This window comes from Gobius niger (assembly GCF_951799975.1).
Source record: "Gobius niger genome assembly, chromosome: 6".
NCBI classification, from domain to species: domain Eukaryota; kingdom Metazoa; phylum Chordata; class Actinopteri; order Gobiiformes; family Gobiidae; genus Gobius; species Gobius niger.
In genome coordinates, this window is record NC_136857.1 from 30069350 (window position 1) to 30213528 (window position 144179).

At 44.2% G+C, this 144179-nt stretch overlaps 2 protein-coding genes across 2 annotated transcripts; one reads left to right on the plus strand and one right to left on the minus strand.

The window, feature by feature from the left end:
• Positions 1-3382: 3382 nt before the first annotated feature.
• On the minus strand, positions 3383-8068 carry LOC306964866 (Fanconi anemia core complex-associated protein 20-like; the record flags this gene model as incomplete). The annotated part of the gene is made up of 4 exons (XM_079559034.1): positions 7902-8068; positions 7559-7736; positions 7152-7447; positions 3383-3455 (listed from the first exon to the last, which is right to left on the minus strand). Exons 1-4 carry the CDS (start codon positions 8027-8029, stop codon positions 3383-3385), a joined length of 675 nt encoding a protein of 224 aa, XP_079415160.1. The 5' UTR covers positions 8030-8068.
• A 5103-nt stretch (positions 8069-13171) lies between these two features.
• On the plus strand, positions 13172-95877 carry skia (v-ski avian sarcoma viral oncogene homolog a). Its single transcript, XM_079558016.1, has 7 exons — positions 13172-14508; positions 85225-85335; positions 85884-85999; positions 89690-90018; positions 90919-91430; positions 93851-94081; positions 94949-95877. The coding sequence occupies exons 1-7, from the start codon at positions 13609-13611 to the stop codon at positions 95144-95146; spliced, it is 2397 nt and encodes a 798-aa protein (XP_079414142.1). The 5' UTR covers positions 13172-13608; the 3' UTR covers positions 95147-95877.
• The last annotated feature ends 48302 nt before the right edge of the window (positions 95878-144179 follow it).

A 144179-nucleotide genomic window follows, 5' to 3' on the forward strand; every position in this document is an offset into this window, starting at 1 on the left:
TTGTCTCTTATAGACTTGCACAAATTGAAAGTGAATAAAATGGTATGTGATAAAGCTGCTCTGAGAAGTGCACTTTCTTCAGAACGCTGCATAGTTGTCATGATCAGTCCAATCGCCTGCACCACATGTTGAATTGTACCGAGGGGCAACTCTCTGTGGACACAGCTGTTTCTATGCACTGCTCTGTTTGTTCTGTTGTTTTACTGCTTATAAACCTGTTTTCACAAACGTTAGATATTAACTGGAACATATTTTATAGTTCAGTTATAAAACACACGTATCCATTGCCATTTATGGCCATCTGACTCAAAACTCTTCTAATTGATTAGGAAAAGCGTGTACCCTTCACTGGCCCGGCTAGTTACTCCCCCTCTCCTGCCTCGCCATGGCTTGTGTGTGTGTGAATGAGTGTCTGTGGTGCAGCCATATGTTTTTGCATTGCAGGTGAAGTAGGCGGAGCATCTGAGATGTGACACATCCTGGACTAGCCCCCAGTGTTACATCAGCTGTTCACCTTACTCCGGAGGCTCGCGTGGGCGCCGCCATGAATTGTGCCCGCCCCTTTTCTCCTATCTGTTAACATGGGACTGGAGAAGTCCACATAAAATCAGTTACTACACGAAAACAAAGCAGTTTTTCGGCCACGCAGCGAATCGGCGCTGTGTTGACATGTTGGTGCAAATGAACATTGGAGATTTTACACAAATCAATCGACTAAACATCAGATTTGAGCGGAATATTTTCCGTCCTTCTCTGTTTAAATGAACGGGCTTCTCGCTCAACCGGAAGTGTCTGTACAAAGGAAGTGCCGAGACAAAGCAAAAAGTGGCAAAAGTGGGCGGGGCGGAATAAGGTGAATAGGCCAGGGAGGCTCTTTATGTAAACATAGTTTTGTGTTCTGTCGTCAGTGTGTCTGCTGATAAAGGCACTATCTCACCGGCCTGGAGACTAGTTGGAGACTCGAGTTGAAAAATGATATAAATGATGGAAAGAGTTGAGCGCTGGATCCGCCCCCCCACGCTGTGACAGCCAGCTGTCGGAGAAAGTGTCTCATTTCTATGGAGCAGCACCAAACCGTCCTACTCTGTATTGGACTAAGGCGACCATGAAGCCTGTCCTTGTCGCTGACACTCTCAAATCATGTATTCGCTAAGACCCGCCATGACGGCTAATGCTTCATACAAGAAGGTCTCGGGTTCAATTCCCACCTGGACAGGGCCTTTCTGTGTGGAGTTTGCATGTTCTCCCCGTGTTTCCTCCGGGCACAAAGGTTTCACCTACCACTAAAAACATGTGCAATAGGTGCCAGCCAGGTGTTTCTGACCATCAGCCTGGCTCCACATCTGGAGATGGGCCCCTGAGTGAGGTACTGTGATTGCCCACTGCTCCTTACGGGTCGTGCCAGCAGCGTAGAAGGATGGGTCAAATGCAGGACACATTTTGTTGTATAATCACAAATAAAGCACCAATACTTACCTCACATCAAATACTCCCAGACCCTACCACTACATACCTATGTGTATTATTTGCAGCGTAGTCCCTTTTTATCGGTGCAGAGGAGCGGCCAGAGCAGAACCTCATGGTGTTTGTCATGGTTTTATTAAAGACTTTCAAAAAGAGTCCGACTCTAAACGTGTGTATTTCTTCATGTCTCTCCTCTTCATGAGTTACGCTGGGTTTACACAGAGGCACCATGCCTTTTCTGTCATTCGTGACATACGTAACTTTGCTTAATAATAATAATACATTATATGTCGCACCTTCATCGGGTTCTTAACAGAGCACATCGGTTCGTGACATTCCTGATGTTCGTTAAGAATGTTTTTTTTTGCCCATAAAATCACGAATGTCACGTTTCACCCTCAAGGTCGCAACAGAGCGTGTCCTTCCGTGATGATGAGTGGTGATTTGTAATTCAGCGCGAGAGCATATGTAGTGTATGAATCCCTGTTCTCTCTCACGCTAGCGTCAAAATGGATAGAAACCCTGCGCCGATGAAGAGGGCAGCGAGCAGCAACCGGCGCTGGAGCACGGTGTGAGGCACAGGTTAAACAGGACAAATCAGACGCAAAGACAGGGTTAAGTAGTAAGAATATGGCCTGTTTACGGAGTCCACATGGCTAATGTGCATGAACTAACAAAAAACTGGAGCCATTTTATTTAGATTCATATTTATTGATACTTATAGGTACCACATTTGGGACCTATAAGTAACCTGACCGGACAGGTCTCAATGGCCCACAAGAGCGAGCAACAGAACAGGACAATATTCGTGGCCGTGCGTAATAATTGTAACACGTGGTAAGAGTTCGCAGTTCAAATCGGCGCGTGAAGCCTCACCCCCCGAAATCATCAAATTCCATCCACATTCGTGATCCTCCGTCATGAATGTGGCTTCATGACTTGCCATCGTTATAAACCTACCATTAGACGAGAGGACCTGTGGCAGGACATGGGTCTGTTTGGACCGGATACCTCTCCGGGTGGAACCTTTCTGCTTTGGGTTAGTTTACATATAAGAAGTTCCCATGCAAATAACTACTCACAGTTTGAGTATTATGTTTCAGTGTTGGCATAATTTGAGAAAATTCAGATTTGTTTAAGAATTTATCTTAAAAAAAAAAATGGATTCTACTAAAACACTGTTTCCTCAAAAAGGTAACGTAACCTGAGAGCTGTCCAGTAACACGTTATCCCAACGCTGCTGCATTGCTCGTGCACAGTTTCCTCCCAGTTTGAGAAGCGCTGCATGAAGCGCACGAGAGCGGCAAAGGGAGGGGCTCTGAAATCACGAGCCGCCTCTGAGGGGAATTCTGATGAGATCTGACCCGGCTAATTTCATAAGAACATAATAGGATTAATGATGTGCTCCGGAGTCAAAGGCTGAGCTGCCCCGGGGAGTGAGCAGCCTGCGCGGGGGAACGAGAGAGGGGGCGGAGGGGGGGAAATGAAGCTCATCATCCAGATACTTAACCCCCAGATCTGCTCCCACTGCTGCCTGAGCGGGGCGGGGCGGGGGGCAGGGGGGGGGGGTTCCACAGCTACACACAAGCCCTTCGGTAGAACAGATCTGACTGGTACAGTATTACAGGGGAAGGCCTTCTATTGTTGGGTGGCAAGGGAAACATTACAAATGTTGCACAAACTACGTGGTTATGATCATGGGAGATCTCATCTTACTGTGGCCATTTCAGATTTTAATTCAGCCTCCTGTCAACTGGAACGGACCGGTGCGGGTCTGGATTATTCCACCATTCCTCCTCATGGACCTTTAGGAAACACTTGACAGCTCATGTGCCTGGTCTCACTGAAAACGTCTCCTGGTTCATCATTCGTTCTTTGCGCTTTCCCCTTCGGAAGTCCAGGGGCTCGGGGCCGACGCTCACCACGTCACGTCGATGTTGACCTCGGACAGACACTGGGCCAGGTGGCTGTCTCGGTCCAGCTGGGTGAACCTGGAAGAGAACAAAGCCATTTAAAAATGTACCGTACCTGCTCTGCACAGGAGCTGCAGGAAAAACAGCCAATGGCGCCTAGAGTTTATCCAGTCATACTTTCTCCTTCTGTTAACACCAAGGACGATACTTCTGCACTTCTACTGCTAAGACCAACATTTTTGTAATTTTTTTGTAAATTTTTTGTAATTTTTTGTAATTTTTTGTAATTAATATCAATTTTTTGTCATTTTTTTTTGGTCACATTTTTGTCAAATGTTTCGAATTTTTTTGTCAAATTTTTGTCATTTTTTTTGTAATTTTTCGTCACATTTTTGTCTTTTTTTCCGTCAATTTATTATCACATTTTTGTCATTTTTTTGTCGCATTTTTGTCACATTTTGTTACATTTTTGTCATTTTGTGGTCACATTTTTTGTCATTTTTTGTCAAATTTGTATCACATTTTTGTCATTTTTTCGTCCATTTTTTGTGACATTTTTGCCACTTTTTCATCAATTTTTCATCACTTTTTTGCCAATGTTTTCTCACGTTTTTGTCACATTTATATCGTTGTTTTTGTCTCAGTTTTGTTGCTATTTTCACACCTTTTTTCCAGAAGCTTTTGGACTGGCGTAAAGCCAAACTGGAGAAAATGTGCTCGGTTCAGGTGGGAGTTAAGGGGTTAAGCTGACAGTGACTCGCGGACACCTTGAGGCTACTGTGTTGAATGAGACGCTAATTGCCTCTCTTTAAGGTGAAACATTATCCAGGTATCAGATTCATTTACGGCAAAAAACTAACCTACGCCAAACCTAAAGCCAGCAGAATAATGATGAAAAAACAGCTTATATTTGCCACGTTTGATGCTACGTAATGAAGACATATGTCAGGGACGTTATTTGCAGTTATCAGCCGTTATAGTCCGTGGCCATTTTCCATATTTTGGTCGCACAGACTCGAGACACAATATCAAAATTCATCATTTTAATAAATTAAAACAAGGACCGTTATAAACATGTTCAAAATCACTAATAATTGATCTTAATAATGATTCAAATAATCTTAAAACTTTTAAAATTGAGTTTTTCATATTAATAGAGTGATTTTATATCATTTTATTATACATTTTTTGCATTGTTCTGCTTTAATTTTGTGTTTTCAATCCATTATTAGTCATCTTCCTGTCAATTGTTTGTCTCTTTCTTTCCAAATCTGCAATATCACGGTCACTTGCAGAAGATTCACTTAGAAAATGATGTCTTACTGCCAATTAAGACTGTATTAATCACAGGCAAAAAGTACCTGTTTTAGCCTAAAGCCTAAATAAAATACAGGAGCTGAATCTGCTGCGGCTGAGGGAGAGCAGGCTATAACAGCAGCTGTTAGCTCTCCGTTAGCTTTACGTTAGCTCTCTGTTAGCTGTACGTTAGCTCTCTTTTAGCTGTACGTTAGCTCTCTGTTAGCTTTACTTTAGCTCTCTGTTAGCTTTACTTTAGCTCTCCGTTAGCTTTACGTTAGCTCTCTGTTAGCTTTACGTTAGCTCTCCGTTAGCTTTACGCTAGCTCTCCGTTAGCTGTCCCAACATGAATTAACCTTCTATTACTTTCTGCCAATACGCACTTTCCGACGGTTTATTCCCCAAAGAAGTATCCATTTTCACTTTTATGTTCGCCTTTTGGGGCGGGTAGCGCTGCAGCCGAGCAGCGAGCTCACGAGCGCAGGTCAGAGAGAAGCGCGAGCTCGAGAGGAGGAGACAGGAGCAGAAAGAACTTAGCGGTTTATGTTCCTACCCGAGTTCGCTCTGATCTCCTCACGGACAGAATAAGCTTGTTTTAGAGCGCAAACGTAAAGCTAATGGAGAGCTAACATAAAGCTAATGGAGAGCTAACGTAAAGCTAACAGAGAGCTAACGTAAAGCTAACGGAGAGCTAACGTAAAGCTAACGGAGAGCTAACATAAAGCTAACGGAGAGCTAACGTAAATCTAACGGAGAGCTAACGTAAAGCTAACAGAGAGCTAACGTAAAGCTAACGGAGAGCTAACAGCTGCTGTTATAGCCCGCCCTCCCTCAGCCACAGCAGATTCAGCTCCTGTGTTTTATTTAGGCTTTAGGCTAAAACAGGTACTTTTTGCCTGTGATTAATACGGTCTTAATTGGCAGTAATACATAATTTTCTAAGTATCCTGCAAGTGACAATGATATTGCAGATATGGAAAAAAAGAGACAAACACTTGTCAAGGAAGATGACTAATAATGGATTGAAAATTAAAAGCAGAACAATGCAAAAAAAATTACAATAAAATTATTTTATAATCAGTAATATTAATATGAAAAACTCAATTTTAAAAAGTTTTAACATTGTTTTAATCATAATTAAGATCAATTATTAGTGATTTTGAACATGTTTATAACTGTCCTTGTTTTAATTTATTAAAATGGTGAATTTTGATATTGTGTCTCGAGTCTGTGCGGCCAAAATATTGTCTGTGTGTGCGACCAAATGAAAAAGTTGGTAGCACTAGCGCTACTAAAATAAAAGTTAGTCTGGGGCCCTGACTAACTCCTGACGAGCAACAATCAATATTTATAGTACATTTTCGGAACATTATTGATAGAAAGTTTGTCCCGTCGTGTTGCTGTGGTGGTGGGGAATTGGGGCGATCCACACATTTTTAAATCACCTTATTGGTTTGTTGCACAATGTGGCTACGCTAGTTCCTCTGAGTTGACGTTGTGGGCGCTAGTACTTCCTGTTCGTATTTCCATTAAGATTAGCTTAGACACGTTCGAATCATCGAACGAGCTGCTGTACAGTGTAAATATTTCCGTAGAGGAGACGTCAATGTTTATAAGGATCAGTGAGCTTGTCTTGAAGCTAAAGGCTAACATTAATTTCATGCATTATACAATTTGAAATAGTGCCTTTTATTCATTTTTATAGCATGTTAGCCTTTAGCTTCAAGACAAACTATCAATCCTTTATGATCACAGGTGTCTCTTCTGAACTCGCTACACCCTACATCAAGATTTGAACACACAGTAAATGATCATCTACCAGGACCTCACAGCCCACAACGTAATCTGTAGAAAATATGATTATTCCAATGAAAAAACAGGAAGTACTGACGCTCACAACTTCAGGTCAGAGGAACTAGCATAGCCACACCGTGCTTTTCTCCTATCAGCTAACATGGGGCTGGAGAAGCCCAGAAAAAGATCAGTCACTACACGAAAACAAAGCCGATTTCAGGCCGTGCAGAGAAACGGTGCAGTGTTGACATGTTGGTGCAAATGAACATTGGACATTTTACACAAATCAATCGACTAAACATCCGATCCGTTCTCCGCTTAATGAACGGTTCTGTTTTTCTTTTATGACGATGACACTCATTTTAAGTATTTAAAATGGCACGTGTTTTCTCGTGTTGATTTTATTTTCTATTTGTATTAAATGTTGATTGTTTTATTCTATGAATCTGTACAGCACTTTGGGCAGTGCCTGCTGTTTGTAAATGTGCTCTATAAATAAATTTGACCTTGACACCAATTTGAAGTATTTTGGTTTAAATAAATGCACGGTTTATGGAGATGGAACGTTGCATCAGTTCAACAAAAGTCATGTGGATAGAGATTTTCTTACATGGTTGTAGAAAATTTCAAGTTTCTAAAAATATCAGGACACAAGGGTACAGGTGTTTTTTTTTTAGTCCTTACCCCAGAGGGAAGAGCAGCAGACACATGGGGCAGCTCGGCATCAGCCCCCCTGTCCCTTCAGTCCCCCCCTTCGCTCTTGGCGTCTGCTGGTCCATTCGACCGTGTGGCGGTTGTAGGGGAGACACCTGGGGGGTTTCAGGGGTCAGGCGTGTTGGGGGGGACAGAGGGGCGTCCAGGCCAGGCTCTGAGCTGTCCAGCATGTGGTCGGGACAGGTCTGCAGAGAAGGGTATTCTGGAAACGGAGGCACTTCATCGGTGAGGTCCCAATCGGCGGCAGCTGAACAGGCCAGGGGGGTCTGGAATAACACGAGAGGTTTGACATTGACACGAGCTCACCAGCCAATGGTAATAACAAATGACTACAGAGGTTAATGCTCTCTGTAGTAAAATACAGGAGTGCAGTGTACCTGCGCAGAGGGAGGGGGCAGCTCGGGGACCTGTCCGGGGGGATCCTGGAGCTCCTGAAGCACCCAGCGGAGGGTCCGAGCCCACAGACTGTCTCCACTGGCTCCAGAGCAGGCAGAGGCTGGGGCTGGGGCAGGGGCAGGGGCTGGGGCTGGGGAAGAGGTGGTCAGAGGCCCCAGGCTATGGAGGAAACATTGCTCATCATTATCAGTGACCAAAAGGGAGAAGACTTTGAATGTTACTTGAGTTACTCAGAACTCAAGTCATATTTTCTACAAGTACTTTTTTTGTTTTACGTTTACTTGAGTGTTTGCCTGAGCCGTAAAGAGGACATGCTCAAATCACCTCTCAGTCTGCGGGAACCCGCTCACTGCCCTCGGCCTGACACTCCGCGGTGTCCCGGGGAAGCACGGGTCCGGGTCGGCGGAGGATTTCTTTCGTTTAAGCTTCAGTTTGGGGTGGATGTCGCTCATGTTGTCCCCTCTCCCGCGCACATCCACCGGCCACACGAGCACAGGAGCACCGGCAGCAGCTCGTTCTTCGCGGGTCCTGTTTTCACAACGCTACTTCCGCGTTTGACGTCAGCCTGGTCACGTGATCGATCAGCCCTGCAGCGGCATTTTTACGGTTTACTTTATAAATACATATTATTTATAACATTTTTGAAAACACATTATTTATGATGATAAATAAAAGTAGAAATAAAACTATAGATGATATAAATTAGAATAATGAGCAATAAAATAATGGACGGTTTTATTTTCGGTTTTTTTATATTTATTTTTTTTCATTTTATTATTACTAAAAGGAGCAGAAAGAAGTAAAAACTTGTCTGCCCCCTAAAAATTTAAATGTGAATATATTTTGTATGGTTTCATTTTCAATTCAATTAAGAACGGATGATTTGTTCATTAATAGTCATTCTGGGGAAATTCTTAATACGAAAAAGCAGATTTTTAAAAATGTATTTTGTATATGTATGTATGTGTGTATGTATATATACATATATATGTTATTTATTATTATTATTATTTATTTATTTTTTTCCTTTTCTCTCTCTTCCCCTTTTTGTTTTTGTTTTTTTGTTTTGCTTTTGTTGTGTGTTTCGTCTGTCTCTCACTGTAATCTCCACTAATACTACTATTATTGTAATTATTATTATTATTATCATTATTATTATTATTATTATTATTATTATTATTATTATTATTATTATTATTATTATTATTATTATTATTATTTTCATAGAAGACAATCCCTAGCTCACCTGGCATCCATTGAATATAGAACTCTTGATTTATTTATCTTTATTTCATTTCATTTCTATATTGATCCTCTTTTTATTCTTTTTTCTTTCCATTATTACTACTTGTAGCCTACCTCTTACCTCTCCTACGTCTGTTGACACTACAATTTCAAGTAAGTGTACTTGAAGGAACAGGCCATTGTTTTTCCATACTGAGATATGTTCTTACCTGAGCTTAGACGAGTTGATGCGTACCTGTCTGGTCTTTGTGCGTGCGCTCAGTCACACACAACAACCAAAGATGTTGTTAGCATTTGGCCTCTCCCAACATGTTCCTATAGCTCCAAACGGAGGTGAAGTTGGAAGCTACCACGCTCTTCCACGGGCACAAAGACCAGACAGGTACGTAGCAACTCGTCTAAGCTCAGGTAAGAACATATCACAGTATGGCCAAACGGTGGCCTGTTCCTTTAAATGAAGTTATCTACATATTAAAAAAAAGTAGTTGCAACCATGGTTGGGGGCAACGCGCTACTTGGGTAATGCAAAGTAAATTTAGTTAGTTTTGCATTTCAGAATCAGTTTTATTGCCATGGTTTGAAAACAGATCCACAAACTACATCATGGAAATACTCGCATTCTTTTGAACTTACTGGTTAAAAGGACAATACAGATGAAGCAAAAGAGGAAAACCACGATGAAGCTCACCCCAAACAACAACGTTAAGCTTTTGACAGTATGGGAATAAATTCAAAACTACATTGTTTTGAATTTTTTGAAAATGACGAGTAAAAACACTGATCAAATGTGCCCACAGTAAAACAAAACCAAGGCCTCCAAAATACAGGAAATGGCCAACACTCGATGCCCAGTTTAGACCTTGGAAACATATTTGACACCATTTACTGATAGTGGGAAAACAGGAAAGCTTTTTAAAAACGGTATTTCGCTAAATATTTTATCTTGTTTCTGAGGGTTCTACATTTTGTGTGATTGATTCAGCAGAAGTAGCGTTCGATCAATCCGCACTAGCCGACAGTTAGCAAGTCAGCTAGTCCGGGCAAGTTAGTCCATTAGCCAGCTCAACGTATTTTTCCTATAGCTGTTAGCATTAGCCATCAAACATCGCTGTCTGTGTTCATGTGGGCTCTATCCGTCCACAGCGTATTCGGTTGCGTATTCCGCCTAAGGCCCACAGTTACTCCAGTACTCTCTGCCGCTTTTTATATTGTGAAAGTATCTCAAAAGGTGGCACCGAGATAGACAGACACAGCCATTATTCCGTTACAAAGAAATGGACGTTATATTTGATGGGTTCTGTTGAGAAGTGGAAAGCTGAGGTCATGATGGAGGGACTTTCTGAGCGTGCGGAGCAGTCTGCCAGAGAAGCAGGACCCACGGAGGCTGGCACCAGTGAGGCCATGGAAAAATGTATGGAGGGAGAGAGGAGAGAGGAGGAGAGGACAGTTGTTGGTGCTTCATTAAGAATTCGATTGTATGGAACGGTGTGTGCGCGCTAGGAGGGAGTTTGGATTTCTTTCCAAGCATACAGTACTTCTACCTTTTCAAAAGACCAGGGACAGACCTTTGCAATGGTGGCCCAAAGTAAAGAACCCCTTTCTCCACATCCCAGTGTTGTAACAACATACAGGACCTAACAGGAGGCAACCTCGAGGGCAGTGGTTCTCAACTGGTGGGAACCATTTTCACTGGGTCGCGAGCAGTGATGCCAGTAATGAGTTACTTAGTAACACATTACTCTAATCTGACCATTTCTTTCACTAATGCTGGGTTTGCACAAAACAACGACAACGACAGGATCACGAATGATGAGTGAATGTGAGAGGAAAGCTGTCTTAACAACAGAGACCAATATGAACATATCCACAATGTCCACTCGGAAAAAAACTAATCACACATGGGGTTCCACAAGGCTCTATTTTGGGTCCAAAACTGTTTATAATGTATATCAATGATGTTTGTGACGCTTTGAAAAACGTAAATGTTTATTATGTGGATGATGCCAGCCTGTACTGCTCTGGAAACGACCTGAAACGGCTCCTTTTGTTGCTTCGCTCGCAGGCGGTGCAGCCCCCGTGTTATGATTAAAGGCTGGTTTATAATTCAGCGTCAGCTCCGCGTTTACATGCTGGACGCAGGTGGGAGCATCAGGGACTTCGCGACAGCTGCATCTGCTGCTGAAGTGCACCTGCAGGTGACTCCACGGCAAGTGCTGCAGAAAGCAACTCTTTTCGGCACAACGTGTGTTTCTATAAATTGTGAGCGTGAAAACAGTGATTCTCCACTACGAATGCTCTCACGCTGAATTACGAATCATCACCACTCATCAAAGTCTGCGGAGGTTTCCTCCGCTTTCCCCTACCACTAAAACATGTACAATAGGCCAGGATGAATGTGAGTGTGTTCTAGAGTGCGCATGGAAGACGAAGGATGGAAATTAGCCCAAGGCTATAATCCGGTGTGGCTTGTTTACATGCATGAGACCCATGTATGTTCATTAACATGCACTGTCCCGACCAAATAAACCATTAAAAAAAAACCATTTCATCTTGTCATCACTGATCCAAAACATTTCAGGCTTTTGAACAAACAATTCACCAAACAATACATTTCTAAGATCCTTGTACCGTGGACAATGTAACACAAAATGAGCTTTCACTGAGTAAAGGAGTAATCAGGAATTACTTTTTCAAGTAATCTGTGGCAACACAGGTCGACTCGTGAGCCATTTTCATTTCTTTCAATAACGATCTTCTACAAAAGTATTAAAACATCTGAATCTGTAAAAATGTGTGGGGGAAAATGCAGGTCTTCTTTGGGTTACTTGAAAGTTTTTTTTTTTTTTTTACATTTTAAAATACGTTAGAATGTACTAGTATTTATCAAGCTTATCTGGATTTATTGTTGCCTATACCCCTGCTTTATGAACTTTTAAAAGTTGCACACCTGAGCAAAGGTATACAACATTCAGTGATAAAAAATGTTGCATTACAAATATTGGCAATATTCGTATCACGAGGAGAAGTCTATCTGACAGAAATGAACACTTTTCACCAGTTCAGCCAATAATAACTTTAAAATATTCAGTTTTAGTCTAATTTATTTCCATTCTAGGTTTTGGTCTTTGGAAGTCTTGTTTCAACCCAATTCACTGAAAACAAATAACGTAATGTGTGCGTTTAAATTGAATGGAACATACCAGGTAAAATTGGACGCTTGTATCTTTTATTTTTCCAGTATTGTGCCGACCTAAAACAGACTTTGACAGTCCTACTAAAATCTCCTTTTCACGAGAATCACGGCCACAGAGGGGACCCTGTTATACATGTTTTTTGTGATGGGGAAACCAGAGCAGGTAAAAGTTGGAGACAGACGACCCCCCTACAAAGTCCACAGTGGCTGCGTCCTGACAGTTCGTGCGTAAAAGTTGTCCATCCGTCTCTCTGAGGACTGCAGTGGAGGTATACGGGGGCTAGGGGGCGCCACAGGAACGAGCACAAGGCACAAACTGAAGCGACTTGCCCAGACTCGCCCCTTCCTTCCCCTTTCTGATGTTTCCGATTGAATGTAAACGCCACAGGCTTCAGTGCGCGGCAGAAAGGACATCATGTAGCCTGTATACTGCGCAACACCAGTCACCGAAATCACTTTTCAAGAGAGAGACTGATTTGGAGAGTGAACAAAACAAAAAGTGGATCAGGTTACATTTAGATGGAAACACAAAGAGATGTAGAGCATAACGCGGTCATTACAAGCTCTTACAGCGGGTTACTTTCCATTTTAACCCAGTTCAGAGACGGCCGTTTGCAGTGCAGTCTGTGCGCCCGGCTGCGGGTGGAGGCGTTGCCTGGAGAGCCCTCTCACCCTCCCCCTTTCCCTCTCTCTCCCTCTCTTTCCTCTCTCTCTCCCTCTCTTTCCTCTCTCTCTCTCCTTCCTTTTCTCTCTCTCCCTCTCTTTCCTCTCTCTCTCCCTCTCTTTCCTCTCTCCCTCTCCTTCCTTTTCTCTCTCTCTCTCTTTCCTCTCTCTCCCTCTCTTTCCTCTCTCTCCTTCTCTTTCCTCCCTCTCTCCCTCTCTTTCCTCTCTCTCCTTCTCTTTCCTCTCTCTCTCCCTCTCTTTCCTCTCTCTCCCTTTTCTCTCTCTCTCTCTCCCTCTCTTTCCTCTCTCTCTTTCCTCTCTCTCCCTCTCTTTCCTCTCTCTCTCCCTCTCTTTTCTCTCCCTCCCTCTCTTTCCTCTCTCTCTCCTTCCTTTTCTCTCTCCCTCTCTTTCCTCTCTCTCTCTCTCTCTCTCTCTCCCTCTCCCCGCCCCTCTCTCTCTTACTCACATTCCTGGCTGCAATTCAATGACTGAGCCAGACACAAACACAGGCACGCACGTGCGCGCGCACACACAGAGGAATGGCGTGCGTGAGAAGCGCGTGAGTGAGAGCAGAGTGAGAGCGCGCGGGGCGGACGCACAGCCACAGTGTCGAGAGGAGCGCGGCCCCTGAGCACGGATACGGACAGCGGACCTTTCCTCAAACGGGACTTCTCTGTGGCTTTATTTCTCTGGCTTTATGTTCGGAACGGGCTGCGGGGACATGGACGGTCGGCGAGGCGCAGGGAGCGACTGGCCGCTGTTCACGCACTAGTCCCCGGGAGCTTCGTGGAAGTATGCTGGGTGTTTGATGAAGCGTTTGGTCAATTCACTCACTTTTGAACCGCGGTGGATTTATCTCGAGCGAGCGCGGACATACACTTTTGTGCTTCCCAGCAGAAGGATATCGGATCGTAAAGTTTGGGGGCAAACATGGAGACTGTGAGTCGGCAGTGCTTCCAGCCTCATCCGGGACTGCAACAAACCCTCAAGCAGTTCCACCTCAGCTCCATGAGCTCTCTGGGCGGCCCGGCGGCTTTTTCTGCCCGCTGGCAGCACGAGCTGCTCTTCAAGAAGGACAAGGACCCCGAGCCCGTGCTGCAGCACCTCCCTCCGCCGGTCATGCCGGGGCCGCTCTTCATCCCCTCGGACCGCTCCACGGAGCGCTGTGAGACCGTGCTGGAGGGAGAGACCATCTCGTGCTTTGTGGTCGGCGGAGAGAAGCGCCTGTGCCTCCCTCAGATCCTCAACACAGTACTGAGGGACTTCAGTCTGCAGCAGATCAACGCCGTGTGTGACGAGCTGCACATCTACTGCTCCCGCTGCACGGCGGACCAGCTGGAGATCCTCAAGGTGCTGGGGTTCCTGCCCTTCTCCGCGCCGTCCTGTGGGCTCATCACCAAAACAGACTCCGAGCGCCTGTGCAACGCCCTGATCTACGGCGGCGCCTATCCCCCGCGCTGCAAGAAGGAGCTGAGCGGCTCCTTGGAGCTGGAGCTCACGGAGAAGAGCTTCAGGGTGTACCACGAGTGTTTTGGAAAGTGCAAGGGTCTGTTCGTGCCCGAGCTGTACAGCAGCCCCGGCGCAGCCTGCATCCAGTGCGTGGACTGTAGACTCATGTACCCCACGCACAAGTTCGTGGTGCACAGTCACAAGGCGCAGGAGAACCGGACCTGCCACTGGGGCTTTGACTCGGCCAACTGGAGGGCCTACATCCTCCTGGGGCAGGAGTACACAGCCAAGGAGGAGAAGGTCCGCCTGGAGCTGCGCCTGGACGAGCTGAAGGAGAAGTTCGACTTCACCAACAGATACAAGAGGAAGCTGTCCTCCAGGGTGAGTGCTCTCAGAGTTCAGGGGGGAGAGGGGAGCTTTGGAGAGGCTCTGGGGCTCTCCTCAGCTGTAGTGGCCTAATGCTCTCTGTCTGCTGATGTGATCAGGCCGCTGTAAACACGCTGGAATCATTAACCTCCGCTGAGCTGATAAGCCTGTGTCAGTCCGGTCAGTGACACGTCCCTGTTGTTGATGCCTGTTATATTGTCGTTAATGAGAGCTCCTCAGTAGTAACAGCAGCACACCTCTGGGGCAGTAAAGCCATTATCCCCCACGCACCGCCCTCAGACTCACTTTATGGGTCTGTAGTAAACACTGTCCAACCTTCACATGGTTCAGATCAACGGTCACAGGGCGAGGAGCGAGAGGAGCTCAGTCTGAATCCTTTTAGTTCTCATTAGTGTCTCCTGCCTGTCTGTGGACACAGCATGTGTTGGATCCAAAACTGTCCTTCTTGCACATTATTCCAGTTTCCATCGAGCTCAAACACACCATAGGTTTCCCTTCAGTGAAGCTGTGAGCAAACTGGGCTCAGGCATAGGGCTCTTTGGTCTTTAGGGATTCCCAACATGAACCCGTACGCCAGATCTAGGAAACAGTTCCTTTAGAAGTGACTTAACAAACGACTTAACAAATATTTGAACGGACATTTGTTTGTTTGACGGGACAAGGCAATCCAACAAAGTTTACGAAACAATGTTTGCCGCTGATCCGATGCACAAATAGTGCGGAGCTACTCCTTTCCCCGGCTGGGCATTTGTTTGTACACGTCATGCACTCATTCATCCTCGCATATACTGGTCTGAGAAACAACACCCACTCACTCACACACATTTAGTGCTTCTACACATCCCAGAGGTGATGGTGGAGGCGAGCGCGGTGGGGACGGGGCTAAAAACTCAAAGCTTTCCAGTCCATTTCTATGAACACACTTATGTTCCATTCAGTTTGACTTCCCTCTGCCTGTTTAAACCCGGTCACTGTTATTGAGCCACTGTTTGTTTGTTTGTGTGTGTTTTAGCGGCAGGGGAAGCCTTCTCGCTGCAAAGCTCCACGATGCACTTTTCCTTGTGGATCAGTAAAGTTTTTTCTAAATCTTAGTCATGGCGGTGATATAAACGCTGGTATTTTCACCAAATGTCCATGATCTGGTATGCAGCTTGCCGCAGGAAGCTTTGGCAGTCCTTGCCGCTCTCTAAGCACTAATAGGGCTGGAAATCGGAATCCGTTTGTACAGATATGGGTCTTTTTTTGTTTTGAATGAATCCACATTTCTTGACATTGGACATACAGCAAACCCAGTATTGTGAATCCGCGAATCTTCCAAGCAGCAATTTCGATTAGCTATTGCAGACGACATATCGCCCACCTCTGGAAGTACCTCCTCCTCCTCCTCCTCCATAGTGCAGACTTCAGCGCAGACACATATCTTTTGCAGAAGATTGTGACTTGTTTGTGGAGGAAAAGGACACAAAAGCTCTGGACCGTTGTAGTGATAGGACACATGTGTGGCTGGCTCCCGCTGGTCCGTCCTTCATGGGACTGGGAAAAAAAACAAAAACAGGACAGTATATCTGGACAGGACCTCGGCCTGTGTTGGGGTAGGACAGTGACCGACCCCCCCTCCCCCCTGAGCCCCCCCCCCCCTCCTTCAGTACAAAGCCTGTGCCATTTGCATGAACTGTTCCACATGAATGCGGCTGATGGGCCGGTGTTGGATGTATTGTGCTGAAAAACATGACATGATGACAACAAAGAGGGCTTTCATCGAGCTGCTCCCTTCCCCCCGCACACCCACCTCACCCAGGTCAGCCCCCCCCCCAGACTCACCTCACCCGCTCGTTGGGACTAAACGCTGGCAAGAAACAAGCTCGGGCTAAAAGATTTCAGCGGCACGTGTAGTAAACGCTGGTACAGTAGTAGTCAAACATCGCAGTAATATCGTTATGGTAATAGTAAAGGCGCTCGGACAGATTCCTCGGGCGATCGCGCAGCTCCTTGACGGCGCAGGGTCCTACAGAGTGAACAGCCTCTCCAGAGCGCTCACTTTGATCGTCCTGAAGTGCACAACTCGAGGGCCCCACGCTCTGTCTGGGGGGGGGGGGGGGGGGGGGGGCTCTTCTATTTGCACGAGTGCCCTATACCCGAGCGTTTAGCGTCCCCTCCCCTCTCCGCTAATGAGGGAGCACATGCCGGGGAGCAGGGCCGGACAGCGCAAACATTTGCTGCGCTCATGTCTTCGTATCTTTTCAAGTGCCAGTGCCGAAGTAAAAGCTTTTTATGCTCCTGATACCGATATTAGGGAGTGTCTACCAATATCGGATACTCATCGATGCTAATTATTTGTAACAAGTGAATTTCTTAATCTGTGAGATCAGCAAAGCCTTGTCTTATCTTTCAAATGAGATGTTGCGCATCAAGGGGTTTTCTATTGAGGAACTGTAATGGAAAAAACATTGTAGAAGGATCACTGGACTTTTCTACAGTAAACTAGGAAACACTTTGGTTATATGATTATAAACTAGTCGCCACATTGATCTGATAATTAGAACGTTTGCATTCATTATTCTTTACCACCATTTCAAATCCTCATATAAGTTGGCCAATATGATGTTATCACTGCAGCTGAACCGGTCACAGCGTCTGTCCCAGCTAGCTTTAGCATACTGCTGTTAGCTATGCTATTTTAAACGGCGACCAAGTGTAGAGAAGTGTAAAGCTAAGTCAGAATGAGATACAGCATGCCCATATTCAATATCGGACATTTTCTCGATACCCGACGTCATGCTTTTTACCAGTATCAGATCGGTGCATCCCTCCTTTAAAGGAACAGGCCACGGTTTTCCCATACTGAGATATGCTCTTACCTGAGCTTAGAGGAGTTGATGTGTACCTGTCTGGTCTTTGTGCCCGTGGAAGAGCGTGGTAGCTTCTAACTTCACCCCCGTTTGGAGCTATGGGAATATACTGGGAGAGGCCAAATGCTAACAACATCTTTGGTCGTTTTGTCAAAGACCAGGCAGGTACGTGTCAACTCGTCTAAGCTCAGGTAAGAACATATCTCGGTGTGTAAAATCGGTGGCCCGTTCCTTTAAAGGTGTTTTCGTCAGGTGTAAAGTTCCCATAGGATCCCATTCAATAGAGTTCTTTCTGGAGTCACGTTGCAATGACGGCCAAAAAGCAGTTTGATCCTTGCCCGTTGGTTAATAAGTAGTATTGATAACAATGCCCAATACCGTCATGTGATTGGTGGGAAACGCCTGTGGACAGATAAACTATAAAAACATAGTGTAGTGCTTGATTGAAATGTTGTTCCACAGAGTTAAACATTTCACCCACTAAATAGAATGAAATACAAGCATTTATTTTATTGGAGATATGAACAAACAAACAAACAAACGTGCTTTTGCTGTGAGCGGCTCAGCTCTCCTCGGACCTGACTCGAACTTTACCGGAGCGGGACGTCCCGAGCTCGTCTCTCAGGAGATGCGACTAAAGCCGGAATGAGCCTTCAACAGGTTAGGTCCTCACCCAAACCCGTGCTTTGATTACCCACGGCAGAAATAGCTCTTTCTGTGTGGAGCTGCTCATCGGGAGCCGTGTTTTGCACTGATGGGAGCAGGAGAAGCCAAAATGTTACGCAGTGTGCCTTTAATTTCAACGGTCATTTCCTCACATCGGGGAGGAAATCTGCTCTTAAGGCGAGACACTGCAGGTGAATAGGAAAAAAATGTGTATTAACAGATATTCATTTGAAACTTTTGTTGTAGATCACTGGCATGAATGTGAGAGAAAAAATACATTGCAAGTTTTCTGTCATTTTATCTTTTCATATAAGAACAAGGTGTTTTATGCCTAAAAATGCCCCAAATTTCCCATCGTTTCGGCGACGAAATCTGAATAATGGATAGAGCTACGTTAAAATTTATGGTTTCATTTTATTGATGAATGAGATACCAAGACTTTTTCAGAGGGGATTTTGGATTTCTTGTTTAGTTTGAAATTAAGCTGTTTTTTAGTGGAAAAATTTGTAAAAATGTAATTTTGGCCTTATTTTTTGACATTCAAAACTCAATAAATGAGGCCAGGGATTGGATAAAAAAAAATCTTCAAAGTATTGTTCAGTCCAAGGCTGGAAAATTTGAAGTCTTTAGGTCCGACTGACGTGGACATAGTGTCGCCACAATGACAGAAAAATGTGTTTTGAGAAAAAGGCCCTTGAAATTGCATTCTCCCATGTAAGTCTATGGGGGAACATTGAATCAGCGCAATATTTAAACATGTTATTGTGAAGATTAGGCATATTTTCTGTTTCCGGGTGAAAGCTTATATGTTCAGAGACCAATTTGGCCCAAAACCTGAAAACTGAAAAAATTGAGTTTTGCGTGTAGTGTCTCCCCTTAAAGAAGCGCCATGGTTCCCAGTTCTGTTCTTAACAATGCACTTTTTGAGCTTTTTTCCTGAAGCATTGACTTTCCTGAAGGAAAACAAAGCAAAATGACAATGTTTACACATATTTTTCTCCCCTTCTTTTCTCAAAGAAAAAAGCAATCTTTGCAGCCAACGTGTCAACAAATATAACTGCAGCGTTTACGATAAAGTGCAGCCGCCTGTGTGTGTGCGCGTGCGTGTGTGCGTGTGCGTATGAGCGCTTTGCAGGGAGCGGCTCCGAACGTGCGAGACCGTGCGGAGCTGTGAATATTCAGAAGCGTCCGCCCATACAGCGCACTCTCTCTCTCTCAGGAAGTGGGATTGCAGCACTTCCCCGTCTCTCGCTCTCTCTCTCTCTCTCTCTCTCTCGCGCGCGCACACAGTCTGGCGGGCCGGCGCGCACGTCTCGCACAGAGCCAGCGAGAGTGCGAGAGCGGAGGGGAGCGGTGTTGGGGGGAGAGGGGAGGGGGGAGGGTCTGTGGCGTGTGGGCGGCATCAGAATGTGCGCATAGATAAGCGGCGGATGGGGTTCACTGGGCTGCTCTCTGAAAGACGAGTCGCTCCGAGAGAGAGAGAGAGAGAGAGAGAGAGAGAGAGAGAGAGAGGGCTTTCCAGGGCCTGGGCAAACGAGGCAGGAAGGGATACGATTCGCAGGACAGGGATCGCGGTTAGATTCGCGATTTTGAAGGGCTTCGGTTTAAAGCGCGGGTTAAAGGGCTGCTGTGAGGCAATCGCTGTGTCGCAAGAGGCCGGAGTATGTCGTAAAATCACCAAGGTCCACCGTCTGACTTGAGGTTTACACATTTCTTACCGACACAGCATAAAGCACTATGTGAGCTTTACAATGTGTTCAGGCCCAGTCCTCGTCGATTTCTGTGATAGCCTTGTTTTGGTTTCACGATAACGGCATTTAAAGTTCGATAGATCGAGGCAGGAGATGATATTGAAGACCTTTTAACGCCACAGAAACTACAGTAACTTCAAAATGATAGAAAAGCTCTGTTCGATAAAGTACTCGATTGTGAAATATCCCATGTGTTGTTGATCTGTCATTTATTGAAGGACAAGTTGATATATGGCATTATGTCCTAGTATCTGTACTGCAGTTTTAATATTGAGGAGACTGTTCATCATGCTGTGGTCAATTTTGAGATTTTTCTTCAACATTTCTGTTTTAATGTCAAAGTAGGGCTGGGCGATTTATTTTGTTTCAAATAAAAAAAAACTATAAATGTGGTCTTTCCTGGACGAGCATGTGAACAGATGCTGCGGCCAAACTGAAAACTGCAGCAACTCATCAGCAAAAGATAAGATAAGATAAGATAAGATAAGATAAGATAAGATAAGATAAGATAAGATAAGATAAGATAAGATAAGATAAGATAAGATAAGATAAGATAAGATAAGATAGCCTTTATTGATCTCACAATGGAGAAATTTACTATAAAGTGACTGTTTCCACACTGGGAGTCGAACCTGGGTCGCCTGGGAGAAAACCAGGAATCCTAACCGCTAGACCATATGGGAAACAAAAAAAAACTCCACAAACTCCAAAAAAGACGATCAAACTTACAGTTCATTGTTAGAAGTCCAGCTAATCCACCGCTACAGCCTCAAAACTAATCCACATGGTCCGAATAGCAATGATAGTTTTCCTCTCCGAAGGTAAACTCTTCATCCACGTGTGCGTCCTGGTCTCTGAAGCTCCTCACTCCTCACGTTTTTCCCTATAGAACGAGTTAGCGTAACTTTGTAGCTGATTTTACACATAAAATCACCACGTCCTCTCCTCTTGGTGCCGCATGTACCATCCTGTGCTTCCTGTTTGTTTGTGCCGAGCGTTTCCCTGGGATTGACCTGGCAGGCGCTGTAGCATTGCGGCGTCCATATTTTTTTCCAGAATCCGAGCGATTATCATGATCGACCTTTATTAAAATCACACTTAGATTAAAGTTTTATTAATTGCCCGGCCCTATGTCAAAGTAAAACAAGAAAAAGACCGAACTCACCCTGTACGTTGTTTGTTTCATGACGTTTTGTCCACTTTACAACATGTCCGCTTTGTTTCCCATATGCTGTACGAGGAATCGATGCCATGGACCAAAAAGTCCGCCAAAGTCCGCAGCTTCCGAAACGTTTTCTCAGAATATATTATTGTTGTTGTTGATTCTTTCACAAATATCTTCCAAAAACACTAACCAAGACCCACAAATCCCATCTGAAAAAGAATCATCAACTACTATGTCTGATGCATCGACAAAATAAAGCCATCAATTTAAAGACGATTTCTTCACCGACTGGCCATTGTGACGCATAAAATGTCTACAGCGAAAGTGAAACAGAGAGAACGGCCAGGTGAAAGTCTGTCGATTTAGATCAATGCAGGACAGTCATGTGTGAGACAGTGACCGGCAGTGTTTGAGATGATGGAAGCACAAAGGCTCTCGCGGCGGCGCTGTCCGTCTGACCGACAGAAGTGATGATGTTCCTCCTCCTCGACACTGTAACGGTCCAAACGCCAATACCTCATCGATCAAAGCCGCGGAGTCAGACACCCGGCTCGCCGCGCTCACACGCTGAGCCGGGGAAGGCCGGGGGCAGCGACGGGGCAACACAAACAAAACCATCCTGTGCTTTTCGGAAAACAAGTTTGTTCGAAATCCGCTTGTCCCGGATACACAGAACACCACCAAAGGGCTTTTCCACCAAGGTGTTGGTTCTGGGCTGGTTCTGGTGCCGGGTTGGTTCCATACTGACTTGGTTTTCCACCAAACGAGAGCTGTGCCTATTGTCATAGCAACGCTTTGGGAAGTCAACATCAAAAATGGATAGCAACATCTTACTACAGCCACTTCTGGTTATAAAATACAGAAAAATAAGTTAATGTTTCAGTCACAGCAGCCGTTAACATTCTTCTTTCTAACTCTTGTTTTAGCTGAAGAGCATAAAACAAAACAACAGTTTCCTCCACAGAGACTGTTTTGGCTTCTCCAGGAAGTTATAAGCACAAACTAACTGATATTGATTGTTTGTTGGAGGAGAGAGCCACGCCCCCAGCTGCTGACATCACTGGTGCTCGTTTCTTGGTCCAGCTTTTCATTGCTTCCCAACCGGCACCAGATTTTGGAACCAAGAGCCAGCGTTTTTTTTTCTTCAGCGGAAAACGAAAGAACTGGTTCTGAAACTGGAACTGGCCCAGCACCGGCAGCAGCTTGGTGGAAAAGGGCTGCAAGATACCAACTGACTGAACTTAGTTATTAGAGTAAATTCAGTGTTTGGATATTTCTGATGGTTCGCAAAAATATCGCTTCATTATCGAGACGGTCTCCAAAGACATTGAGATATTCGTTTGTGTCACTGTCGCCCCAGCCCTAGTAGTTACATAATCGCACCCCGTGGAGAGGCAGGGACATTGGGTCTCTCTGCAGGTAGTATGTCAGCCTCCCCCCCCCCTCCCTCAGACTGGGGGGAGTTAGTTATGGGAGAGCTGAAAGGCCAGCTCTGTGCGCTCTTCTTAGCGGTGGGGGAGCAGTCATGCATACAAGAACGCGCTGCACGCAACGCCGGGGGCAAATGTCTCTGACTGAGGGCTGCGTGTTAGGACGACCGCTGCTGTCCATCCCATCCAGGAAATACCTGCGGGACAAATCCCACCAGTGCCACGCCCCCCCCCCCCCCCCCCCCCATCCCGGCAACCGCAATTCGGAAATCCCGGGGTCTGCCGTCGTTTAGGTCCTGCAATGTGTTTAACCCAGTCTTAAATATGTTCTGGGGGAAAAAGGGTCGTCCAAACTTAAATGGCTCTGTTGCCATGGGTTACGGGTAATCAATCCTGATGAATGTTTTGGTCCCGTCCCGGCGTGTGCGGGGACACGAGGGGATGAGAGTAGGTCAGCGTAGGCAGCAGGTACCGGCTGTTTTTTTCATGAGTGGTTGAGTGAAATATTGATGAACGCACACATGGCCCGGCCCTCCACACACCACTCACCACCTCCTCCGCACCAGGGCTTCAACGGTGAGTTCACTTCTGTGCAGGCTCATGCTATTGACCCAAAACATGCACAACGGGTCTATCCTGCAGCTGATTCTCGCCGTGAGCCTGGAGAAAGGTGCTGCACTTCTTTGGCCCTCAGGTCTTGGACTGCTGACATTAAAGGATCACAATATTTAGTCTGGGAACCATCATTTTCTCGTAGGAGAGGTGTGGTTTACGATCGTCCATAGTCGTTTATTAGGCGATATGAATGTCTGCCAATCGTATCATCGTATCAGACGATGTATGATGTATCCGCTGTAAACTTTCGAGCTAAACTATTTAGAACACGGTCTAAAGCTTGATCGAAAGGTGGCCTCGTGTCTGCTGCTGTCTGTTTATTTACAGATCCAACATGATCTGTAAACCGTTTCTAAAATACATCCATGCCGTAAACAAACTACAAGCTTCCGTGTGCCGAATAGTCCCTCCTTGTTCTGTGATTGGTCCCAAATCCATGCAAAAATTTCGGCCAGTAAAACGCAACTTACTTTAGAAAAAAGGGTGGGAAATGCAAATGAAGGTACAGACGATAAACATTGCGGCCAAAAAATGTATTGTTTATCGATCATTTATTGAATGATGTAGTAGTTATCATGGGTCTTGAGCTGGCTTTGGTTTGGGACAATGGGGAAAACTGTTGCAGTAGTTAAATTAGTCATTCATGGGATAAATCCGGATCTGTAAAGATTCTGCCCCGCGCTGGACTTTGGGGATCCATGATGCAGCCGAGTCGCTGAGCGAATAACCGCTCCGTCTGACACCGCACTGCCGCCGGAACGGAGCTGGAAAAGGCTTCGAGGAAGAGTGTTTGTGAGAGGCTTGACTTGGTGGCGGCTGAGTGAAGGAATCCAAGCTGTGAGTGTGCACGGACATGCGAGCGTGTGCACGTGCATGTATGTCGGCGTACACCTCTACGTGTGTGTGTGTGTGTGTGTGTGTGTGTGTGTTGGCGTGGCATCAGCTGTAGGAGGAGATTAGCATGCGCTCGGAGCCGGCTGATTTCCTTCCCATCTGCCTGTCTCCCACTGCGCACCCCCACCCCACACACACATGCACACCCACATGCATGCACACACACACACACACACACACACACACACTGCAGAATATTGGGGAAACAAAATGATGCATACGGTTACGCCATATCGGGATAAACCAAACCGTTTTACTGCGGGACGTTCCATTCAATTAAAATGCGAAACAAGACATAAAAAATAATAATAATTGGACCGAAAAGGAGTAACTAAAACAACGGAACTTTTGCACATTCACGAGTTCCGTGCATTTTTTTGGGGGGCACCTCAGCATTGATTTTTTTCCTCATTATAGATACAGACGGCAACGCATCATACAAGGGGGCGTGGCCTAACCTCTCATGGGAATCACAGTGTTGTCATTATTTTTTAGCCGTTTTCTGGCGGACTCTAAACATATTTATCACACACAAACAAAGTCAAGCCAAAATCCGGTCCATACGGATGCTTTTTGCAGCAAATTGTTCAGCAGACAAAAACAAAACAAAACAAAAACGCACTCATTGCTAGCAGTAGCATATGCAGCATGAAGCTAACGTTAGCTTCCTGGTTAGCTTTGTCTGTTTTTGAAGTATTTAAGGGCTGTTGAACCACTTTGCCCCTCTCCATGTCTCTGTCTCTTTGTTTAGTACACAAATATAATCATAATTCAGCATTTGTTAACGGGACTATACAGAGTTTAAAAATGTTAAAATTATGTATTTTCCTCCCCCTACATGTTCCAGCCATGCCCTAATGTGTAGAATGAGCTCAGACCTGTTCACCACAACTGCCTCTAAAATCCTGCACTGTCACTCAAAGAGGTGTTGTTTCGGATTCTAAGCACCGTCATGCACGAGCTTAATATAGAAGGTGCAGTTACACGTATGACCTGAGGTGGCAGCAGTGAGTATAAAATGATCAACCTGCATCTAGCCCCTTTAAAGTAATGCTGGAGAAATGGGAGAAAGTTCAGTTTCCCCGCTCTGGCTGCTTTGAACATGGCCACATATGGGCGATTCCAGGGATGCTGTCTGTATCTATACGGGATTTCATTTTTAGCTGATGGCATGCTGACGATCTGATGGTGCTGTGATAGACAAAGGTTGGGCGCGGGATGACTCAGGGTGACGGGCCTTTGACAATGCCCAGGACACTTCCATTTTCTGCCTATTGCACAAAAGGATCCGGGGAATGCAGATGGGAGCAGTAGAAGAAGAAGAAGAAGCAACGTAAACACGGCACCTCAGCGCAGCCGTAAAGGAAGCCAAATGCCACATTTCGCAGGACTTTGCAGTATGACTTTGTACACCCGTGTGTCCCGACCGCAGGGACGCCGCCGCCGCAGTGTGGGCTGCGGTCCCGGGAATGCCCTTTGTTGTGTCTGTGGAGGAGGGGCGAAGGGTCGGGGGCGGGGGGGTGGGGGAATCGAGTGTGGAGATTCCCTTAGGGGGGTAGAGCTGCTGCTGCTGCTGGTGCTGGTGGGAGGTGATCAGCTGTGTCCCGTTAGCCCTGAGTCATGCCCCCGCTGTCTGGTCAATAATGCGGCTGATGTTGAGCTGCCACAATGGATTGACCTGAATTGCAGTGTTTACAGATGTGGAGCATGTGATGGTTTAGATCGGAGTCAGAATAGGTTCCAAATAGAGATCAAGATGGTGGCAACGCTCTTGTTTCACAGCAGGAAGGTTTCAGGTTTGATTCCAAGTTTTAAAATGGGTCTTAGCGTGATTAAGAGTGGTTAACACTGGAGTATAGGCCTCTCCGAACAGGTGATTGTGAAGTAGTAGTTTTGCCGTCACAGATGAGGGATGCAACATTTTTTGAAGATATTCCAGATCAGTGCTTTTGTTTATTTATGCTTATTGCGACACAACCATTAATGCTACTACCGTGGCTACAACTGCTAATGCTATTGCTAACGTCCATGGCAGCTTATTCTCACTGAGGAGGCTCTGCTTCTGCTGAAAAACAGAATTTTTACAGAGAATTCTCTCTGCCACCTCAGGTCTAACATGTAACTGCAGCTTCTACATTAAGCTCGTGCATGACGGCAATTCGGACCCGAAGTAACAACTTTTTGAGTGATAGTGCAGGATTTTAACGGGCAGTTGTGGTGAACAGGTCTGGGCTCTACACATTTGGACATGGCTAGGGAAGAAGGTTTTTTTTTTACTCAATAATTGTCCGTGAGAGTAAATACTACGCTGACTGAAAAGGCAATCACACAATGGAGATCATTTTTTTCACTCAAATTTGGCTGTAAATAATGTTAGCTTTGCCCGTTAGCCTGTTAGCTTCTTCTTCGTGATTCCATTAGTGTGTATTGGTGCTCCGACCCGGTGGCAGGAAAGTTGCCAGCATGGCTTTCTGGCCAGACACACCAGGGGTAGATGAAAGACTCCCCAATCATGTGTATTAGCCCCAGAGGGACTACGAAAAGGATTTATTAAGGTAAAAGAGTTGCTTAGTACTGCTTTAAGAGTGAAGTCAGAATCATCAAACACAGCTATGATGGAAGCCTTTTGTTTATATTAAGTAGCCATGTGCTTCACAATAAGACAATCAACCTTATTATGTTTCATTGTACGTGTCAAGGATCATTTATTTATCCTAAAGGTATCGATACGTTTGCAGGTGTTGGAGGTCTCGCCAAATGACCGGCCCAGTCAAAAACGTATTTGAATAGTCCCGGTCCCCATGAAGGCGGTAATTAGCGCTAGTGCCGCCTCCAGTCGTCAAAGCTCCGTGAGTCTTCAGTTCAGTTCGAGGATGGTATTTCTTCTTGTGTCTATACCCGAAGGCGACCCAGGTTGCGCCGTGATGGTAGTAGCGTTTTGTAAACCACTCTCACACGAGCGCTCGCCCCTGTGTACGCGCTCGCACGGCGGAATCAGGAAGTGATGCTGTGAAACATCAGCCTGCACATCCTGCAGATCGATGCTGTCCGGCCGCGCAGCTCCTCACTTCAGTAGTAACTCTGTCTGCTGTCTCTGTCTGCAGACACAGGAAACGAGCCTCACAGCCCCTATACGTGCAACAATCAGCAGTTTAAATAAGGCTCGAAACGATATCTGTCCACGGATGACAGGCGACATGTAAGTGGAAGTGGAATGATAAAAAGCGGCTTTCTGCTGACACTACATTAAACCACAGTTAAAGGGATGTTTCAGGATTTTTGACATAGGGCCTCATTTCCTAGTTATCCAGAGTGTTGTTGATTTCTGGAGATATTTTTTTTGTAATTTATGCTTTCAGTTCTTCTGTTTGGAGAGTTGCATGGCGCTAGGCTAGTGCAAGGCTAGCGCATTTCTACGATATCAGCTAGCCTGCATTAAAAACAGTCTGACCCGCTCCACAGTGCACCTGAGGCAAATCACTTATAACACCAGACTAACCATATAAATGTCTGTGTCGATAGAGTAATTTTAACCATTTTGCATTTAAAATACCTTATATTTGAGCAGCATCAGCTTCGTGGTTGTATAAGCTACGCAGCGGCGGAGTGATCTGCTAGAAAATAGTCCCTCAAAATGCGATCATTCATGTTAGTTAATTTATTTTCTTCGGTCATTATGAACATTTAAATCACATGTCACATGTTTTCCAGAGATCTTAGACATTATACAATAAGAAAACACATACATTAAGAATTTAATCTAAATGATGCCTGACCGAAAGGGGTTTAGGCTGAAGTCAAGACTTATTCTGCCTCTAAACCCCTTTTACAACTGTGACTCTGTGTCCAAAGATGACACATTATACACTTTCTCTAATACCAACGATGGTAACACTTAAGCACAAAACTTAAACTTCAACAATCAGAAATTATGCTATGTATCCACGATCAACTTCTTTTCTAATGATCTTCATTCAAGTGTTCTATACTTCTCTATCATGTTTGACTTATACATTTTCTTAAATGCTTTAATAGTTTTGGAGCCCTTAAGTTATAGATAAGATATAGATAAACCGTTCCATAGATCAACGCCTTTAACTGATAAACACGTCCTCTTAGTATTACTGTGCGCCAGAGGTTTTTGTAGCAGATCAGTTCCTCTAAGGTTGTATATAGATTCTCTAGTTTGAAACAACTCCTGTAAACACTGAGGGAGCCTGATATTGTGAGCTTTGTACATCACAGCTGCTGTGTAAACATCAACAAGATCATGCAATTTTAAGATTCATGTGATTCAAGGTCAGTTATATTCCAAAAATGACTCTATCGACACAGACATTTATATGGTTAGTCTGGCGTTATAAGTGATTTGCCTCAGGTGCTCTGTGGAGCGGGTCACACTGTTTTTAATGCAGGCTAGCTGATACCATAGAAATGCACTAGCCTAGCACAAGCCTAGCGCCACAAAACTCTTCAAATATAAGAACTGTATGAATTACAAAAAAAAAAAAATCTCCAGAAATCAGCAACACTCTGGATAACTAGAAAATGAGGCCCTATGTCAAAAATCCTGAAATATCCCTTTAAAGCCTCACGGTGTAATATTTTGTCCTGGAAGAAAGAGGCTGCAAACATTAACCAACTGACACCGCATAAATCTAAAATATGTGGTAACTTATATCTATGCAAAAGCTCTGTATTCATCATTTTTCTAATTTGAGTCAATTTTAGCCTTGTTTCCTCCATGAATAAAAATAATACTTTATTAGGATTAGGTCAACGTTTCAGTTTCTCTAAAGGTCTTCGGACCGAAACGTTGACCTATTTTTAGTCATGTACGCTGGGATTTTCCCTCATCCCCTACGCACCTGCTTCGAGTAATTGATGTGTGAAATTTCTCTTCTATTCAGCCTTGTTCCCTCCCCAAGTTAGTATTTCTAAGTCTTGTTTTGACACATTGCTACTCATTTTGGTGTAGTATAGAAAATCTCAGTAATTGCCATCGCGACAGTTACAGAATATGGTAAATTCCCCTCTCACATCGCTCGAGATGTGGGAGTGCAGGACTGACAGATTTACCACAGAGAGGTGCCTGCCGTGCCCCGCTGGGCCGTAATGAAGTGATGGATGCGATCTGGTGATGGGAGTGGAGCGCAGCGATGACCTCACAGTCACCTAATGGCCGCAGGGGGACGGGCTCGCGGCTAATGTGTCCATTAGCCTTCAGACGCATCCTCCGCGCCCACTCACACGGAGAGACACTTCCCTCGAACTTCAGAGCGCGCTGCCTTTCATACGGAACACTTTTGGACACGTGTCTTACTGTGACCAAACGCATGCCCCCATGGTCATCAGAGGTGGTCAGCGAGTTCATTTGTGAGGATCTGTACTTTGTAGTATTTGTTTGGAGAACTTGTACACTCCACTACATTTGTGGCCGTACAGTTTTTGCTCTGCCCGATCCCGTCAGACTTCTGAAGCTTAGCAGGAAGGGCCTGGTCGGTTCTTGGATGGGAGACCGTTTGGGAAGACCAGGGCGCCTGTAGTGGGTGAGTGGTTGGTGGTGGTCTGAGGGCTGGTCACCTCACTTCCGTCAGTCTATCCCAGGGCAGCTGTGGCTACAATAGGAGCTTACTATCACCGAGTATGGAGTGGATGAATAATGCAATGTAAAGTGTCCTTGAGTGTCCAGAAAAGTGCTATATAAACCAAATGCATTATCATTATTATATATTTCTATAAAGGTTTCAAAGTCAGAAAGTCAATTTTCCCATTTGTTTGGTTCATTCAATAAGGCACACTCCAGAACAGTAGGTGGAGCTGTGCACATGTGCTGACTCACAACAAGGAAGAGGGTTTGTCCCCATCGTGTTGCATTACAGACTAGGGATGGGCGATACCACATTTTTTGGAATCGATACGATACCGGGGTCATTTTTCTCGATACCAATACCGATACCGATACTGGTCATTTTTATATGGGTGAATGTATTTCAATCAATATACATTTCTAAAACTGGTTATTTTATGTAATTGATAGTTACATTAAAATGATATTACTTTAACTGGTTAATTATACAATGTTAATGTGAAATTAAATACATAAACAATGTTTAAAAGTAATACTTTACTGACAAACAGAATCTAAACCAGAATGATATGGCTGGCTTAGTTTAATCCCCTGCTCCTGTGGACTGTTTTGGCTCAGAACAAAGATGTAAATTGTCCTTTTATGTTTAAAATTGCTGCCACGCCTACTTTTTTTACATATGCAAATTAGTATCAATACTTTTTGCTCAATATCGACACTTAAAAAGTAGTCGTTGTGGTATCGATCCGCCCATCCCTATTACAGAGGAGAATCCAAGCATGGTTTTTGAAGCTGTGATGTTACTTTTCCTAACACTTCAGTCTTTTCTAAAGCAAATACTTAAGTACTTTCACTTGGAATCATTTGACTTTGCGACTTTGCGTCCCGGTTCTAATAAGGCCCGAGTAAGTAAAGCTCATGGGTGAAAAAGGTGTGGAGAGACGGAGTAAGTCGTAGCGTGTCCCAGTACAGTTTCCCTTATATGTGGTCACATGAGCGGAGGGGTCACATGGTCAGCCGTCCCCACTTCCCTGTCCACAGCCCTCATGTCCAGCGCTGCACTGTGCACTTCTGGTGGCCTCTCTGTGGCGAGTGGCTCAGACAGTCCACATGCACCGACTGACCAGGCCTTACACGGCTGATCGCGCTCAGAATTTGTCCCGTATAAGCAGCAGTTACTGGCTGGTCAGGCTTTTAAGTCTAGAAATGGATGTGATTCTTCTACTGGTTTAGCAGCTCATTGTTCTGTTAGTGTCTCTCGAGCTACAAGTCAAAAGAACCCAATCTCTGTCTTTGTGCTGAGAACCGAATTTGACAAGAACTCTCTCCGGGTCCTTCTCTTTCAGAAAAGCCCATTAGAGACCAACAATCTATACGGCTACAATCAAACTGGCGAATGTTGTAGTGATTTGACTTTCATGACCGAGCGGCTCTTTAAGGTGAACGGTTCGAACCGGATCTCAACTGTGAAAAGATATTATTATTATTAAGATATATATTTGATGTTCAAAAGAGCCAGTCTTTTGAACGGCTCCCAGAAAAGAGCTGTAAATCCCAGCACTGAAATGTGACGCTTTTGAAAACGCAAAACCCCCAGACCCAATGGTTCCTAATTACTTTTCTAATCATGATTTTTTTTGCCGAGCTAAGCAGACTATTTCGTGTTGCTGGTTCACTACTTTCTCATGACGCTAGCTAGCTTCTTTTTCTTCACGGTGATTTAAACTATGCACAACTCAGGATAACAACAGCCTTTCTGACTGCTTTCATAAAGCCGTGTGTTGTTCTCTCTGTTCTTCTCCGGGGGGGGGGAATAGCCAGCGTCTGTGGTCGAAAACGCAAACGGCGAAGTCTGCGCACAGCAGGAAGGAAGTGTCCGCGAGAACCGAAAGACACCTTTTTGTGCTTGTGTTGTCGGATTATTAGCATTGCATGTGCAGAGTTTGGACTTGGTCTTGTAAAGCCTTTTGACCTTTACATAGTGGAACATATAGTCTTCTACTCAAATCCAGATAAATAAAATGATTTATGTAAAAGCTTTTCTCAATCACGGTCAAATTCCCCAAAGTCGACACCCCAAGAACAAACTCTCTTGGAAGTATTATACTCTTTTTAATAATGTGGAGTAGAAGAAGTGGGGAGGAGAAAGAAGTTCTCAACAAAAAATACTACTCAAGTAAAGTGAAGATCATTAAAAACTGCGCTTAAAGAAAGACATACGTGCAATGTTCCTCAGCATTTTAGTGTTTTAAAATATACAAACATCAGGTCAGATATATGACTTCACCTCTATTGTATTAGAGTTAGCAAATTCAATAAAATGTTAACTATGCATTTTAATTAAATATGTATATATATAAGTAAAAAAAAAAAACAGCCTTCATCACAGCTTTCTATGAATGGATTTTTATTTATTTTATATATATTCAATTATAAAAACTAAAATATATTTTTTAAATCATATTTCACATTATCACTGTTTTCCCTTCCCCTCTTATTCAAATGAAAACAATGAATGCAGGAATGCATTGTTTTCTCATAATTATGTCAGTAATTTATAGTAAAAGTTTCAGAAGCCAAGAGTTAACGGTTATAGGGCAGGGGCTCCCAAACTCTTCAGGTAGAGTGACCCACAAAATATCGATGCAAACCACTGGGGACGCCCGCAGTAAAATGTAATTAGCATTTGTACACATTGAAATTGTTTGAAAAGAGAGTTGCATCTTGAAAAAAATCTCCCCTGCTTAGTTCCTCGTGACCCCGACTTTGAGAACCCCTACGCGAGGGAACCAAGGCCCCCATCCCTGCTCCCTGCGCGGGCCTGAAGGGACCAGTGGTGTGGACGTGTTGACCTGATCAGGCCTCCTTGAGTTTACCTCCGTGCGCTGAACAAACAGAGGCCTTTGTGTGCCGCGTGCTGGGTGCGACGCTCAAAGTCCTGCTCCCCGGTGTTGACAAGTCCCACCGGAAGTTCACGTCCGAGGCCAACTGAAATAAACATGCGGGGTTTTAGTTTTGTTGCTGCAGTTTTTAGCGCGAGATTGAGTGCAATAGAACTGGGAAGTCTCGTCCTAATGTGATCTTGATCCAGGGCTGGTGGAGCTAATGTGAAGAGAAGTCAGGGACCTTTTGGTTGGTGTTAGACAGAAGCCAGTCCACAAACAGGTGTCTTTAAACTATTTAAAGAGAACGTCTGTAAGTTTAAATGTTTCACCAATTGGATAGATTGTGTATATTTAACCGCCTGGGTCTGAAATGTGACGAAACGTAAGTGATAATGAATATTTATCTGAAGTCCCTCCCGATCTCAGCAACTGTAATCAGAATCCTCGGGCTATCCCTCTGACCAATGAGATGAGATTTCCTGTAAACTGGCCTGTCAGGTCCAATCAGGAGGGGAGGAGCTTGATTGTTTACCCTCAAATTTCACTCTTGCTCTCTCCTCGCTTTATAAGCTTACAGGCTATCACTTTAAAGGAACAGGCCACCGTTTTTCCATACTGAGATATGTTCTTACCTGAGCTTAGACGAGTTGATGCGTACCTGTCTGGTCTTTGTGCGTGCCCTCAGTCACGCAAAACGACCAAAGATGTTGTTATAGCATTTGGCCTCTCCCAATGTATTCCTATGGCTCCAAACGGGGGGGGAAGTTGGAAGCTACCACGCTCTTCCACGGGCACAAAGACCAGACAGGTACGTATCAACTCGTCTAAGCTCAGGTAAGAACATGTCTCAGAATGGAAAAAACGGTGGCCTGTTCCTTTAAAACCGCTTCAAGCTCCACCCTTGAGGAAAACCTCGACACCATCCGCATCCCCCGTCCTTGAAAGCAGCAATAACGTCTTCCTTCATTCATAACTCGGTGCAGCAATACCATGAATCAGACTTTTACCTCGACCCTCTCCCTCCTTTAGTAATTAGCAGGCAAACATTTTTCTTCTTCTTGAATGAGTATTGTTTAAACTTTGTACCTACCTAACTAGTATAGATATTTTTAGCTTCTTTACCTCCTCGGCCTCCAGCCTAAGTGTGGCAAGTGTGCCGCGGGTGCCAGGGAGTGCTGTACGTGTGTGTGTGTGTGTGCGTGTGTGTGTAGGTGTGTGTGTGTGTGTGTGTGTGTGTGTGTGTGTGTGTGAGAAGCCGATAGGTGCGCGGTGAAAGCCTCGGCCCCGGTCTGAGCTCAGCCTGCGGGGATCGGGTTACCGCCTGGAGCACTTCAGGGTCAACTGCGCGTCTCCTGTCCAGACGGCGCTGCGGTGCTGTCTACTTCCTGAGAGCAACGTTAATTAAAGGAGGCTAAGTGTCAGCGTGTCGCGTCCTTGTCAGGCCCTCGCTCCCTGTCCTCCGTCAGCGCGGGGCCAGGCGTGAGCGGGAGTCAGGAGGTGCTGAGACGGGCCCCCAGGGGACCGGGCCGTGTCTTACTAACCCCGGGTCTGCACTGGGAACTAAATGATAGGGTTGTAACGGCGTAAATAGGCATAGTGTTTCAGTTTGTCATGTTTAGTCTTTTTGTCCATAAATATGAAGGGTGGCGGAACTAAAGTTTGCATGTTTCACATGGACGCTATTGAGTGACAGACTTCTCATAGCAGGCCTTTTTAGAACATCTGTCATATGCCTTTTGCTGTCTGAGTCTGTTCCTACAAATGCATACATTTTGTTTGTTGTCGAATACCGGACCAGGTAAAAATTGAGCCTTGTATTAGGGCAGCTCGATTATTGAAAAAAATAATAATCACGATTATTTTAGTCATAATTGAAATCACGATTATTCCAACGATTATTTCTTTTTTTTATACCTTTATTTTATTTATTTATTAATCAAAAAACTCTGCTGATATTTTAAAAGTACAAATGATTTCAAGTACGCCTTGATTAAAGACAGGTCTCTGTTTCACACCTGCCCCCTGCTGGCCAGCCCTCACACCTGCGCAAGTAAACCGATCAGCGCAGCCTGATGACATCATCACACAGCGCTGTTTGTTTTTATGTCAGGCAAAAGCATGAGCCATGGCACGTGAAATGCGAAGGGAAAATCCCAGCGCCATGAAATAATGCAAGTCTGCTTTGCAAAAAAAAGAAATTGAAAAAAAAAAAGAAAAAAAAAAAAAAAAAGGATATATATAATCTTTTTTTTTTTGCGATTGGGCTAATTTTGTAATCGTTTAGTGTAGTAATCGAAATCGTAATTGAATTTCAATTAATTGCACAGCTCTACCTTGTATTCATACAAATGAAAAGGGAAGCCAGGCATTATACTTAAGTATGGTGATGTATGTTTTGACCTTTTCATCATCCTTTTCATAGTTATTGGACATGGTTGTCCAACTAGCCGCGGTGTGGCACAGTGAGGGTCGCAAGGATGTTTGTGAAACATTTCTGACATTTCTGGCATTGAATTTGCTGTATTTCTGATTGAAAACGGCATACTTTAATGAAAATAGGTCAAATAACAGAATGAAACCAGATTTGAAATGTTTTGAACCTTAAATTTTTTCTAAATTACACTTTACAGAAGGGGGTCAAAAGTTGTTGAGAAAGCCTTGAGGGTCCCAGCCTGAAAAGTTTGACAGTATTGCTTCGTGTTAGGATAGGAAGGAATGAGTTTGGACACAACACTTGAAAATGTATATGTTGGACATCCATTAGGTCGGGCTTAAACCATGACCAAAAGTAGTTCTTAATATACGCTTAAAATCCAGTCAAATGTCCAAATCGCGACAGCCCTGGTCTGTGTGTGTGTGTGTGTGTGTGTGTGTGTGTGTGTGTGTTCGTGTGTGTGTGTGTGTGTGTGTATGCATGCATGTGTGCGCTTGTGTGTGTGTGTCAGCCTGAGCCGCTTTTAGCTCCGCTCGTAGCGTGTCACATTTCCACACGGTAAGCCTAACCTCCCACGGCCATGTGTGACTTTAGCAGCGCGCTCCTCCACCACCTCCACCACCACCACACTCCCTCAGTAAACACGGTGGACTCTGGTCCGCGGCCGAGGAGTGGTCCGCGGCGCTCTGTCAGGGAGATAACACGTAGGCGAGGCCCGAGTGTGAAGACGTGTTAGCTCTGTTTCGTTCTCCGCCAGATTAACAGCTTTGAGGAGCTAACGGCCTTCATGTGACACTTAGCTAATGATAGGGACTAGCGACGACGCACTTGTGGAGACAGCTTTCCATTGTTCCCACAGAACCTACTAGCTAGTGCATAGAATGTAGAGTGCATATAACATGCTAGCTCAGTGGTTCTCAAAAAGTATTTCAATTACGCTTCAGTTTGGTGTTTTTTTTCCTGGTTTACACATGCTTTACTACGGTGGCCGAGAGGGGTCACAACAAATACAAGTGCCACAACAAATGCAAATGCTAAAACAAATACAAACGTCACAACACAACAACTTAATGAAAGTCACAACACAACAACTTGACAAAAGTCACAACACAACAACTTAACGAAAGCCGCAACGGAAGTGACCGGACAAAACGGAAGTGACCGGAGCCCGAAATTATTAGCAGCTAAATACAGTTATGCTTTATGCATTGTAAAGCGGATCAAATATAGCATCACTACAGAGAGCTACAAATTCTTCGCTGCTCAAACGAGGGATTCCAGGAGGAAGCTAGCTAATGGCTTGTGGAACCGTAGCTATCATTAAGCTAGCTTTAACCGCCTCACCCAGCGTACTTTATTTCAATTCATGTTCCAGATTAGAATACAATAGTCCAATTTAAGACCCTTTAGCCTTAATTTGATCTCGGTCTGGTCGTACACGGAAGGGAAAATGTTTCATGAGGTGGTACTTGATGTGAAAAGTTTGAGAACCACTGTGCTAATCCATGGTTCGCTAATTATCTTCTGATCAATTGTGAATTTTGACTGCCCTCTTCAGAACATGGCAATTTAGACTCATTCAACTTCATCGTCGAATCGGTGTAAAACTATCTACAAACTGACAAGAGTCATCTATAGCGCCGGTTCACACTGGTCAGTCTGTGGTTAGCTAGTTTGCCCCGGTTAGCAGTGGTCAGTTCTTTTCAGGCCCTGCTTCTCTGTGTTGGAGTGCTGACCCGGCTCCGCATTGCGTGCCTAGCCCCAGTGTGTGGAAACGGGAGCCTCTGTGTGTTCCTCTGAGCGCATTACTGTGTGCCTCACTGCCTCCACGGCTCTCGCAGCCTCTCTCCACCCCCTATACCACCACCCCCCACCCCATCCTCCTCCGCCGTATCTCACACCGTCAAACCCCCACGGCGACTCTCACATCCGGGCTAAAGGTGGAACTACTTCTTATCAGCGGCTTCTTCACGGAACGCTGGAGCTAGAAACAAATAAACAGAGAGAGAGAGCGATCCGATCGGGGAGTGTGAGAGGGGCCGTGTCAGTTTAGAGTCGTGTTTTGATATGAGGCGGAAGAGTGGCCAGGTCCATGTTATTCCCGCAGAATCTAGCAGCTTTGAGAGTTGTCGCAGGTGAAAAGGCTAGTGTGTGTGTGTGTGTGTGTACTTTTACAGACCTACAAATGAGGACATCAACGAGTTGTAGACCAACAACTCGTTGAAAAAATGAGGACATTTTGGGTGGTCCTCACTTCTTGAAGGACTGTTTGAGGGTCAAGATATGGTTTTTAGGTTAGAATAGGGCTAAGATTAGGGTTAGGGTTAAGAGTAAGGTTAGGGTTACAGGTTTAGGGTTCAGGGTTACGGTCTGGGTAATGCATGATGTCTATGAGTGTCCTCACTAAGATAGCGGTACAAGATTATGTGTGTGTCTGTTCTTGTACTTACACATTGTGAGCACCAGTTTGAGTTTTTAACCAACAGAGTGAGGACATTTTTGGAAAGTGAGGACATTTTGGGTGGTCCTCACTTATTTGAAGGACTGTTTGAGGTTCAAGATGTGGTTTTAGGGCTTGGGTTAAAATTGGGTTAAGATTAGGTTTGCTTTACAAAGGTTAATAAGAAAGAAAATATAACAAGTGGTATGTTAGTATTTTAATTATCGCAAAAAGCCAGATTTCATGTGTGTTTTTATTGGTTAAAATATAAATAAAAGAAATACTGTGTGTGGGCTAGTCTCAGACCTGACTTGAGCCTGACTGTGAGAGCGACGGAGCAGACTGCGCCGGTTTGGACCGGCCTACACACTGCTGTCAGGGGCCTCAGTGAAGCTAGCGACTGTCACAACTGGCTAATCTATAGAAATGCATTTATTTGCACTTCTGGGCTGTTGATCCGGGGCAAACGATATGGGACACAAACGGGTCAGGGGTGAATGAGTCTTTATCGTACTGTTACATCTACGTAACGGAGCAGTTAGACGCAGTCAGTACGGTTATAACTACAGTCTACTCCCACCGCGCTCCTTATTCAGCTCTGCTCTGATTTCTCCAGAGAAATGTGATATAGGTTTAGGGTATGTGGGAAAAAAAGAACTTTGTAGCTCTTCTAAAAAAGAACCCAAAAGTACATGTAATTATAGTTTTTTCGAAGCAACAACACCGTACGTATATTTTTAGAACAGTTAGAAAATGTCCATTTGGCCCGTTGCCTGGCACTGCTCCACTGAACACTTCCAAGAGTGGATCAAAACAATAACATGTGCTTGTGAGCCGTGGAGGATTTGTATCTTCGCTGATCTGGCTCCGAGAGGCAGAGAGGTGACAGTGGCTCAGACGGCAGAGCGTGTCGTCTTATAAGGGGTTGGGGGTTCGAATCCCGGTTCCTGTCAGTCGTGTCTTGGCCACAAAGACATGCGAGACACTTGGCCACCCTAACCTCCAGTGTGTGTGTACACTGGTGTGTGAATGAATGAGTGTTTTCATGATGGAAAGGGCTTTGAGTGCATAATGTAGGCGGGAGAGCACTATATTGAGACCATGTAGGCTGCATGCAGCTCAACAGTCCCGCCTACCCGATCGAACCGGGAGTCAAAGTCCTGTTAAAAATCTCCCATCGATTTTTCAAAAGAAGTTAATTCAGCATTTAAAAGAACAATAGCATAAAACACACACTGTTAAGTTTTAAGATCTATGATGAGCAGTGAGCACTAGGGCTGGGTTTCCGAGTACTTTAACGATACTTGGTTTTCGATACCCATACCTGAACCATACTTTTTTCTGTTTGTCGTCTAGAACCAGAAAACAGAACAATAATGTGTGGAAGATCTGCAAATTCACAATATCGTGTTCATCTTGACTCCAATGTCACGAAATGTGTGGAAAAATTGGGGAAGAAATTGGGGAGAAATAAAGAAAATATTAGTAATACAACATGGGGAAAAAATAGGGAGAATAAATCGGCATAAGATCTAGTTTTTTTTAGGTTCGGTAGAACCTAAACTTTTTCCAATACCAGACTAGTATCATTTAACAGTACCCAGCCCTAGTTAGCGCGGAGCTGATTGCCTCCATCATGAATCCTGCCTATGAACTCTTAATATCTGCATTTTTGAATACTGTATTGCAGCTCTGCCCCGATTAGAATCAGCCTTAGTACGATCTGGGAATTCTGAATAACCCCCCAATCAAAGTTCCAAGGTTCACATGGGTTGTGGAAATCAAAACGGACTCGGCGTGACAGGCAATTTTTCTCCCTCCTCCGACTGTGTCCAAGTCCTGGAGCGTGTTTTGGACGTGCCCGCGCCGTGATCCCGCTCACTTTTTGGGCTCCGGAGTAGCCCTGACATCACCATCACAGCGTTGGGCCGCTTCATTATCCGAGCGGTAATTGCCGAGGCGACATGTGACGGACAAAGCGGCTCTTGTGTGCAGGTCTCGCTGAGGCCCTTCCATACGGGCCCGTGACCTACTTTACCTTCCCCTTCCGCTGGGCACGAGCTTGCCTGACACCGCGCCTGCCGGGGCCTTTTAGAAACTCGGCCCAAGCTGCTTTTCAGATTACCAGCCGCTGCAAACGAGGTAATCGCCGTTCAGCACGAAAGGGCTTACGGGCCAGACTGTGTACAGGGGCGGACAGCGCCTCCCTTGGGTGGAACTGGTGATAATAATACGTGCATTTAGACACCTCCAAGCAGCATTTCATCCCTTTACAACAACAAGATTCTCTGTCAACTTTTTGTCGAGTTTGCCGCGTTAATCAGTACTTTTGAGAGCAAAAACACAACATCCATTTGTATTTTGTCATATGAGCGGTCAAATCTTTGAACCTGGATATCTCAGAACCACTCAGACAGCAAACGGTTTAGCTCTCGTGAAGGCTATATTACTGCGACAACTTATTTCCTCCAAACAGCACTTCTTCTTCTTCTCCTCCCGGTTGCTTTGATGAGCCCACGTTCCAACAGACAACTGTACGGAGCTCACCCAAGACTTTGGATTTATAACCCATCGTGACGGCACATCATCTCCATGAGGCGAGTCATTCTGAGCCTGTCCAGCCAGAACCAATGTGTATTTGGAATCGGGGGTGATTTATTTGAGTTCCCGATGGCCGTGATTGACAAGCTTATTAACCAATTGCACTGGGGGAAAATAAATAACTAGATTAGTATAAATGTCTCAAATTGAGCATGATAAGTTGTTTTGACTAGTTCAGATTTAGCTGGGCATTTACCCAAGATTATTCCACCTGCTCTGAGATGTTTCTGACTTGTCATCATTTCTTTGCCAATGGGGTTAGAAAATTGCACTTGTCCCATTGGCAGTTTTACTTTCTTATTTCCAACAAGATGACCTCTCAGGATTTTTGACACAGTGCCTCATTTCCTACTTATCTTATCCAGAGTGTTGTTGATTTATGGAGATATATATATTTAAGGCAGTAACTTGTTTTCCTTAATAAATCATTTTCGTAGTCCCTCTCGGGGGTCTTTTATCTTTCCCTGGTGGAGAAAACCACAATTGCAGCTTTCCCTGCTCCGACCTGGAGGCACCAATACACACTAATGGCATCACGAAGAAGAAGCTAACAGGCTGTGTAATTGGATGTACAATATCCCTCTGTCCCTTAGTATGTAGTATTTACTCTCACGGACAATTAGTAAGTTAAAAAATCGCAACTTGCTACGACACCTGCAGTTGCACTTATGGCCTCAAGGAGCAAGAGTTACTTTGTACAGCTTTCATTCATGTTTTTCTTATTGCACATGAAATTAGACCAAAATATAATCCCCGCCTTAAAGGAATGTTTCAGGATTTTTGACCTAGCGCCTCATTTCCTAATTATCCAGAGTGTCGTTGATTTTTGGAGATATACATATATATTTTAGTTCATGCAGTCCTTATATTTGAAGAGTGTAGCGGTGGTAGGCTAGCGCATGTCTATGGTAACTAGTAGCCTGCATTAAAAACAGTCTGAACCAAGCACAGTGTACCTGAGGCAAATCACTTATAACACCAGACTACCCGTATGAATGTCTGTGTTGACTGAACCATTTTGCATTTAAAAGAACTTATATTTGAGCAGCATCAGCTTCCTGGTTGTAAGCTACGCAGCGGCGGAGTGATCTGCTAGGTTTCCGGATCTACAGTAGTTTGTTTACCTGCGGCTGGCGTTACTACACGTGGAATTCACAAAAGAGCTTTATACAAATCAAATATGGCAACGTTTGGAGGACGAGCTCATGATTTGAAGAGGTTTTAAATGCAGGCTACTAGTTAACATAGACATGCGCTATCCTAGCACTAGCCTAGCACCACTAAACTCTTCAAATATAAGGACTGCATCAATTAAAATAGAATATTTATATAGATCCAGAAATCAACAAGAAGAAAATCCTCTTTGAGAAATTGAAGCATCAAAATCTACGCAGGTACATTCTTGCTTTTAAGAAAATTGTGAATTCTGTCTTCCTCTCGTGACAATGTGGTCTGTGATTGTGTGATTGTCTCTTTCTGATGAGGCAAACATGTTTACCGGCTCAGAAACAGTCAGTGTGATTTACCAGCCTGGGCCTCACAGTCGCGCAGCCTCGGGCGCAGGTCCTGGCTGCCTCTTCAGAGCCACGCTGCAGTGACGGATTGCAGGCTGGCATTGGTGTGACTGATCATTCGGAGCCTTCTCAGCTTTCCTCAGTGGCAGGTGTCTCCAATATGGTGTTACCGCACCGTGAGGGGGGGGGGGGGTGCATGTGCAGAGCTAATCTACAGCTTCGCCCGGCGTGTTCCGTGAGCTGGAGCTGACAGGCACAGCATGGACTCTGCAAACTGGTGGAATGTATTGGTTTTTCACCGTTTCATGAAGTGTCATTCCCACTCCTGCCTAAATTCATTAGTTTGGTACAGCTGGACATTGCCATACGTTTGTTAAGTGGTGACGTCACGACTTCCGGTGCTTAGCAAACGGGCAAATATGCGAGAAAACCCCCCCATAAAAAACTCTTAAAAACAACCATCAATATTTCTGAAACTCAACAGAGAGTTACTGAACCTACTTATTTCTCAGTCTCATTACATAAAAATGCCGCATCTACTGCTAAAAAAGTCATATTTACTAAAGTCGGTGCTGCCGGGGTTAGCGTAGCTGCTGCGGCGTTACGCTAACCTGCAAGTGCCGATTTAGGTAAATATGACTTTTATAGCAGTAGGTGCAGCATTTTTAGAGTCTGAGAAATAAGTATGTTCAGTAACTCTCTGTTGAGTTTCAGAAATATTGATTGGGTATTAAAGAGTTTTTTTGTAGTTTCTCGCACATCTGCGGACCCGGAAATAGAGCTGTGACGTCACCACTTAACAAACGTATAGTAACACGTTGGAACAAATGGCAGTTCTGGTGGCCATTTTGTGACTGGCCCTTCTAACCCAGTGCAGTGTAATCATTATTTCCTGACTCTTTGATCATTGTGACTGACCTCATGTCAGATCTGCTTCTCCAAATGTTATTTCAGTTTTATAGGAGGAACAGACTTTAGCTTCGTTCATGGATTTTCACTTCAAATAATTCACTTCTATTTATATCATATTTGTTTCCTACTTTAAAACAGTATTTCTGTCCTTTTTAACTCCACATGACCAATATTTATTGAACATGGGACAGTGATGCAGTGAGTGCTAACCACTGAACCCTGAATGAATGGAGAAAGCAAAGCTAATACGGCTAAACAACACCACGTTTCAAAGAAATTAGCTGATCCTGACTGCGATACAAGACTTCGAAGTAATAAATACAAACAGGCCGCCACGTCAACCTCCGATCCAGAGTTTTATTGAACATCTTTGTCTGCCAGTGTAGAATATCACAACCCGGAATGTTCCGTACATACCATTGGAGTCCGAGTGCCCCTGCGCTTCCTGTGCCCTCACACCCACTTCCTCCACAGGTCCCTTGTTTACTCCGCTCCTGCTTTGTGTCCTTGTGCAAACGGCGGCCATGTTGGCAAGAGCGCGGAACGACTGCGGTAGGGAGATGGCACGTGACCAAAGCTGATGTTTACTTTGGCCCGGGGGTGCACCGGGGAAAGGGGCCACTGACACTATTCAGCTACAGGCTAGTTCCAGCGCTAGCTCAAACGTAGTCGGGCCATTTCATGGTTTGTATTGAGGAATTCTCATGAGAAATGTCAGGTTTTGGGCCAGTGAAATCTGCAAAACTTTCTCCTGGAAACAAATCCATTTCCTAATCCTCACACAAAGGTGCTGAATTATTGCAGTCAGCATTTCTTCACAGATTTGTATTGGAAATTAAAACTTCGAGAGCCATTTTTCTCTCATTTGTAGCAACAAGTAGCACCTAGTCTAGTACTTAAACGAACAGGCCACAGTTTTTCCATACTGTTCTTGCCTGAGCTTAGACAAGTGGTGGTCGCTTCCAACTTCACCCCCGTGTGGAGCTATAGGAATGCATTGGGAGAGGCCAAATGCTAACAACATCTTTGGTCGTTTTGCGTGACTGAGCGCATGCACAAAGACCAGACAGGTACACATCAACTCGTCTAAACTCAGGTAAGAACATATCTCAGTATGCAAAAACGGTGGCCTGTTCCTTTAAGGAAACTTTTTTCCCCCCAATATCTAATTCTTAGCCTGATTCTTTAAGCTTGGAATGTGAATCCTCAAAAGATGGCTATTTTCCCCCCAGTCATAACTAGTTTACACATATCCCCAGAAATATACATCTTGCTGCCAAAATTATGGCAACTTTGTGTATAATCCCAATGTTATGTTCCTCTTTGATGCCTTCATTTATCTTTTTTAGACGTGAAGAAGACGTCTGACACGCACACACTTTGTTGATCATGTAAAATCCACTTTCTGGATGATTTTCCTGGATTGCAGTGACAGCATTGCTCTCAGAAAGTTGTGAATTGTGCTTGTAAACTCATCACTGTGAAGAATTGGGCTGTTAGAAAAGATTTAGGAAAGTTAGGAACAAGTTTGGACCAGAATTAACAACTGAAAACTCCCGTTTGCAATGTTTGTAAATACTAAACAAAGCCAGGCCCATTTGAAACCGTATTCTCTGGGGAGAGCGGAGAAAACCGTGTGTTCCGACCCGCACCGCTGGAAAGCTCCCTGTGAGAGGAGAGCGGACTGGAAAAAGTGAGGAGAGCTGGCAGGCGGCTGTGTTCCGACTGCGGACACCTCCCTCCCTCCCACCCTCCCTCCCTCCCTCCCTCCGCGGTTCCTTCCTGCGCTCATGTGCTTCCCATCAGCCTGAAATGTGCATGACGTCAGCCCCGTCTGCACTCAGGGGACCGGCCCGGAAAAGGCTCCGCTTCCAGATGTGCTCAGGAAGAGGGCTGCAAAGACCCGCTCCAACCGGTCTGTGCACACAGTGTTAAAGGGCCAATGAGAAGCGGACTTGTTCTTGCACAAGAAACCGAAAGTTAAGTTTGGTTTCACGCATGTTTGAGAAATCCTTGGGTGTGCAGTCAGTCGCCTCCTCCTCGCCTTATGGGAAACATAAAAGCACTCTTGGTTACAGACGCAGACTTTTGGATTGCTGGAGTTGCCAGTGATCGTATTTGCATCGTCAAACATTCTATCTGCACGGGTTCTGAGGGGAATCAGGAAGGATTTTTGCCAGAATTAAGGCTCAATTGTCATTAAAAGCACGCTATTTGGCCCAAACTGGGATTAAATTTATATTTTTTGAATATCAACATTTCCTCTCATTCCTTTGTTTGATAGAATGTTTGCAAATTGTACATAAAATATGCACATGACTTTTTATCAGTTGTGATTTGAACACATTGAGTACCATAAACGGAAATGTTTTTATTATGAAACTAGACACTCTAATACACCTTATGTGTGATTGTGGTAGCTCTGTGATGAACAGAAGTTAAGTAAATGACAATCAGAAACTTATACTTATTTCAACGTTTCTCTGAGTTTTTAAATGGTCAAAATTGGTCCAAGGACGGCTGAGAAACATCCTTTTGAAGTCTTCAATCCGAGAACCAGGCTGTTTAAATGCACACGTGATAAAAAGAGATCGATCTGCAGCAACACGCGGTGTTTCAAAACGTGTCCAGAGAGCCCGTCCAGAGAGGAGAGAGGAGTTGATCAGAAAGGAAAGTGTTTCATAAAACATGTAATATCTCCGTTTCTAGAAAAAATCTGTGATTTTGATCAAACTAGCCTCTGTTTAGCTTTGGATTTCTCAGGAACCGAGGGACGTAGAATTAAACTGTTTTCGCATACAGAGAGCGTAGAGTCTCCCCTTTCGACCAAGCATGTGTCCATAGCCATAACATAAAATACGCTGTGTTGCTACAAACATGCTGAAAAATGGCCTTGATTGTTGATTGCACTCTGCAGCTAAATTCCCCAAACAGCGCGGCACTTAATGTGTATGACTACCTTGCTACCTTTATAAACTATGTGTTGAGCCAGTATTGACAAGTTTGTTTTCCCATACAAATGAATAGTTGAGGCCAGTATACCATGCCAATTTCATGACTTTTACGTGTGCAGAATGCTGTTTTTTCCGTCATTAAAAGAGGAGATTTGGAGGCCTCTAGATGAATCTCTGACGCTGATGTTACAAGCAGTAGAATCTCCAAATGGCGGCAGATCCTTTTGTAAGTTTTACCCAAGCTTTGCCATCGCGCACATGTGGCTGATGGTTTGAAAACAGCTGAAAACATCCCTATTATTCACAATATGACATGTTTGATGGCTAATGCTAATGCAAGTTTCCCGGAGTAGCCGCCTTGTTTACCTTGGGATCAAGTGCTGTTGGTGCATTTTGGTTTTCAACACTGAATTGGCTAATTGCAGCATTTGGGACATGCCAAATTGCAGTTCTGTTTAGACCTGGAGTGTCTTGTAGCTCCTCTCAGGTAGTCAGTCGCCCTGACCTGCGGCTGACCCGGGCCTGACCACCGCGTGACCCCTGCGGCCCGGTCACTGCGGCCGTTAAAACCAGAGCCCTTGTGAGGCTGTAAACGACATGCGGTGCAATTAGAGCCGTAAGTGAGTGTCGTCTGGTCAACTGTCAACAGCCCCACCGCCGCCTCTCCGCTTCTCCGTGTCGAGTCAACTATGTGCCAAAAGAATCTGCTTTTGAGGTCATTTTTGTCCTCTGTAAAAAGCAAAATGTCCCAACTCTCTTTGTAATAGGGATCTAACTGAGTGTGTTTATATGCGCTCGAGTATAACCATATTCTGATTATGGCAGTTTGGGAGTATGGTGTTTATGTGTAACACTGAGAAATGGGGAAACTCAATAAAGAATACCTTAACCTTAAAGGCTGCCAACTCTGGATCTCGTCAAACATATTTTACTCACACTGGGTTATGAGGTTTCTGTAGTGAGTGCAAAACTACATTTTTCCACTTAAAGAAATACTCACAGTAGAACGAATAACTTTTTGTTGTTGTTGCTCAAATCAGAATAGAAATCGTCCATTATTATATTACTTAAGTGTGTTAAAAAGTGTGTCTGGAGCCCAGATTAGAGCACCAAGCTGAAACTCACAGCCTCTGGAGCGCTGTGGCGACCTGACCCCCCTGGTCAAAACTCTGTCCCGGGACACTACTGTGAAGTGTGGGGCAGCAGCAGCAGGGGTGGGGGTGTTGCGCTCCAGTGTGATAAGACACTGAGAAAGGAAGAGCGAGAGCCTTCTCAGCGCTGAAACAAGCCAGGACCAGCCCAGGGCCATCTCAGGGGCCAAACCAGGGGCCACAGGGACTACACATACTAACTTCCACTTTCGCACGTCTCCGCTAGACCAATACACACGCACTGTACTGGCTGAGAAAAGTATTTGTTTGATTAAAACGCGCTTTTTGGGGGGAGAAAAGAAGTGCTAAACATTAAACATTACGGATTCTGTGGGGCACTAAAAAGAAAGTCAATGATGGATGAATGAATTTTTCCAAAATTAAAGCCTTTAAGGTGCATATTTCTGGTGAGAGGGTCCATCAGCAGTGAAACCCTCCAAACAAATGGCTCCAGAAGCATCATAGAGGCCACTGTGTTGGAAAATAAAGGCGTGATTTGCTGTTTACAGAAAACCTGAACATGTTTGTAGATGTCTAAACTGCAAAGTTAGCAGGTTTTTCACTGAGGTCTACAATCTGAATGAGATTTTCACATTTCTTTCAAACACAGCTTTAAACAAAACAAAACTGTATTTCAAGTAAAATCTTAGTTGTCCTACTTCCAGTTTAGACTTGCTTGCTGCTAGTTTTGTCTTTTCAGACACAATTGATTGATTGATTGATTGATTGATTGATTGATTGAGCTGTTTATTTGAGCTGTTTACATTCATATTTTTACAGTTATTTAAACATTTCATCCCAATAGATCCCAATTAGATGTAGATATACAATGGAATACACTGTGTTAAAATGATCTATTAAAACATTGCAATAGTATTGTTATCACAAAATAAAAGAGTCATTGAATATTAAACTAAACTGGTGACATCTATCTAAGGACTGGAATATGTTGCAAAGAACATTACTTATATAAATGCAGCCGTTGTAGTTTATTGATTGGCTAATTGCAACTGTTTAAATAGTGATTGTTACTAACCTTGCAGACTCTGAGTTCCCTGTAGTTTTCGATACAGTGCCAGTGAAACGGATTGATCACGAAACCGCGTTAGTGATGCGGATTTCGGAAGTAGCGAAAGTGGAACTGATTCGGCTGACTACGCGGGCCGCTGAAGAGGCCCCCGGACCTTACTTTTGTCATTTCTTAAGCTAATCCCTTCAGAGGCAGCGGGAGTGTGGCACCCTGCTGCCGACGGCCACCCCACTCGGAGCACCTGCTGTGGGGATGAGCCTGCACCGCCTCCCTTGCCTCACACGTGGGCGGGGGACGAGGCAGGGGTGCCACCTCTCTTTGGTTAAGTTTTCTGTAACAAATGCCACATTTTGACAGTATTCTAAAGTTTTGAGATTTGATTTGAGGAAATGACGTAAATTCAAGTGGGGGACAGTGTGCCTAGGCATCCGATAGTTGCTGGTTCAATTTCAGCTCTGGCAAGTGGACACTGTTGCTGAGTACTTTGACGAAACAGTTGTAAACAGTTAAACATTTTAAACATGTCCAGTAGCATTACCACACGAGATGACTGAAATATGAACTGCTAATGATATTAGTCCTGAGGTGTTCTGACCATTGGCATATGGGAAGCAAGGGGAGATGGCTTAGAAACAGTGCACATGTCAAATTAGGAAGAAACGTTGAATAAGCCATTTTTGATCATCCAGCAATTTAACAAAGCAACAATGTGTACCTGCAGAAAATACTAACAAAACAAAATAGTGCTTTCAGATTTTCTTAAAGAGTTTCCATTAAATTGTGTTTTGTAAATGGATTGCGATTGGAGAAGTGTCATCTGAAAAAGTGGCCCTCCCCACACACAACCCTCCGATCTGACAGGCCAGACCAATCCTGTTATATGGGCATGACCAGGACCCAATCAGCTTATGGGATTAACTAAACATGTGAAAGTCAGACCCCGCTCCCAAATTCGGCCACTCTCACTGAGCATGGGCTATTGTCGCGGGCCTGCTTTCATCATCACCTCCCCTGCCCCCCAAACCCAAAGCTGGAGTGCTGATGTGTGTGTGGGGCTGCTGCGTCACACCGGGAAGTTTGCTGCTTATTTAGCATCTCCGGCTTAATTAGCATTGACATGTTAATGGCTCATTACAGTCCAGTCAAAGCTGGGACCACGTCCACCCCACACAGTGCTGATAGTGCTAAGGTTATTTGTATGGCGTGAATGATACGAGGCTACCTAGAATTTAAAAATTGCACGTAGAATCTGAAAATTACATCCGTTTTTCTGTCGCAGGGCCAGGGTTACTGTGCTAAGTGGATTTATTTATTTACTTTAATCAATTTTCCACTAAATCTGATATTTTATTTTATATTGGGGGTTGCTTTATTTCATTTCAGTAGTTTTCATCTGAAATAAGATTTGTGTACCAACATTTTCGCACAATTGCAATATACATACACACTAATGGAATCACGAAGAAGAAGCTAACAGGCTAACGGGTAAAGCTAACTGTGGGCTAGCGCCGTGTAATTGGAGGAACAAAATCCTTCTGTGCCTTTGTCTTTTCTGTCAGCGTAGAATTTACTCTCACGGACAATTAATACGTTAAAAAATCGCAACTTGCTACGACACCTGTAGTTGCGCTTATGGCCTCTAGGGGCAAGAGCTACTTAATACTGCTTCAAAATATAGTATTTAGGCATTATAAAATGCATTAAAAAGCATTCAGTCTGACTTCCCTCTGCCTGTATAAACCGTGTAAACCAATATAATAAATCAATACAAATACAGTCGCTTTTCCTGGTACCACAAGGGTGACGCCAGCTGCTGAACTCTGCTGTGTCATTTATCAGCAGTTCTGTGATTTTGTTAGACACTAGACTGACACTGCTTTCTCTCTCTCTTTTACATGTGCCTGGCTCTGCTGATGCTCCTATTCAGGTAAGTCTGCGGCTCTTGAAACGCAACACATAAACACCTTCTTTTTCTAAACACATTGCTGCGCTGGGTTCAACTTATCGACATCTGATGAGAACAAGCGATAAGTGAGAGCGCTCGTCTGGCGTTCGCTCGTGTTTCTGCTCTGACAGGCCGTGTTCTGAGAAAGCCGGAAAGGGGAAGGTGTGGTTGCAGAGGCCTCGGTTCAAACCGACTTGAGTTTAACCAAGATGGCCGACACCGCAGCTCGCTGTAACCACACTCCCTCGCTCTGAACCCGTGTGTGTGTGCATCTGACGTTTGGGTTTACGAGCACACGTGAACGCAACCAGGAAGAAGTCAGAGGTCACGCATTACCACCGAGAACTTTCGAGTGGTCTGTGGAGTGCAGTGCTGTGCCACGTTCAAACCATAGCTAGGTCTCTGGAAATTGCAACGTCAAAGTCTGCAGTTATTTAGGCGCTGCTATATCCTTTGTAAACAACAAAATATCCAAACGTCATTGGTTTGAATTAGAGCTGGCCAAACACACTCTTGTATCCGACACACACGTTACCTGAAAGACAAAGCTCTTGAGTTAACTACGTATCGTGAGCCAGGGGTCTCCAACCTTTTTACCTGATAAGGTACTTATGCATTAAAGGAACAGGCCAACGTTTTTCCATACTGAGATACGTTCTCACCTGAGCTTAGACGATGCGTACCTGTCTGGTCTTTGTGGAAGAGCATGGTAGCTTCCGACACTCACCCCCGTTTGGAGCTGTAGGAATACATTGGGAGAGGCCAAATGCTAACAACATATTTGGTCGTTTAGCGTGACTTAGCCCATGCACAAAGACCAGACAGGTACGTATCAACTCGTCTAAGCTCAGGAAAGAACATGTCTCAGGATGTAAAAATGGTGGCCTGTTACTTCAAAGAGGCTTGTCTGATATAAGCTAATCCTATTTCAACGAAAATGACTTTAATTTTGTCCTGAAACTCTACTTTTGTAGGCTACCTAAAAAGACCTAAATGACTCTAAAATGTGACTTGTCAAGCGCGTGTAGAAATGGTGAAAGCCTTGAGCGAGCGACCAAGAGAGATCGCCGTTCTACGCTGATGGGCTTTTCACACAGAATTACAGCACGCATTCGCCATGGCGTTGTTTCAGTCAGCGTCTGCAATGTCCAAAGATCCAGCGCTGCGTTCATTTTTCACCAAGATCTTGTATTGATGATGGGAGAGTGGGACCCCTGCGCTCGGCCTTCTCCAGCACATCCCAAAGATTCTCAATGGGATTAAGATCTGGACTGGAGTAACCTGGTCGTTCAGGAACCAGGTTATTGGTCGTCAGTCGGTCTCGTTCTTTGGGCACATATAGTGTTGCCGAACCTAGACTTGACCAACGGCAGCAACAGATCAGAGCAGTTAATTTCAAACAGTCAGTTCGGCTGCTGAACTCTTCTTAAGTGGTTTTGATCAGGGATTAATGACGCTCTCGCCGATTGCCGTTTGTGCGCGTGATTGATGGTTCATTGTTGTTTCTTTTATGTGTCTCTGTGCGCTAGTAAAGGGTTATTGCTCCACAAGTGAAGTTCATAATGGATTAATCTTATCTTATCTTTAGCCTACCATAGATCAATCTACTACAACACACTCATCCACATGCAAACTTTGTACGTAAAAGTGCCATGAAGGAAGTAGAGAAATCAGTGTAAAAGTATTAAAACCACCAAATGAAGGGCATTTTAAAGAGTTTTGCGAATAAGAAAAACATGTTCGTCCAGATTTCACTAACTGATTGTTTAAAAGGTAAGTGTCTGATGAATCAGAGATGAACTGTTTGTCAAGAGTCTGCGCTGACTGTTTTGGGTGCAGAGGCGCTCAAGCTCGTGACATTACCGAGGTCACAGGGCTGAGAGCTCATTTGACTGTTAAATGGAGCAGCGGGGCAATTAAGCACTTCTCAAATTGGTTTGCTAAATGAAATAGAAGGGGTATGACTTCCAATCTCCATGGGAACGGGGACCAGGCGGTGTGGTTTGAGGCGGAAAACCAAAGAGTTGTCCTCCCAGACGCACCGTTCCTGTTGGTTTACTGTAGCCAGAGGTGGGCAGTGCATTTTTAGGCACGATTTAATCTGGTTGTAGGCCTGGTGCTATTTGGAAGGTCACATATTTTATGAGGTGGCACTCTGTTTGAATAGTTTGAGAAACCCTAGTGTGAAGAGTGGGAAAATGTAGAAGGGCCAATGCAAAGTCTCATACTGCTTATTTCCAGATTTGTTTTCTTTGCGTGATTTGTGCATGATGACGGCGGTGTTGCTGCAGTGGGAGTGTGGCTGGTGGGTGTGTGCAGCTGTCCCGACTCCTCACACACGCAGCTATAGGAGACCTGACCCATATACAGCAGCACACACACACTATAGGAGCAGACGCGCAGCGCTGTGGTCTGGGGCTTATCCCTCCACAAGCACCAAAGTCAAGACACGTGACGCGAACATGAACATCTAACGTCACCGTCACGCTTCCTGTACAGGTCCAGAAGCTTGGTGTGACCGCACGACAGTTTAAACGGGGCACATCACGCAAAGTGGACTGCGTCACTGCCGTAAGTCAAGCCCCACTTATTGACAAAGTCACTTTCGGTGTGGCAGGCTGGCTTTTAGGCGGTTCAGTTTCACAATGAGCAAGATTTCAACAAAGTGGAGTTTCAATCCATCTTTATTTCAAACTTAAAAAGGTCCATAAGTTTGCAGGATAACCCTAAACCGTAATATTTAAGTAAAAAGCAGTAACGACTTTGACTGGGGGTATTTTCGCGAGCAGCCATGACTTAAGTTAGCATTTGAGCTGCCAAAAAAAAACATGCCACGTGCAAAAAGTTTTCTGCTGTTATTGATCCATGAGACAAAAGGGAAATATTGTTCATGAACATCCCAACACCTTTCTCTTCGCGGAGGCTCCACCTTTTGGAACAAATCGCTGACAGAGAGGAGAGGTTCAGTCACCCCAATACATCAGTATCCGGGACACTTGACCTAGCAACGGCCACCGCCATTTTAAGAGGGATATGCTTTTGCTTGACAACCGCTATTTACCACGCACTTTGGACAACATGAAGGTTTTAGTCAATGTCTTACGAATATTTCAGCAGATTAGAGCCAAAGGCCAAGCACCGGTTTGAAGAAAAGTTACATCTGGTTGGTTTGGAATCGTGTCCATACCAAGCACCTCAAGGTTCATGGCAAAACGACCCAACAACATGGCCAGATCTCCAATGGCCCGGGCGTCTACACAATGGAGAAGATCTCACACAAGCTTGGATGCATATATTTTCTTTGAGGTAGGCTTATGTATGTGTTTCTGTGCCTATATAGGCCTATGTCATCATGATTTTTGGCTCGTTGCGTGATGTAGCTATGCTAGGCTAGCGTCGCTAACCTGAAAGGTTGAGCGCTCGTTACTAAAACCTTCGTCTTTGTTGTCCAACGTCTGTGGTAGATAGCGGTTGTCAAGCAAAAGCAAACCCCTCTTAAAATGGCGGCGCGTGTTGCCAGGTCAAGTGCTGACGTTGCGCGAAAAGGTGTGTAAACTTTCTGTAAGAAGAGTTTATTTATAGGCATAAATAGCGCACAGAACAAGACATTTAGTCAAATGACTGCTGGTAACTGCTAGATTGATTCAAATGTTATCCATTAATAACTTTTTTGAGGTTTGTTATGTTTTCCCCTTGTCAAAAGCAGTCCTGGAGTGATTGACAAAGTTTTGAGTTATCCTGTTCACTTTGGTTTTCTCCTGCTTGGGTTTTATTGTGCAACTAAAACTGTGTGCTGTACGTCCAGAATCAGAAACTGCTGTTGCTAATCATGTGTGTTAGCTAAACATTTAGCATACATCTGCTTATCCAAACAACAGTGTGTGCAACCAGTGAATGCTGAGGGTACAGCTGCATCCCAGGTGTACCCTGGCTGGTGGTGTGTTGTTGGGGTGTTGGTGCCTCACAGTTGGCCCGTCCCGCTCCACTGGCGTGTTCTGGGAGGGCGGCTGCCCTCAGTGGAGACCTTGAATAAGACTTGTTGTTCCAAACAGATGTTGAGTGTGGCGCGGGGCTCGGTGCAGAATGAGCTCATTGTTTACAGTTGAACCTGGTGCTAATCTTTTCTGAAACGCTAACAGCTGCCGAAGTGAACCCCCCAGTCAGCCCAGCGCACCCCCCGGCCCCTGTTCCTTGGACTCCTGCAGAGAAAGCCCTGCGTGCAGTCTCAACTTTCACTCCTGTGTGCTCACCAGAGGAAACTCTCCCTTCTCAGCAGACTTCAGAGAGAGGATTCAGAGGCAGAAAGATTCAGATATGTTTCTCAGTGTCCCTTTGGACAGTGTAGAAGGGTTTGCTGTGAGTGAGGAGTGCTGGGCTATAATTGACTAGAGTGCCTGATGAGGCCGCTGCCATTAGCCGCGGTCTTCCTCGTGTTTCTGTCGGACTGTTTAGTGAAGTGCTGTAGTGATGGTGAACACTATTGCAGTACTGCTCTAGAGTGTACTGCTGCTGTAGCCTGGCTTCCTGTCCAAAAGCAGGAGCGTGCAGATCTTTTATTTATTTCATTTATTTATTTAGTTTGTATTTATTTATATTCTATATATTGGTTTAATTTGTCGGGACAGTGCATGTTAAAGAACATACATGGGTCTCATGCATGTAAAATGTAGGCTTGGGCTCATTTCCATCCGTCGTCCCCCATGTGCACTCTCAAGCACACTCCCACTTTGCTCAGAGCCAATCATTTAGCACTTTCACAGCTCCAAACACAGATGCAACTTTGTAATCCATCCATGCGGAACCCTCTTAAATCACGTATTATTCAGATCAAACATTAGTCATGTAAATAGTTTAGAAGTTCACGTGTCGATTTGGCTGAAAATGTCAATTTTCTGTGCGATGTTTCTTGTTGTAGTTAGTGTTTTCATACTCAGTCACGGCATGTTGGACGGACTGGACGTTCCTCTGATCGGTTAACCCGCCTGCCAATAACACTCTTCAGACCCCACAGAGATAACGCTGAGTACCAGACTGCCTGTCTTTGTAAAGAATTGGACAAGCATGTAGCCCTTTAGGCTACCGTTAATGCTGCTGTAGCCAATGTCACCGATGTAGTCAAAGGCGCCGATTTATGTTTTTTCTCCAGTGGATGTCCAGTCAAATGACCAAAACATAAAGAAATAAAGAAATAAATGAATAACCCTTTTTTTAAATGTTGTCCCTGGACCCAACAGACATCAAACCTGGGATCTAAAGATATCTTCGGTTCCTTAGGGGCTGCGCGGGCTGGTTACGGGGCAGACGCGGCCTCGCCTGACGGTAATTTGCCTGCACTTAAGCCCACAGGCGTCTTCCTGCCCTCCCTCGCCTCGTGATGCATCTCTGATTCTCCTTGTGTCTTTAGCCTCCCCCGCCCTTCCGCCTTCTTATATTGTATCATTCTTTTCCCCTTCCGCCTCTGCTTTTTCTCGGGCTTTTGTGTCTGCGCTATCTCCTCCTCCTCCCACCGGAGCGGCCGAGCGAGGGGAGAGCGGTCTTCTTCTTGCCTTTCTACTGCGCCGCATCCAGTTTCCTATTTTCTGCCAGCGTGGAGGTGGATTTGATGCCGCGGAGCTCGTACTCGTGCAGAGGGGAGCCATCCCATTATAGGCTGATTTCTCGGGAGAACTGCCCGCCCCATGTGCAGGTCAAAATGTGGGCTTACTGGGAAAAAGGGATTTCAGTGTAATCAGGGTATATGTGGGAAATAAGAAGTAACATTTCTACATAAGATCCGATAATAAATCAATATTGAATAAGGCTTGCAAAGTGCTTCAATTAAGAGACTCTGTGTTCATCATGTGTAGAGCTGGACTATCTTGATGTAAGTGACTGAATTCTAGGGGAACCTTCAAATGAGGTGTGGGTTTAGTGCTCCAGAACCTCAGTGATCTTCTGAAATGGACAGTACAGCGCCCCCTGGGTTTGTCCCTGTTTCAGAGCATGGTGTCCTGCACTGGTCAGCTCCTCCACCTACTCCTTCCAGGGTTTCCGCGGAGCATTAAAAAGCATTGAAAGTCATTCAATGAAGATTCAAATTGGCATTAGATCTATAGGTTCATCGTAAATAACAAAACTATGGTCTAAAACAGGGGCAGGCAACGTCAGGCCCGGGGGCCAAAATCGGCCCTCCATCATCAAACTCTGGCCCTCAAGCTGATTTTGAGAAATATTATGACCCAAAATAGAGATCAAATGCATGTTAAAGTACTCTAGAAATGTTAAAAATACTGTTAATTCCTTAAAATGTCTTAGCAGAGCACCCTTTTAGGCTATAATCCTAAAAGAATACTCTAAGAATACCAAGAAATTACTTAAATCTACTTGAATTAAGAGATTAAATCTAAAGATTGAGTGGATTTGGTCTGGCCTTAAAGCAGATAAAACCTATTCTTGCCAACAAACACTAGTTTTTTCTTAATTCAGATAATTTTGTATAATTGGTTCTTTTGGCCCTTGGTCTTTTGACGATGAAGAAAACCGGCCCTCCACCGAGCAAACTAAAACATTTTTTTCATTAAATGTTTGCAAATCTTCAAAAATGAAATATGCGCTGATATCTTTCTATGATTGTGGCGTTAAGATATAATATTTGGGCGTTAGGAAGCATTACCTCTATAAACCCTGTCCTTCCTGTTCCTCAGATATCGACCTATATGTCCCTTATTGGTGCAAGAAGAGGGTGAAATATTTAATTTAGGGTGAGACGCTGTAGGTGAATTGGGTCAAATCAAGAGATATCTATTTGAAACTCTTGCTGTAGATGACCGACATTAAAATGAGGGAAAACACAGCAACGATAATGATAATGCATTTAGCGCTTCTCTGGTTTTCACTCAGAAGACGCTTCACATTGCTTTATTCATTCATTCCATACCCGGTGGTGGAAAGTCGCTGAGGCAGACTGATGGAAGCAAGGCTGTTGATCTGCGCCATCGGCCCCTCCCACCACCACTCACTCACACACTGTTCAAAGCTCATTACATCAGGTAGGAAAAAGATATAGACAGCAGTTATGCATAAGACCTGAGGTGGCAGTAGTGAGCATAAAAATAACCAACTTGCATCTAGTCCCTTTAGAGAAGAAGAACTACTAGAGGAGCTAAGATGAAGTCGCTTCAGGTTCCAGTTTAGGATATTTGGCACCGATAACGGACCCCGTATGGATATCGGCGCGCCCTCGCGGTTCAGAAATGTGCTCACGCTCGGAGCGGGGCCGCAGTTCGTCTTGGTTTGTCCGTGTAAACTTGAAGAGTGGGAGAAGAGGCTGCAGCGGAGCCAGTGGAAAAAGTGCACCGCTGCCAAACACAACTGCACGGCACTGGACAGAGCTCTTCAGAGTTTCCCAGAGATCTGTATGAGAAAAACATATGTGCAAGCTCCCCCATACACACTCCAGGACCTTTCCGCTACAGCGATGTGAAGACTCCATACTAAAGCAGGTACACTTGGCCCACCACAGAGAGACTTGTGCACTGGCGCCGTGGCCGTGCACACAGCCGTGGTTGTGGTGAAGCAGACCGGAGCGGCGGGCTGTGAGCGGGCATTGTTTGCATGTCCCGGGTCAAAGGTCGGGAGGGAAACCAGAGCGTGAACTTGAGTTTGTTTCCTTGGCGACGGAGCGGGTCTGGCTAAAGTTCAGCCCTCCCCCGCTCCTCGGTCCGGCTGCGTCGGCGTGTGTGTGTTTGCCTGAGGGAGGGGAAGTCTGCTGGTTGACCTAATAACTCCTGACAGCTTCAGATGATGAATATTGAAGTGCCTGGAAGGCCCTGTACTCCACAGAGCGGCTGTTTACACAACACCCGGGCGGCAGTGCAGTGAGGCTGCGGTGCACTGGCTCACACATGTTTACGTCCGTACGCCGCTCCAGCCAGAGGCCAGGGGGCGGCCCCTCAAATTTTACGCAAGTCAGAGCAACAGCACTTAAACATGATATCAAGGCAAGGCAACTTTATTTATACCGCGCATTTCGTACACAAGGCAAGTCAATGCGCCTCAATCAAGTAGAAGTAGGAAGTACCGTTAAATGACACCATCATGGTATCGGAAATAAAGGTTTAGGTACAACTACTGGCATCGAAAAAAGTATTGAAAGCAGTTTTGATGCCTGCTTTAAAGGAAGCGACTGGGTTGTTTCACTTCAAACGAATGATACAAGTTTAACCAGTTCTCTGCCACCTTAGGGTCGGAGTCATCGGGTTAGAAATTGCGCAACACTATAACTCAAAGCGTATTAACTGGAGAGCTTACAGCCTTTATGCCAGTTTGAGCCCCCATTTGAAAGCCAAGGCCGTCTAGTTTCTAAAACTGTGTTTAAGATCTCTGTGAGTGAAGCACAACTTGATATTTGCAGTTTCTAACCCCCTGACCCCAAACCTAGCTGCCTGATCAGGGGGACGGCAAGTAACAGGTCAAAAGAAAGAGTTTTTTTATGGTTCTAGATGGGAAATCTTTTAGTGTTGGTATTGAAGAAAGTATTTATCAGTATCGCAAACCAAGTATCGTTAAAGTAATGTATAGGATTCTAGCATTAGTTTAGCTGTTCCTGCTCCTGGATGTGTTTAAAGTGTGCTCTGATCTTCCAGTCTAATCCTTTTCACAGATGCCAGAAAAAAAATGGCAATATTTTGCGTTCACATGACATCGCGACATTGTGAAAGACTTGTACTTGCGGCTAAGAATTGAAAACCTTTCTGAAAACCATGCACACACGCACTGTATCGTGAGATGGCCCTTGCTCCCCTGGTCCTGCTGTGGAAAAGGAGCAGTGCGAGTCCATCATTTGTTCCACGCGCCGGGGCCAGACGAGGCTTTGGAGGGGCCCGCACTTACATAACTAAAACAAATAGGCACATTTTTCGGGATTACATCATTGGGCTGAGACTGGATTGGTCAAGTTTGACTTTTTTGGAGCCTGAGCTGCACTGAGTCTCGGCTGCGCTCATGTGACGTCACACTGTTCCTCGAACTTGCCTCGTAAATGTGCAGCGAGCGGGACACCACCAGCGCGTCTCCGTGGAGATCTCGCTTTTGCTTTGACGACAGGTATACATCGTTAGCATGACCTTTGTTTTCAATCACAGTGGTCGCTATAGCGCTCCAGGATCAGCAGATTTAGGGTTTCTGGTAGGTTTTCACTGCTGATGGAACCACCTCCATGGTTACACACATACATCCCATATAGAAAAAAAAGAATCCTTGGAACATTAGAGAAGCCACTGTGATGGGAAAAAACAGTGCTATGCTAACCACCCATACAAGCACAAACAAAAAGTTCCATAATGCACCTTAAAGTATCGCTCGCTTCACATCGAAGTAATGTAGGCATGTCATGGAGTAGTGTAGGCGTGTCGTGAAGTAATGTAGGCGTGTCGTGGAGTAATGTAGGCGTGTTGTGAAGTAATGTAGGCGTGTCGTGGAGTAATGTAGGCGTGTCATGAAATAGTGTGGGGGTGTCAGGGAGTAATGTAGGCGTGTCATGAAGTAATGTAGGCGTGTCGTGAATTAATGTAGGCGTGTCATGAAGTAATGTAGGCGTGTTGTGAAGTAATGTAGGCGTGTCGCGAAGTAATGTAGGCGTGTTGTGAAGTAATGTAGGCGTGTTGTGAAGTAATGTAGGCATGTCATGAAGTAATGTAGGCGTGTCGTGAAGTAATGTAGGCGTGTCATGAAGTAATGTAGGCGTGTTGTGAAGTTATGTAGGCATGTCATGAAGTAATGTAGGCGTGTCGTGAAGTAATGTAGGTGTGTCGTGAAGTAATGTAGGCGTGTTGTGAAGTAATGTAGGCGTGTCGCGAAGTAATGTAGGCGTGTCGCGAAGTAATGTAGGCGTGTCGTGAAGTAATGTAGGCGTGTCATGAAGTAATGTAGGCGTGTCATGAAGTAATGTAGGCGTGTCGTGAAGTAATGTAGGCGTGTTGTGAAGTTATGTTGGCGTGTCGTGAAGTAATGTAGGCGTGTCATGAAGTAATGTAGGCGTGCCGTGAAGTAATGTAGGCGTGTCGTGAAGTAATGTAGGCGTGTTGTGAAGTTATGTTGGCGTGTCGTGAAGTAATGTAGGCGTGTCATGAAGTAATGTAGGCGTGTTGTGAAGTAATGTAGGCGTGTCATTAAGTAATGTAGGCGTGTTGTGAAGTAATGTAGGCATGTCATGAAGTAATGTAGGCGTGTCGTGAAGTAATGTAGGCGTGTCATGAAGTAATGTAGGCGTGTCGTGAAGTAATGTAGGCGTGTCATGAAGTAATGTAGGCGTGTCGTGAAGTAATGTAGGCGTGTTGTGAAGTTATGTTGGCGTGTCGTGAAGTAATGTAGGCGTGTCATTAAGTAATGTAGGCGTGTTGTGAAGTAATGTAGGCATGTCATGAAGTAATGTAGGCGTGTTGTGAAGTAATGTAGGCATGTCATGAAGTAATGTAGGCGTGTCGTGAAGTAATGTAGGCGTGTTGTGAAGTTATGTTGGCGTGTCGTGAAGTAATGTAGGCATGTCATGAAGTAATGTAGGCGTGCCGTGAAGTAATGTAGGCGTGTTGTGAAGTTATGTAGGCGTGTCGCGAAGTAATGTAGGCGTGTCGCGAAGTAATGTAGGCGTGTCGTGAAGTAATGTAGGCGTGTCATGAAGTAATGTAGGCGTGTCATGAAGTAATGTAGGCGTGTCGTGAAGTAATGTAGGCGTGTTGTGAAGTTATGTAGGCGTGTCGTGAAGTAATGTAGGCGTGTTGTGAAGTAATGTAGGCGTGTCATGAAGTAATGTAGGCGTGTTGTGAAGTTATGTAGGCGTGTCGTGAAGTAATGTAGGCATGTCATGAAGTAATGTAGGCGTGTCGTGAAGTAATGTAGGCGTGTCATGAAGTAGTAGGCGTGTCATGAAGTAATGTAGGCGTGTTGTGAAGTAATGTAGGCGTGTCATGAAGTAATGTAGGCGTGTCGTGAAGTAATGTAGGCGTGTCGTGAAGTAATGTAGGCGTGTTGTGAAGTTATGTAGGCGTGTCGTGAAGTAATGTAGGCATGTCATGAAGTAATGTAGGCGTGTCGTGAAGTAATGTAGGCGTGTTGTGAAGTTATGTAGGCGTGTCGTGAAGTAATGTAGGCGTGTTGTGAAGTTATGTAGGCGTGTCGTGAAGTAATGTAGGCGTGTTGTGAAGTAATGTAGGCGTGTCATGAAGTAATGTAGGCGTGTCGTGAAGTAATGTAGGCGTGTCGTGAAGTAATGTAGGCGTGTTGTGAAGTTATGTAGGCGTGTCGTGAAGTAATGTAGGCATGTCATGAAGTAATGTAGGCGTGTCGTGAAGTAATGTAGGCGTGTCATGAAGTAGTAGGCGTGTCATGAAGTAATGTAGGCTTGTCGTGAAGTTATGTAGGCGTGTCATGAAGTAATGTAGGCGTGTCATGAAGTAATGTAGGCGTGTCATGAAGTAATGTAGGCGTGTTGTGAAGTTATGTAGGCGTGTCATGAAGTAATGTAGGCTTGTTGTGAAGTTATGTAGGCGTGTCATGAAGTAATGTAGGCCTGTCATGAAGTAGTAGGCGTGTCATGAAGTAATGTAGGCTTGTTGTGAAGTTATGTAGGCGTGTCATGAAGTAATGTAGGCGTGTCATGAAGTAATGTAGGCTTGTTGTGAAGTTATGTAGGCGTGTCATGAAGTAATGTAGGCGTGTCATGAAGTAATGTAGGCGTGTTGTGAAGTTATGTAGGCTCACTCCAGCCACTAGGGGGTAAAAAAAAGCAGAATTCCACAAGTGTCCAGCAGAGGGCACTGACATAATAAGAGATCAGGATATAAACAGCATATTATAGCCACGTGGTAAATGGTCAGTCTGCCCCAGGGCGGCTGTGGCTACAGTAGTAACTTTCTGCCATCGAGTGTGGAGTGAATGAACACTGACTTTATGTAGCACTTTGAGAAACATGTGACACAGGCTGATAAAGCGTATAGTATAGCCTATAAGTGTAAACTGTTGTTATTTATGAGGCCAGAGTCCATAACAATATCCGCGGCCCGCGAGCCGCCCTCGGGGCTGAATTTCGGGCCCACGACCCAAACAAGTTCGACACCCCTGACTTACTGTATCGTGATACGTATCGGATCGTGACAATAGTGCATCGTCACAGCCCTAGTAACACACATGCACTGATTTCGATTCTGGATGGAGTATCGGCCCTGCATATACAGTATTGAGGACATACATTTAGTTGTGCAGGTTTGTCCAGTCAAACGTAATAACGCTGTGGCCGTGCATTTCTCGCCGACGGTCCCATGTTTCCTACAGCCCCTCTGCTGCGCTGAATGACAAGTGTGTGCGAAAGTCCCGTGTCACCGGAGCCTCGCACTCGGCCTGTGATGATGGATTTTATTTGGTCTGTGTTTGCCGAGTGGAGCCTGGCGGTGCCGCGCTGTTGTGTCGGTTTCCATGGTGAAAAACACACAGTGCGCCAGACCGCGGCTCAAGCAGAGGAGCGCAAGCGCTGGGATTTTATGGACGTCCAATCTCTGGGATCTGTTCATTTCAAAAAAGTCGTCGGAATGTTTCATTTATTTTCAGAAGCCAGTTCCTCACATTTACTGCGGACCAACCACTAAGAAGTCTTTGATTCAAAGCATGCTCACAGTGGGTTTGGATTTTTTAGACCTTGAAAATGAATAAACTGAACTTTTTGCCACAATCAAAGGTAAAAATTGACTTTCTTTGAGCTGTGCTGAAAAGTACAACATGGCCTCAGCTTCTTTGTTGAAAGCAAGGGACATTTTGTGCCATGTGATTGTGGCTCATGGTGTGTAAGAGAATAGGAAAGATCTTGCTTGATTATGGGGTTTAATTTTTTGAAGCATTTTTGAAAACCTGCTTAAAGGAACAGGCCACTGTTTTTCCACACTGAGATATGTTCTTGCCTGAGCTTAGACGAGTTGATGCGTACCTGTCTGGTCTTTGTGCGTGGGCTCAGTCACGCTAAACGACCAAAGATGTGGTTAGCATTTAGCCTCTCCCAGCACATTCCTATAGCTCCAAACGGGGATGAAGCACGCACAAAGACCAGACAGGTATGGATCAACTCGTCTAAGCTCAGGTAAGAACATATCTCAGAATGGAAAAAACGGTGGCCTGTTGCTTTAATATCTTACTTTATATAGGATACACAAATTAGTTTTTCGTAGACCACAGTCCTAACAGTGAAGTACAAAACCTTAGTGTGAATTGTAATGTAAATCTTAAAAAGTACATATTTTGGTTACCTGAACGTTGACATTTTCTGTGTTATTCTTTGAAAAAGGGTTTATCTTAAGAGTTATGCAGAATCAAGATTTGACCTGAAGCTCCCTCTGCTGGCAGCATTTTAGTTACGCCTTATGGAAGCACGAACATCCCCACAGTTTCCTCTCTCTTGGAAATGAACCGATCCCTAAGATTTGGCTCTCATTAAAGGTGCGTCATGGAACTTTTTATGTTAGTACCTAATTGCCCTTTTAGTGACCCAGTGGTTAGCATGGCGCCTTTACTTTCCGTCACTGTGGCCTCTGTGGTGCGTAAGAATCGATTGTTTTTAGAGTTTCTGGTGGGGCTGCTCGATTATTGAAAAAATAATAATCATGATTATTTTTGTCATAATTGAAATCACGATTATTCAAACGATTATTTGCCTTTATTATTTAGTCTTTATTTTATTTATATATTTATTGATTTAAAAAAAAACAATGCTGAATATTTTATGTTTTCTGAACAGTCATAAAAGTACAAATGATTTCAAGTTTGCCTCGATTAAGGAGAGGTCTCTGCTTCACACCTGCCCCCTGCTGGCCAGCCCTCACACCTGCACAAGTAAACTGAGCAGTGCGGCCTGATGACATCATCACACAGCGCTGTTTGTTTTCATGTCAGGCAAAAGCATGAGCCACGGCACGTGAAATGCGATGGGAAAATAATCCCAGCGCCATGAAATAGTCTGCTTTGACAGAAAAAAATGTAAAAGAAAAAAAAAATGTAAAAAAAAAATGAAAAAATGTAAAAAAATAAATATAAATAAAAAACAACAACGATTATGCTAATTTTGTAATCGTTTAGTGTAATAATAAAAATCGTAATCGAATTTCGATCAATTGCACAGCCCTAGTTTCTGGTGGGTTTTCACTGCTCACCTGAAAACCTACAGAACATCTGATCCTGGAGCATTGTAGAGGCCACCAGGATCCAAACCAAAAAACGCTATGCTAACCACCCATTTAACATGGCGTTCGATAGCGCACACACATCAAGTTTCGCTTTTGTGCATAAAAAAAGTTACATAACGCACCTTTAAGTAGCCGTATTGTGGGCCTGGCGGTTTCGCCTCACAGAGTCCCAGCTGCAGAGGCGTCTGCGCGGGCCTGTCTGCACGCGGGGCATGTTCGGACGCGCACACGCCGGTTATCGCTCCATCACCGCTGCAGGAATGTGGCTCTCAGGCCCGCTCACTCACCGCACACACACCGTACACTCACCGCGGGAGAGGCAGCCGAGATAACCACCGACTCTCATTGACGGAACGCTTAAGAAATGTGTGCTCCCTGTGCCTCCACAAGGTCAGCTGAGAACCGGAGGATGTCTACGTGGCGACAGCGGGACATGTGACGCAAAATCGCCTTTGTAGTGTTTCATCTTATTTTATTCCTGGATTTTGTTGCGCAAGTAGATAGAATCCAGTAGCATCCGACGCATTTTTAAAGTCCATGATCACTGGAGCATTTCCGCACTCAAACCCGCGTTTATCAATGCACCATACAACTGTTAGCATGCCCTAGGCTAAAAATGGTGGCGTGTGTGTTGTTTTGATCCTGTTAAAGGGACTATACAGAGTTTAAAAATGTTAAAATTAAGTATTTTCCTTCCCCTAAATGTAGAATGAGCTCAGACCTGTTCACCACAACTGCCTCGAAAATCCTGCACTGTCACTCAAAAAGGTGCTTAATATAGAAGGTGCAGTTACACGTATGACCTGAGGTGGCAGTCGTGAGTATGAAATGGCTAACTTGCATCTAGCCCCTTTAATCCACCCTACTGTATTTAGCCCGCTGTGCTAGCGCTGTGCATCATATATGACCTAGTGGGGTACACGTTTGCATTTCCCAAAATCGCTACTTCCGGGGTTAGCGTAGCTGCTAGCCAGGACGTTAGCATTTTTCTCCGCTAAACCCGCATGTAGCGATTTTGGTAAATATGACTTTTACAGCAGTAGGTACAGCATTTTTGGCTGATGGGCCTGATAAATAAGTATGTTCAGTAACTCTCTGTTGAGTTTAAGAAACGTTGATTGTGGTATTGAAGAGTTTTTTTGTAGTTTCTCGCACATCTGCCGGTTTATGCGGACCCGGAAGTAGAGCTGTGACGTCACCACTTAGCAAAAAAGGGAGTAAAATATTCTCATAATCATAATAATTGTTCCACAGCATCATGTGGGATATTTCCAAAGTCTAGGCAAGTGTCCAGGACTGACCCCCTTCATGCCCACAGTGACAGACAGATGAGCGGTATCTCCGTCTGATAAAATCTCCATTCCGCCCGACTTGTGTAAAAACCACCTTTCGAGTCGGCGCCTCTCACAAAAGCCGGGGTTTTAGGGGTTGCCACGGTGACAGCTGTGGGGTTCTGCGATTGGCTGGACGTGTCAGTCAGTGGCACGGCAGTCCTGAGTGAAACATGCCCGGAGACGGTTTACTTCCATTTGAGAGCTTTTACGTTTAGCCCTGATAAATATTACAAAGTGCTGTGTTGGAGAACCAAGGGGCTATACATGCAGTACATGCAGTACTACAGAGGAGTGCAAAAGTGCAGGCAGTTGCGCAAAAGTTTGTAAAGGCAGGTTAGTGGTTTGTCTTATACCCGGAAGGTTGATGACTTCCTTCGGTCTCTGTGAAGTCTTCCAAAAAGCAATCCAAGACTTTAGGCAGATGGATTACTCAGTTTATTTATTTCATGATGTTTCTTACGTTGTCTTAGTTGTGTCACCCATGTTACAGCACTTTGTGATTTCACTTGGGCTTTTTAAAGAAACTTTAGTCTCAGGACTGGGTACTGATATATTTCTTGTATCATTTGTTTGAGCTGAAAGAACCGAGTCCTTTAACACTGTCTCTGGACCAACAGCATCAAAACTTGGTCTCTAAAGATATTGTTGCTTTCGATACTGGTATTGTTTAGCGGTACTTTCTTACTTGTTTGCAGTTGTGGTTATACAGCTCAAAAATTCAGTGAACAACAGTGACATTACAATCACACAAAAAAGGAAAGTGAAATTTCATCCAAGGGCCAGGGGAGACTACACCGCTTTTAATCAATACTTAAAAGACATAGCCGGCTATCCTTATGTACTCCTTTGAAAACGGTGTCGTATTTCATGCTGAAATGTGAATATTGTGACTACTCTCCGCAGCAGCAGACTGGTCTGGTGCCCTGGGCTCTGTCTGTCAGCAGCGCTCGCTCGTAAACGGCCTCATCCAGACTGATCTGCACCTGCTGTCACGGCTGCATACGCAAATGTGCTTCTTTATGCAGGGTTTACAGTCCTCTTTGTTTTGGAGACTCTGACTCTTTGCATTTGACCCATCCGTCAACAAGCACCTCGCCCAAGGAACCATCTCCAGTCCTCGAGTCAGGAGCATTGATCTGGAGAACGTACCTGGAGGTTAAATTGGATAAAAAAATATTCAAAACAGTTGAATATCCTGATGTTGAATGAGATCATAATAATATCTACTCAGCCCAGGCCAGGATTTCAAGAAGGATCAGAAAGTATTATAAATCATTAAGTGTAAGTCATTTTCTTTTACATTTTGAAGTAAAATGGCCGCTGAGCCTGAGTCAGAGACGACAGATGCTCAGGTCGCTTTGAGTTTGAACAGTAGCCTCTCTCTGTGCCACAGTAAACCTACTTCCTCCTGGTTGTCCCTGCGTGGAGAGCTGACCTGAATGACCCCTCTCTTTACTGCCCCTTATTGCCCCCGCGTCTGAGCCACATGTCCTTTTAACTGGCACCCTGTCCCCCTCACACACGGGTCAGGGCCAGAATGCGCCGGAACAACAACAACAAACCCAAACAGAGGCTATAAACTTCAGACGTGTTTACAGCCGCTGACCGCTCGCCGACCCCGGCCAAACTGCACTGACCTGGGATTCAACCCTGCAGCCTCCGCCCGCAGCTTCCTCCTGTTTTTGCATTTTTTATAGCATGGCTTAGTCCGTGAGGGGATTTGTTTTCGCGACTGTAAGGATGTCCGTGTCACTGCTTCCGTTCGTCGACGGTAGAAAAGTCATGCTCTTACTTTAGTCTCGTTCCTGTATTTGTGAAGGATGTTAACATGGGGGTTCATCCTACTTCTGACAGGATCCACATCCACTCAGTTGAGTAGACCCAAGACTTTGTATCGATTAGTACCCGGTTATTGATTTGCCAACCCAATCTGCACCATATTATCCTCAAAAAGATTGTATGTTTATATATCGCAATATTAGGTGATGCAATATCCACATTGCAAGAAGCCATACATTTGTTAAGTGGTGACGTCACAGCTCTACTTCCGGGTCCGCAGATGTGCGAGAAACTACAAAAAACTCTTCAATACCACAATCAATATTTCTGAAACTCAACAGAGAGTTACTGAACATACTTATTTATCAGGCCTATCAGCCAAAAATGCTGAACCTACTGCTATAAAAGTAATATTTACCAAAATCGCTACATCAGAGTTAGCGGAGATAAATGCTAACGGCACAGCCGCTACGCTATCCCCGGAAGAAGTGACTTTAGTAAATATGACATTTTTAGCAATAGGTGCAGCATTTTTGGCTAATGAGTCTGAGAAATAAGTAGGTTCAGTAACTTTCAGAAATATTGATGATTGTTTTGAATGTTTTAATGTTTTTTTCTCGCATATTAGCCGGTTTGCTAGTACCCGGAAGCGGAAGTCGTGACGTCACACTTAACAAACGTATAATAGATACAGACGGCATCTTTGGAATCACCCTTATATGGTCATGTTTGAAAACAGTTCAAGGGGAAAACAATTTGGAGAAAAATCTAAACTTTCGCTAATTATTCAAAAACTACTTTAACAAATGCTGAATCATGAATATAGTTTTCTGCTAAATAAAGATACAAAGACATGGAGAAGAGCAAAGTGGTTCAACAGCCCATAAATACATAAATAACGGAGAATGCTAACATGATGCTACATGTTAGCATGTTGTAGAGTGGGAAAAGATCCTGTTTTCCCCCTCGGGGAAGCCACGCCCCCTTCTATGGCGAGATGCCGTCTGTATCCATACAGTATATGGCAACACCAGTAATGTCTTAAGCTGACTGAGATTGACACGTTTTTGCAAACTCCAACTATCCAGCCATCCATACTTTGATACCGAAGCCGTTTTTGTTTTTCTGCTCAATTTGAAATGTGCAGAGAAACTCCTTTTCCTTCCTTGGACGTGACATTTCACCTGCCAACATGTATGAATGTGATGAGTGAGTGGTTGGTGGTCGGAGGGGCCGTTGATGCAGATTGGCAGCCTCGCTTCCGTCAGTCTACCTCAGGGCAGCGAGCTCACCACCAGCCAGAGTGGAGCGCATGAGTAATGAGCCTGTCACCTCAGGCTTGACGAGTAATACAGATATAAGCCATAAGCATGATATTCCAATACTGGTATGATTATTGAGCTCCGTCTTTACATTGTGTGGATTAGAAAAGGTTTAGTGAAGGTTTCGGTTTCCAGTATGACATGTGCTGCAAGTCGCTTCTGTCCTGACACTAACCTGTGCTGCTTCCTCTTTTCTCCGTGGATGTGGCTACTGTTGGACATCGGCGTAACTGCGCTACAGAGCAAGAGCTGGGCAACTTTTGTCCTTACTGTGGGCAGAAATGTGAAAATAAGGGGGAGCCACCTCACTTTAACGTGGACGAATCACCAAAAACACAACCCAGCATTGTAACAATATTTGTGATGTTCCTCCTTTAACCTTGTGGTAATTAAACGATTCTATTGAACTAGAGCAGGGGTGTCGAACTCATTTTGGGTGGTGGGCCAAAATTTAGCTCCCATGGTGGGCCGTGGGCAGCACATAATGTAAACAGAAGAATACTACTGACTAAACATTGAGAATAAATTCATAATAATGAGCTGTGATTTTAAAATAAAAGCCCAACAGGACTGTACCCTGATAAATAATAAAAACAGCTTGCACTCATTATTCATTTGCTCCACTCTTGGTGGTGGTAAGCTACTATTGTAGTCACAGCTGGCCAGGGGCAGGCTGTCCATGTACTACTTGGCTATAATGCGTTGTTTATATCCTGATTTCTCATTATGTCACTGCCCTCTGCTGGACACGTGTGGAATTCTTTCCTTATTTTATTCAAGCTGCCCTCTAGTCCTACCTCTGAATAGCAATGCTCTCAGGTGTGGAGTTTCTGTATCTGGAAAGGTACAACGATGTAAAGGAAAGGTCCCAGCTGAGCATCTCAACATAACATTGCCGGTCCGCCTTGTTCACATCTCTACTCTGTCTCTCTATGAACTCCGGCTGAGACGATCTTCTGATGAACTTAAAGGATGTGTGTGAGCGTGCGCTGAGAGCGAGAAGCGACCTGTTTGGTTCAGAGGCGGACTGGGACTGATTTTTTTTATTGGTATCATCAGCAAAAAGAACGGGAAAGGTGGTCGTAGAAACAGAGGCAAAATCATTAATATAAATAATAAATAATAATGGTCCCAAAATTGAACCTTGTGGTACACCATACTCCACGGAATTCCTTTTAGATTCATGTTTTCTTTACCCAAATCTAAAAGCTTCTCGACTGGAGATCAACAATGTAACGCCTCATTTGAAAGCTAAGACCTACAAAAGTGATGGAAAGTTTTCGTCACGTCGCCACATTTTTGTCATATTTTTGTTGCTTTTTTAATTATTTTTTCTATCATTTTTTGTTGTGTTTTTGTCACGTTTTTGTAGTTTTTTTTGTCCTCATGTTTTCTTCCAGAATGGACATATGGCCAGTCCGCCCCTGGTTTGGTTTCTTCAAGGGAATGGTTGTTCCCTCGTCAAAAACCTATTTGGATCTGAGATTTAAGCAATCTTTGGATCTTCCCCGGTGACGATTCCATCCCTCCAGCACAGAGCACTATCAGGCAAAAACATCTGCAACATTATTGTAGTGAGCCACTTACTATCCAACATGTATTTGAGATTTTTTTTTACCAAAAAATCTCCCTCTTTAAAGACTCGGAGTTGGCTCAAACCGCACTCGGGCTGATTAGAGAGAGGCAGAGAAGCAGCTTTTCCTGTTGCGCAGATAAGTTGCAGCTGATTGCGGCGCAGTGGCTGTCTCTGCCCCCAGTGTGCTGATGAGGCAGTATGTATAAGCACACATGATGTGGACGGGCCATCTGCTGTCATCTCCAGTCTGTATGCACACCGTGTCACTGCGGCGCTGGTGAGGGCTGCAGCATACTGATGGGAGAGGATGGGAGTCTGGCAGAGAGCCCCGGGGGCACGCACAACATCATTAGCGCCAAGTGTCTGAAAGCTGTCCAAAACACTGGCGTCGCGTTAACGACCCAGAGCCGAGGAGGCGAGCCCAGCAGCTCCTGCACCCGCGCGGCAGCCATCTTCTCCTGTCAGCTCCACCGACGCGCCGCGCTGCTGCTAATTCAGTCAGGCAGTTTGGGGACTGGGCCTGGACAGTAATAGGCCTCTCCACCACTACCTTCCACTCTGCTCATCTACTCGGTCCAGATACACCTGGACTTCTTGGACTTCTCGGGCTTTAGTTTGAGGGCGATGAAGTGAAGTGTCCAGAGCGAGCATTTAAACATCCTCCGTGCGAGTGCAGCTCCCCTAGCCTGGCATAAACAGGCGAGCTCAGTCTGGGGTTTAATGTCCACTGATGGATTGTGTATCCAGCTGGAGGAGCTCTGCTGGATAATGTGATGGTTGTGGAACATAGGGTGCTATAGGGGCTGAGGTACCTGGTCTGGACGTCCTGGCCATTTACACAGGCTTGTGAATAAAAAATCTCATAGAAACACCATAGAAAAATGCTATTTGGTTGGTCATTATACTAAATATTTGCAGCCTTTGCCAAATATAATATAACATAATATATCATGTAATATCGCATCTGCCCAGCCACTGGTGCAGGGTCGCTTTTGGTTTGATATGATGGATTTGGGGAACACTTTCATTAAAAACCATTATATCATCTCAAATCTTTGCTGAATCCTTCAAAGTAGTTCAAGATCCTTTACCCTAGGGCTGTGCAATTAATAGAAATTTGATTACGATTACAACAGTAAACAATTAATAATTAGCATAAACGTAAAAAATCGATTTGAATTTTTTTCAATTTTTTCACTTTTTTCACTTTTTTTTTCCACTTTTTTTTTTGCAAAGCAGTCTTGCGTTATTTCAGGCCGCTGGGATTATTTCCCCCTGCGCTTTTCACGTGCCATGGCTCATGCTTTTGTCTGACATAGAAACAAACGGCGCTGTGTGATGATGTCATCAGGCCGCACTGCTTTTTGCGCAGGTGTGAGGGCTGGCCAGCAGGGGGCAGGTGTGAAACAGGGACCTCTCTTTAATCAAGGCGTTCTTGAAATCATTTGTACTTTTATGACTGTCCAGAAAGTCTAAAATATCATCACAGTGTTTTGATTAATAAATAAATAAAACAAAGATAGACCTTTTTTTAAAGGCATCAAATAATCATTTGAATAATCGTGATTTCAATTATGACAAAAATAATCGTGTTTATTATTATTTCAATAATTGAGCAGCCCTTCTTTACCCTGAAAAACTGAACAGGGGTCAGATTAAGTACTACTCGCTCAAAAATATCTGGAATAAACACCTCAAATCCGTGGTCACATGGCACAGCTGGAATTTTCAATGTTTTTTTTTCTAGTTACAGCTCGTGTGCTCTTGTGATGAGGAGACATCACCCCTTAACCCCTCTCTTACTGAAAAAGCAGCTCTAACAGCCACAAATCTGAGATTTTTATTTATTCCAATAAGTAAGATAACATTGAAAATAGCATGGCAATAAAAAAAGAAGCTGAGCCGCACAATAATGTGGCAACCCTGGATGTGTGATATGTAGATTTGGGGAAAATTCACTGTTACCATGGGGATCCGCCATGTTTGTGGGTACTTGGATACATTTTCCATAGACTAACATTAGCCATGGAACAACTCTGTTAGCTGTTGAGTCACACTGTAGTGTTTTAATGTGAACAATAACTCCAGTATTTTTAAAATCATTAGTTTATATTTGCTGCCAATCCCATGATACTTAGCGATATGACATCACAGTCCTGAACTCTATTCACCTCATTCCGCCCCGCCCACTTTTGCCTCTTTTTTGCCTTGTCTCGGCATTTCCGTTGTATTGACCCTTCCGGTCGAGCGCGAAACGGAGAATGAGGGAAAATATTCTCCGCTCAAATCTGATGTTTAGTCGATTGATTTGTATAAAATGTCCAATGTTCATTCGCACAAAACGAGTCAACACTGCACGTCTCCTCTGTGCGGCCTAAAATCAGCGTTGTTTTCGACTTCTCCAGTCCTATGTTAACTGATAGGAGAAAAGGGGCGGGCACAGTTCATGGCGGGGCCCATGCGAACCTCCAGAATAAGGGGAATAAACTGGGGGAACTCTCCCATCAAACACTCGTATACAATCTCAGATCAGCACATGCAGCGCGGGGTAAAGCTCTGAAAGACTTCCCCCACCTCCCTCCGGCTGGATGTCTGAGCTACAGGGTGTCCTTATATATCTTTCTCCAGGTTGCTTAACTTCCCCCAAACTCTCCTCCGCGCACAGGTCCTGATCGTGGTTGCGATGGGCTGAGGACGTGACCTCGTGTCTCACTCACTTCTCACTCCGCAAGCGCTAATGCTTCCTGTGTTGTAAAGCCGGAAGAGCCAGTCTGTCTATCAACTGTTAAGTCACAAGCGCAGTGTGGTAAACAAGTGGAGGAGGAGAAAGCCTGTGGAACGGGGCAGAAAGGCACTTCTCTGCAGCACTAGGGCATTACAGTTGACTCTCTGGATTTCAAATGAAAGAATCGGATACCCATGCCTTTAAAGAGGGGGTATTATGCTTTTTTCAATCACACAGCACCAGTCTATATCACACTACAATGATGACGAAACCTTCTGTTGGTCTGTAAATGCAGTAAATTAGAATAACTGCCTTGTATAAAATTGCTCTCTCAAAATGGCTGTTGCGAATGTCTTGAAATAGGCCTCTGTCTCTTTAAGAACCTCTGACCCTTTCAGACACGCCCCCTCCACACGCTGTCTGTGGCATCAGTGGGGAGGGGGTTCTGCTGAGGAGCAGTGATTGGTGACTCGGCTGGTGACGAAAGCTCGGAGGCGTCTCCAGGAGGTGGGGGCGTTCCTAGGAGGACTCAGGCAAACCTATCCCTAAAATGGCCACCATCAGAGTTTTTACAGATTACTCAAAAATACGTGAATGTGCCAAGGCAACACTTCAGGCATGTTTTTAATGAGGGAATGACATAATAACATGATGTAAAGCTTGAAAAAGTCGATTTTGCATAACATCCCCCCTTTAATATAACGTTATATTAAAGGCTGTGACCAAAAGTAACATCACTGGCTACGTTTACATGGCCTGAAAAACCCGATACCTGGGGAATCAGATAACCCCATAATCAGATCTGATGCTTTTATATTCCCTTTAGATGATCCAAAACGCCGGGTTTTACATGAGCCAGAGCAGTTTTGGATTTAGAGCAACTGAATGTTCTCCCCACACCTACCTTGAAAACGACTGCGCCAGATAATGTAAATAGGTTTATACTGTTTACGTGTCTCTTCAATAACCTGAGAACTCCAGAAATCAGATCCAGTTTTTGGTTTCCATGTAAGCTTAGCCACACATCTCATACCTGAACTCGGAGCACTCTGGTCATCTCCGAGTTTGCATGCCGTCATTATTATCATTGTACTAGTTGGAGCGGTGTCGGAGGTCACAGCAGCAGTGGAACTTTCTGAGCGTCGTCCTTTGCCCACCGGGAGCCCGGGCCTCGGTGAGTGGATGTGAAGTGGGCCAGTGTGACCCAGTGGAAGCGCGTCGCTCGTGCGCAGACTGCGAGCTGGTTAGAGGCAGGTCACAGTTTCTCCGGAGGCTGACAGCTGTGCTCTAAATGTGAAGTTATGTGGAAAAGTGCCCCCGCTGCACGCCACGCAGGGCTGCTGCAGGCCCAGTCACCCGCCGCACAACGGCAACAAGCTCCCGCACGCTGGAGCCAAAACATACACAAGTCACGGAGAGTGCTGCAGTCATCAGAGATTACAGTGGGAGCAAAAGTACTTGGTCATTGTGATAGTAACAATACTTTTTATTAATTAGGCGCCTTTCGAGACCCCCAAGGTCCCCCTACATCCCCGGGACGCAATAGTAGTAGCAGCAGCGATAATAGTGCTCACTGTGAGAGCAGAAGTAGTGGCAGCGCCAGTAGCGGCAGTAGTCGAAGTAGTAATAGCAATACTTGGTCATAGCAGCAACAGTAGTAGCAGTAGAAGTAGCAGCGAACATTTTCCCAGGTTTCACTTCCTTATTGAACACAGACAGGAAGTGACACGCATAGAGGCAAACATTTTGAAACCGTCGCCGTGCCAACCATGTTGCTCCAATGTGAAACGGGGGAGTCAGAATTACATGGAACTTTCCCTCTGTCTGTCATTAGTTTAAAGTTTTTTTTTTTACATGAAACCGACATCATTTTCGGAATGGCATTTATGTACGTACAGTATGTAACCATTGGTCCTGAAGTGACTTGCAGGCCATTGGGATGCTGCTACGCTAACCCCCCAAGCATCTGCTGGGTCACTGAAAGGTCTTGCATAGTGATTCAATAAGAATAACTTTTCTGTGCATTATGCAACATATAAAGCTAATATTAGTGCGTACTTGACCTCTCGGTGACCCAGCGCCTGTATGGTTGGTTAGCTTAGCGCCTTTACTTACCACCCCGGTGGCTTTCATATGTGAATATGTTTTGGGGGGCGGGGGTTCTGGTGGGTTTTATGGATAGAACTTATGCGTAGCCATGGAGACAGTTCAATCAGCAGTGACAACCTACCAGAAACTTTCTCTAATTATTCAAAAACTACTTTAACAAACACTGAAATATGAATATAATTTTCTACTAAATAAAGATACAAAGACATGGGGAGGAGCAAAGTGGTTCAACAGCCCATAAATACATAAAAAACTGAGAATGCTAACATGATGCTACATGCTAGCATCGGGCTAATGCTAACGGTTAGCTAGCGCTAGCCACAACTGACGTTTTTTCACATCTACTGAACAATCTGCTGTGAGAAAATATCCATATAGGCCCGATTTACACTGGACTTTATTTGTATGTGATAAATGAGTTCATATTCCACCAGAAAATGGCTAAAAAGAGTGACAAATTGTGTTTCCCAAAAGATTCTATGTTCCCCCTCGGCGAAGCCACGCCCCCTTCTATGACGAGATGCCGTCTGTATCTATAAAGAATTGATCCTTGAGCGTCTTAGGGGCCACCGGGATGGAAAGTTACGACCCTATGCTAACCAACCAACCAACCGCTGGATCACTGAGAGGCTAGGTTGACTATTGCCACAAAAAAGTTGCTTAATGCACCTTTAAATTGTTGCTTCACTGAAATAAAAGTATAATTATTACTTAAAACAGATGTTATCGATCCAACAAAGTCCTAATTAAAGGATTGAAACCTGCCATATGCACTTTAAAGGTTAAGGTGCACTATATTGATCCCCGTAGGGAAATGTGTTCTCTGTATTTGCCCCATCCTGCAATCTCATGTCCAAACAACTCGGTACCAGTACTAGAAGTAGTAGTAATCCGTGAGAGCACTAGTATATGATTGCCCACTAGCTAACAGAAGCCGTAGATGCAGTTGGCTCACTGATGTGCATGTGCGGACTTTGTGCTGCTCCTGCTGGAGCCTCCACTGTGTGAGGGCCTCCTCAATCAATGAAGGCTCCATTAGTGTCTGAGCGTCAGGGCTTTGGCATCAGGACAATTGAATTACACTGTTCTCTCTCTCAGCTCGGACTGACGGAGACGACATGACACCACGGCTGCAAGAAATTGCTATCCAATACGAATCACACGTCGAGCGCCCGCGATTAGCCAGTCACGAAGGCTGCAGTTAATTAGCGGAAGGAACGTCCCATTTCCTGTCGGTTCTCAAGCTGCGGCGCGAGAATCAGACCCTGGGTTTAATGCTGATTTGATCTGGATGTAAGCCTATAGGTACTTGGAAGGACAAATATTTAATGAGGCGGTACTTGAAGGAACAGGCCACCGGTTTTTCCATACTGTGATATGTTCTTACCTGAGCTTAGACGAGTTGATGTGTACCTGTCTGGTCTTTGTGCCCGTGGAAGAGCGCGGTAGCTTCCAACTTCACCCCCGTTTGGAGCTATAGGAATATGCTGGGAGAGGCCAAATGCTAACTTGGTCGTTTTGCGTGACTGAGGGCACACGCAAAGACCAGACAGGTACGCATCAACTCGTCTAAGCTCAGGTAAGAACATATCTCAGTATGGGAAAACGGTGGCCTGTTCCTTTAATGTGAATGGTCTGTTGTTTTCCTGAAAGACACGTAGCAAAAATACAAACTTTCATAAACAAATTTGACACATTTTTTGTCTGTAAACCAAAGGAATCAGTTGTAGTTATACAGGTTTAAACGTCAACCTTCAAACACCTTAAAAAAAAATCTCTTCAGCGCAAAAATGTGCCCGGAACTTTAGAAAGCTGTAAAAAGCTTTGTGTTTTAAAAGGTCAGACTCTCTTCTTGTGATGCTCATATATTTATAAATTGCAACCCTTTAATTGCCAACTTTCCGACCCAAAGTTATGCTAGTTTGTGTTCCCAAAAAAAAAACCCAAAGTCAAATTTCCGAAGTCAAAATTGGTCCATGTTGTGGGCTCTTGGGTGTGACAGAGTGTCTCTTATCTCAAGTGGCTAAACGCGTGTCCCACCGGCACGCACCTTTTTTTTTTTTATTCTCAGAGGCCAAACCAAACGGACTGAAAATCCACATCAAATCCGCAGTTTGAGCCGTTTATCTCATGTAAGATGGCGCCTTTTCCCCCCCCCAGTCGCAGACTCCAGGCTCCGCTGGTTCAGCAGGAAGGAGCTTGAACAGCACTGTAACTGCAGCTGTATTTACTTAGCCCTCCTCCATCTTGTTTTGGAGCTCTGGATGGTTCCGCGGTGGGCCGGTCCTGGCTCGGGCTGGATGGAGGGGAGGGGGTGGGGGGGGGACTGGGGGGTGGTGGTGGGGGGTTCTCTCTCTGTTCCCACGGAAAGACATGCCAAAGTAAATGTGGAGAGAGGAAACGCGCCGCCGCTTTTTTTTTTTCCACAGCCCGGGAGTGCATGTGGGCGTGCACGTCAGCCCCCGAGACATGCACTATGTACGGGAGGGCCTCAAGCACACTGTTGTGTAGGCGCCCTGTCCTGTATGTGCAGCGAGATTTGAGAGTTCTTGGGCTGCACAATTGCAATTTACAAACTGCAAAGACTGCGATCATTAGGGGGAAGGGTTGTGCAGGCAGAGTCGGATGTTTGGCTTTCCCCACACTTTTCCACGCAAATGAACTCTGCTAGCATGCTAAATGATTCTCTCTTTGAACCATCGCACCGTGGAGAACGAGAGCGGGCCCACGAGCTTACAAACCCCACGTCTTGCACTGTGATACAAGGCGACGCAAAATAAGACAGGACTTTGTTGATCTCACAATGGAGAAATTCACTTGTTTACGCTCCGGGGGTGCAAATAGACAGGAAACGTGCAATCCGGTAAGGCCCGATATTTTCTCAATACCGGCCGATATCTCCGGAACCGAAAGAGAGAGACGTCACGTTTTTTTTGCACTGTAAAGAGCTCAGTCAGAGCTTCTCCCACAACTCCCGAGGCCTCAGAGGAGCTGAGAAACATCGCAATGAAAATTGGTCACAAGTTTATTCTTTTTTTTTTTTTTTTTATGCACCAGGTGTCAGGTATTTACAGTGAGTACATGCATTTATAATAATGAAAATAATAATAATAATAATTGCAATAATAATAGTATTAGTGGAGATTACAGTGATAAAATAGTTATGAAACGAACAGACAGACAGAAGAAACACACAACAAAAACAAAATAGGGGGAAAAGGAAAATAAATAAATAATAATAATAAAATAATAAAAAATAAAATATATATACACTGCGTTCCAAATTATTATGCAAATGACATTTTTCTAAGATTTTCTAAATTGTCAACTCAAATGAGAGTCAGCATAATTTTCAAGTCTTTAACTGGTAGAGGATCATTTAAATGTGGTGGAAAAAAATTTCCTAGTGATAACAGTATTTTTTTCAAAAATAAATATAGTAAAAACCTCAAAATCCACTGTTCCAAATTATTATGCAACTCATCGTTTCAATACATTTTAAAGCTTGTAATTAACTGAAAATGGTCATTTGTTGTATTTGTAGCATTAGGAGGTCTTATTTACTGAAATCAAAAGCTATTTCAATCAAAAAAATATTAACAGGTCAAGTTATATTTTACCATAGGAGCCCTTGTGTGATAGCAGCTTCAAAATTCTTAAATCCATTAAAATTGTAAGTTTTTGGACAGTTTCTGCTTGGATTTCTTTGCAGGATGTTAGAATAGCCTCCCAGAGCTGCCGTTTGGATGAAAACTGCCTCCCACCCTCATAGAAGTTTTTTTTGTTGAGGCTCCAAAGGTTCTCAACAGGGTTGAGGTCAGGGGAGGAGGGGGTCCACATCATGAGTTTCTCTCCTTTTATGCCCATAGCAGCCAGTGATGCAGAGGTATTCTTTACAATAGGACATGGTGCGTTGTCATGCATGAAGAGGATTTTGTTAGGGAAGGCACAGCTCTTCATTTTGTAGCATAGAAGACAGTGGTCAGTCAGAAACTCCACATATTTTTCAAAGGTCATTTTCACACCTTCAGGGAGCCTAAAAGGGCCTAAAGGGGCCGACCAGCTCTCTCACCATGATTCTGGCCCAAAACATGACTCCGCCCCCTCTTTACTGACGTCACAGCCTTGTTGGGACATTGTGGTCATTCACCAACCATCCACTACTCCATTGAGTTGACCATCCAGGGCTACACGGCCTCATCAGTGAACAAGACTGTTTGAAAATGAGTCCTCATGTATTTCTGAGCCACTGCAGCCGTTTCTGTTCATCAGCATTCAATTAACAGTTTAGGGGAGGCCCGGATAGAAGGTTTATGCACAACTGCAGCCTCTGGAAGGTCCTACACCTTGATGTTCAGGAGACTCCAGAGGCACCAGCAGCTTCAAATACCTGTATGCTGCTTTGTGGCATCTGTTCTTCTAATCTGATGTGTTTGTCTGGCAGAAACCGTCCATATTGTGCCTTTATCGGCACAAAACGGAGTGTGCTCTGAATCATCCACAAATCTCTTATCAGTACGATGATTACACTTAATCTTTCATGAAATATCGAAGGTTTTCATACCTAGACCAAGGCATTCAACTATTTCACGCTTTTCATCAGCAGAAAGTCCCTTTTTCTTTACCATATTGCTTGAAAATGATGATCTGCATAATAAAGTGGAACACCCTTTTTCAGTAGTTTTTCCCTTAACTGGGCTTAACCCGACAACTAATCATCCCAGGTCTCTGAGATTAATGTCAGTGATTCATAGAGCCCCAAGACACGATACCATCCATGAGTTTCTTTATTATTGCTTTTTTTTTTTTACCTTTTTGACACAAAAATCCAATTTGCATAATAATTTGGAACGCAGTGTATATATATGTGTGTGTGTGTGACGGACATGCTTTACAGTTTAGGTTTGGGGGTTTGAATATGTTGTATAGAGTGGTGAGTGTGGGCGGGCCATGGCAACAACAACATCAACACAGTGGTTGATCGTAGGATTATTGTTCATCTTTTGAGGAGGAGAGATAGTGTTTAGTAATAATAGTTCATGAATTGACAAGATAGTATTTGGGAATTCATTGATTCATTATAGAGATTTTGTATGGATGTGTTGTGTGTCCTAGGGCTTGTGATGCCGCAGGTGAGAGGTGTGTGGCCTCCTACACTGCTCCACTGGTCACAAGTTTATTCACCTATTTTATATTTGTGATGTTGTAGACTTTCGTATATCATTTCGGAACCTTAATAGATCGAGGCTTGCACTTTTTGTTTTGGAATCTACTTGTCTTTCAAACAAGCTCCCTCTGAAGAACCGACTTAACATGAACATCCTGAATGAATCAGCCCTATGCCCCTCTTACAGCGCCCCCTGCTGTCACAGTTCAACACTGACATGTTTAGGAGCATCAAACATTGACCTCTATTAGACACATTTCTATATATTTCTAAGATCTTCTTTAGATCTTCTTCCACTTTTCTGTTACCCGGGTTGTGGGGGCAGCCTTATGGCCCCTCCTGCAGGTGGTGGGCCCACGGAAGGATGGCCTCATGGTTCTAACCGGGCCTGTTGGTCTCTCATAAGGGGCTTCTGAACCGCACTTTGTCTGACCCGTCACCTAGGACCTGTTTGAGCTCCCAGGATCATTCGGGCGCTCAAAAAAGGTGGCGGTTCCAGGAGGTAATGATTGAAACCTTTACTATAATAATAAATGTTTTTACTAGAGGCTATTTGACAGATTAAAAAAAACATCAAATTACTTTATATATTGGCCTTATATCGGCGATGGGCCAACCCCCTTCATATCCATATCAGACCCAAAAATCCATATCGGTCAAACCCTACAATCAAGTCATACCGCAGGTGGTTGATGCACGGATACAGAAGTTCTTGCACATGAGTTGCTTTGCAGGAAGGTTGCACAGTGTGACCGCAGTGGGGATAAAGGACCTGCCAATAAGACAAAACAAATCGTGCGGAGGAGCTGTGCCCCGGGACTGGGCTAAGCCACCGTGCCGCTCCAGTCGAGGTGAAGCAGGCGCCTCGAGGACAGCGGCGCTCTTCTCTGAACAAGTTGGAGCCGGAGTTGAGGCGGAGCGGGGTAAAACGGCGTGCGATACGCTGAGGCAGGAGAACCCGTAGCGAGGCGCATCAAAGAGAATTTCACATGAGGTCATTTCCAGAGGAGTCAGCAAACTCGTTCATCCTGAAGTCAGAGTGCGTGCGGAGCGCAACTTCGACAAGGGCTCATTGACTTTGGAGAAGAAAATGTGTCTAAGTGCAGTTTTCCTGACATTACCATTGGGATTGGGTCTGCCATTTACTGTATGGATTGACATTTACGAGTTGAATGCATCTTTGGGACAGTAAACTAAGACGAGGGGGCTTTTTTGCTTTCGCACACCTGCACAGCCTTAGAACATATGACCTTGTTGAGGCCATGGCGTGCTCCAAAGCCCAAGTGCTCCGAAGCTTGAAGTGGTTTGAATCCTCCCCGTGTATGAACTCTGAGGTGCTGTCTGAGTCTGACACCTGTTTGTCTCTCCGCGAGCACAAGGTGAGCTGTGTGCTGTCAGGAACGGGCCCCTCCCTCGTGGGGGCCCCACACTGCAGGTCAGAGCCAGGTCAGAGGCTCTGTCTGAGGCCCACCACGCCTCCACTCAACATCTGCCTCACAGTCAGGGATGTCTCAGACGCCCGCGGCACAGGGGAGGGGCAGCCGCACAGCTGTGGCTGCGGTATTTTGTTATTTGCATATTCGGAGCTCGAGCTGGAGGAGGGCCAGACGACTGATAGGAGTGTGGGCAGACATTTAAATTCAAAGTCATCTCAGCGCGCACGACTCGCTGGTTTACATTACCCTGGATGAAGTTATAAATGAAATATCAATCGGTCGGGCAGTGTGTAAAATTGTTTTCAAAGTGCCATGGTACCAGTTTTTTTTTTTTTACATTTGAATGATTCCCCTCCTGGAAGCACCACCTTAACGTGGTGGAGGGGTTTGAGCACCCGAATGATCTTGGGGGCTCTGTGGTCGGGGGCTTCGTGCCCCTGGTAGGGTCTCCCATGGCAAACAGGTCCTAGGTGACGGGTCAGACAAACAGCGGTTCAGAACAGTGTTAATTTCGTCGACTAAAATATTTAGGCTTAATTTGAGTCAAAGTGTTATTTTTGACGACTAAAATTGGACTAAAACTAAATTAAAAGTTTTTCATGAGACTAAAACTATGACTAAAATGTCCAGATATTATAGTCGACTAAAATAAGACTAAATAAAAATGAAAGGGAGAGACTAAAATCATCCAAACTTCTATTGATCGTCTGAAAGAGCCTCAGATCATGTAAATCACTGCCCAAGGAGCAGCTCTGAGCTTTGTTCATGTGGAGCAGCTCCATGAAGCAGAGGAACAAGATTAAATATGATTATATTTAATATTATCAATGCAAAGTCGACTAAATTAGTCTTAAATTTAGTCGACTAAATTTACTTGCAATTTTAGTCGACTAAAACTAGACTAAAAATGAAGATATTTTTTTGACTAAAACTAGACTAAAATCGAATTACATTTTCGTCAAAAGACTAAGACTAAAACTAAATTAAAATATGTTGTCAAAATTAACACTGGTTCAGAAGCCCCTTATGAGAGACCAACAGGCCTGTTTAATCATGAGGCCGTCCTCCTGTGGACCCACCACCTGCAGGAGGAGCCATAAGGGGCCGGTGCAATGTGATTTGGGCAACTCCAACAGCTGCCCCCACGACCCAGAAACGGAAAAGTGGAAGAAAATGGATGGATGGATGAATGGTGTTCTAATGTTTGGCCCTATGTGCGTACATTTTGCACGCCCCTTGTGTCTTGGCATGTCCTCTATTGACTGTAAGGTATCTCATATTAATAGAGGGCATGCATGTGATGTCATAGCCTTCTACAGCAAGCGGCACTGTTGAATTGGGACGTTTATTATTATCTGAAGTTGCCTCTGTATCGAACAAGTCAACATTGTTATGGTTTGACTTTGCTAAGGGCCCTGCTTATCCGAGCGTCGTGAGACATGATTTCTGACGCAGCGCACGCACATTCCGTGAGACAGGGCTGATTGATCAAGGCAAGGACATGCGGACACCAGCCAGACGTGAGGACAGGAAGCGAGACAGGAAGTGGGACAGGGCGAGGCGAGCAGTAGCGGCTGACGGTTTGTGCCAGTGCTGCTCTCAGTCTGAGTCTGTCAGTGTGAGACGCTGCCTTCACACCTTCTGCAGGCTCGGAGCTTCTCGCACACACTCCTCTCTCGCACGAGCGCTTCACCCGGGGTCTGGGCTCGGACGTCTCTTCTCGTGTGCGTGCCCGGCGGTGTGTGCAGAGCTGGGTGTTCCCTTCTGTCCTTCACTTGTGTCTGCTCCGGTCCTTCTTGTTCTGCAGCGGACACTAAGTTGCGACTGGCCGGAGCTGCTCACTGTGCTTCATCAGTGACCTGTAGCTTGGCGCTGATCTCAACCTGAACCCAAATGACCAAATCTAAATCTCAAAGTCTGTGGCATGTGTGCAACTTGCTAACCTTTGTGCATGTGGCGTTTGCAGTTTAGAGTCGATGTCTCAGACGGTGCGCTCGAAGGGTGTGGGCTGCACGGAGGCTCGAGTTTCGTTTCCGACGCTCGTTGCAAGTGCGGTGACAGACGACTTCTCTGCAGACGAGGAAGTGAGGAGCGTTAAAAAAAAACCACAGGAACAGTCAGCGCCCCACCCATTGTCTCCTCTCTCCTACTTGCACCCACAGCACCCAGCGTCTCCTGCAAGCACCCACAGCACCCAGCGTCTCCTACGCACGACCACAGCGCCCGAATGTGGTTTGATGGTGTTAGAACAATAGGGCTGTGTCTGGTTTCCCGATTGTGTTAAAAAAAAACAAAAAAATGGCTGGGCTGGCGGCGCATGTGTGCATATCTCGTTAGAATCGGACAAACTCTCTCCGACTCCATTGATTTCCACCGTGCTCGCTACAGTCAACTGCATTTCCGTGTCAATTTTCAGCTGAGTGTCCGCCCCGAGCCACAGAATAATGGAAACAACCGAGCACTGCAGCCATGGTTTGTGTTGTTTGTTTAGGACGATCATATGTGAGAGAAAACGTCTGAAAGTTACCTTTGAGAAGAGTTCTGCCCGTGGGGATGTTGTGGTCGTCATCAGTGATATACGACTATGGCCAGTGTTTGTACGAAGCGGGAGTTTTGAGGGGTGTGTTATCAGCGGCGATGTCATTCAGATACTGCACTATACATCACACCAAAGTTTTTTAAATGAGAGATACTTTGTGGATATTTTTATTGACGTGTCCTTTTGTCTCTTTGTCTTTAAAGGGACTATACAGAGTTAAAAAATATATATATATTTTCTTCATCTTACATGTTCCAGCCATGTCCTAATGTGTAGAATGAGCTCAGACCTGTTCACCACAACTGCCTCTAAAATCCTGCACTGTCACTCAAAATGTCACTTAGGGTCTGAAGTGCCGTCATGCACGAGCTTAATATAGAACCTGCAGTTACGAGGAAGACCTGAGGTGGCAGTAGTGAGTACAAAAATAAAAATGCAAAAATGACCAACTTGCATTTAGTCCCTTTAAGTCAAGCGCTCCTTTAGTTCCTCTCGCTCTCTCCAGTGAAACAATGTTTCTCTGCTGGGCCTGTGCTCCTCGCTGCCCCCTCCAGGCTGAGCAGTGAACTGTGAGCGGAGGAGCTCACATGGCTCCTGGTCCAAGACGCTTCATCCTACCTGTGATGGAGCGAGCGAGCGAGCGAGCGAGCGAGCGAGCGAGTGAGTGAGTGAGTGAGTGAGTGAGTGAGTGAGTGAGTGAGTGAGCGAGCGAGCGAGCTAGTGATCAGAAGGGTTGTTGTGCTGCCTTGTATCTGTCAGTCTGCCCCACAGCAGCTGTGGCTAGAATGGTAGCTTACCATCACCAAGTGGAATGAATGAATAAAATGGCTACTTTGTCAACACATTCAGTATATACTATATATATCATCTTTGCTTTGTGGATGCCTGAGTGACTATGAGCTTCAGACAGTGCACACTCTAAGAAGACAAGATAATTCAGGACATAAAGGAAATGAATGTAGTTTCCTGGTTTAAAAGTAGGGTATGTATGCACTCTTAGGCAAAAGTGGATCAGCAGCAGAGTTATTTATCTTTAATGGTAAAGTATATGCAACATGCCCACAAACAGATGAAAACTAGCCTCCTGGCTAATTCTGGCATAATACAGTTTCACTGATGGTTAATATGCACTGTCATAAAATAAATAAATGCATGAAAAATAAATAAAATAGCAGATTTTATTTTTCAGCTTGCACCCACTATTTAGCACTAACCTTGATGAATGACCCCCTGAGTGGTTTATAAAGTTAGTACAATCACAATGCAACATAAGTCGCTTTAAACTACTGGACACAAGAACAAGTTTGTGGACCTGAACGACCATATCTCAAACTCAGCACCTTCACATGTTCACCTCCTACTGCATCGGGGTCATGTTTATCAAATATTCACCATTACTGTTGGCAGTTTGTCTTCAGCGCGTTCATAACTCCATCACTTGGTTGGCAACAGGAGAATACATCTGTAAATGGGACTGGATCTGAGTGGTTTCGCCAAGACAGTTATCGAATTTCACCCAGCGTTGCGTAGAACAGTAGAAGTCTTCGGGGAACAACCCGGGCGCCTGATATTGTTGATTTCGAAACAGTCTCTTGTTTTTTTGTTGCAGACTGCTATTACTTAAACACACTTGAACAACCATAGAACTACGTCGAGCACTGTAATAAACATATTTCCCTCTCCTCATGTGTTCCAGATGCCAGACCCCATCCCGCTGAAGAAGCCCAAGCACGAGGACTTCTCCGTGGGTTTGCCGCTGTGCGAGAAGGACAAGCACCGCGATCTTCTGCAGGCCCTGTCCCATAAGGTGAGAGGGCGGGGGGTGATGTATGGTCCCCGCGATGAGACGTCCTGTAACATTAGCTCCGCGTTCGGGACGAGCGGGGGCTTAAATTTAGATTTGGCAGGGCGTCCGTGCGGAGAAACCGGAGCCGCTGTGGGCTGTGGGATCACTTACCGAGAGCGCTGAAACCCCATCCCTCTGAGGAACCGGATCAATGGTCTCCGAGTCTCCCAGGGGGACCAGAGGATTTGAACGCAACACCACGGGCCGCGGATAATCGTCAGAGTCTAGATTTAGTAGAGATTTCAAAAATTGGGAATAGCATCTTCTTTCTTCATGGATTGGAGGTGACATTTCGATATCATGAATGACATAAACTCCCTCAAAAAGCCTTTTCTAGCAAAGAAAACGTTAAGCGAGCTCCCGTTGTTGCTTTGGATCTTGTCACGAGAACCCTGCCCTTCTTTTCCGTCGCGGAGAGCACTGGAGTTGAGCCAGTCGTAGAGTGATGCTAATGATAACTAAAAAAAAAACACCTCTATATTCACACACTCGCATGCTCGTGTTTCCAGGGGGCGAACTGTCTTCAGCCCAGGCAGAGGCCGTCAGCGTTCAGACCCTGGTCCCCTCACATCTCTGCGGGGGAGAAGGAGCCGTCCAGCCACCCCCTCGCCCTGCTGCGGGACAGGTGAGTGCAGTGGAGGTGGGGGAGAAGCTTTACCGTAGCACCCCAGAATTTGAGTTTGTTACTTAGAAGTTCTCAAAAGTACCGCCTCGTAAAAATATTTGACCTTCCAAGTGTGACCAGGCCTAGATCAAGATGAGCACTGAGCCAAGTTTGAAGAGGGTCGACTTTAATGGTACACATTTTAATCGGAGAGAGTTTCATTTGTGCTTAATGCCTTTAAGTTCTGGGTTTTCTGGTTTAAGCCTGGGGTACAGGGCATGGACGTGGGGAATGTAAAATCCTAAGCCAGAATTCGTCCCCACTGTGCGATGAATGAAGAGTTGCTACGAGCAAAGTCTGTCATACAGACGGCATCTCTGGATTCGCCCATATATGGTCATGTTTGAAAGCAGTTAAAGGGATCTTTCAGGATTTTTGACATAGGGCCTCATTTCTAAGTTATCCAGAGTGTTGCTGGTACCTGGAGATATTTTTTTTGTAATTCATGCAGTTCTTATGTTTGAAAAGTTTTGTGGCGCTAGGCTAATGCAAGGCTAGCGCATTTCTACGGCATCAGCTAGCCTGCATTAAAAACAGTCTGACCCGCTCCACAGAGCACCTGAGGCAAATCACTTATAACGCCAGACTAACCATATAAATGTCTGTGTCGATAGAGAAATTTTAACCATTTTGCATTTAAAAGAACTTACATTTGAGCAGCATCAGCTTCGTGGTTGTAAAAGCTACAAAGCGGTGGAGTGATCTGCTAGAAAATAGTCCCTCAAAATGCGATCATTCATTTGATGCAAGGTCAGTTATATTCCAAAAATTACTCTATCGACACAGACATATATATGGTTAGTCTGTAGTTATAAATGATTTGCCTCAGGTGCTCTGTGGAGCGGGTCAGACTGTTTTTAATGCAAGCTAGCTGACATCGTAGAAATGCGCTAGCCTTGCATTAGCCTAGCGCCACGAAACTCTTCAAACATAAGAACTGCATGAATTACAAAAAAAAAACAGCAACCAGCAACACTCTGGATAGCTAGGAAATGAGGCCCTATGTCAAAAATCCTGAAATATCCCTTTAAGGGGGAAAAACATTTGGAGAAAAATCAAAACTTTCTCTAATTATTCAAAAACTACTTTAACAAATGCTGAAATATGAACATAGTTTTCTACTAAATAAAGATACATGGAGACAGACATGAGAAAGACATGGAGAGGAGCAACGTGGTTCAACTGCTCATAAATACATAAATAACGGAGAATGCTAACATGATGCTACATGTTAGCGTTAGTTACATGTTAGCAACACTAGCTACGACTGAATATGTTTGTTAAGTGGTGACGTCACAGCTCTACTTCCGGGTCCGCAGATGTGCAAGAAACTACAAAAAACTCTTTAATATCACAATCAATATTTCTGAAACTCAACAGAGAGTTACTGAACATACTTAGTATTTATCAGGCCCATTAGCCAAAAATGCTGTATCTATTGCTATAAAAGTCATATTTACCTAAATCAGTACATCAGGGTTAGCAGAGATAAATGCTAACGGCGCAGCAGCTACGCTAACCCCGGAAGGAGTGACTTTAGTCAATATGACTTTTATAGCAGTAGGTGCAGCATTTTTGGCTAATGAGACTGAGAAATAAGTAGGTTCAGGAACTCTCTGTTGAGTTTCAGAAACATTGATGGTTGCTTTTAAGAGTTTTTTTAATGTGTTTTTTCTCGCGTATTTGCCGGTCTGCTAAAGACGTCACACTTAACAAACGAATAGCAAGTTTCAGGCTCCAGGCGACGTGTTTATGGTAAGCAAACAGTAACTACGGTATTTCCATGGAAAAGTGAATAAGAAAGGCGACAGCGACACCACTCAAGGTCGATTTTGAATCATTTTCAGACCTGAGTGATTTTGATCCAGGTTCTCGTAGTATATTTGGAAGGTTCAATATTTTATGAGGTGGTAAAAAGTATGTACGAATCACCACGAGATGCTCACAGACGAAGCATTAGCCGCTGCTAGATCACCTTCATAGTTCGTCTGTTAGCTGCTTCTTTCCGCTAGTCTTTGGCTTTTGAAAACTCCATGAAAATGCCGTATTTGTCCACGGTGTTGAACAGTGCTATACGGAAGTGTATTCATCTCACTAAACAAAGAGGTTAAAGATTAAAAGCTGATGTCAGACCGTAGCGAGATTACGATACACTATTAACTTTCTTCAGATATTGCGTTAGTTGATAATTCACTAATAATTTCATAGCGCCTGAAGCTCGCCAGTTATCTGATCCCTGGAAAAAAGCCCCAATTACAGTCATGACTGATAAGACCATCTCTATAGTCTCTAAGTCCGTTTTTTAAATACACACTGTATATCATTTTGGGGGTTCTCAGCATACACGTTCAATTGCAAAACAAAGAAACTGTATTATCTACATAATGTGTTTTATTGTTTCAGCTAGGGCTGCCTGATACGGGGAAACATTTTGATATTTGATAACAGTCTTGAGTAAAATAATAGCTATGTTATTGCAATATTTTACCAACCCTTTCAACGCAACATTCTTAAGCAATCAGTTTTTCTCATCCCTTTGCATGATTTAAATACATAATCAGGATCAAAAGTACTTGGTATATTACCCAACAATTACAAACATGCAGGACCAAAGGAAAACTTGATTATTTATTATTTATCTCACTTTACTGAATCTTCAATATGCGCCCAAACGCACAAGTGAACATAATACATACATTGACACAGTATTTTCTATTGTTTTATGGAAGAAAAGTACAGCACTGTCAGGTCAGTAAAAGAACACTTTTAAACATTTTTTTTCCATAATTCATTTTGCAACGTTGCAATATTGTGCCAGTTGTGACAATGAGAATTTGTTGATGCACTTCAACTATTATCCACGTATAGGAAATGATAGCTTCTAAAGCTGTTTTCTCAGATTTTGACATTCTGGGGACAATTTTTCCACCTAGTGTAGCCCCTACTTACACCACAAAGCAAAACAGCATTAAAAGTCTTTTAATGAATTGTGCCAAAATTAGGCCTTAAATGTCATTAAAAAGCATTACATTGGATTCAAACTGGCACTAAATCAAAATTTATTGGAAAATTATGACATTGCTTAACAATGTTTACTGTGTAAGTTCATAGAAAATACCAACATGATGGTCTATAACATATTCAGTTGCAGTTTTGGCTAAAATTAACCACATTATTTTGTTGAATAATTTCCCGTTTTGACCAATTCTCTTTCCTCTGTTTGATGAAATGTTTACAAATCTTACAAAATGAAATATTAGCTGATTTTTTTGTTTGGTATTAAAATAAGTGTTTGGGCATTTAAAAAAGTTAAACATTTGGGGAAAACATGATATTAACCCCAAAATTTGAAAATTAACAACAGTTCATTCAGACTATAATGAAATATAATGTTTTTTATATATCTGTCAACAAGCTATATCCACACATTTAAACCTGGCTCTGGATTATTACTCTGATATTGACCATGAAAATATATGCGATTGGACACATATATATGTATATTTTCACACACAAAATGCTTTATCTCCTAATGAAAATATCAACTGATGTAAAGTTGTGATGTACATTTTTCAGATTTTTGTCTCAGTAATCTACAGCTTGAATCTTTTTTCCCCATTCGCCTAAACCACCTCCTCTTTCTTCCTCCAGCTTCTACAACTACAAGAGCCTGGAGAGCGCCGTGGCCCCCAATGTGGCCCTCACGCCGCCGCACCTGGGGAAGATGGGCCCCTTGTCGCCCTCGGTCCCCAGCACCTCTCACCCCAGTGGAGGTGAGGCGCCGGGGGAGAGCGCCAACAGCAGCTGCCGGTCCCGGAAGAGAAGGGCCACAGGAGAACAGGGGCCCCCAGCCAGTGAGGGGCCCGCACCCGACGCACCCCCAGCCTGCAAGGCCCCTGCACCTCCGCCGCCCCCACCTCCCCCGCCCCCGGAGGACAAGGACTCTGAGGTGGAGATCGAGGTGGAGAGTCGAGACGAGTGTAAGCTTCAAATAATCATGAAAATACAACAACAATGCAGGACTTGTTTAGTCGGAACATGTAATTATCATCTATCTACAGGGGTTCCCAACCTGGGGGACCCTATAGGTGACGAGGAGCATTAACCAGGGACACCACCATCACACACCCTTTCTTTGTACCATGCCGTGCAGACTACTGTATTTGCAGGACTATAAGTTTCATAGTTTGGCTGGGGGTGCGACTTATATATCAAAATATATAATTTCATGTTTGGAATTTTCACAGTGATAACCGCTAGAGGGCGCTCTAGGCTTGTGTACCAGTATCTGCTACTTCTGTATGGTTGTACAATGCACACGTTTACTTACAGTACCACTGAAAAACTAAAAAAACTGTGAAGTTTGGAGTGAGCGAGTAACTTGTGAGGGACGGGCGAAAAGCAGAGGTTACTCTTACTGCAATGAGGAAAACAAAAAAAGCTCATCAGGCTAAAAGCTAGATGGCCACAGCTAGAGGAACGAGTTCGCAAATGGATGCTCAAACAGCGTGCTGCCGGGAGAGGCTTGTCAACGGTGCAGTTGCGCCTCCAGGCCCAGGTAGTTTCCAAGGCTGGTGCGACTTATAGTGCGGAAAATATGGTTATTAGGAAAAAGGTCAGTGATTTTTGCTTTTGGTTAGAACACTTAAACACTTCAGTATGACGACCTTCTGGATAGAAGTGAAACAGTTTCTTCAGATTTACAGAGATAGGTCATGGTTGTGAAGTATATACAAAAAAAGTCCATACCCTTTGTCTGTTAAAGAATGAGCGAGAGGCCGGGTTGGGAACCACAGAAACAGACCATACTTTGATGCGTCCTGAGTGTTGGTGCTGAACTGTAGGCTACGTCTGAACTTGTCTCTGTCTCTCTCCCTCAGTCACGTCGTCGCTGTCCTCGCTGTCCTCTCCATCCTTCACCTCGTCCAGCAGCTCAGCCAAGGACCTCAGCTCGCCCGGCTCCTCCCAGGGGCCGGTCAGCGCCGGTTCCCAGTCGTCAGATCACCCGTCGGCCCCTTCCTCCGCCACCACCACCACACCTGACTCGCCCTCTTCCACATCAGCCGCATCTGCCCCGCCCTCCTCTACCTCCACATCAGCCCCGCCCTCCTCCACATCAGCCCCGCCCTCCTCCTCCACATCAGCCCCCCCCTCCTCCTCCACATCAGCCCCGCCCTCCTCCTCCACATCAGCCCCGCCCTCCTCCTCCACATCAGCTCCGCCCCCGGAGCTCGGGCTGGAGTCGGACCTGGAGAGCCTGCGGCAGGCGCTGGACTCGGGGCTGGACTCCAAAGAGGCCAAGGAGAAGTTCCTCCATGAGATCGTGAAGATGAGGGTGAAGCAGGAGGAGAAGCTGGGCTCGGCGCTGCAGGCCAAGCGCAGTCTCCAGCAGGTAAACACGGGACGCCCACTTAGGGTAGTTGTCTGCACTGTATTGTTGAGGACGTGGGGCTCTAATCCAAAAAGCGTTGTCAGTTCAGTGGAAGGAAACGCATCCAGCAGTGTCCCAATATGTCAAACAATTTTACAGTTATTGACATGAACCATAGCAGTGTTAATTTCATCCAAATATTTTGTCTTAAGGCGAGACACTTCAGTTTTTTAGCTTGTTTTCTCCCCTAACATGTTAGTTTTAATGTCAAATTTTGAAAAAAGACAAAACTTACCCTTTATTCATTCACAAATATAGTACCCATATGTAGCACAAAAGGCAACCGAGATGATCCAAACATGGGCATTTCCTTTCTGGGAGACAACAGCGACTGAAAAGAAGTATACACATACAATGAGAGGTGGTCATTCCACTCTTGCAACAACATCTCCACTTTAGTGGTATGCACGGACTCCAAACATTGAGAAATTAACTCTCCAGAGTAAATATGTGCATGTCAGACCTCTGTGAAGCTTCATAACATCTCCACACACGCTGGGGGGAAACGGAGCTTACATAAGCCGCAGTCTGGGCGGCACAAACAAGAGCAGAGGAAGGAAGTGTGGGCTTTCCCAGACCCTTCCCAGACCTATCCTTGGCATCAGGGGCCACTGTTGGTCCCGACTCTGTGTGGATTTGCACATTCAATTAGTCTATTCCTGACATGGGCCAACAACAAGGAAACATGATGGAAAGGTCGTTTATGTTTGAAGGGTTTGGTTGTTTCTTTTATACACGGTTGTCCCATCAGAAGGCAGAGAAAGATAAAAAACTTTGGGTTGCCAGATCCTTTGGCTCAAACCGTTATCTTCCAGGGACTGTCCTCAACCTCTCCAAACTGGTCCTATGTAGCGCTTGAGCGGACTTCGTAGTTAGACTTTAACTACGAAGTCCGTGAACCCATTGACTAAATTGCGGAGGCTCTTAGCTTTCAAATAAGGAATATCCTGTTCTTCAGATGCATGTATCTCATCTCAGTCATAGTTGGGTAATAGCCTTCTACTGTCGCAGAGTAGATCGGGGCCATGAGTCTGTCTTCAGGCTAATCCCATGTGCTTCCCCTCTCTGAGTCTGCCTGCGTTAGCCTGGTTCAGCCTGGTTTAGCCTGTCACACAGTCCAGGGTGTGAAGTGCATTGTTCGGCTCCGCTCTTTTGTGTCAGGTCCACAAAACCTGCTGACAGACAGGGGCGCCTGCCACAGGTTTCCCAGGACAAACCCTTTTCAGAGGAGGAACTGGCCCCGAACAACTGTTAGAGCATAATATGAATGTGATTGAAAAAACCCCAGTGAAAACAGTATTTTATTACAAAATAAATGAAAACAAACAACTCAAACTGTACTGTTCCAAATTATTATGCAACTCATAGTTTCAATGCATTTTATTGTAATTAACTGAAAATGGTTCTTCATTACTGAAATCAAAAGCTATTTCAACCAAAAACATCTTAACTGGTCAAGTTATATTTTACCATAGGAGCCCTTGTGTGATAGCAGCTTCAAAATTCTTAAATCTATTAAACTTTTGAGTTTTTGGAGAGTTTCTGCTTAGATTTCTTTGCAGGATGTTAGAATAGCCTTCCAGAGCTACTGTTTGGATGAAAACTGCCTCCCACCCTCATAGAAGTTTTTCTTGAGGCTCCAAAGGTTCTCAATAGGGTTGAGGTCAGGGGAGGAGGGGGTCCACATCATGAGTTTCTCTCCTTTTATGCCCATAGCAGCCAGTGATGCAGAGGTATTCTTTACAGCATGACATGGAAGCCTAAAGGAGATCCCAGGCCAAAACATGACTCTGCCACCTCCTTAATGACGTCACAGTCTTGTTGAGGCATGGTGGCCATTCGCCAACAATCCACTATCCATTTTGTTACGTAGATAATGTAAAATACTGTACTTGCCTACAAATTATTGTTGATTAACTTTAAATAATATAAAGCTTCGAGACGCTTCAAAAGAACTAATTTTGGTAGACCTTTAAAATGTTTTTGTACTTTTTCTGCAAGTAAATATTAAAAGAAATCCCCAGGAAAGGCTCATGGTTGACTGGTCCCAAGGGGACCCACCTGTTGAGAACCCCTGCTCTAAGCTATAGAGGTGATGAAACAGCGGTCCTTCCAGACTCACCGACGCCTTTCGACAGTCGAGCAGATAATACTCTGATCCTTTTGAGTTTTATATTGATTTACAATAGCTACACATAAATGATCAATGTCACTTGTCGTGGGCATCATTTGTGTAGTGTGAACAATTTAGTTTTAATTTAGTTTGTTTAAAAACAACAGCTGTAAATGTCTGTCAGATGAACGACCTAAGTCATTTTGCGATAGTGATAGTGCATCACCTAAATGCCCTTCTAAACAACCTGCACAATTTGTTTGCGCAGGAGCTGGAGTTCTTGCGAGTGGCAAAGAAGGAGAAACTGCGAGAGGCGACGGAGGCCAAGAGGAACCTTCGTAAGGAGATCGAGCGGCTCAGGGCGGAGAGCGACAGGAAGATGAAGGAGGCCAACGAGTCTCGGCTCCGGCTGAAGCGAGAGCTGGAGCAGGCGCGGCAGCTGCGGGTGTGCGACAAGGGCTGCGAGGCCGGGCGACTGCGCGCCAAGTACTCTGCACAGGTACGGGCACCCTTTGGAGTACACCGGCAAGAAAAACACAACTTGTATATTGCTGTTAAAGGAAAGACGAAACTTTGCAGTGTTTGGTATAAGTATTTTGGCTTTGATTTGAACACAGCACGTTGTTTTTTTTTAGCTGATGACGTTCGATATAAGTGTCCGCGCCCACGATGTAGGGGATATTTAAAGTATACACAAAAGGTCCAAGGGTTATGCGAGACAATAATGGTTGGGAACCTTTGGCTCTAAATCGATACTGGCTCACAAAACCTTCCCGCTTCAGCGAAGACGACTCACGAGTCCTCGTACCGTCTACGGGCCTCCCGCTCCGGGTTCACAAGGTCCGTGAACGGCGGTAACGTCCACTTCTCCGGGAGGTTAACGCATCCAGCCGCTCCGCTCAGATCCAGGCGCCAAAACAATGTCTCCCTCAAACTTTCAAACTCTCCTCGAGTTCCAGGACACACCCTCCTGATGAAGCAACAGCCAATCACTATCAACTATAAAATGCATCTTTGGAACTGATCAATGAAATGACTGACCATACAGCACGGAAAACAAAAAAACTTTGTCTTTCGTTCCCATAGCAATAATATGAAATTAATTATGACACGAAACAACCTAACTTGTTTAAACCTACAGTTTAATCTGAACCTAGAGTGACCTATATTTAAATCACTAAGAATATTAATGATCCCTATCATGTAATAACGATTATTAGGACTATTATCACTATTCAAACAAGTAATTAATACACTACTAATAAAGCGATTAAAGATGTGTTTACATAAACTCCTAATGTTCTGCCCTAATATTCTACCGGGCTACACAACAAAAATACCAAGGCTTGTGTTTTGTTTTTTCCAGATCGAGGATCTGCAGATGAAGCTCCAACACGCCGAGGCCGACCGGGAGCAGCTCCGCGCTGACCTGTTGCAAGAGCGGGACGCCCGTGAGCATCTGGAGAGAGTGGTCAAGGAGCTGCAACAGCAGCTCTGGCCCAAACCCAAAGGCGGGAGCAGCTGCAAGGAGGAGACGCCCAAGAAAACACAGCTGGACATGTAGATAGAACATCTCAAGAACTTCCGAGCTCCACCCGAACACTCTGGCGCAGCTCCTCCGAGCACCGGGCTCTCGGGGAAACTGATGGAACGAACGGTCAGACCTCCGCTCAATGTGGAGTTCGAATGTTCCTACAAAGTTCCCGTTTGCTTCTAAACCTCCGCTCATGGGGGACATACGTGGACATTATTAGGATTTTTGAAGATAAAACACACAGTCATTTGAACAAAGCCTCAGGATGAACAAGCAGACTGAACAGCTCCTCGTTGGGTTCTTGGACACGGTTGGACCCCGGGCAGACAGTCCTGGGTGAGTTGTTGTCGTGGCGTTGGCGGAGCGGGGTTTTTTACGCAGCACTTGGGAAGAGCCGTGCCGAACAGGACCAACACCGACCTCCCCCTCGCCCCAAGCTGGACTCAAAACGCCAAAACATCTGCATCGGCCTACAGCGGCTACAACCACATTTTCAGTTTAAATTATTGTAAATAGGTGTCGTCGTTTCGTTTTTTGTTTTTTACGTTTGAATCTGAATGGCACTTTTACTCATCGGAAACTTAAATAGCGTTCTCATGTTCTCTGCGGTGGAGCAGTCGTCCAAGAGAGAGGTGTAATCAGTGATATGTTTCCTGTAAATAAAAGGAGCGGAGTGGCCCTCCTGTCAGGGCAGGGGGGGGCGCTCGCTGAGAGAACTGTCCTGTGTGCGCCACCAGCTCGGGTACTCCTCAGTCATGTACCGAATCAAGCCACCTGCATCCTGCAACTATCATGTGCCTGTACCAATATGGTACCGCTACATTTTTACACCCAGCTGTTAAGGTCAAAAGTCTAAATAAATCAAAATGTTAAAATTCAGGCCTAATATTTAGGGGGAAATGCAGTGTTCGTACATCAGCGACTAAATCAAGTCCAAACAGCAGCTACAACGCCAACAAGGTTTAATCTGGAGCAATATCAAACTTGGACTAGACAAAGAAAACCTGGGACCTAACCAGAACTAAACCAGATGCACATTTGTGGCTAATAGTAGCTAAAGCTAGAGGAGCTAACGCTAGAAAACACTTTTTACTCTTCACAAAATTCTCTTATCCACAAAAGCAGATTCTTTTGAAGCTTCTGTAAAACATGAAATGAAGTCCATCCCTGTCATGTTGGTCTCAACAGCTTCAGTTTCCACTTCTTGCTTCACAGTTGCAGCAGCTAATGCTAATGCTAATGCTAATGCTGCTCTCACAGACACAGAGCAGGAGCATCAGGAGGAGGAGCTTTTCCCCCCCTTTTTGCGGAGGCAGCCAATCATTCAGCTGCTTTGAAGCTGTGCTTTACAGTCAGCCAATCAGAAGACCACACTGAAACACCTGATTAACAATTGACATTCTCACAACATTTAACACACTAGTGGATATTATGTTCCGACATTTACAGTACGAAAATGGATTTTATTTGGCAATGTTATGGGTGATGTTTTGAGGTAAGTTAAGATTTCCTTGTAGTCAATCAGGAGCCGCCACTTTAAAGGGACAACACAGAGTTTTAAAATGTTAAAATTATCTAATTTCCTCCCCCTAAAAGTTCCAACAATGTCCTAAGGTGTAGTATGAGACCAGACCTGCCACAACTGCCTCTAAAATCCTGCACTGTCACTCAGAAAGGTGTTAACTCAGGTCTGAAGTGCCGTCATGCACGCACTTAATATAGAAAGTGCAGTTACACGTATGACCTGAGGTGGCAGTAGTGAGTACAAAATGTCTAACTCGCATCTAGCCCCTTTAAGACAAAACATAGAATAATCTACAAAATGTTGCATGAAACTTGTAATCATGAACTATTATCATCTTTTCTTGGTTCTTTTTTTTTAACCCCCAAGAATGTGCATGTGCAACTGCTAAAAAGAAAGAAAAGTAAAAAGACAATCAAGACAGGACAAAAAGGCGAACAAAAAGAAAAGAAAAGTGAAAAGTAAAGGCAGTGCAAGTCCCAAGATGAATTGACAGAACTATTGACTATAATTTAAAACTTTTTTTTTCAAAAAGTCACCACTAAATAGACCAAATAATTAAACATATACATGGTGCATAGGCCTATCAAGAACATGTTACTTTTACATGTAACTGTACCCACCTGTATTGTAAGTAGAAGGAAAGTTTTCTTTGGTCCTCGCTTTCAGGCTCCTCCCGGTCAGACTGAAGAGTACCCGCTGGTGGGAGGGGGCGCTCCCTAACGCGGTGGCTGCAATGCAATCCGAATGTACATGATATCTTTCCATTGTTTCCCGCGTGGACTTCTTTTACTGCCTGTCTCTTGTTATTGTTTTTTTTTTTTTGTGTCAATAGCATACATTTCTTTATGCATGAGTTTTGCCATACACTTATATATCTAGTCCTGCATCGGGCATTGATACTGTACAAACGGGGCTCACCGATATGCAATACGACGAATCAATCAGCGATAGAAGAAACAAAAACGAAAAGATAAACGAAAATGCTGGACAACCTCAAGTGCCCACGGTTTCCAGAAGCACGCCCCGATAAAGAGTGCTTTCTCACTTTTATGCATGCTCCGCTGTTCTTCAAAGAAAAAAAGAAAAAACAGCGGCCTGAACTTTACAAATTGGTACCAAACTTTTTTTGTAGTTGTTTTTACACTTTACAAAAAACAAAACAACAAAAAACGAATTGTGTAGTTTCCTCACGTTTTTTCTATTGGAGAGGTAAAGACGATGGCCGGCTGTCCTCTCCTCCCGCGCGAAAAAAAGACAAAAAAGAAAAGAGATCGCGTTTTCTAACAGGACGAATACCGAGCAATAAAGAGTCCACGTCCAAATCGAAACTAGCCAGTTGTGAAGAATCGCATTTTGTAAATATGTTTTTCAACTCTGATATTGTGTAATATATGTACATGGTGTTTACTTTTACATAAAACAAATTCTTACTAAAAAATATAGCTGTTTTTTTTTTTTTTGGTTTGTTTTTTTTATTTAAAAGTTGGAATGGAAGTCAGGCAGTTTAGCAGAGGAGATCAGGGCCAACAGGGTTCACTTTATGATACAAGCACTACAATCACTTCTCTTCCTCTCTTTGCCTGTATAATTACTGCTATACTAATGAACCCAATGGACTTATGTTCATTTAATTTAAAGGGACTATACAGAGGTTAAAAATGTTAAAATTAAGTATTTTCCTCCCCCTACATGTTCCAGCCGTGTCCTAGCGTGTAGAATGAGCCCAGACCTGTTCACCACAACTGCCTCTAAAATCCTGCACTGTCAAAAGGTGCTACTTCGGGTCTGAAGTGCCGTCACGCACGAGCTTAAAGGGATATTTCAGGATTTTTGACATAGGGCCTCATTTCCTGGTTATCCAGAGCGTTGCTGATTTCTGGAGATATTTTTTTTGTAATTCATGCATGTTCTTATGTTTGAAGAGCTTTGTGGCGCTAGGCTAGTGCAAGGCTAGCGCATGTCTATGGTATCAGCTAGCCTGCATTAAAAACAGTCTGACCGGCTCCACAGTGCACCTGAGGCAAATCACTTATAACACCAGACTAACCATATAAACATAAAAATGTGTCGATAGAATAATTTTTGGAATATAACTGACCTTGCATCACATGAATGATCGCATTTTGAGGGACTATTTTCTAGCAGATCACTCCGCCGCCGCGTAGCTTATACAACCACGAAGTTGATGCCGCTCAAATGTAAGTTCTTTTAAATGCAAAATGGTTCAAATTTCTCTATGGACACAGACATTTATATGGTTAGTCTGGTGTTATAAGTGATTTGCCTCAGGTGCTCTGTGGAGCGGGTCAGACTGATTTTAACGCAGGCTAGCTGATACCGTAGAAATGCGCTAGCCTAGCACTAGCCTAGCGCCACGAAACTCTTCAAACATAAGAACTGCATGAATTACAAACAAAAATACCTCCAGAAATCAGCAACGCTCTGGATAACCAGGAAATGAGGCCCTATGTCAAAAATCCTGAAATATCCCTTTAAGATAGAAGCTGCAGTTACACGTATGACCTGAGGTGGCAGTAGTGAGCCGGGCAGAACACTCTTAGACCAAATCTGCTCAGAAGTACAGTGCACATTTGGATGAAGAATGACTAATGCTTTTGCAGCGGTATTCATTTTGACCTTGGGATATGTGTCATGTAAATAAAACTTTGTGCCAAGATTCACAAAGGGAGGCTACGACTTACAAAAATTGCATAAAGGCGGGCGAACTGTGAATAATACAAAATATACATGTTCTGGCCAAACAACAAAAACAACGGGTGGATTTACAAATGTCGGTACCACACCCATTTAGATATTTTTTTGGGGGGCGGCTCGCAGGCTTTCTTCAAAATGGAAGATTCTCAGCATCGTTTGAGGAACATTTGCTTGTATCACAAAGTGAATCATTTGACCAAACTGGGCTTGAGTCTGCTCACCTAACCGGGCTCTAAGGCACTCGGCGTCACTGTGAGTCCACTGTCGTCCTCTCCCCATGAACCCCTGGCCCTCCTCCCGCCTTCCAAGACCCCTCTGCTGTCCCCTTATCTGAAGCCAGCGCACCGGTACCCACGTAAAGAGATACGTGACAATGTTCCAGACCGTAGAAATGGTCTACGGTCGCAGTGGAATGTGAACTCTGAAAAGAAGCAGATACAAGCAGGTCCAGAAAGTGTTAGTTTTTTTTTTTTTTATACATAAATTCAAACCAGAAATGTTGAGCATTTTGGAGCATGTGATCGGAGGACAGACCAGTATTCAGGGAGCGTTTTCACTGTGATTTTTGGTCCAGTAAAGGCCCCTTTGTTATAAGTGCAGCTCGTGTAGTTCACAAACCAATCAAGTGTGAACACATTCTCAGAAGCTCCGTGTAAATAATAAACCTTAATCGTTTGAATGTCAGAATGCTGCAGAATGAAAGCGGTTGAATACTTCCAGAATGCCAAGTTGCTTTAGGTACTGGTACTGCGATCGGGATTGGGAAACGCCCACATTCCCGGAAATGTTTAGCCAACTTTTCAGGGGAACTCTAGGCCTTATAAATTTGGAATTTCCACCAATTAAAAGCTTCCAAAAATGCTGACGTTTTTGTACACAGACTTTTTATTATGTTGTGTTTATCACTATGGAAGATCTTTGCATCATCAGATGTGAATTATTTTAATTCCCCCTTGAATTTATGTCACTGGTTTTTCAGTATTCACCTTTAAACATTTGGTGTGTATTTTTTAATAGTCAAAATGCAATGAAGAATTAAAGGGATATTTCAAGATTTTTGTTATCCAGAGTGTTGTTGATTTCTGGAGATATATATATATTTTTAATTCATGCAGTCCTTATATTTGAAAAGTTTAGCGGTGCTAGGCTAGCGCATGTCTATGGTAACTAGTAGCCTGCATTAAAAACAGTCTGACCCAAGCACAGTGCACCTGAGGCAAATCACTTATAACACCAGACTACCCACATAAATGTCTGTGTTGACTGAATAATGTTTTAAATATAACCATTGTGCATTTAAGATAACTTATTTTTGAGCAGCATCAGCTTCCTGGTTGTGGAGTGATCTGCTAGCTTACCGGATCTGCAGTAGTTTGTCGGCATTACTACATGTGGAATTCACAAAGGAGCTTTCTACAAATCAGATATGGCAACGTTTGGAGGACGACCCTATGATTTTGAAGAGGTTTTTAATGCAGGCTACTAGTTACCATAGACATGCGCTAGCCTAGCACTAGCCTAGCACCGATAAACTCTTCAAATATAAGGACTGCATGAATTCAAAAATCCAAAAAATCTACAGAAATCAACAACACTCTGAATAACTAGGAAATTAGGCCCTATGTCAAAAATCCTGAAATATCCCTTTAATAACATTTTTCTGGGAAAAACTCGACCATGATACGTTCAGAGTAGAATCAAATATCACACCAAGATCCAAGTACCGAGGTAAAATGTACACTGGAAACTGACTGATATTCATGGACAAAAAATAAAATACAATTCCTAGCACATTTTTCCCCAAATCTCATGGATCCCCCACTGTCCAGGTCCTCCTTTGCCCCCCCCACACACACACACACACACACACACGGTGACGCAGACTGTGACGGATGTGATGAGTTTGAAAAAGGCTCTGCTCGTATGTGCAGTGACTGAATGTACAGTGTATAGATGCATAACAGAATAAACTTGTTTGTCCATACGCTGACACGCCTGGGCATTTATTGTTTGTTTTTCCACCTCCAGTTTGGGCCTGGGTTTACTCTCGGTTAGTCCTGGTTTACTCTCGGTTAGTCCTGGTTTACTCTCGGTTAGTCCTGGTTTACTCTTGGGTTAGTCCTGGTTTATTCTCGGTTAGTCCTGGTCTACTCTTGGGTTAGTCTGGTTAACTCTCGGGTTTGTCCTGGTTTACTCTCAGCTTAGTCCTGGTTTACTCTTGGTTAGTCCTGGTTTACTCTCAGCTTAGTCCTGGTTTACTCTCAGGTTAGGCTTGGTCTGCTCTCGGGTTAGTCCTGATTTACTCTTGGGTTAGTCCTTGTTTACTCTTGGGTTAGTCCGGGTTTACGCTCGGGTTAGTCCTGGTTTACTCTCGGGTTAGTCCTGGTTCACTCTCAGGTTAGTCCTGGTTCACTCTCAGGTTAGTCCTGGTTTACTCTCGGTTAGTCCTGGTTTACTCTTGGGTTAGGCTTGGTTTGCTCTCGGGTTAGTCCTGGTTTACTCTTGGGTTAGTCCTGGTTTACTCTCGGTTAGTCCTGGTTCACTCTCGGGTTAGTCCAAGTTTACTCTCATCTTAGCCCTGGTTTACTCTTGGTTAGCCCTGGTTTACTCTCGGTTAGTCCTGGTTTACTCTCGGTTAGTCCTGGTTCACTCTCGGGTTAGTCCAAGTTTACTCTCAGCTTAGCCCTGGTTTACTCTTGGTTAGTCCTGGTTTACTCTCGGTTAGTCCTGGTTTACTCTCGGGTTAGTCCTGGTTTACTCTCGGGTTAGTCCTGGTTCACTCTCAGGTTAGTCCTGGTTCACTCTCGGATTAGTCCTGGTTTACTCTCGGATTAGTCCTGATTTACTCTCGGGTTAGTCCTGGTTCACTCTCGGATTAGTCCTGATTTACTCTCGGATTAGTCCTTGTTTACTCTCGGGTTAGTCCTGGTTTACTCTCGGGTTAGTCCTGGTTCACTCTCGGGTTAGTCCTGGTTTACTCTCGGGTTAGTCCTGGTTCACTCTCGGGTTAGTCCTGGTTCACTCTTGGGTTAGTCCCTGGTTTTGCTCTCGGGTTAGTCCTGGTTCACTCTCGGGTTAGTCCTGGTTTACTCTCGGATTAGTCCTGGTTCACTCTCGGGTTAGTCCTGGTTCACTCTTGGGTTAGTCCCTGGTTTTGCTCTCGGGTTAGTCCTGGTTTACTCTCAGGTTAGTCCCTGGTTTGCTCTCGGGTTAGTCCATGCTTAGACTTGTATTTTTCCTGGTTTAGACCTATTCCAGGCCTGGGTTGTAAATAGCGCTGCTCATAGACACATTGTCTGAATGCACAGTGTACAGAAGCATCACTGAATAAATGTGTTTGTCTGATGCTCTGACCCACTTGTCCAGAGTTGGTTTGTTTTCTCCACACAACACAATCCTAATGACCATCTTTTGTTAAATGAGCTCCTGATGAAAGAGAATAGAGCCACACACAAATGAGCACATTCAGCTGAAATTCAGAATATGGATCACATGAACACCCAGGGCCGTGCGCAGATCATGGAAGCACAAAGATCTGTGTTAGTATCGCTGGCTCAGATACATGTAAACTACATGTGACATGTACTCAGAATTTGGACCTGGGCCTTGAACCACAAAGCTGCTTCAACTCCACCTGGATAAGCGTCTCTGACCCAGACACACCTCTCCCTGGAGTCCTCACCGTGTTTTCTCTTGACTTTGGGATCAGCAGGAGACCACGCCCTGAGGTTCTCAGAGCTGAGAAGTAACATATGGCCTCGAACAGGCCAGCTGATGTTTTGCAGAGCAGGCAGTAGACTTTAGGGTGTCAGTGACAGTCCTGTGGAGGAGGTGTAACTTTGCTGTGCCACACAGAGAGGCCCCGTCCAGGTAGGAATTGAACCTGGGACCTTCTAGCTGTGAAGCATGAGCGCTAGCCGCTGCACCACCTTGCCGCCCCAAGCGGCGTGCTCCTCTGCGCTGTCATTTCTAGAGCTGCTGTTTTAAGGCGGTTCGAATGTTTCTGACGGCTGTGGACGGCCTGACCTTTGGCCTCATTCAGCTGCAGCCTAACACATGCACACACTCGCCCACGTGCACTCTCACAGGCAGATCAGGAGGAGCAGGTCACTGGCCTCAGGGCAGCTTCAATATTCATGTCCGACAGAGGCCAATGCCAGACTGAGCGCACCAAGAACCACCAGACCAATGTCTCTCACCTTCTTGCTTCTCTTGCTCTTCCTTCTTCTGCTCACTTCCCTTTCACTCGTTCTCTTCTCTCGCTCTCTTCCTTCTCAGTGTAGCTGCAACATGAGCAATTTCAGTGGGATTAAAAATGTCTCGCATCACGGCACAAAGGTTCGACTCTTGGTCCATGTGGGCCTTTCTGTGTGAAGTTTGCATGTTTCTCTCCCTGGGTCTGGATGGGTTTCCCCCATCAACCGAAGACATGAAAAATAGGCGAATCCTCCAGCCTGGTGATTCTGACCAGTAGCCTGGTTCCACATTTAGAAATGGGTCCCATTGTACCAACAAAGTATTGGTCAAATGCAGAGGACACATTTTCCTACAGGAACAATGAAGTACCTTCACCTTATTCTAAAACTACAACAGATTCAAAATCCCCTTTGAAAAAATACTTGCTTTCTAATATGTTGCTAAATATAAACCCACACATAAACCTAGCTCTACAGTTTTTTTTTATTTCTCAAAAATATAGATAATATTGGCCATTTTGACACATATGATTTCAATAAAAATAGATATACATAAAATGAAAACTTTCAGTTAATATTTTCCTCATATTTATGTCAGTAACTTCAAATTGATTGTACATTTCTCATGCCTATTCTCTAAACTCATAGAAGATGGTCAGAGAGAAGTGCCAGTACACAGTGACCTCTCCTCTGTAAGTCTTTGGAGGGGAGACGGGTGATATCTCCTCTGTGAGTCTTTGGAGGGGAGACAGGTGATCTTTGTTCTGTAAGTCTTTGGAGGGGAGACGGGTGACCTCTCCTCTGTAAGTCTTTGGAGGGGAGACGGGTGACCTCTCCTCTGTAAGTCTTTGGAGGGGAGACGGGTGATATCTCCTCTGTGAGTCTTTGGAGGGGAGACGGGTGACCTCTCCTCTGTGAGTCTTTGGAGGGGAGACGGTGACCTCTCCTCTGTGAGTCTTTGGAGGGGAGACGGGTGACCTCTCCTCTGTAAGTCTTTGGAGGGGAGACAGGTGATCTTTGTTCTGTAAGTCTTTGGAGGGGAGACGGGTGACCTCTCCTCTGTAAGTCTTTGGAGGGGAGACGGGTGACCTCTCCTCTGTGAGCCTTTGGAGGGGAGATGGGTGACCTCTCCTCTGTAAGTCTTTGGAGGGGAGACGGGTGACCTCTCCTCTGTAAGTCTTTGGAGGGGAGATGGGTGACCTCTCCTCTGTGAGTCTTTGGAGAGGAGACGGGTGACCTCTCCTCTGTAAGTCTTTGGAGGGGAGATGGGTGACCTCTCCTCTGTAAGTCTTTGGAGGGGAGACGGGTGACCTCTCCTCTGTAAGTCTTTGGAGGGGAGACGGGTGATCTCTCCTCTGTAAGTCTTTGGAGGGGAGACGGGTGACCTCTCCTCTGTAAGTCTTTGGAGGGGAGACGGGTGACCTCTCCTCTGTAAGTCTTTGGAGGGGAGACGGGTGACCTCTCCTCTGTGAGCCTTTGGAGGGGAGATGGGTGACCTCTCCTCTGTAAGTCTTTGGAGGGGAGACGGGTGACCTCTCCTCTGTGAGCCTTTGGAGGGGAGACGGGTGACCTCTCCTCTGTAAGTCTTTGGAGGGGTGATGGGTGACCTCTCCTCTGTAAGTCTTTGGAGGGGAGATGGGTGACCTCTCCTCTGTGAGCCTTTGGAGGGGAGACGGGTGACCTCTCCTCTGTAAGTCTTTGGAGGGGAGATGGGTGATCTCTCCTCTGTGAGCCTTTAGAGGGGAGACGGGTGATCTCTCCTCTGTGAGTCTTTGGAGGGGAGATGGGTGACCTCTTCTCTGTGTGAGTAATGTGCGGTGCAGCAAAGGCCCACGGCTCCTGCTGCTCGGATCAATATTTCATCGGGAGCCGTCTCTGAGCCTGCTCTGGAGTTGTGCCAGTTCATGCTCTCCTGCAGGCCCTCACTTTCCTGAAGCACCATGCTCTCCTGCAGGCCCTCGCTCTCCTGCCTACACAGCCCGGCTCTGCTGCTCATCCACAGTCACACTGCACCACAGTTTACAAAGACACATTTCATAAGCATTGTGTTTTTTGTCAGTCGTCCCAATGTTAACCAGAAAAAAATTAAAGCCGGTGCTGTGCTGTCAATGCCCTCTCAGCCTTATCTGCTGACCATAGATCCTACGATTATTTTAAATAGCTCAAAATATTATGTCCTCTTTCAATTTATGCAATTTCACTGTACAAATGTATAATGACAACAACGTTCTTTCTTCTTCTTCAAGTCTGGGACTGGGAGTAAAATGTCCTCTATGCCGTTCAGCGCACAGGGCCTGGCAAAGCAAATATTTGTGTCTAAGCGACACAATGTTGTATACTATCATCTCATATCATAAAGGACACATTATATAGACATTTTGGTTGGCACTTATTTTATTTGTCTGTTCATTTGTAACCTTTGAGTGGTTGTGTTACAAACAGGGTCTCCACATGACATTGAAAACCATCAAGTCATTCAATTAATTTGAAAAGTATATAATTGAAAAGCATAACATTGGATTCCAACTGGCATTAAATCCTAAATTTCTTGGAAAATAACGACATTGTTCGACCAATTTTCCTGCATACGTTCATCAGAAATGCAGAAATGGTATAAAACGCCATCAGCTTGCAGTTTTGGCTGAAAATTATTGCCACTATTATTTACACAATAGTTGTTGTTTTTTTCCATTTTGCTTTTGAATTTCAAAATCCCCCCTCAGTTCATTGGCAGAATGTTTGCTAAAATCGACTTTTTGGAGCTTTTAGCCATGTTGTTGTGCAATTTCCTTATCAAAAACACCCCCAACGTGGTTTTTGGCTTCATTCACGCAGTTCTCAGCAATCCTCCTGAATCCTGCTCTCTGAGCAGCCTCTGCTGGAAAACCACTGAGTTATGACACTGACGTTTTTTACGTCAGTGGTTTTGAAGATGGAGCTCTTTCTAACCTATTCTGGACACGCCTGTTCTTTATTCTTACCTAACGATGATGTCGCAGTGAAAAGCACGTTTGGCTACGAGAGGTTCAGGACTTTTTTCAACCTTCCTATAGAAGAGGACACTCGCCAGATGTCGGAATTTCTTTTCGGGATTCAGCGATTCTCAACCAAAATAGTGTTTTTCTGTGACCGTCTCTGATGGATGTTTGGTGAATCTTCTCAAAGTGGATTAACTTTTATAACCAACACGAGTCCCCAAAGTGATGGAGCGGCCAGGACAGAGCAGTGGTGAGTCAAAACGTGTGTTAGCTTGTGTGTTAGCTTGTGTGTTAGCGTGTGTGTTAGCTTGTGTGTTAGCGTGTGTGTTAGCTTGTGTGTTAGCTTGTGTGTTAGCTTGTGTGTTAGCGTGTGTGTTTGCTTGTGTGTTAGCTTGTGTGTTTGCTTGTGTGCTTGATTGTGTGTTAGCTTGTGTGTTAGCTTGTGTGTTAGCGTGTGTGTTAGCTTGTGTGTTAGCGTGTGTGTTAGCTTGTGTGTTAGCGTGTGTGTTTGCCTGTGTGTTAGCTTGTGTGTTAGCTTGTGTGTTAGCGTGTGTGCTAGCTTGTGTGTTAGCGTGTGTATTAGCTTGTGTGTTAGCATGTGTGTTAGCTTGTGTGTTAGCGTGTGTGCTAGCCATTTATAGTGGTAGAGGTACAATATATCATATAAATGCCTATACTTTACTTTGGGATATCTAAAATAGCAGGATACAGATCCTTTAAAGAGGGGGTATTATGCTTTTTTCAGCCACATAGCACCAGTCTATAGCACACTACAATGATGACGAAACCTTCTGTTGGTCTGTCAATGCAGTAAATTAGAATAACTGCCTTGTATAAAATTGCTCTTTCAAAATGGCGGAAGCAATTGACTTGAAATAGGCCCTGTCTCTTTAAGAACCTCTGACCCTTTCCGACACGCCCCCTCCACACGCTGTCTGTGGCATCACAACAACACTGCGCTCGTTGTCTCAACAGTATTGAAACTACGATCGGTGCATTTTAATTTTTATTGTTGGAAAGGAGCTGCTGTTTATCACTTTGTGAACAATGGCCACACAGGATATTATTTGGAAACGAACCTTCCACACCGGACGCTTGGAAGGGGCTCTTGCCTGAAAAATAACTGCTGTTTGGAGGCTCTCTCTTTCCATCTGCCATGCCCTATGGATCTCTAACTATACCCCCATGGACGACACCAGGATCTGCAGGAGCCCATACGATTCAAAGACGGACATTATCTGTGCAGGTGGACAATGGTTTTTAGAGGTTACCCGTTAGCTTGTTATAATCGACTACAGCTCATTGTTGATGAAAAGTCTGCAATAAACCACAAATGTGTAAAGCCAGGCTCAGTGTGTGATCATCATAAAGGCTGCTTCAAGCAGTTGCCTGTTTTAGTGACGTTTTCAATGCATAATATGCTGCTTGTATTCAGTGAATTTTCCCGTTAGCTTGTCGCGGCTAGCTTGTTAGCTCCGGGAGAAAACCACTCGGCTATGACCCATTGTAGATGAAATGTGAGCAATAAACTTCCAAATCAACAAGCCTGGCTCCGTGTGTGATCATTGTTAAACGGTTCTTTATGTGTGTGGTGGTTTTAATGACTTTATTTGTGCATATTTCTCGTTTTCACGTGATGACTCGAGGTTTAGCTTAGCATTAGCTTTCTCCGGAGGCTCTGTGCATCATCAAGGCCCAGCGCAGAACCAGACACTGAAATAAGTGTTCTTGTCACCGGTTTTAATCCTGGGTGTTTCGGTAACAGAAACACTGATGTGTGTCTTTGTAAAAGTCTGCTGTGGCTCCGGTTCACAACACATGAAGCTAATCCTCCATGATGACTCTGTTTACATCTTAGGGCTAGACACTGCGGGGAGGGGGTTCTGCTGAGGGGCAGTGGTTGGTTACTCGGCTGGTGACGAAAGGTTGGAGGCGTATCCTGGAGGTCGAGGGCGTTTCCTGAAGGAATCAGGCGTTTTATCCCTAAAATGGCTGCCATCAGAGTTTCTACAGATTACTCGAAAATACGTGAATGTGCCAAGGCAACACTTCAGGCATGGTTTTAATGAGGGAATGACTTAATAACATGATGTAAAGCTTGAAAAAGTCGATTTTGCATAATACCCCCCCTTTAACAGCATAAAAGTGAACTAACTCCTGCCCACACTAGCGATGTTTACTTCCACGGAAAAGTGCAGGGATAGTCCAGGTGTGTTACCATCATTTAGTATGCCTTTGTTCTAAAATGTGAAGTTTGTGGGACCGTGGTATAAGCAGATTAAACGACCAACAGCCGGGCATCAGACAGTTTAAATGCACGACGCGGAGTCAAGAACACCACGACTCGTATAGAGGTCGCCCATCATCCCCTCCTCCAGTCACGCAGATGAAGACAGCGTAGTCATGTCTTACAGGGGTTTTGCATCAACCTGATAGTATCTTCCCTCCTCTTCCACTCCTCTTCTCCTCGGACTTGGTTTCATTTAATCTTGGTTAAGAGAAAAGTGGGGCCCTAAGCCTTGACTTACTAAGCCCGTTTTCTAAAACAGCCCTGTGTTTTACTCACAGTTCACAGTCTGTTAGTCCTGGTTTGGTTGTGTTTACATAACTACTTGATATGACCTCATCTTCATGCCTCAGGCTCAATGTGGAACGACGATGCATCCTGAAGGCCTTCGTCTGCTTTCTTGGAGAGGATCCCAATAATCTCATCAAGGAATATAAGAAATACTGGATTTGTATTTTCTTTAAATTTGCACAGACGTCTGACTAATTTACGCATGTTTAACCGTGTGAGAAATGCATATCTATGAACTCAAAATATGCCAAAAAATGTAGATGCATTCAGTATAAATCTAAAAATAAACCGCACAGTTGTATAAGCCGCAGTACAGCTGGTATAGTACAGCTCTATATAGTATGCTTTGGACCATGATGCTGTATCTGTACTCCAATGCTACCTGAAGGGTCATTCAGTTACTTTGTTTCTGTGTTAGCCATGACAGCGAGTGACCACTGAGCTACTGTAAAGGCCGTACAATAGAGTTCGGGAAAGTCTACAGTTACTATGGAGATCGGCCATCTTTGCAGCTGTTAGCGTACATTTCCATTGACTAACATTAGCTAAAAACAGTCTATAAAGTGGAGAAAATAGCCGTGGAACCACTCCGTTAGCTACTGAGTTACTGCTGGGAAATATATCTAACTCACTGTGGTGTCCAAGTGTTTTAATGTGAACAATAACTCCAGTATTTTAACTTTTAAAATCTCCATTAGTTTACAATTGCTGCTAATACCATAATGCTTAGCAATATGACGTCACATTCCCGAACTCTGTAGAGCTCTCAACATTGTCAGGACTGTCACAGCAACCAAATGTACGTTTCAGAGTCAGTGAGACCAAAATGGGGGGAAAATGGGCCACGGGTGACTTTGATGTAGATCAGTAGCTCGATTGTGTTTTCAGGTGGGAACAGGCACAAGCATGAGGGACCCGCGATCTACAAACAGACTGATAGCTGTCACCGGCAAAACACCGGTGGCATTTCGGACGCATTCCTTCAGTGTGGTCGTCTGTGTAGCTTGCATGGAGCATTCTGTGTACAAGGGTGCGCATTTCTGCTGAACACTGGTGCTGATTGAGCTCTACGCGGTCCCCCGATGGTCCTGTGGAAGAGCGTCTTCCCTAGAACTGTTTTCCAACTGTGGTGGCAGTAGCTTAGGCCACTTAAGAATATATCTGTAGCTGTAAATAATGTGCATTCATTCTTGTAGGAGCCAGGGTAGAAGCACCAGTGCTGCCCATCGCTGTCTTGTCTTTTTGCTAGCATCTGTCTGCGGTTCTGGGTCTGTCCAGTGGTCGGCGGAGACTTGTTGGAGGAAATATGAAGTGTGTATCTCATGAACTAACCATACACCTTTTGTTTAAAGGAAAAGCCTTTTGTAACATATAAATTATGTTTATCTAATAATGGAACACTTGTGCCCTTTTTCAATGGAACTTACCTGTGTGTTAAAAACGTCTCTCTGCTACACGTACAAGAGAAGGATGTGTGGAACAGTTTGAGGACATCAGTATTGTCATCGAAGGATCTTGGGCTTACACCTCGTTCTAAACCTGATAATTTCACCTACGTTCATCAGTGTTGAAGGTGTCTGTTCAGAGAATGCCTTTAAAGTAATAGGCCACCGTTTTTACATACTGAGATATGTTCTTACCTTAGCTTTGACGAGTTCTTTAGGACCTGTCTGATCTTCACCCCTGCCTTCAGTCACGTAAACACAGCGCAGACGGCGTTAGCATTTAGCCTCTCCCTCTCTCCTCTATAGCTCCAAAACAGGTCAAGATAAAAGCTACCAAGCTCTTCCACGTTTTCCCTATTTAAATATGGTTAAGTGAAGTGTTACACTACAAAGTATAATTACAGAAAATTAAACAATGTGGATTTTCTAAGCGGGTAAAAGGGGGAACTATATTGTAAGGCGTAATAATACCAGGAGTAGTTCGAAATCCGCGCAGTAATCTTCACTTTACTGCGCAGTTATCTTCACATTACTGTGCGGATGCCAAATTACTCCTGGTATTATTACGCCTTACAATATAGTCCCCCCTTTTATCCGCATAGAAAATCCACATTGTTTAATTTTGTGTAATTATACTTTGTAGTGGAACACTTCACGTAACCATATTTAAATAGGGAAAACGTGGAAGAGCTTGGTAGCTGTTATTGACTTAGGTTAAGTTTTTTTTTTTTTTCAGAAGTTGATAGCTTATTATTCATTGACAGATGCTTGTTTGTTCAATTTGCGCAGGGGGGCAAACAAAGGCCTAGGGGTCAAATGACATTATGCCATTTGTGACCACTGGCTGATGGTACATTTAAATGAATTTGCTGTAGAGTCATCAGCACTACTCTTCTCACTGACACAAAAGTAAACTGACAATTCCTCATTTCCGAAATATGTGTTAAGTCACTTTGCACTCAGAACTTTATTTACATCAATGAGACAGAACTGTAGAAATAAAAAGCATATGCCTATATCATATTGGGCCAGGCTGTAAGGCCATACCATCGCTGTAGTAAAGTCAAGATTCCATAATAAATAAGTAGGCTAATCGCAGCACACTCGCTAATGCTAACGCGGCTAGTGCTAACGTCGACAGCAGCTTATAAATCCTCTCACTGAGGAGGCTCTGGACCTGCTGGACCATCATTATTGTGAGGAAAGACTTACTGTACCTGTACGGAGCGCCTTTTGTGTACGCATAGTAAGTCCACGTGAGCACCTGAGTCTTGAGGTCGCCCCTACAGCTGCATTGGTCTGTTGTTTCACAGCAGACTAATGCAAAACAGCCCCACACCATGATTCTCCTGCTCCATACTTCAAAGTGAGCATAGCGTAAAGGTGTTGATGTGCTGTTCCATTTGTCCTCCACACATGACGTTGTGTGTTCCTCCCAAACTGTTCCACTTTGGTTTGCGAAAGAGCGCTTGGACGCTCCACAGCACTACTGGAAAAATATTCAGTGGACTGATGGACCCAAAGTTGAAAAGTTTGTGACTACACTTGGATCATGTAAATGTTCACGTAACCATATTTAAGTATAGGGAATATTTAAATAAGTCGCTTTTAACATCAACACTTTTAACTGAGGCTGTCCGGCGGCAACGGAAAGGATACGAAAGAAGTCTATTTTTTAAGTCTATTCCCGCGGATCAAGCTGACAGAAAAACACGAGCCAAGGAAGTCAGGTCTCGTGAGGAAAGAAAATCCGGTGTTTTTCAAAATAAAATCTGTCTGTTCACTACTTGTTTGGTCTCGTTTACCACCTGTACACGAGCGTAAACGTAAATGTAAACATTTCTACATTACCGGTGACACGGGGGCACTAGTGTGTTGCAAAGCATCCACTTCACTGGGGAGAGTCTTTGTACTGGCAAATACGGCTTTTGTTTACAAAAACTACCTGTAAACGGGGCTAATCATCACGTGAACTCGCACCAAGAGGGTGAACCACGTGCACTTCTGATCTCGCGAGTGCCGTTTCTGTGCCTGGCGCAGCGTCTGGGGCCTCACTGTGAGTGGTAGTTTGGGCCAAACCCGGACTGGATCAGGACCGTGCCCGGACCTGACTTAATATGAGCCGGGGGTGAATGCTAACAACATGTTTGATGTTTTTGCGTGACTGAGGGCACACGTAAAGACCAGACAGGTACTCATCAACTCGTCTAAGCTCAGGTAAGAACATATCTCAAAATGTAAAAAACGGTGGCCTGTTCCTTTAACTGCACTGACACTTTTGGATCCTCGTTATGGCTGACGATGACGTGCGTCCAGGTCAGTAAGGATAAGGAGGTTCCTAAGTTTATTTATACTTTTTAGAAGGAAATTATGGCTTATGCCGCAGCATCAACATAGTTTAGTTTATTTATTTTTTGGTGTCTTGCACCTAAAGGTGCCCAGCCCGCATGGGCTTATAAGACACAAAAATGCAGGCAGACATCAGAAAAAACATTAAACAAAGAGTGTCCTCTTCCGTGTAAGCCAAGCGCTTAACAAAAACTTAGACAAATGAAATGGCTTATACTTGAACAAGAACTTAAGCCTTTCCTCATCAGACTTTTCAAACAAACGTACAGCAACATCAGACAGTTTACAAAATAATTGCCTTCTCGGATCATAATACAAAGGACAATAAAATCATCTTTGGCTTACACAAGACATCATTAAACTTTTTAAATTTCTCCAACATTACATCTCAACTTGTTTCTAAAAATAAACTGGAGATCAGCATCAACAAAAATGTTCTCCATCTGCACACTCCAAATGTATCTATTAGACAGGTCCCATTTAAAGATGTGTTTAGATGCAGCCAAACTGTGTAAATCAAGAGCTCTTCTTCTTCTTCAGCACAACAGGCAGATACCGCACCGATCAGGCTGCTGTCATTCACCCATTTTACTCTCATTTGTTCTCTTGACTGAAAAATGCCAAACTGCTGCAGAGTTGCCCATTGCAGTGTGGGATTACGCTCCTCGTCAGTGGATCCACATGAAAGCGTTGGAGCCCTCCTCCTCCTCCTCCTCCTCCTCTGTCCTGTCGGCCTGTATATCTCCCTCGGCCCTCCATCCGATCCCTCTCCATTCAGGCGGCTGTTGTTGTGAGCAGTTCAGGTAGCCTCGTGCGGGGGTCAGTGGGAGGGCAGACGGCTCAGTGACACCGCGGCTCAGGGCGTGTGTGTGTGTGTGTGTGTGTGTGTGTGCGTGTGTGTGTGTGTGTGTGTGTGTAGGATGTAGTGCTTACTCACATTTCCACAAGCCAAGTGTAAGTGATTCTTAGTTTTTCACACAGGATTTTATACTTCATGATTTGGGAGCGCCAATGCCATGTTCCTTACTTACTTATTTCTATTTGACAAGATACTTTTATAATGTCATTTAGTTTTAGTTCAGATTTCAGATGATGCGGAAATTGAAAGGACTTTATGTCGCTCCATCTCTGCTGTTACGATTATACCAATTTTATTATTCAACCTGTCATATTGTACTGTTCCACCTGTTTTTTCAATCTGTTAAAGGAACAGGCCACCGTTTTTCCATACTGAGATATGTTCTTACCTGAGCTGAGACGAGTTGATAGGTACCTGTCTTGTCGTTGTGTGTGCCCTCAGTCACGCTAAACGACAAAAGATGTTGCTAGCATTTGTCCTGTTCCTTTAACAACAGTCCCCCCTGAGTGAACTCCATACTGTTTGTTCTCTGTTGTTCTGTCTGTCCTTTGTCAAACATACACGGTGTACGTGAAAAACAATTTCCCCCTGGGGAAAATAAAGTAAAGTCAAAAGTCAAAGTCTCCGTGCCTGCGTAGGTTTCCTCCAGGTGCTATTGTTTTTTTTTCACAAAAGCCTTCTGGGACCAGGACTCCCCTGAAAATGAAATCCGTAGACTATATCCACACAAAGACGAAACGGCTAAAGTTTCAAAAAACGTTCTCTCTAAATACGGAGCCAGTCATGTTTGTAAAGCCCGTCTCCTGAGGGATCCTTTGGCCCTGGGTCTCTATAGCCTGTCCGTCCATGGGAGTGGATCTCTCCTTCTGTGGTCCTCCCCAAGGTTTCTCTTTTCTCCTGCCGGGTTTTTGAGTTTTTCCTTGCCGTGCTGGAGAGTCTAAGGACAGGGGACACCCATGCCGCTCGTCGCTACCTCCTATTGGACATTATATTTGCCTGGATTCACCTGAACTTTTAATTGTCATATTTATTGCTCTGTTTTATTGCTTTAATGTTTGGTGAGGCAACTTCTGTTGTGATATTGGGCTATACAAAACCATTAAATTTGAAACTTGAAACTTAAAACTGCTGCGATTCATCTGCCAGGCCTGTGTGTGGCGCTGTGACGCTGCCACACATAACAGAACAAGATGTAGATCGCGCACTCTTTTGTGGAAGGTTAACAGTGAGATGGCAAAGGATTCATGGATTTACGCTGTACAGAAAACACGGGGAAGTAAGTTTATTCTTCAGATGTAAAGCAGAACAACTGTCAGTGACTTTTACTATCCGTCCAAAAACACAGACTGAAAGGAGGCTAACTCAGCTGTGTTTTTACTACTTGTCACCTGTGGCTCGTGGAGCACAGTGGAGCATACAGCAGAGTAAAACTCAATGTAAGGTCAGTAGATTATGGATAACAGACACAACTCTGGTGATGTCATCGCTTTAGTAAAAGTTGTGGAGACGTTGTAACGACGGAGTCGCCAGACGGCGTTTTCAGATCTTTCCGCTCTGGTTTCCTGGTTTGGAAAATGTCCATTTACAGACCCCTAAAATGCTGATTTCGTCTGGACGATACGCTGGTTTGAGCAAATTAGTTCAAATGAGAGTCATGAACACATATAGCATTGCATTGCAACTATTTTAAAACATAATTTGTCCTTTTATCTCAAATAGCAAAAAAGTTATAAAATTTCATGTTAACATTAGAAACTTAATAGGGCACATAGGTTTTTCTTGTTTTTGACGGTTAATAACTGTTTATCTCAATATGACGGAAAAAAGGAAGTGAGGTCTACGTCAGGTCAAAGGTTCAAGCTTTCATTTAATGCAGCTCCGACTTTTGTGGAAGTTTCTGTTGACGAGCTGTGAACTCTAGAAAGAGAAGTGTGACAAATAGCGCCAGTCTCTACTACTGTTCTGCTTCAATACAGGCAGTTTGGGGAATCCAGGGCACTGAAAGTGCTGCTGAGTCCACCTGGTGGACTGTTTACTCACTACAGGTAATATTAATAAATAGGAAATAAGTGTATAAATGAGAGCGTGAATGGGTGAGTGATTTTCATTCTTTCAAACTGTGTCTCCACAGTGAGTGGAAGAGCTGCTGTGGATGTTGGCAGTAGCTGCGTTAGCATTAGCGAGCGCTAATGTTATGGCCGGTCTGCAGAGACAGTTTTGTTTAGTTTTACCATTCCCTCATTGCGTTTCATGCAAGGGTCTGGACCTTGAAACAATTGGATCTAATTTTCGCTAGTGTTTGGTCGTGACGTATGTAATGTGCCCGAGTGAGTGAAGCAGTTATCATAACTCTATCATAACTCTATCATAACTCTATTATGACTCTATCATGACTCTATCAAAACTCTATCATAACTCTATTATGACTCTATCATGACTCTATCATAACTCTATCATAACTCTATCATAACTCTATCATGACTCTATCATAACTCTATTATGACTCTATCTCATGACTATCATAACTCTATCATAACTCTATCATGACTCTATCGTGACTCAATCATAACTCTATCATAACTCTATCATGACTCTATCGTGACTATCATAACTCTATCATAACTCTGTCATAACTCTATCATGACTATCATAACTCTATCATGACTCTATCATAACTCTATTATGACTCTATCTCATGACTATCATAACTCTATCATAACTCTATCATGACTCTATCGTGACTCAATCATAACTCTATCATAACTCTATCATGACTCTATCGTGACTATCATAACTCTATCATAACTCTGTCATAACTCTATCATGACTATCATAACTCTATCATGACTCTATCATGACTATCATAACTCTATCATGACTCTATCATGACTCAATCATAACTATCATAACTCTACTATGACTCTATCATGACTCTATCATAACTCTATCATGACTCTATCGTGACTCTATCATAACTCTATCATGACTCAATCATAACTCTATCATGACTCTATCATAACTCTATCATAACTCTATCATAACTCTATCATAACTCTATCATGACTCTATCATAACTCTATTATGACTCTATCATGACTATCATAACTCTATCATAACTCTATCATGACTCTATCGTGACTATCATAACTCTATCATAACTCTGTCATAACTCTATCATGACTATCATAACTCTATCATGACTCTATCATGACTATCATAACTCTATCATGACTCTATCATGACTATCATAACTCTATCATGACTCTATCATGACTCAATCATAACTATCATAACTCTACTATGACTCTATCATGACTCTATCGTGACTCTATCATAACTCTATCATGACTCTATCGTGACTCTATCATGACTCAATCATAACTCTATCATGACTCTATCATGACTCTATCATGACTCAATCATAACTCTATCATGACTCTATCATGACTCTATCGTGACTCTATCATGACTCTATCGTGACTATCATAACTCTATTATGACTCTATCATGACTCTATCATAACTCTATCATGACTCTATCGTGACTCTATCGTGACTCTATCATGACTCTATCGTGAAGCAAATGCTTGACGTCACCTACAAGCCCCGCCTCCCCCGCTTGCTGAATGGTAGGTTGAAATTCAACCAATGTAACACGGCCACTGAGATCAGATTCAGATGTACATGTAGGGAAATGATAATTGACCAGAGTTTACGTATGGCTAAAGCCAGGCTAAGCCAACATGACAAAAAGTGATTTAAATGAGAGACCAGGTGATACTGGCAGTCACAGTGAAGTAGACCTGCTAACCAACAAACAGATCTGGCTTGCACCTTCAGCTAGAAGAAAATAGCACAGGCTACAGCTTATTTTAAAATGTATTTCCTTTCAATATCCAAATTACATTACAGTTCGCAATACAGCCTTCGTCACCACGATCAGATCTTCTTTATTGTCCCAAGAGTCAATATGCGTTTTGTGTTACTGGAATAATCTTCCAGCTTCCATTCGCTCCATTCCATCTTTTCCACTGATCAAATCTGCTCTGTTAACACATCTCCAGAGTACCTGTCTATGTTTCTAGCATCTCATGCTTAACATCATTATATGTTTTATTACGTGTGTAAATATGCATGTGTTTATGTGTATATTTTGTGTTTATAATATATACATGAACACAGAAATACGTATATGTGTGTATGTATATACTTTGCACATAGGGTGCTAACTTTGTTTTATATCTGTGATGTAGTGTTGTACTAGAAAAGTGTTGTATTGTGTTGTATTGTGTATGCATTATGTTACACTAGTGGTTCTCAAACATCTCACACCAAGAACCTCTGAAAATGCTTGACCCTCGAACTTAAAAATGTTTTGAAATGTGTGTAGTGACATAAACTGTTTTGTTTTATTATTATTACTATTATCATTTTGTTTGATTTGATTGCATCTACTCTGCTGTTCTCTGTTCTATTTTTCTTGGACATGAACTTGAGGACCCCCTTGCAAAGAGATGATCCATCTCATGGGGCTGATCCTCTAATAAAATGTTCATAAAATTATGCAAGTGACTTTTCTGACCATATTGTTACTGAACCAGACTGAAGTGTCCCAGGTGATGGTGATGTTTGTAGGAATCGGGACTGTATTTCTGGATTCTTGAGGCCCAAACACGTGGCCCTGCTTTGGCCACATTTCCTCTCATTACAAACGTCGCCATCACCCTGGACACTTCATTCCAACTGCCTCTCAGTTTTACACCGTTTGAAGTGTGAGAAAGTGAAAATAACTATATGGTCCAATAAACTTCATCCTTCCAGTCTCAACAGCAACAGCAATGCCCCATATGCAAAGTAGCCCACACAAATTCTCACACTTTCTGCCAGTAAATCTTTAGTTTGTGCCGGTCACGTCACCCTAAAATACAATCAAAGCAATGAAAGAGGTGCTTGTCAGGTGTGTGCATGCGGCTCGTATTCAGCTGTTTGTGTGGAGTGTAGGTGTAAACAGAGAAAGCAGCCGAGTCAAAAGGATCAGCGCTGAAGAGTGTCTGCTGAGGCTTTGTCCTGCCCGGGTCATGTTCCTGCCGCTCTTTCAGCTCTGACACACTGACATGGGGTGCACTCAGGAGGCCATTGTTCGCTCCCGAAGCTGCAGATGTGGTGGAATGTAGGGCGTTTACTCGACACCGCTCGTCTGCCTGTGGCTGTGTGGAGGGACGCGGGCGAAGGACGCTCTGGAAGACTTGCAATATCACAGAGTTGCTTTGCTCTGTTGGGATTGTCCCATGTGGTTCCAGATGGGGTGGGTTGGAATACGACTATTTTAACCCTTATATAGTATATAATCCACATGGTGATACTCAAATTAGCTAAATGATAAAAAAAATAGAGGTCGACCGATATATGGGAATTTTACAATCAGGCCGATATATAATACAGATAAAAGGATAAATCCTGCTTTTCAAAACAGATGATGTGGAAAATGGCATCCGCCGCGCCATGTCCCCTCATGTTTTTGGAAATAACACCGGTGGAACCCAGCGACTTTCTGAGCCATGCTCTGAAAGGAGGCACCATTTAAAGGTCCTATATCATGCAAAATCGACTTTTTGGAGCTTTTTGGCTTCATTCACGCAGCTCTCAGTAATCCTCCTGAATCCTGCTCTCTGAGCAGCTGCTCCTCCCTCTCCTGGTGAACGACTGAGTGTTCAGTTGTGTCGTAACAGCGGAACGGAAGTGCTCGACGTCTGTAATGTAATGTCTTAATTCTTTGCTTACGGCCTGATTTTAATTTGTAAAACAGCTTTTTCATTATTTCTGTCGTAAGAGAGAAACAAAGAGTAAAAAATGAATCAAAAAAAAGGATGTGCCTGAGGTGCTTCCAGGTCAGCTGTGGCCAAAACAAACACATCGTGTCTGAACAGATCAGTCATGTTTGCGCTGCAGCTGTGTAGATGGAGCTCATTACCTACTCTGGACACACCTGTTCTTTATTCTTAACTAACAATAATGTCACGGACGGAGAAAAAGAAGCGCGTTTGGCTACGAGGACGAGGAGTTTATATTCAACCCTTTTCAGGAAGAGGCCACTCAGCTGTTTTTTTCTCCGGGATTCAGCGACTATCACCAAAATATTGTTTTTCTGTGACTGTCTCGGATGGATGTTTGGTGAACCTTCGCCAGAATCAAAGTGGATTAACTTTTATAACCAACGCGAGTCCCATAATGTAAACAGCGATGGACCAGAGGGTGAGTCAGTCCAAACGCGTGTTAGCTTGTGTGTTAGCATATTAGCATGTGTGTTAGCCATTTATGAAGCTGTGTTGCAGATGTCAACTCCGTATAACTGCATCGTGAAGTGACTTCACTTATTGTTGTTTATTTATATTACGGTAAAGTTGTATGCGCGGAGAGAGGGGGCGGAGTTAACTGAATCGAAGCGTTGTGTCTTCCGGTTTTGAAAAATACCTCCAGAAAACACTTATATTTATCACAAAAATGAGTGCTCCATAGTGGTAGAGGTACAATATATCATATACATGCCTATACTTAACTTTGGAATGGCTAAAATAGCATGATATAGCCCCTTTAACTCCGCCCTTTCCCCTTCAGTCTCCATGGAGACGGTTGTCAATCACACTCGAACCTGAGGCATGAGGATAAAACTAAAACGCTTTTGAAAGTTTACCTGTTAACTGCCTCCTTAGGGTTAGGGTTAGCCACTATTTATATCCAAATGTCAACGTGTGTTGACTGGAGAGCTTACAGCCTATATGCCAGTGTCATGCCTCATTTGAAAGCCAAGACCTTCTAGTTTCTAAAAATATGTGTGAGATCTGTGTGAGTGAAACACAACTTACGTTACATTTGCCGTTTTTAACCCTAATGATAACCCTAACCACAACCCCCTGATCAGAGGGGACGGTAAGTTATATTTAAAGGGACTATACGGAGTTTAAAAATGTTAAAATTAAGTATTTTCCTCCCCCAACATGTTCCAGCCATGTCCTAATGTGGAGAATGAGCCCAGACCTGTTTACCACAACTGCCTCTAAAATCCTGCACTGTCACTCAAAAAGGTGCTTAATATAGAAGGTGCAGTTACACGTATGACCTGAGGTGGCAGTAGTGAATATAACATGGCCAACTTGCATCTTGCCCGTTTAAAACAGAAACAACCATTTTTAATGGGCCTAATTGTTGGCTATATTATGAATCAAAATATTCCTGAGCAGGACTCTGAGCAGCTTTCTTCATGTGAAAGAGCAGGAGACCTTTTATTTAGTTCATTTCCAATAAAATCGATTAAAATTGAGTAAAAAAATGTAGATTTTATGTTTTGGCCATATTGCCCAGTCCTATAAAAGGCAGATATCTTTAAAACCGGACGTGATAGAGAGCTCAGTCAGAGCCTTAACAACGAGACCTCCCACACCTTCCAAAGCCTCAGGGGAGCTGAAAAAACGGGCACAAGTTTGTACAACTTGGATGCTCTGATGGTATTTTACAAATTTATTATTGCAGACTTTTGCTGATAATTTCAGAACCGCAATCGATAGAGACTTACCGCTCAGTCTGTTTCCAAATTAAAAACTCACCTTTTTGCTTTAGCCTTCGGTTCGATGTAGAAAGAAAGAAAAAAAAACTTTATTTTCCACCATGCACAATGATGGCAGAAATTTGTCTTTGGCTTGCTCATACATTCCACTCATACATTCCAATACATTTGCCCAGCAATGTAGTAAAATCAGTTCATTATAAAATCGGTTCACTGCAGACACAGCAGCAGCAGGTACACTACATTACGAAAAGGAACAGACTGACTCAACGACATTAGTACTTACAACTTATTTAGCTCCTTGATGGCAAAGGGAACAAAGGAATTCCTGTACACATTTTTCTTGGCACAAGGAAGTCTGTATCTCTGCCCTGATGGAAGGAGCTCAAAGTGATGGGACAATGGGTGGCTATCGTCATCTGTGATCTTAATACAGACACGACGCACTGCTTTACTATAATGCTGAGGTAAACTGGTTTGTTCTTGGCCTGTTATTTTACTGCCCTGTTTAACAACTCTGCCAAGTTTAGCTTTGTTTTTGACAGTTAAATGACCGAACCAAGAGACTATGTTAAATATCAGTACGCTCTCAATTAAACACTGATAAACCCTTGATAAGATAAGGTCACTAACTTCAAAACCTCTCAGCTGACGCAGCAGGAAAAGCCTTTGCTGAGCTTGCTTGTAAACACAGTCAACATGTTCGTTAAATGTGAAAGAATTGTCCAAAATTGTTCCCAGATATTTGAATGAGTCCACTTGCTCCACATCATGTCTGTTTAACTGAAGTGGTTCGAACAGTGGATTTGACGGCTCCAGTTTCCTTTGGCTGCTGAAGCACATTTCTTTTGTCTTATTTACGTTGAGTTGGAGGTTACTGTCCTGGAACCATTTCATAAGCTCGACTGTCGAGTTTACATTGTGAGCCACCGAGTCAACGTTAGTGAGACGTGCAACCAATGCCATGTCATCAGCATATTTGATTAAGGTTAAAATGTTTGTGTCATATCTGATTTCATTTGTGTATATTGAAAATAACAGGGGCGATAATATGCACCCTTGAGGCAGACCTGTGTTTAGCGTTAAACTGTCAGACATCACATTATTAACTTTGACTCTTTGGGGTCTGCTGTAAAGAAACTCCTTCAGCCACTGAATAATGGTGGGGTTTACCCTGAGATGAGTCAAGCGTGTGAGCAGTGTGTTTATGTTCACTGTGTTGAATGCGGACGAGAAGTCCATGAACAGAATGCGCACCCAAGACTTAGGTTTGTTGAGGTGTTCAGTCACTGTCTGGATGAGAGTCAAAGTGGCGTCTTCCACCCCCCTTTTGGCCCTATATGCAAATTGTAGAGGATCCAAATGTCCCTGAAGTGTCAGCTTTAGATGGTTGCATATGACTCTCTCCATACACTTACTAAGTATGGGGGTCAGGGCAATGGGCCTGAAGTCTTTCATGTCTTTGGCTCTTGCAGTCTTGGGAAGAGGGATTATGGTGGAGGTTTTCCACACAGCTGGAACAAACCTGGTTTCCACAAAAAGCTGGAAAAGTTTGGTAAAGACTTCCCCAAGCTGCTGGGCACAGTGTCTTAAAATCCTTCCTCCCAGGCCGTCTGGTCCCTTGGCTTTGTGCGGGTTCACACTCTTGAAGACAGCCACAATGTCGTTCTTCATGATCTTAAACGGTGCGACGTCCTCACGCTGGTTAGTGGTGCAGGCAGATCCTGTTGTTGATCATAACGTGAGAAGAAGATTTTAAGTTCATTTGCAAAAGCCAAGGGATCAGTGTGATGTATGTCTGCTTTCCCTTGCTCCCGTCCCATTATTAGGTTGAGGCCCCTCCAGGCTTCCTTAACATTACCATTACAGAGCTTCTCCTCCACCTTTTTCTTGTATGCAACTTTTCCTGCCTTTGTTTTACTCTGAAACTGTTTGTTCAAAAGTTTGACTTCTATGTATTTTCCTTGCAAAAATGCATGTTTCTTATGAATCAGTGTTTGTTTAAGTTCTTTTGTTAACCATGGTTTGTTATTTGCGTACACTCGAACAGTCTTAATTGGGATCACAGAATCTGTGCAAAAACTTAGATAAGAAGTAATTGAGTCTGTGAGTAGGTCTATATCACCATTACAGCTGTCAAAAAACATCTCCCAATCTGTTGCCTCCATGCATCCCTGTAGTTGTTCTATTGCATCGTTAGTCCACCTGGCTACTGTTTTTGTTTCCACTGGGTGTGTTTTGAGCTTTTGTCTGTAGCGAGGTAGCAAATGAATTACATTGTGATCGGAGTTACCCAAGGGCGGGTGACACCTGGTGGCAAAGGCGTTAGGTATATTTCACAGACATTTATCAAGAGTTCTTCTTTGTCTAGTTGGACATGACACATATTGTTCTAGATCTGGAAGCAGAGGTGACACATCACAGTTATTAAAATCCCCCAATATGAATATTGGTTGGTCCGCCGATCTAGTGAGCGCGTTGTTGTAACTCTCAGCGATGATGTCAGCTGCCATGGCAAAGTCCGGTCCGGGTACATACACGAGTATTATTGTTAATTGTCCAAATTCCCGGGGGAGATAATGCGGTCTGAAGGATACTGTGATCAGTTCAATACTTTTATTGCTAAATGACTCACGCACAGTAAAGTTGGTTGCCCAGTTGTTGTTGACGAGCATGCACAATCCTCCACCAACCTTTTTCTGTGTTGTGTCCTTATCCCTGTCCGCATGGATGATCGTGTAGCCATCGCGGGTGATGTTTATATCCTGTCGCAGCCACGTCTCCGTGAAACAGAAGAGGCTGGAGCGCTTGTAGTCACCGTCTTTCTGTATGAGCGTGGACAGTTCATTCATTTTGTTGTGCAGCGTCCGCACATTGGAGAGCGTCATTGCGGGAAGCGGCAGTCTGCAGCCCCGTTTCCTCAGTCTGTTCCGTATTCCTCCTCTCGAACCTCGTTTCTTTTTCCTTCTTTGCTTGGGTGTCTGTCTGATCGGTGCTAGTATGCACGAAGGTGTACCGGCTTCCAGCGCGAAGCTACAGGGCGCCGCGTAGCAGAGCTCCAGTAGGCTGCTCCTGGTGTACTGGAGTCTGCCCACGCTGGTAGCAAAAGGCCTCGTTACTACTGTTTCGTAGTACGAGCAGAACCAGACAACCCAAAAAAGGGCGAGAAAGTTCGTCGCCATGCTGCTGTAGTGTCTGCAGGTCAGCTATATAAAACAGACTAAATAAAAACAGACATAAAACACCCGCAGGGTAGCTAGCAAGCCCCGGGTCGTGTCGACAGAGTCGCGCCCCGGAAGTGATTAACCAGGAGTCAATAGTCATCAGACACATTGTGTATATCAACATATTGTGACTGTTCCTGTACAACACTTTGGTCAACTGAGGTTTTTCCTGAGGTACTTTATAAATAGAATTGACACTGGCATTGATATTGTGTCAGATCTGCAGTAACTAACATTGTTAGAGAGAAAAAAAATTCAAATTGTCTTTAGATACAGAATACTGCGTACTTGCCGTAAAATATATGTTGTAATTGTTACCAGACGGGGGCGCAGGGGTGCATTATCTTACCAAGATGTTACCATTAAAGCCCCAATTTGACTTTGGCTAAACTCAAATTATCATTAAGTTGTTGTCAACAACGCCAGCCCAGAATTACACTGGGCAAAACCCCAGACTAAAGGCAACACAGGTTCATATTAAAGAAACAGGCCACTGTTTTTCTTTTGTTTTTTCCTATAGTTCCAAACGGGGCGGAGTTAGAAGTGACCAAGCTCTTCCACGGACACACACACAGACCAGACAGGTACTGATCAACTCGTCTAAGCTCAGGTAAGAACATATCTCACTATGTAAAAACACTGCCTGTTCCTTTAAATAAGGACCGAGACAGGAATACAGATTTAGTTAATTTATTAAATCATTAGTATTTGTTTCTTTGACTTTGAAATATAGTTTGCAGTAACTTTAGTACAGTGCTCTGAATACTTTTGCATTTCGCATTGTGTTTTAAAAAGCAGTTTGCCAATGCCGCGCAGAGAATGAATCACATGACACACATGTGTATTGTTTGCATGAACCGTGGATGGATCGAGTGTCACTGCAAAGAGTAATCTAGAAATAAGTAACATTTCCTTGAAAGTAAGTTTGTCCTCTATTTGAATAACTCATTTCAAGAAATCTGTCCAGGGCAAGTTATGTCCACTTAGATCAAGACAAAAGAGCTCACAGATTTGTTCAAGAACATTTGACTTATTTCTGTATTTCTTTTTTGCAGGTTAAATCGAGTCATCATCAGGTATAAAAAGTGAAGCACTACATACAACTTTTCCGCTGAAATGTAATGATTGAGTGCCATGACGTATTCCTTTCACTTCAGGAAAGTAAATGTGTTCTAAATACCCTCAAATGAAAGAGTAACAGAATACAGTTACTCAAAATTAGTATTCTAAATACATGTATTCAGTTACTCCACAACCCTACTAGTAAGCAAGTTGTACAATTGTTCAAACTAGGTTCTAGAATGAATGGAAAATGCAGGCCACAGTGGTGCTTTAGCTACACTTAACATCCCGAGTGCGGAGCTTTGACTTGTTCTTTCTGCGTAAACATCATTTCTAAGCTCAGCAATGTGGAATACCGAATCTAAGGCGAAAGAGCGCGTCTTAATCTTCTGTTGCTTTGTCTGTTCACCGCGTTCGCTCCCGCTTTCGGACTGCTGTGAGATCAGAGGTGGACCAGTAAACGTCTGCCCTCGGAGTCAGCCGATGAAACATGTTCTTATAAAAGCACAGCCGTAAAAAGCCCACTGACAGAGCGAGTGTGTAACCCCCCCCCCCCCCCCCGAGCCGAGCAGGAGGCAGAATGGAGTAGCATCTTATAAGCAGACTGTCTTTAAAGCAGTACTAAGTAACTCTTGCCCCTAGAGAACATAAGCGCAACTGCAGGTGTCGTAGCAAGTCGCGATTTTTTAACGTATTAATTGTCTTGGAGAGTAAATACTACACTGAGAGAAAAGGCGAAAGGGATATTGTGCATCCAATTACACAACGGAAATAATTTACTTGGCTGTAAACACTATTCAAAGTGACGCTAGCCCGCAGTTAGCTTTGACTCTATTAGTGTGTGTTGGTGACTCCGGACCGGTGGCAGTCAAGTTGCAAACATGGTTTTCTGGCCAGAGACACCAGGGGGAGATGAAAGAACCTCCAATCATCCCACAAACACTTATTACCCCCACAGGGACTATGAAAAGGATTTATTAAGGTAAACACGTTACTTTGTACTGCTTTAAGCTTTAAACCATGTTATCAGACCAATACTGGATCGGATCATGTCAGTGACGGTCCAGTTACAAAAAAGAAACTGGCTTGAAAACACAACTCTCAGCAACTTTTTTTTACGCTTCACTAATGCAATCAGATATCCTGCAAAGGAAGAGATACAGACCACAGCAATAGAGGCCCAGATCTACCACACTAGACAAGACCCCAGGTGTCGGCCCCTGAGACAGTCCAGCACATAACTGCAGGGTGTAAGATGCTGGCAGGGAAAGCTTACATGGAGCGCCATAACCAAGTGGCTGGTATAGTGTACAGGAACATCTGTGCAGAGTATGGGCTGGAAACCCCAAGGTCAAAGTGGGAAACACCTCCAAAGGTGGTCGAGAATGACCGAGCTAAGATCCTGTGGGACTTCCAGATACAGACGGACAGAATGGTAATGGCGAACCAACCGGACATGGTGGTGGTGGACAAAGAGCAGAGGAAAGCCGTTGTGATCGACATAGCAATACCAAGCGACTTCAACATCAGGAAAAAGGAACATGAGAAACTAGAGAAATACCAGGGGCTCAGAGAAGAGCTGGGGAAAACCTGGAGGGTGAAGGCATCAGTGGTGCCCGTGGTCGTTGGGGCACTAGGGGCAGTGACCCCCAAACTGGAGGAGTGGCTCCAGCAGATCCCAATAATAATAATAATGCCTCGGTTTTATATAGCGCTTTTTTAGACACTCAAAGACGCTTTACATTGCATTATTCATTCACTATATACTTGGTGGTGGTAAGCTACTACTGTAGCCACAGCTGCCATGGGGTAGACTGACGGAAGCGAGGCTGCCAGTCCTCATCGGCTCCACCAACCACTCACTCACTCACTCACTCACTCACTCACTCACTCACTTACTAACTACGCGCCCAGGCTTCCTGGTGTTACCAAACGATCTCCCATCCAAGTACAGACCAAGCTCTTTCCTGCTTAGCATCCAAGGTCTGACGGGATCGGGCAGAGCAAGTATGAGCTTGGAGGAAGAAGAGACTGCCTGTGGAGGGTGAGGAAGAAGGTTTTTTTGTTTGTCCATCCTCAATTCTGGAGGATGTGGCTACTTTACATAATTATGTTTGCGTCAGTCGTCTAAAATGAATGTGATATCTCCATTCTCCCTATTTACCTGAAGAGTTTTACCGTTTTAAAAATGTATTCCAAGAGTGTGAGATAAGATTCAAAAGACATGCTCATTCTCCTGTCCTGTACATTAACCCACCCCCACCTGGAGTGTCCCAGGCCCCCTCCCCTCCCCTCCCCTCTTGGACGGCCGGATAGGCGCGCTCCCATCTCCCCTCATAAATCTGGTGGCGCTGATTTACGGGCACTGGCCTCCTGTCTGTCTACCGCTCGGATGAGATGGATCGGTTAATGGGAGCTCTCAGAGTACAAAAAGGGGCCGGTTGAAGAGAGCATTAGTGAGAGAGGCTGCGGAGCCCACCTGTGAAAAAGGTCACCCAGGCTGTAAACCCACAGGGGAACCACAGCTCTGGAGCTGCTCTCATGTACAGTAGTACTGCTGCCTTCAAATTCAAAACTCTGTTCATCAGTCCATACATCAGCTTGTGTTGTAGCCGAGCTGAGCAGGGAAGAGAATGGAGGTAATCACAGGTGTTTGTTGTAAAGAATGTCCTCATGCTTTGCAGTAGTAAGCAGAGATTAGTTTACACATGCTTTACAAGCCTGTATTATCGAGTTTCTCAAAGCGCCATGGCCAGTGTGCGGACTTCTGAATGTGCAGAATGTCAATGTGAGTCTTGTGCTTTTTGGTAATAAGACATAAATAAAGACATCTTTATCACTATCTTACACTTAACTGGTTGGAAAACGTCATTCTGTTCTAAGAGCTGCCCTCAGCTATTCCCCAGAACTTATTTTCATCAGTAGGTGTCAGTAATAAACCCCTCACCCACGGCCCTCACAGAGGATTCACACCAAGCAAAAATATGCTGCTTTCTGCCACTCAGAATCAGCTTGCTCTACTTCCTTTGCAAGCCCCCGCCACCCGAGCCAGAGCATGTGGAGGCGGGGTTAGAGATGCAGTTTAAGTTACTCACAGGTGTCTGTCAGAGCTTGTTCTGTGGTTGGTGTTTGCCACCGCAAATTGCTCTGTATTTGCTTAAAGCTGGACTGATTTGAAAGCCATGCAAATGCGGACACTGCTCCGGTCGCCTGTATCGCGCCGCTCGCCCTAGTATTTTTGGTAGTCACTTTCCAGTCGCCAGCCAGCTTTGGGAATGAATGGGAGCTGCCCTGATTTCATGAATGTTATGTATCTCGACACATTTATCAGCGGAATCATTTAGATATGAAGCAAAGTAAACACTGTGATCCTTATTTGCTAAACTATAAATGCCCTGACGGTTTCTTGTAGACACTGGATTATGTGTATATCATGAGGATTCACTATCCTTTATAAACCTCTGACCATTTTTGTTTATTAAGCACATGAACAGTTTCTGTAGAATAACGGAAGACAGCTTTAGTCATAATCTTACACTTTTGTTGAAACAGAATCTCTTGTAGTTTCACTTCCCAATTCCCCTGTGCTGCAGAGTCAAAAGAAAAAGACTGGGCTGTCCAGTGTGGAGCTGTAGTGAAGCTATGGCCAATGTCTTTGCCTGCCACTTGTTTTTGGATAAACGGGTAAGCTTAGCTGGAGAGCGGAGGAAAGCTTTTCCTGGAGACGTAGGACCTCAGGAGGAGCACCACATTAGCTGGTGCTGCTGTGGGGAACGTTTTCAAAGAAGCACAACCGCAGATCTGCTTTTGAAGAAGGAACTGCTGTTTAAACCACGCAGCATCAAGTCTCTTTGTTTGTCCGTGATATTCGGGTCCTGTCGGCCTGTTGTCCGTGTTGTTGGTCAGTGCAGTGCGAGCGCCTGCGACACATCCTGGCCCCGTGAGTGGCAGGTGCTCCTCACTGCGATAGCATCTGTGCCGTGTGCGAGCTGTTTGGAGCCCGAGACTGTCTTTCTTATCACCAAACAGGGAGAAGTTCACCGGGCCTTGAGAGCCGATAACGCAGACACATGATGGACGGGAGCGCTCTCCGTGTCGGCCCCGTGGGTTCACCGCTCACATCTGTCAAAAGTGGTTAGCAATAGAGCGATTTGCAAACCACAGAAGGCTGCTGTCATTCAGGGATCATACAGACCTCTGCAAACAACCCCAAACCGTGTCTCCGGGGGGGAAGGGGAAGGACTGTGAGACCTGTAGACCCTGCAGTGTAGAGCATGTTCTGAAATGCACGGGATTGTTGAGTTTAGCAGTTCGTCTTTCAGTGTGCGCTCAGGAGATAAAGCTCCCGGATCCGTCTAATGAGCACTGTGAGCCGCAGTATGCTTTCCAAAACACAAATCACAGATTTAACTGCAGCAGTTGTTCTTCGAAGAGAAATAGCAATTAGGTATTTTTTCCACACATTGTAGTAAACAATCTGACGGTGTTGAGTCGCATTACTTCCACATGCCCCTGAAAATGAACCTGTTCCTTGACTGAGCTGCTTCATGATGGTTGTGCTTTGGAGATTTACACAACAAAAAATAAAGCATGGTTTCAATGACTTGAATAGAGAATATTCATCTTGTTTTGAGTGGTTTTCATTCATTTAGACTTTTTTCCTGATCATGCCAACTTTGCTCATTTGAGGACCTTTCTCACTGGCTCTACAATAATCTCGCTTGGAATAAGAAAGTAAAATTGCCAATGGGACAAGTGCAATTTTCTTTCCCCATTGGCAGATAAACTACTCTGATATAAAGACCTAGGGGTTCATTTACTGAACGTTTTAACATTCACAAACATGGTAGAGTGTACTAAAAAGGAGCAAAAAGCAAGTGCAGTCGATATTTGCGCCTCTAAATAACTAAATAACATATTTCCATATTTATCTGGACTCTGTGAAGTTAAACTGCGCATGAAATGAGTTTGTTGGAGAAGCCGGTGTAAACCTCTGCGCAGAAAAGAAAACATAATACAGTGTGATGTTGTGAACGTTTTCAAATGTTTGTATCTCCATAAAACTAAATATATTGTATTTGGAAACAAGGAAGTAAACAAACCGTGTCAGCTCAAAATTGGGGAGGTAGAAATTGAAAGGGTGTATGCACCAACGTTTTTGGGAATCAATATTGATGATACGTTAAATTGGAAAGCGCACATAAATACACTAAAGACTAAAATTTCTAAAATTATTGCCATACTATGTAAAATAAAAACCTCTGTGAATCAAAACACATTATATATACTGTACAATTCCCTCATCCTTCCATACCGTAGCTATTGTGTGGAAATATGGGGGAATACCTATAAAACTAATATACAATCTATCTTTAACAAATCCTAACAAATCCACTTTTTATTAGACTAAACATCTTAAAATTGCATGATCTTGTTGATGTTTACACAGCAGTGGTGATGTACAAAGCTCACAATCTCATGCTCCCTCAGTGTTTACAGGAGATGTTTCAAACTAGAGAATCTATAAACAACCTTAGAGGAACTGATCTGCTACAGAAACCTCTGGCGCACAGTAATACTAAGAGGAGGTGTTTATCAGTCAAAGGCGTTGATCTATGTATTGGTTTATCTATTCAACTTAAGGGCTCCAAAACTATTAAAGCATTTAAGAAAATGTATAAGTCAAACATGATAGAGAAGCATAGAACACTTGAATGAAGATCTTTAGAAAAGAAGTCGATCGTGGATACATAGCATAATTTCTGATTGTTGAAGTTTAAGTTTTGTGTTTAAGTGTTTCCATCGTTGGTATTAGAGAAAGTGTATAATGTGTCATCTTTGGACACAGAGTCACAGTTGTAAAAGGGGTTTAGAGGCAGAATAAGTCTTGGCTTCAGCCTAAACCCCTTTCGGTCAGGCATCATTTAGATTAAATTCTTAATGTATGTGTTTTCTTATTGTATAATGTATAAAGATCTTTGGAAAACATGTGATTTAAATGTTCATAATGACTGAAGAAAATAAATTAACTAACTAACTAACTAATTTACAAAGATAAAATAATAATATAATAATAATTTTGATGGTTATAAAGAAATTACATATTATTCGGCTCTACATTAAACTGCAGCTCAGAGCTGCTGTCCATTAAAAAGGCAGCACGAATCTGCGCTGTTCACCTGCTGCTTATCCAGTGCACACGTGTATTCCTGCTGGATCAATATCCGCGGCTTTCAAGAAGTCCATGATAAAAACCTCACAGTCTTTGGACAAACATCCAGCAGCGCTGAGCTGTTTCCTGCTGTAAGTCCCTTACCTGGCATAAAGCCAGACTTTATTTATGTATTTATAAGAGGAGCGGAGTCAAACCATCATAGATCCATGAGTAAAACTCATTATAAGGTCAGTAGATTATGGATATCAGACACCACTCTGGAGCTGTGATGTCATCGTTTTAGTAAAAGTTGTGGAGACGTTGTAAGAACGGAGCCACGTAAACGGTGTTTTGAGATCTTTCCTCTCTGGGACCTAGTTTGGAAAGTCCCCCTTGTATGGACGATACACTGGATTGATAAAATATCTTTACGTTTGGTCCTCAGCTTGACTTCGTATGGACAGAGCCAAACGTCAAACGTCTTTAACGACAAGTCCAGCTCATTTAAAACAGAAGAAAGGGCACTGGCAAAAGATCATTGTGGGACTAGCACAGGACCAAAGCACCATGGAGATACTTTTTCTTGACATGAGACAACTGTGAAGGCTCCAGGCAGAGACATAGAAAACTACAGACTGTCCAAGGGAACAGACACAGAACAAGGTACTTAAAAGGATCTAATAAGGGCTTTGCTCACTGGCCTCTGTCGCTGCTTATATCAAAGGTTTCTGCCTTATATTTATGAGTCATGGCTATGTTTTGGTGTCTGTCTTCCTCCAGTTAAATGCAGATAAAACTCAGCTCATTGTCTTAAGCCCACAAAAACACAGAGGTTGTCATTTGTCATCTTGAAGCTAAAACCTAGAACCTAAAGATCAAGCTAGAAATCTAGGGGTAATCATGGACTCCAAAGCGGACATGAACCACCTTGAGGACCTCAGGGAGGGGTCTCCTGGTGGCTACTAGAGTCAGGACTAAACACTGTGAGGCTACGTTTCATTTTCACGCAGCAAAGGTCTGGAACAGCCTCGGCGAGGACATAAGACCGGCCTCAACCCCGATTATCTTTAAGTCCAGGCAGAAAGCACACTTATTTACTGCTGCCTATGGTAATTCAACGTATTTTAACGAATAATGGTGTGATTTGTTTTTGTTATATTTTCATTGTACATTTGTGTTTGGTGTTGTTTTGAGGCACATTGAGTACGGCTCATTTAACAAGTCACAAATCAAAATCTCAGCTAAATTTGCTTAAAATTTCAACTGTACAAGTAAAAAAAGAGCCATTTGGGGGCCAAAAGAGCCGGCTCATTTTGGTGAGCCGATCCAAATGATCCGGTTCACCAAAATGAGCCGAAAACCCCATCAATATAATCATGATTATAAGCAAAATCAGGCAAATAGCCTACTTTTACCCTGGTAAAGCACTCACCCAAACCACAGACACTGCTGCTGTGAAGGCTCAAGTGTCTGCTCTGCAGCTGCCGTCATCGGGCTGGGAGCAGGGGAAATGACCCGAGCCAAAGTGTTACTGTGTTACAAGAGTAATTGGTACAAGATTGCCTGGACACACAAGTAACCTAGAAAAGTTGTATCTATGTTTCATGTTCGAACACAGTTTACCCTATAGATAAGCCCAACGTAAAAGCCAAATACACAGTATCAAGAACTGGGGTGTTTACAAGTCACAGAATCATCTCGATGGCCGGATTTGACAGATTTGCCTAAAAGGGACTACACAGAGTTTTTTTTTGTGTTATTTAAGTATTTATTTGATTTATTTTTTTAACATAATCAAAGCAAAAAAACAAACAAACAAAAAAACAGCACAGACTGAACAAAACAGCAAAACTATACATCACAAAAATAAATGCAGACTTTAAAGTGTCTGACCTTTCAAATAAGACATAAACACATCCCATACCTGAAAATAAGACTCCTTCCGATTCTGTAACTTGGCAATTAATAGCTCATATGATGTAGTATCTGTCATGGATTTAACCCATTCCCTATAGAGAGGAGCTTCTGGATTTTTCCATTTGCGGAGAATCACTCTCGCAGCTAAGATGAAACCTGTTAGGACCAGTGCAAATTTACTCTTAGATATATTAGGTAAACAGGATCTGTCACCTAACAGGCAAAGTTGAGCAGACTCAGGGATAGGTGTACCTAGCCATCTCTGTATTGTTGAAATGATTGCTCTCCACAATGGCTGAACCACTGGACAATCCCACATAGCATGAATAAATGTGCCTTTGTGACGGTTACATTTCCAGCATAGATTATTCTGAAGGATGCCCATTTTAAAAAGTCTTGTGGGTGTGTAATAAAAACGATGAAGTATCTTATAATGAGTGAGCTTTCCTCGAGCTTCTCTAGTAAACCATCCCATAGAGGAAATTATTGTAAGCCACGTGTCTTTATCTATGTCCAAACTCAGATCTCTCTGCCAAACAAGTCTCAGACTCTCACTTTTGTCATGCACTGCTCTCGATGACATTTTATAGAACATAGAGGCTGATTGGCGGGACTACATGGAGTTCAAAAATTATTAAAAGTTTAAAATGGTGTGTTTTCCTCTCCCTACATGTTCCAACAATGTCCTAATGTGTAGAATGAGCCCAAACCTATTCACCACATCTGCCTCTAAAATCCTGCACTGTCACTTAAAAAGCTGTGATGTCATGCAAGAGATTATATAGAAACTGCAGTTACGCGTAAGACCTGAGGTGGCAGTAGTGAGTATAAAAATGCCATCAATTCAGATGGCATTTTCAGATTCATTCAAATCAGAGGCGGCACGGTAGCGCAGCGGTTAGCGCCACGGCTTCACAGCTAGAAGGTCCCGGGTTCGATTCCCACCTGTCTTTCTGTGTGGAGTTTGCAAGTTGCATGTCCCCGTGTCTGCGTAGGTTTCCTCCGGGTACTCCGGTTTCCCCTACTACTAAAAACATGTGCAATAGGTGAATCCTCCATCCAGGTGATTCTAACCATCAGCCTGGCTCCAAACAAACAATTCCATCTAGTCCCTTTAATGCATTGTTTTTGTTGTTGTTTTCAATTTGGTGCAGGGGAAAAAATGTTAATGTTAATCATGTGATACAATAAAGTCAGAACTAAATAAAGTAGACCTTTAGACTTATTTACAGCAGTTTCACATTCACACATTTAGCAAAACACTCCACTATTACTAATAAGCAGCTCTTTCGTGTCATCGGTGTAACCTTAAGTGTGCGCGTAACTTGTGTTACATATTCTTTTCCCCGTTCCCTCAGTCCACTCCGTAATCCACGCCAGACTGTTCTGCACGCACTTACCTCTTAGTGTCTGCAGCTCGTGCTATCTCGACACAATAATAGTGGATGTAATGAACACTGTCTGATGTCTTTGTGGGGAGTATGCTTGTATAGATCAGGACATTGTTGAGTGTCGGTCCACACGTTTGCACAGCTGTGGCGCACTGGCCTGTTTTCCCGTTTGTTTGATGTGGCTTTGGCAGTGCCTCCCACTGAAGCAGAAGTACAGCTCCAGACATCTGCGGAGCCCGACCCTAGCGCTGGCCCGGTGGCTGGGAGAGGCTCCCGAACAATTAAAGAAAACCTTTCATGTTTTTCCATTTATTTCAGCTGTTTGTGTAAAAATAAATAAACAGGCGTAATTTGTGTCATATACAATTATTAAGCAAGGTGCACAGGAAAGCTGAAAGCAGTAAGCTGAAGAATAAAACACCGTTCTCACGTTCATTCTTTCCTCGACAACAAAACTTTCCAGGCCGTTCTGCTGTTGCTTCAGTAATGTGCGTGTGCATCCATACTGCTGCGACCCATGTGTGTGGTGGAAACCCTCGACTGTACTGAGGAGTCGATACGGGACAAGGCGAGTACTTAGACCGAGGCGTGCGGGATACAAGCGTGTTATGTGGAACCGCGGCTATAATGTTTAAACCATAGATATAATAATTAGAGATCGATGATTACGAGGGATGGGACAAGATCAAATTGCCACAAGATTTCTCTTCAGTGTAAAGTGATCTCGTAATATTTTTTTTTCTTCTTTTATTTTTTTGAATAGGCTGAATTTAGATACTTTCTTCCTGTAGACTACATACAGGACTCAAGGGAATATTTAGGCAATAGTTATCTAATAATGTGCCCTATATATTGATTGACACTTAAAAAAAGAAAGAAAACAGTTTTTAAGGTCAGTCGCTTGGAACCGCCGCCTTGGTGTTTAAACCTGCAGACTGGAGCCGCTGCAGATCCACACCCGCGCCTCCTTACTTTCTCTTTCATTTACGAACTGGCTCCGCCGTTGGAAGCAGGCCCGCCTTAAAGCACCCATAGACCCCGGGGCTACACACAGAATTGTGGGCCCCCACCCACCCCCCTCAGCGCAAACCCTAACCCTAATGCTAACCTATAACCCTAACCCTAAATCCCACAAAAACCCTAACCCTGCTACTCTTACATGTTTCCCTCTGGGCCAGGTAGGGCGGGCCTACTCCGGGTACACACATAGGAGCGCAGCGCTATCATCTCATGCGGTTAGTCAGGCCGCAAAGTGAAGTGATTGACATGAAAATTAACGAATCGCCTTTTCTTTCTTTTCCCTTAATTCTGATAGGCCCTTGACCATGGTAGGCCCCTGGGCTCCGGACCCTGCTAGCCCATTGGTTAAGGTGGCTCTGGTTGGAAGCAACGGTTATACGATGCACGCCGCGGCGAGTCCGGGTGGATCCGTCGTCTATACTGTGATTGTACACGCGCATCTACCGCGCAGGGAAAAGCAAAGCAACACAGATGTGACACACGCGTGTGCGGCAGAATATCAAGGGATAAATACAGTGGGAAATTTAAGGAAGAAAGAGGTTAGTTTAACTAAGAATCACTCTCTGTTTAATGTTTAAAGCCTCCTGTGCGTCTGGCCCAGACTGTTCAGATACTAAATCGAAACCTGTCTCCTCCCCCTCCACCTGAAATCAACTTTTAAAGGGGCTAGATGCAAATTAGCCATTTTATGCTCACTACTGCCACCTCGGGTCATACGTGTAACTGCACCTTCGATATTAAGCGCGTGCATGACGGCAATTCGGACCCGAAGTGACACCTTTTTGAGTGACAGTGCAGGATTTTAGAGGCAGTTGTGGTGAACAGGTCTGGGCTCATTCTACACCTTAGGACATTGTTGGAACATTTAGGGAGAGGAAATTAGATCATTTTACTATCTTTAAACTCCGTATTGTCCCTTTAAGATTCAAATTATATTTAATGATTATTTATCATTTGGAAATTTAATGGGAATACACCTGTCAAAAGAGCCAAATGTATTCTATTATTAAACTGTATGCACACACATATAGAGCCTGATGATATTGGTAAAAATCTTATCAATTCCCATCATTTTGTTACAAACAATACAATACAACGTCTCCATACAAAGGAAACTTAATTGCAAAATACTATTTGTTGTATGTCAAAATCTCGTCTCGTCTCGTGGGATTTGTATCTCGGCCCACCACTAATGATTACCTCTTCAGCACCATTCAAAGAAAATGTCCCGAGTCCTGTGTGAAACTTACATGGCGGCTCAGACTCCTCCTACACAGCCTGTTCCTCAAAAGGGGCGGGCGGAGCCTCCACAGAGCTCCAGAGCTTGATTGACAGGCTCTGGAGCCAATCAGGAGCACTGAACAGGCTTCCTATTTGTCGGGCTGATAAACGAAAACCAGCGTGGTTAAAAATATTTCACCTACACCAGCGTGGTCACATGGGTCATGGCAATTTTTAGAAAAAAACTCTTTGGAGCCAGGCTTTTAAACCGTTTGAAGTCCCATTAAAATCCTGTCTCCCAAGTGACTCTTGGAGTCCCCCCTGACCACAAGGGGGTGGTATTACACCAATGAAGCACATTCCTTGGCCATTTGTTTAAACCAAACACCTACCTACCTATTGGCTTAATAGCCCTGAACTGTGAGAGTCAGTTTCCGAAGGCTGAAGAGTGCCGCAGTGGGAAAAGCCCATGACCGTAGATGAGAGTATGAAGACGTTAAGTAGGAGCAGGAGACATGCCCCTTATGTCAGAAAGCGATTCAGAGGTGCCTTCAGGAAGTGAAAGACTGGCCGTTAGTTAAACTCCCTTAACCTAAAACAGACAGTTGTGTTCGGCAACACTGACCAGACCACTGATCTTGGTGTTCCCTTCAGCTCCCGTGTTAAAGGAACAGGTCATTTTTCCACACTGCGATAAGTTCTTACCTGAGTTTAGACGAGTTAATACGTACCTCTCTGGTCTTTTTACGTGTGGAAGAGCGTGGTAGCTTCCAACTTCACCCCCCTTTGGAGCTATATGAATATACTGGGAGAGGCCAAATGCTAACAACATCTTTGGTCATTTTGCGTGACTGAGCGTGTCTAAGCTCAGGTAAGAACATATGTCAGTATGTAAAAACGGCAGCCTGTTCCTTTAAAAAATGTTTAGCTGTATCTTATTTTGTACATTTGTATACTGTCTACTTTCTCTTGTCTGAAACTTGAACAGCACTTTGCAGTGTCGACTGATTTTTAAACGTGCTATAAATCAACTTTGACCTTTACCTTTCGACTGGTGCCACCAGGGAAGAACAAACCCCATTGATTCGGTGTATTCAGGTGGTCAGCTGACATCCTGTTGCTGAACCAGGACGGTACCAACCGCAGTGACCCCAAGGTCCAGGAGGCCACAGTTTGTTTCCTTGGGCCTGGCAGTGTATACGGTCTCTTTGTACGCGGGTGCAGATCCTCCTCTCTCCTTTGCGAGGTCCATTCTCGTCGGCGTGTCGACAATTTACTGGCACTGCCGGTCTCTGGGGCTGTCGCACTGAATTATGGGTCAGACAAAACAGAACTTGTGCTACAGATCCCCGCTGGGCAGGGCGGGCTGCCATGGCATCTCTCTCTCTGCGTCTTTCTCTCAGCGGGGCCAGATGGACACATTGCAAAACACAGCCCACTTCTCCCAGCGATTTAGAGACTGTCCAAAAACAGGCCACGTCGGAACACGCAGTCACCATGTTCGTATTTCAGTCTTCTCACAGACGTTACTGCTCCAGCACATCGACAATGTGACTTCATAACGAATCAGACATTAAAGAGCTGGAGGACAGTGATTTATCTCCTCCTTTACCCAGATGAAACAGAAAAGCGTATTCTGTAAATATCTTTTCTAAACATCAACCTGCCCATAGCACATATCCATAGCATATATCCATAGGAAATATCCATCGCATATATCCATAGCAAATATCCATCGCATATTGTTCTATAACCTTTTCATTGTCCAACTTAACCACCGCGCAGCAAAGCAAACGCCATAACCTGCGTTTAAAGTCGTCAGGTCACAGCAGTGAAGTGAGGGGTTGTGGACCGTGGCCTTGCACTTATTGCACTTCACAAGCCTGCGTCACAAGTCTTTGCTTCATTGTAGTCATTATTCATTCACTCCACACTCCGTGGAAGTAAGCTAGTATTGTAGCCACTGCTGCCCAGGAGCAGACTGTCTATTTCCCACTTGCAAGTCACACAATGTGTTGTTTATATCCTGATTTCTTATTATGTCAGTGCCCTCTGCTGGAGACCTGTGGAATTCTTTCCTTTTATTCTTTCTTCTTATTAAACTGCCCCTTAGTGGCTGGAGTGAGCATTCTGCTCATAACTCCACACAGGAATGGGCTAGAGACGTACTTTTTTGGGGACATACTTACATACAAGTTGTGGGTCGGACTGAATCATCTCGTGGACCGGATGTGGCCCGCGGGCCGTATTTTGCCCAGGTCTGTGTTAAAGGAGTAGGCCACCGTTTTTCCATACTACGACCAATACTTTCGACCATCCTGGCTCCACATCATGGAGATGGGTCCCCGGGCGCGGCACTGCTGTCGACCACTGCTCCTTATGGGTTGTCCCAGCGGCATCGAAGGATGGGTTAAATGCAGAGGACACATTTCCCTACGGGGACAATAAAAGTAAAAAAAGTACTGACTGAGAGTGAGGTTCTGTAAGCACCAAGTAGCTTATAGGGCAGATGTAAGACATCACAAGACAAGCACAAGGCAGCTGCCCCATGCCACCCCTCCGCCCATAAGCCATAACTACATCCACTTAAACCTATGTTAAAGTGGATGTAGTTGAACGGGGCCCCAGATCAGGCGTGTCTCAGACAAGGAAACAGAATTCTCACAGCACACATCACACCAACTTGAAATTCAGCAAGACATACCTCTTTCATGTTCCGCGTGCACCACTGGGTGACTATGTGGGAACAAGATGACTTACATGCTAGCCCCCTGTCCCTGGGGGGGGCTGGCATGTAACCGCTGATGAGGCGAGGTGTGGGGGCTCACCGCCCAAACACGCCGCGGCGGTGGCGGCTCGGCGTGCCCTGGGAGGAGGTGATAATGGCGCTGCTGAGCTCAGGCAGTCGGGCAGCGGGACGGCGGGGGAGCTGTGAAGCGCTCCCACTGGAACTGATTATCCGCGCTTTAACTCGGAGGACGAGGATGGGGGCTGCAGAGGTGTGGGGGAGGTTGGCTAATTAATAAGATCGAGCCTGTGGAAGAGGCACACTGAACAGGTCCAGGCCATCGCACGGCTACAGCGGCGGGACGGCGGGCGGCAACCACTAATCGGATTAGTCACGACTAATCAACAAGGTATAATTGATTCATTTAGTCACCGTTAACCGTTTACCCAACTACACCTTCAACACATTTTATACAGCTGCTTGGACAGTAGATTATATAACATGTTGTATCATATTGGATCTTTTCAAAACCTTATTGCTTTACAAATATTGTCTTTATATTATTATGCACAATTATTTCGCTGGTTTATTCGACCATATTGTTGTTATATCCTCACTTTTTCAAACTCCAAACGGTGTAAAACTGAAAATGCTGTGATGTCACCTGAAACTAAGCAATAGCCAAGAGGGTTGTGAGAAGTGAGATGTCAGGAAAAGACTGAAGAAAAGTCGAGCATAAAGCCATCAGGAATCCATGATCTACCAGTGGGGTCTTTTTCAGCAGCGGTAACCGACCTGAAGTGTCCAGAAGTACAAGGAGAGATAACCATGTAAGAAAAGTGGCAACACGGCCACTATTAACACATTGAGTGCCGCGCTGTTTTGAAAACGGTTTAATTCTACGTGCCTTGGTTCCTGAGAAATCCTATACTAAACATAAGCAAGTTTAGATCAAATTTTTTTTTAGATTTGGAGATAATTATTAATTGTTCTATGCAACACTCTCCTTTCTGATTAACTCCTCTCTCCAACTCTCTCCTCCTCTATCCACTTCCCATTACACTAACGTTATGGGAAGAGGCAAATGCCTAAATATCTAAGTTTCAAGTCAATAGTCAATGACAATATTGTTGACACATTTTGAAACAGCGCGTGTTGCCGCAGATCGATCTCTTTTTATGGCGTGTGCATTTAAGCAGCCTGGTTCTCGGATTGAAGACTTTAACAGGATGTTTCTCAGCCGTCCTTGGACCGATTTTGAACATTTAAAAACTCAGAGAAATGTTAAAATCTCAACTGTTTCGATCCGTCCACGGGAAGCCACTCTGCTTTGTCAAACACGCTCCAGAGAGAGAGCGAGAGAGAAGTGTTGGGTTTACAGCTGTTCGCTACACAACACCACGCCGCCTCGGACTAAAAGAAAAGAAAGACACCATAATATAGATAATATAGATATAAAATGTCCAGATCGTGACTTTTCACAAGTCTTTGATCGTCATTTGTTTCACTTCTGTTCATCACAGAGCTACCAAAATCACACATAAGGTGTATTAGAGTGTCTCGTAATTTTTAAAAAATAAGTGTTTCCGTTTTTGACGCAGAAGCCAAAATCTTGAGACTAGGTCGGGAATGATCTAAATATTCACCTTGTTCCGGATGTTCTCGTGGGCGCCGCCATGAACTGTGCCCGCCCCTTTTCTCCCATCTGTTAACATGGGACTGGAGAAGTCCACATAAAATCAGTCACTACACGAAAACAAAGCCGTTTTTCGGCCGCGCTGAGAAATGGTGCCGTGTTGACTTGTTGGTGCAAATGAACGTTAGCCATTTTTTTACACAAATCAATCGACTAAACATCAGATTTGAGCGGAGAATATTTTCCCTCGTTCTCTGTTTAAATGAACGGGCTTCACGCTCGACCGGACGTGTCTGTACAACGGACGTGCCGAGACAGAAGACGAGACGAGAAGTGAGAAAAGTGGCAAAAGTGGGCGGGGCGGAATAAGGTGAATAGAGTTTTCAAAGGTTTAATGGACTGTTGAGGTCAGACTCTGGAAGTCACATTATGTCACATGTGCATGCTCCAACAGGCGGCCCACGGGCAAAGTCCGGCCCCCGACATGATTCAGTCCGGCCCCTGACTTGTAGAGCACACATTTCTGAGTATGTCAACAAAAATAATAATAAAGTCTCTAGCCCATTCCTGTGCACAGTTAGGATTTCTTTTTTTTTTAAATAAACAACTAGAATGCTAACTCCAGCCACAAGGGGGCAGCTTAAATAAAGAAAGGAGGGAAATCTACACGTGTCCACAGCTGAGGTTACTGTCCTGTCAGGCTCATTATTATTCATTTATTGAGAAACGTTTCCTCAATAGTACAGTGGGGCAAAAAAGTATTTGGTCAGTTTCACATAGACATTCTATTGGATTTTGATACTTTTTCCCCCCACTGTATATTACAAATCAAAACATATTTTACAGGAGCTTTTGTTTGTGGACCCCGGCAATACTCTCCCGATACATTTAGGCCCCCAGCGTAATGTACATGGAGACCCCTGCTGTAATGTTTGGTGCCAGACCCAAGTGAATGCAGCTGGAGAGATGAATGTAGCCAGAACATAGATTCCCTGACCACAGAGAGACATAAGTCCCTCCAGTGTCCAAGGTCTTCCCTACCTATGGAACACACCCGGAACACCAGCCAAAGCCCTTCAAGGTCGTCAAAAGTACGAGTCTCAAACGCTATAGCGCCAAACCTGTCTCATGTGTCTCCGTCCTTGCTTCTCCACAATGGTAAAGTGTGTTGTGTGGATCCCGAAGCGTGGTCTCGCTCATCACTGTCCCCCACACACAGCCTGTTGTATCCAAATCCTTACAAAGACTGGGAGCTGTGAGTCACTGAGGGACTATTAATAACTGCTGAATAATAAGAGTTCGTCTCCCACAGCCAGGCCCACACAAGCTGTCCTTTCTGTCCTCCTGTCCCCCCCCCCGTCCTCTCAAACGTGAGTCCAGTTGTTTTGTTTTAATGTTTGAAATTGATTTGAGTTCATATTTTATTGACTTGGTTCAGGAGCGGGACCACACCTCGACCAAGCCTTTCAAGCCACTCCCGTCTTCACCTAACCACGCCTTCTGTTGTGCCGTGGTTCATACTAATGACAAAGGAATTATGTGGACGACTGAAAATCTGCATGGAGATGGCTGTGACGCTTAGGCCAAACTAGTCTCGCATTCCTCCTTTTTTCAGCGAAGAAAGGACCTTGGATTTACAAAGCATTTTTGAAAAGACTGATGAGAGACGGTGGCATTCTTGAGGCATGCCAAAAACAGCGACATGTGGAGAGATATGAGGAGCACTTTGACATGGTGTCAAAAATAACTTTGCCAGATATTTCCTAGAGTTGAAGAAAAACATATGTGCAAGATTACAGGGTGAACCAGAACATCTCTCACAGACATCGATTGTATTTGGGGAAATTCGTGAGAACCGGGTTTCAGAATAGTGACATCTGAACACTCTAAATTGAATCAAGGTCAAACGGGCACAAATGGAGGTTTTGTGAATACGGCCTAAAACAGAGTTCCACCATCAACATCGAAGGTCAGACCCCACTCTTTCTCCCAGGCCTCCTTCGTCCTAGAGGTTAAGTGACCATCGTAGGACTTGATAGTACCAAAGACTTTTGACCGCTCCCATTTCTGTTCTTCATGGCGTTGTCGGTTCTGGACCTTCATTGGTGATTAGTGGACGGATGGCGTGTGGGTTATACCTTCTTCTGTTGGTTTTAAAAGAAAAAAAATCGCAATACAATTTCCACAGTAGTGCAGCCACAGCAGAGGGAACAGTGGCTGAGACGGGCTGTCGGCATGTCCGCCTGCGATTTGCATGGAGCGCGTCTGGCTCTGACGTCCACAGTAATCCTTCCTGACAACTATGATCCCTCAATCCCTCGCTTTGCATGACTTTACCAAACACATCCTCCAGTTGCAAGGTCAGATGTGAGCGCTCCCAGTTCTGTCGGGCTGGGAGTCCCCGAGGTCTCCGAGGTCTCCGAGGTCTCCGAGGTCCGGTCGCTTCAAAGAGCTCTCCAACAGTCTGCTTTTGTCTGGGAGCTCATTATACGAGAAGTAATCGCT

Bases quoted from the DNA above. Each gene is read 5' to 3' on its own strand.
- skia (XM_079558016.1), top strand. From the start codon at position 13,609: ATGGAGACTGTGAGTCGGCAGTGCTTCCAGCCTCATCCGGGACTGCAA. The intron at 14,509-85,224 runs GTGAGTGCTCTC...CATGTGTTCCAG, and splicing joins AGAGGAAGCTGTCCTCCAGG to ATGCCAGACCCCATCCCGCT. The intron at 94,082-94,948 runs GTACGGGCACCC...TGTTTTTTCCAG, and splicing joins GCGCCAAGTACTCTGCACAG to ATCGAGGATCTGCAGATGAA.